This window comes from Antedon mediterranea, chromosome 9, assembly GCF_964355755.1.
Source record: "Antedon mediterranea chromosome 9, ecAntMedi1.1, whole genome shotgun sequence".
Lineage (NCBI taxonomy): Eukaryota > Metazoa > Echinodermata > Crinoidea > Comatulida > Antedonidae > Antedon > Antedon mediterranea.
The window spans coordinates 13,526,056-13,670,234 of NC_092678.1; the positions used below are offsets into that span (position 1 = coordinate 13,526,056).

The 144,179-nt window shown below is 32.7% G+C and overlaps 6 protein-coding genes and 3 long non-coding RNA genes across 18 annotated transcripts; 4 read left to right on the forward strand and 5 right to left on the reverse strand.

Annotated features, from left to right (window-relative positions):
- Window positions 1-28,177: 28,177 nt before the first annotated feature.
- LOC140058098 (uncharacterized) lies at window positions 28,178-39,715 on the reverse strand. 2 transcript variants are annotated; one of them, XR_011846991.1, is made up of 3 exons: window positions 39,236-39,715; window positions 37,970-38,154; window positions 28,178-29,487 (listed from the first exon to the last, which is right to left on the reverse strand). It is a non-coding gene; the product is annotated as an uncharacterized lncRNA (long non-coding RNA). The 2 variants fall into 2 exon arrangements; XR_011846992.1 differs by lacking the exon at window positions 28,178-29,487 and adding an exon at window positions 36,999-37,189.
- On the forward strand, window positions 33,004-33,477 carry LOC140058911 (uncharacterized). 2 transcript variants are annotated; one of them, XM_072104700.1, is made up of 2 exons: window positions 33,004-33,085; window positions 33,211-33,477. In XM_072104700.1, exons 1-2 carry the CDS (start codon window positions 33,023-33,025, stop codon window positions 33,475-33,477), a joined length of 330 nt encoding a protein of 109 aa, XP_071960801.1. In that variant the 5' UTR covers window positions 33,004-33,022. The 2 variants fall into 2 exon arrangements, 1 of the variants encoding a protein (XP_071960801.1); XR_011847075.1 differs by having other exon boundaries at window positions 33,050-33,085; window positions 33,189-33,303.
- LOC140058910 (uncharacterized) lies at window positions 33,888-34,969 on the reverse strand. The gene is made up of 2 exons (XM_072104699.1): window positions 34,817-34,969; window positions 33,888-34,422 (listed from the first exon to the last, which is right to left on the reverse strand). The coding sequence occupies exons 1-2, from the start codon at window positions 34,924-34,926 to the stop codon at window positions 34,155-34,157; spliced, it is 378 nt and encodes a 125-aa protein (XP_071960800.1). The 5' UTR covers window positions 34,927-34,969; the 3' UTR covers window positions 33,888-34,154.
- Window positions 39,716-42,148: 2,433 nt separating the features above from the next.
- On the forward strand, window positions 42,149-43,234 carry LOC140058100 (uncharacterized). The gene is made up of 4 exons (XR_011846994.1): window positions 42,149-42,300; window positions 42,382-42,510; window positions 42,681-42,777; window positions 43,219-43,234. It is a non-coding gene; the product is annotated as an uncharacterized lncRNA (long non-coding RNA).
- Window positions 43,233-45,634, forward strand: LOC140058095 (uncharacterized). The gene is made up of 6 exons (XM_072103647.1): window positions 43,233-43,492; window positions 43,660-43,825; window positions 44,089-44,373; window positions 44,497-44,640; window positions 45,154-45,349; window positions 45,525-45,634. The coding sequence occupies exons 1-4, from the start codon at window positions 43,323-43,325 to the stop codon at window positions 44,629-44,631; spliced, it is 756 nt and encodes a 251-aa protein (XP_071959748.1). The 5' UTR covers window positions 43,233-43,322; the 3' UTR covers window positions 44,632-44,640; window positions 45,154-45,349; window positions 45,525-45,634.
- Window positions 45,635-51,700: 6,066 nt separating this feature from the next.
- Window positions 51,701-71,088, forward strand: LOC140058097 (condensin-2 complex subunit D3-like). 3 transcript variants are annotated; one of them, XM_072103653.1, is made up of 18 exons: window positions 51,701-51,740; window positions 51,960-52,047; window positions 52,338-52,478; window positions 52,779-53,040; window positions 54,731-54,830; window positions 55,100-55,279; window positions 64,599-64,871; window positions 65,002-65,251; window positions 65,693-65,801; window positions 65,965-66,042; window positions 66,366-66,470; window positions 66,821-66,944; window positions 68,546-68,633; window positions 68,841-69,007; window positions 69,202-69,286; window positions 69,422-69,609; window positions 70,259-70,391; window positions 70,952-71,088. In XM_072103653.1, the coding sequence occupies exons 7-12, from the start codon at window positions 64,778-64,780 to the stop codon at window positions 66,905-66,907; spliced, it is 723 nt and encodes a 240-aa protein (XP_071959754.1). In that variant the 5' UTR covers window positions 51,701-51,740; window positions 51,960-52,047; window positions 52,338-52,478; window positions 52,779-53,040; window positions 54,731-54,830; window positions 55,100-55,279; window positions 64,599-64,777; the 3' UTR covers window positions 66,908-66,944; window positions 68,546-68,633; window positions 68,841-69,007; window positions 69,202-69,286; window positions 69,422-69,609; window positions 70,259-70,391; window positions 70,952-71,088. The 3 variants fall into 3 exon arrangements, with proteins under 3 accessions (XP_071959754.1, XP_071959755.1, XP_071959756.1); XM_072103654.1 differs by lacking the exon at window positions 55,100-55,279; XM_072103655.1 differs by lacking the exons at window positions 51,701-51,740; window positions 51,960-52,047; window positions 52,338-52,478; ... (1 more) ...; window positions 54,731-54,830; window positions 55,100-55,279 and adding an exon at window positions 55,005-55,046.
- On the reverse strand, window positions 55,204-93,363 carry LOC140058096 (condensin-2 complex subunit D3-like). 5 transcript variants are annotated; one of them, XM_072103652.1, is made up of 10 exons: window positions 93,299-93,363; window positions 76,191-76,463; window positions 75,811-76,060; window positions 75,286-75,394; window positions 75,045-75,122; window positions 74,617-74,721; window positions 74,143-74,266; window positions 72,468-72,555; window positions 72,078-72,244; window positions 55,204-55,292 (listed from the first exon to the last, which is right to left on the reverse strand). In XM_072103652.1, the coding sequence occupies exons 2-7, from the start codon at window positions 76,282-76,284 to the stop codon at window positions 74,180-74,182; spliced, it is 723 nt and encodes a 240-aa protein (XP_071959753.1). In that variant the 5' UTR covers window positions 76,285-76,463; window positions 93,299-93,363; the 3' UTR covers window positions 55,204-55,292; window positions 72,078-72,244; window positions 72,468-72,555; window positions 74,143-74,179. The 5 variants fall into 5 exon arrangements, with proteins under 5 accessions (XP_071959753.1, XP_071959752.1, XP_071959751.1 ...); XM_072103651.1 differs by lacking the exon at window positions 55,204-55,292 and adding an exon at window positions 69,630-69,681; XM_072103650.1 differs by lacking the exon at window positions 55,204-55,292 and adding an exon at window positions 69,710-70,341.
- A 9,364-nt stretch (window positions 93,364-102,727) lies between these two features.
- LOC140058094 (uncharacterized) lies at window positions 102,728-113,888 on the reverse strand. 2 transcript variants are annotated; one of them, XM_072103645.1, is made up of 18 exons: window positions 113,449-113,888; window positions 113,128-113,277; window positions 112,757-112,914; window positions 112,543-112,675; window positions 112,271-112,372; window positions 111,885-112,065; window positions 111,405-111,676; window positions 111,070-111,235; window positions 110,521-110,806; window positions 110,122-110,397; window positions 109,552-109,617; window positions 109,121-109,260; window positions 108,586-108,786; window positions 108,259-108,413; window positions 107,802-107,916; window positions 104,925-105,014; window positions 104,727-104,819; window positions 102,728-104,023 (listed from the first exon to the last, which is right to left on the reverse strand). In XM_072103645.1, the coding sequence occupies exons 1-7, from the start codon at window positions 113,629-113,631 to the stop codon at window positions 111,423-111,425; spliced, it is 1,161 nt and encodes a 386-aa protein (XP_071959746.1). In that variant the 5' UTR covers window positions 113,632-113,888; the 3' UTR covers window positions 102,728-104,023; window positions 104,727-104,819; window positions 104,925-105,014; window positions 107,802-107,916; window positions 108,259-108,413; window positions 108,586-108,786; window positions 109,121-109,260; window positions 109,552-109,617; window positions 110,122-110,397; window positions 110,521-110,806; window positions 111,070-111,235; window positions 111,405-111,422. The 2 variants fall into 2 exon arrangements, with proteins under 2 accessions (XP_071959746.1, XP_071959745.1); XM_072103644.1 differs by having other exon boundaries at window positions 109,121-109,617.
- A 761-nt stretch (window positions 113,889-114,649) lies between these two features.
- LOC140058099 (uncharacterized) lies at window positions 114,650-117,440 on the reverse strand. Its single transcript, XR_011846993.1, has 4 exons — window positions 117,409-117,440; window positions 115,911-116,111; window positions 115,586-115,687; window positions 114,650-114,887 (listed from the first exon to the last, which is right to left on the reverse strand). It is a non-coding gene; the product is annotated as an uncharacterized lncRNA (long non-coding RNA).
- Window positions 117,441-144,179: the final 26,739 nt, after the last annotated feature.

The window sequence follows — 144,179 nt, forward strand, 5'->3', positions numbered from 1 at the left end:
AGATCTAGTTTTTATTATTCTTCCATATTTCCGCCACTTTTTGTGTTCAACTTTTCTCTGCAACGTGTTAACATAACATGTTGTAACTTTGTAAACATTTCGACATTTAACTGAAGTTGTGCAGCGAAGCTTTTGGACGCTGTCAGATCCGCGTAGCGTAAGTTACGTGCGAATTTCTGAAAATCTTAAGTTGATCATAACTTCGAAACAAATATATATTTTTTAACGTAATTTCCAGCCACGTTTGCTTCACATCAATTGCTAACTTTTTCATCGTTACCGACATTTGTAACATTGGAAAGTGCGCGCGTAAACGGCTTTTGAAATTTTAAAATGCTCCAAATCAATTTCTGATTAAATTAGAGCACGATTCAGGTCATTTTAAGGGTTTGAAAAATTGCCACCAGGTGCGCACATTTTTACGTGCGCACGGCGCAGGGAACACGTATGAGCATTTCTTTTGCACGAGTTGTGTTTTTCAATCTTCGGTTAACAATTTTACGTTATTTTAATCACTATTCAACTTGAAATGACGTTCTACGAGCACGTTAAACATGACTGGTTGCGCACGTAAAATGTTGAAAAAATTTGAAAATGTTGCAAAATATGTATACTTTTAAAAATGATACAGTTCATCAGAATGCAAGGTTACCCCCATTTTTTATTTTATTTTCTTGCAGTGTATGAATCATAGGTCTGATTTATTATAGTGTCGAATGTTAAAAGGTGTTTGGTGGCTACATTATTTGCATAATAAATATAATTTTTGAAATTTTTATCATCAAACAAACATAAACATTTTCAAAGAGCAAAATAATAAACATAACGTTTATCTTTTTCTTCACATGTTAATATATAAAACTTAAAAGTATGCACTTTCATAATATGTCACTGTTTAAAATTTGTGAAGATTTCTTCATAGTAAAAATTATGATTTAGTTTGATAAGTAATAATCTATTTGCATCGAGTGGTTCACGACATACCGAATGAACGAGTAAACTTTCGTCGGATTTTCTTCAGCAGGTGCTCATATGGCTCGATGTGTAGTGCCACCGACTTTGGTATCAGAGGTACCGGGATCGAGTCCCGTCACGGGAAAACAATTTAATAAAAAGATTTATTTGGTTGTTACACTGAAAAGGCAGTTTTAATTTCGAATTGGCTACTTTTTGGAAAAGCCATAACTGAAAAGTACTTGAATGCGCAAGATACGTTTTGTGGCGGGCGGATAACCAAACTCGTCCTCAAGTGACGAGTTCAGATCTAGTTTATTTATTTATTCTTTCCTTAGCACTATTTGTCCGTCAATTATCTTGGCATCGGTTTTATCTATCTAAGTCAATTTTTCAGAGTATATTCCTTATGGCCAGGAATCGATGTGGTTATGTTTTCACGGTGCGCAATCAAAAATTACGCGGTCTACGCGCGATTTAACGAAATCACGTTTGTAATCATATCTTCACAAACATGAATCACTTTTAAACAAAATTTGGTACTCATAAATTTCAGGTCATATTTCATCATATGGCAATACAATTACGTGCGTAGCGCATATAACGCATGCGTACGCGCGCTTAAAATGTTGAAAATTGTCAGAATTTATTTTCGATGAAATTAGAGTACGTTTCAGGCAATTTTAAGCGTTTAAAAAATTGCCATGAGTGCGCAGATTTTTGCACGCGCACTGCGCGTCAAACGTTAATGCGCACTGTTTGTGTCCGATTACTGTTGTATAACCTTTCTTTAATAATATCATCATATTTTATTCACTTTTCAACGCGAAACAGCGTTATACGAGCACGTCAAAAGTGACGGGCTACGCACGTGTAAGTTAACAAAATGGTGAAAATATGCTAAATTTTAAAATTAATATATATCGTTAGAATGCTCGGGAACACCTATTTTTTATTTAATTTTCTTGAAGTGTATGTATCATATGTATGATTTATTATGAAATTAGAAGAACAAAAGTTGATTAAGTCATCATTAATGGCATATTAAATTTAACAAAATTAATTTCGACAATCAAACAAATTATAACATTTTCTTAGGCCAAAATAACAAACTTAACGTTAACTTTCTTCCTTAAGAAGTTCATATATTAAAGTTAAAAGTATATAGTTTGACAGTGCATCATTTTTTTAAATTTTTAAAGATGTCATCATAGTAAAACATTATAATTCATTGCGGTATGTAATAATCTATCTGCACCAAAGTGGTTACTGCATAGTAAATACACGGAGGAATTTTTCTCCAAGTTTTGGTCAGTTGTGTATGGCTCGATGGTCTGTGCTCGTGTCAATGGTCTTCAAGGTACCGAGTTCGAGTCTCACCTTGGGAAACGAAATAAGATTTTTTATTTTATTATCCGTATTGTTCAAATTTATTTCTTAGTGTATAGATTATACACATGATTTATAATGAAATCTAGATAAAAAGTTACTTTATGTCTTTTTTATTATGTAACAACAAATGCGGTTTATGACATTATACGCAGAGGGATCTTTGATCGGATTGTGATACCGGCTATGGTGTTCGCGTTAGCAAGGTCCTATCATATATTATAAATAATTAAAGATTCTGAGAAAATCAATCAATCAATATATCTTTTAAAAATCAATTATCTTTATTTAAATCAATGCATATAACCTATAATTCGTCATAGTGACGAATTAAATCTAGTTTATTTATTCTTTCCTTAGCACTATTTTGTCCGTGCATTATCTTGGCATCAGTTTAATCTAGCTAAGTCAAGTTTTCAGAGTATATTCCTCATGGCCAGGAATCGATGTGGTTATATTTTCATGATGCGTAATCAAAAATTACGCGGTCTACGCGCGATTTTACGAAATCACGTTTGTAATCATATCTTCACAAGCATGAATCACAATTAAACAAAATTTGGTACTCATAAATTTCAGGTCATATTCCATCATATGGAAATAAAATTACGTGCGTAGCGCATGTAACGCTTGCGTACGCGCGCTTAAAATGTTCAAAATTGTCAAAATTTATTTTCGATGAAATTAGAGTACGTTTCAGGCAATTTTAAGCGTTTAAAAAAATGCCATGAGTGCGCAGATTTTTGCACGCGCACTGCGCGTTAAACGTTAATGCGCACTCTTTTTGCCCGATTTCTGTTTTACAATCTTTCTTTAATAATATCATCATTTTTGATTCAGGTTTCAACTCGAAATTGCGTTATACGAGCACATCAAAAGTGACTGGCTACGCACGTATAAGTTAACAAAATGGTGAAAATATGCTAAATTTTAAAATTAATATATATCGTCAGAATGCAGGGGAACACCTATTTTTTATTTCATTTTCTTGAAGTGTATGTATCATATGTATGATTTATTATCAAATAAAGAGAACAAAAGTTGATTAAGTCATCATTAATTGCATATTAAATAAAAAAAAAATAATTTCGACAATCAAACAAATTATGACATTTTCTTAGGCCAAAATAACAAACTTAACATTAACTTTCTTCCTTCAAAAATTCATATATTAAAGTTAAAAGTATGTAGTTTGACAGTGCATCATTTGTATACATTTTAAAAATGTCATCATAGTAAAAAATTATAATTCATTTCGGTATGTAATAATCTATTTGCATCAAAGTGGTTACTGCATAGTAAATACACGGAGGAATTTTTCTACAACTTTTAGTCAGTTGTGTACGGCTCGGTGGTCTGTGCTCGTGTCTATGGCATTCAAGGTACCGAGATCGAGTCTCACCTTGGGAAACGAAATAAGATTTTTTTTTTATTATCCGTATTGTTTGTTCAAATTTATTTCTTAGTGTATAGATTATACACATGATTTATAATGAAATCTAGATACAAATTAACTTATGTCTTTATTATTATGTAACAACAAATGTGGTTTATGACATTATACGCATATGGATCTTTGATCGGATTGTGATACCGGCTATGGTGTTCGCGTTAGCAAGGTCCTACCATATATTATAAATAATTAAAGATTCTGAGAAAATCAATCAATCAATATATCTTTTAAAAATCAATTATCTTTATTTAAATCAATGCATATAACCTATAATTCGTCATAGTGACGAATTAAATCTAGTTTGCCTTTGGATTTATATATATATATATATATATATAAACAAATCAGGCAAAGAACATTAATTCTAAACCGCCCGGTGATATACTGACATTTAATTAATTAATTTGAAACGATAAAGATGAGGAAATTTGTGAGAATGAGAAAAAGTCGCCCCAACCGAGACTCGAACTCGGACCGCCTGCTTGATATGCAGATGTCCTAACCATTAGACCACTGGGGGCTTTCATGGTATTGTTCGAACTCGATTGGATAGCGACTCTTTAACATTCTCGGCGTATTATATATACATTACTTTTGCCAGAGACATTCACATATTAACAATTATTTACACTTGAAGCTTTTGTCTTTGTTTTAAATTTCCTGCTTTATAAGCAACCATTCCTGCTTTGTACCCCATAGCTTTTGGAGGCGTGCCTTTATAACTATGCCTTTTGTTTGTTAACATCTTTGATTGGCTGATTTGTTTTATTATGTAATGTTGTGACTTATATATGTTATCCTTTGTTACAATTCTTTTCACCTGATGATGGGCTATTCCCGAAACATGTCGTTAAAATAAATCTATACTGAGGCAGTTTTAACTTATTTGATCTTGATTTATATATATATATATATATATATATATAAACAAATCAGGCAAAGAACATTAATTCTAAACCGCCTGGTGATATACTGAAATTTAATTAATTAATTTGAAACGATAAAGATGAGGAAATCTGTGAGAATGAGAAAAAGTCGCTCCAACCGAGACTCGAACTCGGACCGCCTGCTTGATATGCATATGTCCTAACCATTAGACCACTGGGACTTTCATGGTATTGTTCGAACTCGATTGGATAACGACTCTTTAACATTCTCGGCGTGGTACGGCGGAACAGCACTAGTCCTCAGTTGTACGCACGCGCAACAGAGATCAAATTGATACGCCCTCATCTTTCAGTATTTTTATTCACGAGGCGGGATCTCCGAAGAGATACTTTTATATATATAAACACAAGAGGCAAAAAACATTAATTCTAAACCGCCCGGTGATATACTGAAATTTAATTAATTAATTTGAAACGATAAAGATGAGGAAATCTGTGAGAATGAGAAAAAGTAAATACGACTAGTTATTATTATTAAAAGTAGACACGATCGTCTCTATGATGGGCCCGATCTTCCAGGGGCCCGATCGTCTGTTTACCGTTATTGTTAATAACTAACATCTATCCTAGCATCCCCCTGAACTAGAAGCCTAGCTAGTAGTAGCGCCCAAAATTAATATGATTATAATAAATTAATTTTTTATTATTGATAGGTGACAGGTCTAGAAAGACGATAGGCTAGGCCTACAGTCTACTAGTACTAGCCTAATTATAGTTATACTATTCATCTACATCATCAGAGAATAGCAATTGCCAATTTGGATCTCATTGAGTTGACAAGCATTTTTGTAAAAATTAAGATTATACTAATTTTGTTCAAGTACCTTTTTAAATAGATACAGTACTACATATCTACATAAATAAACTACATAAAAAAATATATATATATATATATATATATATAATATATATAATTATAATAATAACAATAATAATAATAATAATAATAATAAGATTATACAGCGCAAATATGTAAAAGTTATCAGCAGATATGTTATATGAACAGCACAATGGAAATGCCATGTTGTTAGTTGAAATAAAAGTGGAACAACCACACGAAAGAGAGAAAGAAAAAATAATGATATTTAAATAGTTAGTTAAAATGTTAATATTGAAACTGTTAACACAGAGAAAGTTGTAATTAATATGTGATAATACTGTAGTGTATAAAAACTTATTGGGACCGTTTCCGTACGGTAAACCATTGTATCCCCGACTGTAGAGGGCAGTGTTCAAAAGCATTACAAAAACCGATTATGTAAAATAATAATAGACACGTGTTTCGCCCTCGCGAGGTCACCGTCAGTTTGACCTTTTAGTGTGTATACAATTGGTAAAATGGTAAACAAACACATAACAGTGAGAGGTATGTTAAAGCAATGGGAGAACTGAGAGATGATCATCTTAAAAAGCAATCGTCAAAACTAGCCTTTTGATGGAATGGCATGGTAATGTTATTTATTTTCTAAACTTATGTTTTATATTCACTGTAGAATTATTTGGGCATTTGGTTCGGAATCATCGACTTTATTTATGTATTGTCATTTGGTTTGTGGCCTAGGCTACTGTACTAGGCTAGCCTAGCTAGGCCTAGCCTAGACTAGGCCCTAGTACTAGTAGAGGCTATATATTTTACGGTGCATTTACTACATGTTAACTGTTGATTTTATTTACAAATGTTGCGTAAATATATTAATTATTATCTTTCATTCTTCTTCATGCTCCTGTTGCATCTTCCATAATATTATGTGATGTTCTTCGGCGCAATAAACAGACACCCAAGCCTCCTTAGGCCTAGTAGACCAAGTACGGGTGTGTCGAAAGCGAAGACCTCGAAAGCGAAGATCGAAGACCGAAGACCTCGAAAGCGAAGACCCGGCCTACACGGTAGTGTACACAAAATCGGACCAAAATCACACACAACTGATGATAACACCTTGAATTTACAGATTCTAAAAAAATATTTCGATTTTAATCGTTATGTTATCAAAAAACATGACTTTATCTATGAACAAGCTCACGTGTATTCTCCAATGGAGTTAATATGTGATATGGTTTTACGAACAAACACATCGCGCTATTTGCAAGGCGACGGACGCACAAGAAGGACATCGCACAGAGCATTGAATTGAATGCAATGCCTACAATTTAAAACCATAGCCAAATTGTATAGAAAAAGTATAGAAATAAACTACAATATGTAAATTATAAGAAGTAAAGGATTGCGATAGCCCTATTTAGGCTAATTTTAGAGCCTATATAAAAAGTGTCCGTATCATAGATTTTACACTTGTTTTAAAAAATGTTATACGCGTGAATACAACTTAGAGATCCTTTTTTTTTTGCATTTAAATATGTTGATATTATGTTTATTATCTATAATATTTGCATATTATCTAAAATGTATGAATAAATACAATAAGATATTTATTTTCCTTTAATTATTCTGTATAGTATTTTAAACGTTTACATTTTCCCCATTTTAGCCTATACTGCAGTATTGCTGATTTAATTATTCGCCAGTTTAAAAATGTTTTTCTAATAATAATGGACAAATAATATTATCAGTATCGGTTAGTGTGATTGGTGAAGCGACAGTAATATGTAAAGAAGAAAAATGTAAAAAGTAAAATAAATATTTCATTAACCAACGTATGAACAGCTTGGTTCCCACTAGAACGTAACGCAAGGACGTAAACGCAAGCGTTTTAACCAATGACAAGCGAAGTTATAGACAGTTAGCAATCAACAAAAACATCCTGCCGCAACGTATCGTATTGACGCGCAACATAAGAAAATACTCTATTTTGCATCCCCTCACGAGAGAATCATTACGATGAACGTAACTGAGGCATAAACGGTGTTGAACACGTCGGCTCCCACTTGTGAAGACACGCAAGTTTGTTCTTAATGCGCACTTTGCGTGGATCTGGAAACTAATTCCAGCTCTTAAAATATTTCCAGGCCAAATTTGACAGAACATATTCAAATTATGATTTGACAAAAAGCTAAAAAGAACGAACGATAGGAATCAGCGTTCTGCAAATTTTGGTTATAATCGATCGTTTCCTGCGACATATAATCTGTTTCACGGCTTCCATAATTCAGAATAACATTTAATTATGCCATTATGTCAACGTTAACAAAGACAAAAGCCATTCAAAACAAAGATTGAAATAAAAAATATTCGCTCCAAAATTGTCGATTTTGTTACGGTTGCAATGTGATTAGTGACGATATTAAAACGGGTGTTTATTTATATCGGTATTACGTTTACCGACACTGTCAAAAGACATTTCCAGTTCCAGACAGTTTAATGAAGTTCCAGTTCCGCCAACCACAATTGTCCTTATCATCAAAGTAAAAAAACTGACTTCTGAAGCATTGCCCGTGGTGAATACAAAAAAAAGAGTTACTCTCTATACATGTCTTTGTTAAGGATGGTGAATTTTTATCGGGCTTAACCACTCTAACCCCCAACCTTCTATCTCACAGGCTTGTGGGATGAGACGACTATTCAACAGTCTCCCGATTTTCAACAGATTGTCGACGTCCCGCTTCTAAATGTTTGCATATCCCTGCCATGAGTCTCCATTAACAAAAGAAAATATAAATTTAAAAAAAATGAAGAAACAGGTTACCGGTTGTATACTGACCATTTAAATATAGAATTGACACTACACAAACAAATCTAAGAGAATTATATACTATTATAACGGGTTAACGATCGAGCAAAATCTTCAGAATGTGATGCCTATCGTTCGTTCTACAGTAGGCCTATTAATTTGAATACAGTATAATTTTTGATTTTGACAATAAAAAGATATAAAATAAAGTTCCGTTAGTTCACGGTAAGCTATTGGGACGAACTGTCATCGGCCCGGGAAATATTTTAAGAGCTGAAATTTGTTTTCAGATCGACGCAACGTATCCACGCAAAGTGCAACACAAGGACGTAACGCAACGCAAGTGAATTGACCAATCACAAGCGATGGCTTATTCGCTTCTGATTACTAACTGTCTATAACTTCGCTTGTCATTGGTTAAAACGCTTGCGTTGCGTGTACGTTCTTGCGTTACGTTCTAGTGGGAACCAAGCTTAAGGAAATAACCTTGCGTGTCATCACAAGTGGGAATCGACGTGTTCAACACACCGTTTCTGCTTTACGTTCATCATAATGATCTTTTCGATCGTGAGGGGATGCAAAATAGATAGATGACTATTTTTCTTTACGTTGCGCATCAATACGATACGTTGTGGCAGGATTTTTTTGTTAGTGGTTTATACGTTGGTTAATGAAATATCTATTTTCCTTTTTAAATTTTTCTTTACATAGTAGGCCTACTGTCGTTTCACCAACCACACTAAATATTCTGATACTGATATATTATTTGTCTATTATGAATACATTAGAAAACATTTTGAAACTGGCGATTAAGTAAAACAGCAATAGTATACAATGGGAAAATGTAAAAGTTTAAATACAATACAGGAAAATGAATATCTTATTGTATTTATTTATACATTTAGATAATAAACAATAGGCAAATATTATAGATAAAAAACACATAGCAACATATAAAATCAAAATACGGACACTTTTTATTATAGGCTCTAAAATAAGCCTAAAAAAAGCCTACCGCCATCCTTTACTTCTTACAATTTACTTTATGTAGTTTATTTCTATACTTATAAACAATTGGCTATGGGTTTAAATTGTAGGCGACGTGTGCTACAAAGTTATCGGAACAAAAGTGACATTTAATTTTGCATTCAATTCAATGCTCTGTGCGAGGGCCTTCTTGTGCGTCCGTCGCCTTGCAAATAGCGCGATGTGTTTGTTCGTAAAACCATATCACATATTAACTCCATTGGTGAAAACGCGTGAGCCTGTTCATAGATAAAGTCATGTTTTTTGATAACGTAACAATTAAAATCGAAATATTTTTTTAGAATCTGTAAATTCAAGGTGTTATCACGATTTTGTATGATTTTGGTCGGATTTTGTAAACACTACCATTTCGTAGGGTCTTCGCTTTCGAGGTCTTCGGTCTTCGATCTTCGCTTTCGAGGTCTTCGCTTTCGACACACCCGACCAAGTACCGCATCAGGCAACGCCACCGGGCGGGCGGAGAGACACGAGCACATCGTGGAAGTACCTTTCCTTGAAAAATTTCCAAGATTTTTATTATTATTATTTTATTTTTATTATTATTTTATTGTTTATGTTATATTATATATAAATTATAATTATTGTTAAAGCTTAATTACAGTTAATGTAATTGACATAATAATATGCCCAGCCAGATGTAGGAGTGGCTGGCAGGTAAAAGCTTAAAGACCCCTTCCCTGCAATTTTGGACGTTTTTTGGAAAATAATACATATATATCACTTTAAAAACATTAAACCATGTCATTCCTTGTCTTAAATGTACGTTTTATGGTAAATTATGATAAAAAGTGAGAAACAATGCACTACCTAAGTAGCTCGCGGCGATCGACCTCTCGTGGACGGTCTCAGGCCTAGCCTAGCTAGGCTTAGTTTTGTAGGCCTAGCTGGTAAACATCGGTAACGTACGAACATCGTACGCTAGCTATATACCTAGCCTGACGTTGTATAGTTGCTGCATTAATTGTCTTTCTATTTTTGCCAGACTCCGTTGATACAAATTGGGGAAAACCCGGTATTTTCGCTGAAAAGTTAGGAGTCTTCCATTTGTTTTGGCTTCACGATCGATCGAAAAGTGGGCGAATTACAGGTGAAAAACAACAATATCAATCCGCGCGCAATGCATTTTGGGATTTATAGCGGGCCGCTATAATTATTAAAATCGATTTATTTTTCACATTTTTAACCGTTTAAAGACGAAAAAAGTTATCGCAATAGGACCATATAGTATTATTTTTACATTAAATATAGTTTGTGATCTTAAATTAGATCTAAAAAACGTAGGGAATGGGGCTTTAAGCTTTCTGTTTTGAATATTTGGTAGTCTAGATGATAAATATGATAGTACGTGGAGCATGACGAAAATATAGTAGGGACTACTTTTATACTTCCATACTGTACAATCATGTGTATAATATATTCCAAGCAGCAGACTTACTACAAAATTACTATGACAGTTGTTAGCCTATGATTATGATATAATTTTCTTTTAAAGGAATCAAGATGTACTTCTAGTTACTGTATCAGGTTCAAAGATTGTAAGTCATGTGCAAAGGTTGAAGGATGTGGTTGGTTTGATTCAACTCGTACCTGTCTGCCGGGTACAAGCACAGGGCCCGATGACGCAGTTACCTGTCATGCATGGTTTCACAACTATTGTTTTAGCACCGGGACATGCTCCAGCAATATCGAGGTAGATTTTTTTATTTTTTGTTTAAAACGTTTACTTCACATTCAGATTGTTATAAAACTATACACATTCTATACAATTCAATTCGTCGAGTTTCAAAAATTACTTTACGATGTTGAAAGCCTTATGGAAACTACACAATAAATAAATAGGCCTATTTATAACCGAAGCATATAATTTATTGTTTAACATCATCATCTATTCATAATCTCAAAAATCAACTTAGACATTAGATTGTGAACGAACACACTGCAACTTTACAAGATTAAGTGCTAAAACAGGATCATGCCAGAGTTGTCTGGATTTGAAGCAATGTTTTACTAATACAGTGAGTATAATTTACATTAGGTTTATGCAATTATTTAGGACGCTTTTTGGCTCGGTGGTGTGTGCTCGTGTCTATGGCACTCAAGGTACCGAGATCGAGTCTCACCTTGGGAAACGAAATAAGATTTTTTTTTTATTATCCGTATTGTTTGTTCAAATTTATTTCTTAGTGTATATATTATACACATGATTTATAATGAAATCTAGATAAAAAATAACTTATGTCTTTATTATTATGTAACAGCAAATGTGGTTTATGACATTATACGCAGAGGGATCTTTGATCGGATTGTGATACCGGCTATTGTATTCGCGTTAGCAAGGTCCTATCATATATTATAAATAATTAAAGAATCTGAGAAAATCAATGAATCAAAATATCTTTTAAAAATCAATTATCTTTATTAAAATCAATGCATATAACCTATAATTCGTCATAGTGACGAATTAAATCTAGTTTTTATCTAGATTTCATTATAAATCATGTGTATAATCTATACACTAAGAAATAAATTTGAACAAACAATACGGATAATAAAAAAAAACTTATTTTGTTTCGTTTCCCAAGGTGAGACTCGATCTCGGTACTTGAATGCTATAGACACGAGCAAAGACCACCGAGCCATACACAACTGACTAAAAGTTATGGAAAGATTCCTCCGTGTATTTACTATGCAGTAACCACTTTGGTGCAGATAGATTATTACATACCGCAATGAATTATAATGTTTTACTATGATGACATCTTTAAAAATTAAAAAAAATGATGCACTGTCAAACTATATACTTTTAACTTTAATATATGAACTTCTTAAGGAAGAAAGTTAACATTAAGTTTGTTATTTTGGCCTAAGAAAATGTTATAATTTGTTTGATTGTCGAAATTAATTTTGTTAAATTTAATATGCCATTAATGATGACTTAATCAACTTTTGTTCTTCTAATTTCATAATAAATCATACATATGATACATACACTTCAAGAAAATTAAATAAAAAATAGGTGTTCCCGAGCATTCTAACGATATATATTAATTTCAAAATTTAGCATATTTTCACCATTTTGTTAACTTACACGTGCGTAGCCCGTCACTTTTGACGTGCTCGTATAACGCTGTTTCGCGTTGAAAAGTGAATAAAATATGATGATATTATTAAAGAAAGGTTATACAACAGTAATCGGACACAAACAGTGCGCATTAACGTTTGACGCGCAGTGCGCGTGCAAAAATATGCGCACTCATGGCAATTTTTTAAACGCTTAAAATTGCCTGAAACGTACTCTAATTTCATCGAAAATAAATTCTGACAATTTTCAACATTTTAAGCGCGCGTACGCATGCGTTATATGCGCTACGCACGGAATTGTATTGCCATATGATGAAATATGACCTGAAATTTATGAGTACCAAATTTTGTTTAAAAGTGATTCATGTTTGTGAAGATATGATTACAAACGTGATTTCGTTAAATCGCGCGTAGACCGCGTAATTTTTGATTGCGCATCGTGAAAACATAACCACATCGATTCCTGGCCATATGGAATATACTCTGAAAAATTGACTTAGATAGATGAAACTGATGCCAAGATAATTCACGGACAAATAGTGCTAAGGAAAGAATAAATAAATAAATAAATAAATAAATAAATAAATAAATAAATAAATAAATAAATAAATAAATAAATAAATAAACTAGATTTAATTCGTCACTATGACGAATTATAGGTTATATGCATTGATTTAAATAAAGATAATTGATTTTTAAAAGATATATTGATTGATTGATTTTCTTAGAATCTTTAATTATTTATAATATATGATAGGGCGTGACCTGGCCTTGCTAACGCGACCACCATAGCCGGTATCACAATTCGATCAAAGATCCATATGCGTATAATGTCATAAACCACATTTGTTGTTACATAATAATAAAGACACAAGTTAATTGATTTCATTATAAATCATGTGTATAATCTATACACTAAGAAATAAATTTGAACAAACAATAAGGATATTAAAAAAACAAAATCTTATTTCGTTTCCCAAGGTGAGACTCGATCTCGGTACCTTGAATGCCATAGACACGAGCACAGACCATCGAGCCATACACCACTGACTAAAAGTTGTAGAAAAATTCCTCCGTGTATTTACTATGCAGTAACCACTTTGATGCAAATAGATTATTACATACCGAAATGAATTATAATTTTTTACTATGATGACATCTTTAAAATGTAAACAAATGATGCACTGTCAAACTACATACTTTTAACTTTAATATATGAACTTTTGAAGGAAGAAAGTTAATGTTAAGTTTGTTATTTTGGCCTAAGAAAATGTCATAATTTGTTTGATTGTCGAAATTATTTTTTTTAAATTTAATATGCAATTAATGATGACTTAATCAACTTTGGTTCTCTTAATTTGATAATAAATCATACATATGATACATACACTTCAAGAAAATGAAATAAAAAATAGGTGTTCCCCTGCATTCTGACGATATATATTAATTTTAAAATTTAGCATATCTTCACCATTTTGTTAACTTATACGTGCGTAGCCAGTCATTTTTGACGTGCTCGTATAACGCAATTCCGAGTTGAAACCTGAATCAAATATGATGATATTATTAAAGAAAGATTGTAAAACAGAAATCGGGCAAAAAGAATGCGCATTAACGTATAACGCGCAGTGCGCGTGCAAAAATTTGCGCACTCATGGCAATTTTTTAAACGCTTAAAATTGCCTGAAACGTACTCTAATTTCATCGAAAATAAATTTTAACAATTTTGAACATTTTAAGCGCGCGTACGCAAGCGTTATATGCGCTACGCACGTAATTGTATTGCCATATGATGAAATATGACCTGAAATTTATGAGTACCAAATTTTGTTTAATTGTGATTCATGCTTGTGAAGATATGATTACAAACGTGATTTCGTAAAATCGCGCGTAGACCGCGTAATTTTTGATTACGCATCGTGAAAATATAACCACATCGATTCCTGGCCATAAGGAATATACTCTGAAAACTTGACTTAGCTAGATGAAACTGATGCCAAGATAATGCACGGACAAAATAGTGCTAAGGAAAGAATAAATAAATAAATAAATAAATAAATAAAGATTTTGACAGAATCAAGAGGTTATATGCATATCATGCATATAACCTAATAAATAAAGATTCTGACAGAATCAAGAGGTTATATGCATGCTAGTTAGGTTATATGCATGATATGCATATAACCTCTTGATTCTGTCAAAATCTTTATTTATTTATTTATTTATTTATTTATTTATTAGGTTATATGCATGATATGCATATAACCTCTTGATTCTGTCAAAATCTTTATTTATTTATTTATTTATTTATTTATTTATTAGGTTATATGCATTATCATGCATATAACCTCTTGATTCTGTCAAAATCTTTATTTATTTATTGGTTATCCGCCTCAAGCGGATAACCTTTGTTATTGTAGTGTTACTTTTTTTTTTTATTATTCTTCTTTCTTTCTCCGATTTTGTGTACGCGTTTTCTCTTGAACGTGTTAACATAACATTTTGTAACTTGGTCAACATATAGACAATTAACTGAAGATGTACTGCGAAGCTTTTTGACAATGTCAGATCCGCGTAGCGTAAGTTACGCGCGATTTTCTGAAAATCTTAAATCGGTCATAACTTCGAAACCGATAAATATTTTTTAACGAAATTTTCAGCCACGTTTTCTTCACATCAATGGCTAACTTTTTCGCTCTTCAGCAAATTTTTGAACACTAGAAAGTCTGCGCGTAAACTGCGTTTGAAATTTTAAAATGCTCCTAATTTGTGCACGCTGTTTCTCTGTAACGCGTTAACATAACATTTTGTAACTTGTTCAACATATAGACATTTTACTGAAGTTGTCCAGCCAAGCTTTTTGACGATGTCAGAGCCGCGTAGCGTAAGTTACGCGTGATTTTCTGAAAATCTTAAATCGGTTATAACTTCGAAACAAATGAATATTTTTTAACGTCATTTTCAGCCACGTTTGCTTCACATCAATAGTTAACTTTTTTAACGCTATCGCAATTTGTAACATTAGAAAGTGCGCGCGTAAATGGCGTTTGAAATTTTAAAATGCTTCAAATCAATTTCTGATTAAATTAGAGCACGATTCAGGTCATTTTAAGCGTTTAAAAAATTGCCACTGGTGCGCACATTTTTACGCGCGCACGGCGCAGGGAACAGGTATGAGCATTTCTTTTACACGATTTGTGTTTTTAAATCTTCTGTTAACAATTTTACGTTATTTTATTCACTTTTCAACTTGAAATGGCGTTCTACGAGCACGTTAAACATGACAGGTTGCGCACGAAAACGTCAACAAATTGTGAAAATGTTCCAAAATATGTCTACTTTTAAAAATGACACAGTTCATCAGAATGCAAGGTTACCCCCATTTTTTATTTTAATTTCTTGCAGTGTATGAATCATAGGTCTGATTTATGATAGTGTTGAATGCTAAAACGTGTTTGATGGCTACATTATTTGCATATTAAATATAATTTTTGAAATATTTATCATCAAACAAACATGAACTTATTCAAAGAGCAAAACAATAAACATAACATTTATCTTTTTTCTTTACATGTTAATATATAAAACTTGAAAGTATGTACTTTCATAAAATATCAGCGTTTAAAATTTTTGAAGATTTCATCATAGTAAAATTTATGATTTAAGTTTGATATGTAATAATCAACTTGCATCGAGGGGGTTCACGACATACCGAATGAACGAGGACTCTTTCTTCGGATTTTCGTCAGCAGGTGGTCATATGGCTCGATGTGTAATGCAACCGACTTTGGTATCAGAGGTACCGGGTTCGAGTCCCGTCACGGGAAAACAATTAATTAAAAGGGTTTAGTTGGTTATTACACTGAGAGGGCAGTTTTAATTTTGAATAGCCTACTTTTTTTGGAAAAGTCATAACTTGGAAGTACTTGAATACGCAAGATACGCTTTGTTGCTGGCGGATAACCAAACTCGTCCTCAAGTGACGAGTTTAAGTTCTAGTTTATTTATTCTTTCCTTAGCACTATTTTGTCCGTGAATTATCTTGATATCAGTTTCATCTATCTAAGTCAATTTTTCAGAGTATATTCCTTATGGCCAGGAATCGATGTGGTTATATTTTCACGATGCGTATTCAAAAATTACGCGGTCTACGCGCGATTTTACGAAATCACGTTTGTAATCATATCTTCACAAGCATGAATCACAATTAAACAAAATTTGGTACTCATAAATTTCAGGTCATATTTCATCATATGGCAATACAGTTACGTGCGTAGCGCATATAACGCTTGCGTACGCGCGCTTAAAATGTTCAAAATTGTCAAAATTTATTTTCGATGAAATTAGAGTACGTTTCAGGCAATTTTAAGCGTTTAAAAAATTGCCATGAGTGCGCAGATTTTTGCACGCGCACTGCGCGTTATACGTTAATGCGCACTCTTTTTGTCCGATTTCGGTTGTACAACCTTTCTTTAATAATATCATCATATTTTATTCACTTTTCAACGCGTAATTGCCTTATACGAGCACGTCAAAAGTGACAGGCTACGCACGTGTAAGTTAACAAAATGGTGAAAATATGCTAAATTTTAAAATTAATATAGATCGTCAGAATGCTCGGGAACACATATTTTTTATTTCATTTTCTTGAAGTGTATGTATCTTATGTATGATATATTATTAAACTAAGGGAACAAAAGTTGATTAAGCCATGATTAATTGCATATTAAATTTAAAAAAATAATTTCGACAATCAAACAAATTATGACATTTTCTTAGGCCAAAATAACAAACTTAACATTAACTTTCATCCTTCAAAAGTTCATATATTAAAGTTAAAAGTATATAGTTTGACCGTGCATCATTTTTGTACATTTTTAGAGATGTCATCATAGTAAAAAATTATAATTCATTGCGGTATGTAATAATCTATCTGCACCAAAGTGGTTACTGCATAGTAAATACACGGAGGAAGTTTTTCTACAATTTTTAGTCAGTTGTGTATGGCTCGGTGGTGTGTGGTCGTGTCTATGGCACTCCAGGTACCGAGATCGAGTCTCACCTTGGGAAACGAAATAAGATTTTTTTTTTATTAACCGTATTGTTTGTTCAAATTTATTTCTTAGTGTATATATTATACACATGATTTATAATGAAATCTAGATAAAAAATAACTTATGTCTTTATTATTATGTAACAGCAAATGTGGTTTATGACATTATACGCAGAGGGATCTTTGATCGGATTGTAATACCGGCTATTGTATTCGCGTTAGCAAGGTCCTATCATATATTATAAATAATTAAAGAATCTGAGAAAATCAATGAATCAAAATATCTTTTAAAAATCAATTATCTTTATTTTAATTATCAATGCATATAACCTATAATTCGTCATAGTGACGAATTAAATCTAGTTTATTTATTTATTTATTAGGTTATATGCATGATATGCATATAACCTCTTGATTCTGTCAGAATCTTTATTTATTTATTTATTTATTTATTTATTTATTTATTTATTTATTTATTTATTTATTCTTTCCTTAGCACTATTTGTCCGTCAATTATCTTGGCATCGGTTTTATCTATCTAAGTCAATTTTTCAGAGTATATTCCTTATGGCCAGGAATCGATGTGGTTATGTTTTCACGGTGCGCAATCAAAAATTACGCGGTCTACGCGCGATTTAACGAAATCACGTTTGTAATCATATCTTCACAAACATGAATCACTTTTAAACAAAATTTGGTACTCATAAATTTCAGGTCATATTTCATCATATGGCAATACAATTACGTGCGTAGCGCATATAACGCATGCGTACGCGCGCTTAAAATGTTGAAAATTGTCAGAATTTATTTTCGATGAAATTAGAGTACGTTTCAGGCAATTTTAAGCGTTTAAAAAATTGCCATGAGTGCGCAGATTTTTGCACGCGCACTGCGCGTCAAACGTTAATGCGCACTGTTTGTGTCCGATTACTGTTGTATAACCTTTCTTTAATAATATCATCATATTTTATTCACTTTTCAACGCGAAACAGCGTTATACGAGCACGTCAAAAGTGACGGGCTACGCACGTGTAAGTTAACAAAATGGTGAAAATATGCTAAATTTTAAAATTAATATATATCGTTAGAATGCTCGGGAACACCTATTTTTTATTTAATTTTCTTGAAGTGTATGTATCATATGTATGATTTATTATGAAATTAGAAGAACAAAAGTTGATTAAGTCATCATTAATGGCATATTAAATTTAACAAAATTAATTTCGACAATCAAACAAATTATAACATTTTCTTAGGCCAAAATAACAAACTTAACGTTAACTTTCTTCCTTAAGAAGTTCATATATTAAAGTTAAAAGTATATAGTTTGACAGTGCATCATTTTTTTAAATTTTTAAAGATGTCATCATAGTAAAACATTATAATTCATTGCGGTATGTAATAATCTATCTGCACCAAAGTGGTTACTGCATAGTAAATACACGGAGGAATTTTTCTCCAAGTTTTGGTCAGTTGTGTATGGCTCGATGGTCTGTGCTCGTGTCAATGGTCTTCAAGGTACCGAGTTCGAGTCTCACCTTGGGAAACGAAATAAGATTTTTTATTTTATTATCCGTATTGTTCAAATTTATTTCTTAGTGTATAGATTATACACATGATTTATAATGAAATCTAGATAAAAAGTTACTTTATGTCTTTTTTATTATGTAACAACAAATGCGGTTTATGACATTATACGCAGAGGGATCTTTGATCGGATTGTGATACCGGCTATGGTGTTCGCGTTAGCAAGGTCCTATCATATATTATAAATAATTAAAGATTCTGAGAAAATCAATCAATCAATATATCTTTTAAAAATCAATTATCTTTATTTAAATCAATGCATATAACCTATAATTCGTCATAGTGACGAATTAAATCTAGTTTATTTATTCTTTCCTTAGCACTATTTTGTCCGTGCATTATCTTGGCATCAGTTTAATCTAGCTAAGTCAAGTTTTCAGAGTATATTCCTCATGGCCAGGAATCGATGTGGTTATATTTTCATGATGCGTAATCAAAAATTACGCGGTCTACGCGCGATTTTACGAAATCACGTTTGTAATCATATCTTCACAAGCATGAATCACAATTAAACAAAATTTGGTACTCATAAATTTCAGGTCATATTCCATCATATGGAAATAAAATTACGTGCGTAGCGCATGTAACGCTTGCGTACGCGCGCTTAAAATGTTCAAAATTGTCAAAATTTATTTTCGATGAAATTAGAGTACGTTTCAGGCAATTTTAAGCGTTTAAAAAAATGCCATGAGTGCGCAGATTTTTGCACGCGCACTGCGCGTTAAACGTTAATGCGCACTCTTTTTGCCCGATTTCTGTTTTACAATCTTTCTTTAATAATATCATCATTTTTGATTCAGGTTTCAACTCGAAATTGCGTTATACGAGCACATCAAAAGTGACTGGCTACGCACGTATAAGTTAACAAAATGGTGAAAATATGCTAAATTTTAAAATTAATATATATCGTCAGAATGCAGGGGAACACCTATTTTTTATTTCATTTTCTTGAAGTGTATGTATCATATGTATGATTTATTATCAAATAAAGAGAACAAAAGTTGATTAAGTCATCATTAATTGCATATTAAATAAAAAAAAAATAATTTCGACAATCAAACAAATTATGACATTTTCTTAGGCCAAAATAACAAACTTAACATTAACTTTCTTCCTTCAAAAATTCATATATTAAAGTTAAAAGTATGTAGTTTGACAGTGCATCATTTGTATACATTTTAAAAATGTCATCATAGTAAAAAATTATAATTCATTTCGGTATGTAATAATCTATTTGCATCAAAGTGGTTACTGCATAGTAAATACACGGAGGAATTTTTCTACAACTTTTAGTCAGTTGTGTACGGCTCGGTGGTCTGTGCTCGTGTCTATGGCATTCAAGGTACCGAGATCGAGTCTCACCTTGGGAAACGAAATAAGATTTTTTTTTTATTATCCGTATTGTTTGTTCAAATTTATTTCTTAGTGTATAGATTATACACATGATTTATAATGAAATCTAGATACAAATTAACTTATGTCTTTATTATTATGTAACAACAAATGTGGTTTATGACATTATACGCATATGGATCTTTGATCGGATTGTGATACCGGCTATGGTGTTCGCGTTAGCAAGGTCCTACCATATATTATAAATAATTAAAGATTCTGAGAAAATCAATCAATCAATATATCTTTTAAAAATCAATTATCTTTATTTAAATCAATGCATATAACCTATAATTCGTCATAGTGACGAATTAAATCTAGTTTGCCTTTGGATTTATATATATATATATATATATATAAACAAATCAGGCAAAGAACATTAATTCTAAACCGCCCGGTGATATACTGACATTTAATTAATTAATTTGAAACGATAAAGATGAGGAAATTTGTGAGAATGAGAAAAAGTCGCCCCAACCGAGACTCGAACTCGGACCGCCTGCTTGATATGCAGATGTCCTAACCATTAGACCACTGGGGGCTTTCATGGTATTGTTCGAACTCGATTGGATAGCGACTCTTTAACATTCTCGGCGTATTATATATACATTACTTTTGCCAGAGACATTCACATATTAACAATTATTTACACTTGAAGCTTTTGTCTTTGTTTTAAATTTCCTGCTTTATAAGCAACCATTCCTGCTTTGTACCCCATAGCTTTTGGAGGCGTGCCTTTATAACTATGCCTTTTGTTTGTTAACATCTTTGATTGGCTGATTTGTTTTATTATGTAATGTTGTGACTTATATATGTTATCCTTTGTTACAATTCTTTTCACCTGATGATGGGCTATTCCCGAAACATGTCGTTAAAATAAATCTATACTGAGGCAGTTTTAACTTATTTGATCTTGATTTATATATATATATATATATATATATATAAACAAATCAGGCAAAGAACATTAATTCTAAACCGCCTGGTGATATACTGAAATTTAATTAATTAATTTGAAACGATAAAGATGAGGAAATCTGTGAGAATGAGAAAAAGTCGCTCCAACCGAGACTCGAACTCGGACCGCCTGCTTGATATGCATATGTCCTAACCATTAGACCACTGGGACTTTCATGGTATTGTTCGAACTCGATTGGATAACGACTCTTTAACATTCTCGGCGTGGTACGGCGGAACAGCACTAGTCCTCAGTTGTACGCACGCGCAACAGAGATCAAATTGATACGCCCTCATCTTTCAGTATTTTTATTCACGAGGCGGGATCTCCGAAGAGATACTTTTATATATATAAACACAAGAGGCAAAAAACATTAATTCTAAACCGCCCGGTGATATACTGAAATTTAATTAATTAATTTGAAACGATAAAGATGAGGAAATCTGTGAGAATGAGAAAAAGTAAATACGACTAGTTATTATTATTAAAAGTAGACACGATCGTCTCTATGATGGGCCCGATCTTCCAGGGGCCCGATCGTCTGTTTACCGTTATTGTTAATAACTAACATCTATCCTAGCATCCCCCTGAACTAGAAGCCTAGCTAGTAGTAGCGCCCAAAATTAATATGATTATAATAAATTAATTTTTTATTATTGATAGGTGACAGGTCTAGAAAGACGATAGGCTAGGCCTACAGTCTACTAGTACTAGCCTAATTATAGTTATACTATTCATCTACATCATCAGAGAATAGCAATTGCCAATTTGGATCTCATTGAGTTGACAAGCATTTTTGTAAAAATTAAGATTATACTAATTTTGTTCAAGTACCTTTTTAAATAGATACAGTACTACATATCTACATAAATAAACTACATAAAAAAATATATATATATATATATATATATATAATATATATAATTATAATAATAACAATAATAATAATAATAATAATAATAAGATTATACAGCGCAAATATGTAAAAGTTATCAGCAGATATGTTATATGAACAGCACAATGGAAATGCCATGTTGTTAGTTGAAATAAAAGTGGAACAACCACACGAAAGAGAGAAAGAAAAAATAATGATATTTAAATAGTTAGTTAAAATGTTAATATTGAAACTGTTAACACAGAGAAAGTTGTAATTAATATGTGATAATACTGTAGTGTATAAAAACTTATTGGGACCGTTTCCGTACGGTAAACCATTGTATCCCCGACTGTAGAGGGCAGTGTTCAAAAGCATTACAAAAACCGATTATGTAAAATAATAATAGACACGTGTTTCGCCCTCGCGAGGTCACCGTCAGTTTGACCTTTTAGTGTGTATACAATTGGTAAAATGGTAAACAAACACATAACAGTGAGAGGTATGTTAAAGCAATGGGAGAACTGAGAGATGATCATCTTAAAAAGCAATCGTCAAAACTAGCCTTTTGATGGAATGGCATGGTAATGTTATTTATTTTCTAAACTTATGTTTTATATTCACTGTAGAATTATTTGGGCATTTGGTTCGGAATCATCGACTTTATTTATGTATTGTCATTTGGTTTGTGGCCTAGGCTACTGTACTAGGCTAGCCTAGCTAGGCCTAGCCTAGACTAGGCCCTAGTACTAGTAGAGGCTATATATTTTACGGTGCATTTACTACATGTTAACTGTTGATTTTATTTACAAATGTTGCGTAAATATATTAATTATTATCTTTCATTCTTCTTCATGCTCCTGTTGCATCTTCCATAATATTATGTGATGTTCTTCGGCGCAATAAACAGACACCCAAGCCTCCTTAGGCCTAGTAGACCAAGTACGGGTGTGTCGAAAGCGAAGACCTCGAAAGCGAAGATCGAAGACCGAAGACCTCGAAAGCGAAGACCCGGCCTACACGGTAGTGTACACAAAATCGGACCAAAATCACACACAACTGATGATAACACCTTGAATTTACAGATTCTAAAAAAATATTTCGATTTTAATCGTTATGTTATCAAAAAACATGACTTTATCTATGAACAAGCTCACGTGTATTCTCCAATGGAGTTAATATGTGATATGGTTTTACGAACAAACACATCGCGCTATTTGCAAGGCGACGGACGCACAAGAAGGACATCGCACAGAGCATTGAATTGAATGCAATGCCTACAATTTAAAACCATAGCCAAATTGTATAGAAAAAGTATAGAAATAAACTACAATATGTAAATTATAAGAAGTAAAGGATTGCGATAGCCCTATTTAGGCTAATTTTAGAGCCTATATAAAAAGTGTCCGTATCATAGATTTTACACTTGTTTTAAAAAATGTTATACGCGTGAATACAACTTAGAGATCCTTTTTTTTTTGCATTTAAATATGTTGATATTATGTTTATTATCTATAATATTTGCATATTATCTAAAATGTATGAATAAATACAATAAGATATTTATTTTCCTTTAATTATTCTGTATAGTATTTTAAACGTTTACATTTTCCCCATTTTAGCCTATACTGCAGTATTGCTGATTTAATTATTCGCCAGTTTAAAAATGTTTTTCTAATAATAATGGACAAATAATATTATCAGTATCGGTTAGTGTGATTGGTGAAGCGACAGTAATATGTAAAGAAGAAAAATGTAAAAAGTAAAATAAATATTTCATTAACCAACGTATGAACAGCTTGGTTCCCACTAGAACGTAACGCAAGGACGTAAACGCAAGCGTTTTAACCAATGACAAGCGAAGTTATAGACAGTTAGCAATCAACAAAAACATCCTGCCGCAACGTATCGTATTGACGCGCAACATAAGAAAATACTCTATTTTGCATCCCCTCACGAGAGAATCATTACGATGAACGTAACTGAGGCATAAACGGTGTTGAACACGTCGGCTCCCACTTGTGAAGACACGCAAGTTTGTTCTTAATGCGCACTTTGCGTGGATCTGGAAACTAATTCCAGCTCTTAAAATATTTCCAGGCCAAATTTGACAGAACATATTCAAATTATGATTTGACAAAAAGCTAAAAAGAACGAACGATAGGAATCAGCGTTCTGCAAATTTTGGTTATAATCGATCGTTTCCTGCGACATATAATCTGTTTCACGGCTTCCATAATTCAGAATAACATTTAATTATGCCATTATGTCAACGTTAACAAAGACAAAAGCCATTCAAAACAAAGATTGAAATAAAAAATATTCGCTCCAAAATTGTCGATTTTGTTACGGTTGCAATGTGATTAGTGACGATATTAAAACGGGTGTTTATTTATATCGGTATTACGTTTACCGACACTGTCAAAAGACATTTCCAGTTCCAGACAGTTTAATGAAGTTCCAGTTCCGCCAACCACAATTGTCCTTATCATCAAAGTAAAAAAACTGACTTCTGAAGCATTGCCCGTGGTGAATACAAAAAAAAGAGTTACTCTCTATACATGTCTTTGTTAAGGATGGTGAATTTTTATCGGGCTTAACCACTCTAACCCCCAACCTTCTATCTCACAGGCTTGTGGGATGAGACGACTATTCAACAGTCTCCCGATTTTCAACAGATTGTCGACGTCCCGCTTCTAAATGTTTGCATATCCCTGCCATGAGTCTCCATTAACAAAAGAAAATATAAATTTAAAAAAAATGAAGAAACAGGTTACCGGTTGTATACTGACCATTTAAATATAGAATTGACACTACACAAACAAATCTAAGAGAATTATATACTATTATAACGGGTTAACGATCGAGCAAAATCTTCAGAATGTGATGCCTATCGTTCGTTCTACAGTAGGCCTATTAATTTGAATACAGTATAATTTTTGATTTTGACAATAAAAAGATATAAAATAAAGTTCCGTTAGTTCACGGTAAGCTATTGGGACGAACTGTCATCGGCCCGGGAAATATTTTAAGAGCTGAAATTTGTTTTCAGATCGACGCAACGTATCCACGCAAAGTGCAACACAAGGACGTAACGCAACGCAAGTGAATTGACCAATCACAAGCGATGGCTTATTCGCTTCTGATTACTAACTGTCTATAACTTCGCTTGTCATTGGTTAAAACGCTTGCGTTGCGTGTACGTTCTTGCGTTACGTTCTAGTGGGAACCAAGCTTAAGGAAATAACCTTGCGTGTCATCACAAGTGGGAATCGACGTGTTCAACACACCGTTTCTGCTTTACGTTCATCATAATGATCTTTTCGATCGTGAGGGGATGCAAAATAGATAGATGACTATTTTTCTTTACGTTGCGCATCAATACGATACGTTGTGGCAGGATTTTTTTGTTAGTGGTTTATACGTTGGTTAATGAAATATCTATTTTCCTTTTTAAATTTTTCTTTACATAGTAGGCCTACTGTCGTTTCACCAACCACACTAAATATTCTGATACTGATATATTATTTGTCTATTATGAATACATTAGAAAACATTTTGAAACTGGCGATTAAGTAAAACAGCAATAGTATACAATGGGAAAATGTAAAAGTTTAAATACAATACAGGAAAATGAATATCTTATTGTATTTATTTATACATTTAGATAATAAACAATAGGCAAATATTATAGATAAAAAACACATAGCAACATATAAAATCAAAATACGGACACTTTTTATTATAGGCTCTAAAATAAGCCTAAAAAAAGCCTACCGCCATCCTTTACTTCTTACAATTTACTTTATGTAGTTTATTTCTATACTTATAAACAATTGGCTATGGGTTTAAATTGTAGGCGACGTGTGCTACAAAGTTATCGGAACAAAAGTGACATTTAATTTTGCATTCAATTCAATGCTCTGTGCGAGGGCCTTCTTGTGCGTCCGTCGCCTTGCAAATAGCGCGATGTGTTTGTTCGTAAAACCATATCACATATTAACTCCATTGGTGAAAACGCGTGAGCCTGTTCATAGATAAAGTCATGTTTTTTGATAACGTAACAATTAAAATCGAAATATTTTTTTAGAATCTGTAAATTCAAGGTGTTATCACGATTTTGTATGATTTTGGTCGGATTTTGTAAACACTACCATTTCGTAGGGTCTTCGCTTTCGAGGTCTTCGGTCTTCGATCTTCGCTTTCGAGGTCTTCGCTTTCGACACACCCGACCAAGTACCGCATCAGGCAACGCCACCGGGCGGGCGGAGAGACACGAGCACATCGTGGAAGTACCTTTCCTTGAAAAATTTCCAAGATTTTTATTATTATTATTTTATTTTTATTATTATTTTATTGTTTATGTTATATTATATATAAATTATAATTATTGTTAAAGCTTAATTACAGTTAATGTAATTGACATAATAATATGCCCAGCCAGATGTAGGAGTGGCTGGCAGGTAAAAGCTTAAAGACCCCTTCCCTGCAATTTTGGACGTTTTTTGGAAAATAATACATATATATCACTTTAAAAACATTAAACCATGTCATTCCTTGTCTTAAATGTACGTTTTATGGTAAATTATGATAAAAAGTGAGAAACAATGCACTACCTAAGTAGCTCGCGGCGATCGACCTCTCGTGGACGGTCTCAGGCCTAGCCTAGCTAGGCTTAGTTTTGTAGGCCTAGCTGGTAAACATCGGTAACGTACGAACATCGTACGCTAGCTATATACCTAGCCTGACGTTGTATAGTTGCTGCATTAATTGTCTTTCTATTTTTGCCAGACTCCGTTGATACAAATTGGGGAAAACCCGGTATTTTCGCTGAAAAGTTAGGAGTCTTCCATTTGTTTTGGCTTCACGATCGATCGAAAAGTGGGCGAATTACAGGTGAAAAACAACAATATCAATCCGCGCGCAATGCATTTTGGGATTTATAGCGGGCCGCTATAATTATTAAAATCGATTTATTTTTCACATTTTTAACCGTTTAAAGACGAAAAAAGTTATCGCAATAGGACCATATAGTATTATTTTTACATTAAATATAGTTTGTGATCTTAAATTAGATCTAAAAAACGTAGGGAATGGGGCTTTAAGCTTTCTGTTTTGAATATTTGGTAGTCTAGATGATAAATATGATAGTACGTGGAGCATGACGAAAATATAGTAGGGACTACTTTTATACTTCCATACTGTACAATCATGTGTATAATATATTCCAAGCAGCAGACTTACTACAAAATTACTATGACAGTTGTTAGCCTATGATTATGATATAATTTTCTTTTAAAGGAATCAAGATGTACTTCTAGTTACTGTATCAGGTTCAAAGATTGTAAGTCATGTGCAAAGGTTGAAGGATGTGGTTGGTTTGATTCAACTCGTACCTGTCTGCCGGGTACAAGCACAGGGCCCGATGACGCAGTTACCTGTCATGCATGGTTTCACAACTATTGTTTTAGCACCGGGACATGCTCCAGCAATATCGAGGTAGATTTTTTTATTTTTTGTTTAAAACGTTTACTTCACATTCAGATTGTTTTAAAACTATACACATTCTATACAATTCAATTCGTCGAGTTTCAAAAATTACTTTACGATGTTGAAAGCCTTATGGAAACTACACAATAAATAAATAGGCCTATTTATAACCGAAGCATATAATTTATTGTTTAACATCATCATCTATTCATAATCTCAAAAATCAACTTAGACATTAGATTGTGAACGAACACACTGCAACTTTACAAGATTAAGTGCTAAAACAGGATCATGCCAGAGTTGTCTGGATTTGAAGCAATGTTTTACTAATACAGTGAGTATAATTTACATTAGGTTTATGCAATTATTTAGGACGCTTTTTGGGGATTACGTTTATTCTAGTTAATGCCTCTCATAAACTTACTGCAGTAACAGCAGCAGTCTAATTTTGACATTATCCCTTATAAGAACCAGAAAGCGTTCTTTTCAATGTTTTGTTACTTGTCTAATTAACAAATTCAATGCACTATTACTTTTTTGCATACATTTAGAATAAATAATGTGTCCTAGTTATGTCTAATTCATCACAGCACATTTCACCCTTTATAATCTACCGATTTCATCCATCATCATCAGTCGGCTGCGGAGCAGGCGACTACAAGCTTTCTCCAGCTACAACAGTCCTTGGCTAAATCTGATAGCTTATCAGAGGTAATCATTCCTTCTTCATCCCCTAAAAGCTGTTGGATGTATCTCAGAAAGTTGGTTCTCTGCCTTCCTCGTTTCTTTTTCCATGTTGAGGAACATACAGAGCGTACCCTTTGCATGGTTCGTCATCAGGCATTCGAAGCGCGGAACTTCAATTGGCGGGATCTAATATTTTCAACGAGTGGTCTGGTCTTAGTTAGGTCATAGATAGATAGAAGCATTTGGCATTCTATCTGTTCTCGTGATATTTAGCATCATTCTATAGCATGATTTAAACTTATAATTTTTTTGTTCTAAACCTGAATATTTTATATTCGATTTAGCCGGACGGATGTAATGTTTGGATTCCAGATAAATGCCCATCTAATATTGTGAACCCCAACTATGCTGACCCAGAAAGGAAGAATAAAATAGACATTGACGAAAGAGTTAAATTAATAAACGTTGGTGCGAATTCTACAATTATTTATAATTGTCCCGTAAGAATAGATGAAAATGTTCTGATGATAACTAACAAGAGGCTAGATCACATAGATGCGTTTGATGTTCTGGTGTCTAACCAAGGACACGGCATATTTCACACTGTAACATCGGTACAACACTTGTGTAAGTGGTTCTTTTAATTTACAATATTATATAACATAATAATTGATTATGTTCCTTATTTTTCATTTTCGATAACTTCATTCTGTGTATGGTAAACGAGTTTTGATAATCACTTCAACTTTTGAACATTCCTTCTTGATCACTCATTCATTCAGTTCCTTTTTGACAATCATACTCTTTATGTCTCTATTTGGCAGTCTGTCGCTCCAGGACAATAAACTAGTCTTTGATTTTTCTTCTTCTTCTTCTCTTTCTCTACACATTTTCTATTTCTTTCTTTCACAATTAATGATTTTCCTTCCTTTTTAATTCATGTAATGATCTGTTGAAGAAAATGTTAAAATTATCTTTATGACATTACATTATAGGGACACACAATATGATTAAAGCAAGATTAGGGAGATTAGATGAAGTATTTGCATATGCAAATTTCCAAGATCTGTTAGATATCACTCCAATGGTTGATTCAAGTGATACCCCAGATGCTTCGTTTTTGGCAGACGTCATCAATAATCGAGTGTCATATCCAAATGAAGACATTGTCATACTCAAAGGTTTTTTGTGTCATTTCATTTTAAAAAGTATTATCATGAATCGTATTTTATGGAAACTGTAAACATAAAAAAGACACATTGTGCCATCGTTGATTGATTTGTCGTCGCGTAATGTTATTTATTTCTTTTTCTAATTACAGACGTTCCTTTTCATAAATGTCTTGGGAGTAGAAATGTACCTAGAATAAGTAGCCTTCATTCAACAGTTGTCGTTTTGACTTTTGAAGTAGCAAGTTCCTACGATATATCTGTTGGGACGATAATCGCTCTAGATTCTATTGGAAACTTCATCGAATCTGTTGTTGATATTGTTGAAGAGCAAAACGCTACTTTTATTGAAACCATGATTGTCGACTGCAGTAACAAATCCACATGGACAGACACGTTAGTTACTTTATGTTTATAATAACATTGGTATGTGGTAGTGTAATAATAAAAATGATCTGAAAGGGTACATTAATGCTTTCTTGCAGCTTGGCAACAAATCCTTCTGCCGTTATTTCTGAAAAAGCTACACTTGGATGCAGTGGAGGTGAATATGACACAGAAAGACTTTTTATAATCGATGGAAAAATAACAAAAGAACAGATAGCCAATGACAGCACAGTTACTGGGCGTGAAACAAGTGGTTTAATCGGAAAGGTACAGTTTTTAACAGTCAAGATACCCAATATTAATCTTTAAAATATCTTAATCATATATACTGTCATTATTGAAATTAATGAATGTTAAAAAACAGATTATGAAATTCTAATTTGTTTCTTCCCAGTTTATCTCATTTTTATAATATGTATGTATCATTTACCTTAATAGGTTACAGAATATAAAGTTCAAGATAATTTAGTATTTATAGAACTTCTTGTCATACGAGATCATCAGGAGTTTGGTGACGTCATAAACAATGTTACTGCAAATCGTAAATTGCCAATAGACATACCCTATAGAAAAAACATCCGGGATCCCGCCGATATCACGGTCGGGATCCCGCCGGGATCTCGCCGTGATCCCGATATTTTCGACCGAAATTTTTGGTCGGGAATTTCGGTCGAAAATATCGGGATCCCGATTGACGTCCCGATATTTTGGGAATCCCGATTACCCATCCATATCGGGATTTTTATCGGGATTCACGAAAAATCGGGATTTTTGGTCGGGAATTTCGGTCGAAAATATCGGGATCTCGAACGACGTCCCGATTTTTGGGATTTCCCGATTACCCATCCCGTATCGGGATTTTCATCGGGATTCACGAAAAATCGGGATTTTTGGTCGGGAATTTCGGTCGAAAATATCGGGATCCCGGACGACGTCCCGATCTTTTGGGAATCCCGATTACCCATCCCGTATCGGGATTTTTCATCGGGATTCACGAAAAATCGGGATTTTTGGTCGGGAATTTCGGTCGAAAATATCGGGGTCCCGGACGACGTCCCGATCTTTTGGGAATCCCGATTACTCATTCCTTAAGGCCTGTTTATACTACGACGATAACTATAACTATATATTGTACACGATAATAGTTTTAACGCCGTGTCGCGTTTACACTACAACGATTTTATCGTTCTATGACTCGCGACGTACGCGCGTGACGTTTGCCTTTTGTTTCACAATCATGACGGACTCAGAAGACGACGATTATTTGTTATGCCTTCTGCTATATAAAAAAAGGTGTCAACTGAAAAAAAGAGATCGAAATTTATGGGTTCACCCCATAAATCAATCAAGAGAGACTTATGGTGAATTCCATACGCTTTTTCCCGAACTTATTTGTTATGAAGACAAATTTCATAGTTATTTCCGAGTATCCCCACAAGGCTTTTATGAAATCCTAGAACTAATCAAAGACGATATCGCAAAAGAAACTACCCAATTTAGACCAAGTATTTCTATCGAACAAAGGCTGGCAGTATGCTTGAGGTAAGTATATTTCAATTCATAAAAAAAAAAAAAAACTTTATAGGCCTAGCCTAGGTAGTATACACTAGGAAAACTCACATGGTGTACGGTAGCTGGCCTAGGCCTAGTTTAGTTTAGACATGCAACACAGTCACAGTGTCATTACCGTAGTTGAGCATTATACCCGAGTCAATTAAGTTTCGACTTGTCTTGTGTCGCTAATATTATAAAGCAATGAAAATGAAATATTGAATTGACATTATTTACAACTGTTTAATAAAATTAAAAAGCATAACATATAGGCCTAATTCAAAAAGAATGTAAGAAATGCAATATGGAAGAAAAATTTAGTGTACGAAAAATGTCTTGTTGTTGTTGACACAGAGGTCTGGATCTGGATCCTTATACTCAAATAAAGCAGGAAAACTGCATCACACTAGAGTTAAGTTATGATCCGACCTTTTTTCTTTTTTTGGTAAAGCTTCACATTGACAAAAGTTTCTGTTATGAGATTAATCTATAGCATTATTGTTATGTTTAATTTTCAGGTTCTTGGCCACCGGAGATTCCTATAAAACTATAGGTTTCAGTTTCCGTATGGGAAAGGCTACCGTGTCAACCATTGTAAACGAAGTTTGCTTAAGTCTGTGGAGGCGTCTCCAACCTATATATATGTCATCGCCGAGTGAACAACAATGGAGGCAGATTGCCGACAGTTTTAATAGGCGATGGCAATACCCAAACTGCATAGGGGCAATTGACGGAAAGCATATATACATCAAAGCCCCTAACAAGTCAGGCAGTTTGTTTTTCAATTACAAGGGGTCGTTTTCTATCGTTTTGTTGGCCCTTGTAGATGCAGACTACTGTTTTACCGCAGTCGATATAGGAGCATACGGATCAAATAGGTAATGTTTAATTATGTTCTTTAAACCATCGAATATTTTTATATTAGTTCCTACTTAGTACCGTTACTAAATCCGTACTCATGTATTTAATAGGTCATTGACAGGCTATTGGTGAACCAACATATAAATGATATAAATGCAATTGACAATCCCAAATAGCAATAAAACATTTATTTTTTTCTAATGCATCATAGGTCTATCTTGTGTCCTATTAAAATTATATACAACAATGTTATTGTTACTTATCAGTGATGGAGGAATATTTGCTCACAGTCAGCTTGGACAAGCTATGGACAGTGGAACATTAAATATTCCAGCCGACAATGAAATACCAGGCATCAACCAAGCATTACCCCATGTTATTGTTGGTGATGAAGCCTTTCCATTAAGGAGAAATATAATGCGGCCATTCCCAGGCAAAAACCTTGATGAATCCAAAAGGATTTACAACTACCGCCACTCAAGAGCACGCAGAATTTCAGAAAATACATTTGGTATTATGGCGACAATATTTCAAATATATCAACGCAAAATTCAACTGCAACCTGACAATGTAGACAAGGTAATTAATGAGACTAACTAGAATATTGGTATGGGCCTATAATAACAATAATCAAAATTATGGAACAAACTCTAAAAATAGCATTTATTGTCCTTTTACTAAGGTCTTGATTATCTGGATTACAGGTTGTAAAAGCTACATGTGTGCTTCACAACTACATGCGCAAGACACAAACAGGAAGTGCTGCATTTCAAATTCATAGTGAAGAATTTCCAACACTGCCAGAAGCAGGAGCATTGCAAAATCTACAGGCAACTGGAAACAGGGCATCTATTGATGCATTGGTAGTTAGAGACAAGTTTAAAGAATACTTTAATTCAGAGCAAGGTCAAGTACCATGGCAGAGATCAAGCTGTTTTGGAACTGCACAGATACAGACTAGCATGCCGTAAAATATCAAACTGCAATTTTCTTATATAAATGTGCATTATAAAAATTAAGTTTTAATTTTACTTCAATTTGATTTCGCCTGGAATCGGTCAACAACCTCACATGAAAAACTTTTTACAAAAAACTGAACTAACGTTATTTAAAAGTAAAGTGAAATTAAAATATCAAATGGCGCTTAGGTGTGTTATAGTTAAAGACACCTTCCCTACAATTTGTGACGTTTTGTAAAAATAATACATATATATTACTTTAAAAACATTAAACCAGGTCATTCCTTGTCTTAAATGTACGTTTTATGGTAAATTATGACAAAAAGTGAGAAACAATGCACTACCTAATTAGCTCGCGTCGAAGGGACGGAATAGTTGCTGCATTAATTGTCTTTCAATTTTTGCCAGACTCCGTTGTTACAAATTGGGAAACACAAAAAAATATCAATCCGCGCGCAATGCATTTTGGGATTTATAGCGAGCCGCTATAATTATTAGAATCAACTTATTTTTCACACTCATTTAAAGATGAAAAAAGTTATCGCAATAGAACCATATAGTATTATTTTTACATTAAATATAGTTTGTGATCTCAAATTAGACCTAAAAAACGTAGGAAATGGGTCTTTAAAATATTAAAATAGCTGACAGATTTCAATCATTTCAAAATGTGATAATTATTAAAGTGTTCATTCTTCATCCGCAAGTAACTCAATTTCTATTTCTGATACAAGTTGCTGAATTTTACGTTTAACTTCGATTTGCTGCCTCTTGGGGAATGATTTTGTTGTCTCTGCCATAGCACAAAAAAATAAATCTACATCGTTCTTTTCGGTTTTTTTCTTTTTAGCAATTAACTCTATTATTGCTTCATCAACAGCATCTGTTTTCATTGGTCTTTTTGTGCTGCTGCTGGATTGTTTACTTTCTACGTCTTCATTAAGATTAGTGGATGTTCTATATAAATTGATAATGAAAGTATACATTAGTAAAGTATGTAAATCCAGAGTAGACTGATGATAGTTTGCATTTATGTACAGAATTGTCTTTCAGTATGTACAGTGGGCTACAGTATAGTAATATAAACAATTAAATCAGTCAATGTACATAGAAAATCAACTTTGTTTTCTGTCCATGTGGTGTACAACTTATTGTTTCTAAAATAAATTTCCTGTACATGAATTAAATACCTTGAATACAGTAAAATGTGATAACAAAAAACAGTGAATTAACAAATATCTATTTCATGATATACTTCAGCATGTGAATATTTTGTTATTACGATAAATGAATAAAAAAAAAAAAAAACAATTAACTTAAAGTTACAGAAAGAAAACAAATTTCAACTTACTCCCTAGATTTTAAGAAAGGGTCCAAAAACCCAAGGATGTTTGCATACTTATATGCTTTTGATTGTTTGGCCTCATCACCACTTTTTTGTTTTTTCCGCTTGCTATTCATGAAAGCATCCCTGATATTACCCCATTTTTTTTGGGCTTCATCACCTGCGAAGGAAACAAAATCCTAGTAGTAGTAGTAGTAGTAGTAGTAGAAGTAGTAGTAGTTAGTTATTACTTTATAAATGGTTATGTTTCGCCATTGTCAGGTAGCGTACTGTAGCCGGGCCTTATAGGATACACATTCAGTAATACTAATATAATATATTATTATTAACCTAGGCATATAGGTGGTAAATATAAACCCCACTGAATGTGTATCCTGCTACAGTACGCTACCTGACAATGGCAAAACATTTATAAAGGAATAACTTTTACATAAAACAAAAGAAATTTGAAAAGTTTTCATTCTAGCATTATAGGATAATCATCTATGCTGTCTTTGATAAAAAAATTAATTTTAAAAATACACTAAAATATTAACGTCATGATCAATAAACACAATAAAATCGTTATTATATTATTGCTCTTACTAATCATGACGTCATTTGATTGGACGTGTGAAAGTAAGGCAGCATAGATGGTTATACTAGGCTATATAGTTATAGGATAAAAACTTTTTTGATTTATTTTACTTTAGTATTCACTCTAGTAACTAGTAGTAACAGGGCCCTTAGGCTATTATTAGGGTTTTAGCTACTAGTTAGGTACTTAGGAATAGCTAGGCTAGCTTGCCTCTAGGATAGGTAGCTAGGCCCACACAGTGACTAGCCTATTAATAATTATTAGGCATAGTAGTAGGCCTACTAGTCTTATTAATTAGCCTAGCTAGTAGCTAGGCCTAGCTAGCCTTACCTAGAGGGCATCTAGGGTAGGCGGCCTCCTCTAGCCTAGCCTAGTACTAAGTAGTACTAGGCATAGGAGGCCTACCTAGCAGCTAGGAATATGCTAAGGTATGCCTATGCTAGCTACTAGTACTAGGTACTATCTAGCCTAGGCTAGTAGGCCTAGGATCAAGGCCTCTATCTAGTAGTAGGATAGGCTCCTAGCTAGCCTAGGCCTAGCTAGTACAGTAAGCTTCAGCTAGCCTAGAGGCCTAGCTAGTAGGTAGGCTAGGCCTAGCCTACCTGGTAGTAGTAGTAATATCCTAAATAATTAAATTATTAGGATGAGGTTTAGTTTAGGCCTAGTAGGCCTAGATAATCTACCTAGGGCCAGGCCTAGGCCCTATTACTCTAGGCCTAGCTAGGCTAGGTCCTCATAGCCAGTATAGCTAGCTACTAGCCTAGCTAGCTAGGCTAGGCCCTATGCTATATGCTTTAATACTAGGCTAGGCCTATATGAGACTAGCCTAGGCCTATGTAGCACAGGCGGTCTAGTCTAGCATAGGGGGCCAGGCTATGTATCTCCTCGGGCCTACCTACCTAGCCTAGTAGCCTAGGCCTACCTAGCCTAGCCTAGTTAGGCCTAACTAGGCTAGGCCTAGCCTAGTAGGCCCTAGACTAGGGTTAGGCCTAGTAGTAGGTGACCAATCCAAATGGGAACAAATTATGTTATGCCTACCTGTCAAACCAATCTCTACGCCAATTGCATTCCATATATCTTTTTTTTTAATTACATTTTTATAATTCGCGTCAGATTTGTTGAACAGCACCTCATTTTCTTGTACAAGGAGGATTAATGTTTCGTCTAGGCCCATAGACGACTCCATCGCGATTGACTCTCGATGATATCTGTCTGATTTTTTTTTGGCGCTTGCCATAAATAAAGCTCTCTGATTGGTTGAAATATTTTTATCGTTCGCGTCCAATAAAAATATCGCTCATGCAAGCGGTATGTAAAACTATCTTTTTATCGTAAACGATAGAATCGTATAGTTATCGTCCTAGTGTGAACGGTTCTATTGATTTTAACTTAAGCGATTTTTTTCTATCGTGTATAGTTATAGTTATCGTCGTAGTATAAACAGGCCTTTATCGGGATTTTTATCGGGATTCACGAAAAATCGGGATTTTTGGTCGGGAATTTTGGTCGATCATCGGTGAAATTGTAATCGGGATAATGCGCAAAAACGAACGGGATTTTTAACCGGGATATCGATCGGGATCCCGCCAAGAACCCCGATCTATACCCCGGTTAAAATTCGTTTTTGCGCATTATCCCGATTAAAATTTCGCCAAAAAATCGAGATGTAAATTTAAGACGACTATGCCGAATACATTTAATCCCGCCAAAATTTAGACTTATAAATAGAAAATCCTGGTCGGTACTCCCGTTCTGAAATACTGTGATTCTACCGAACTCTTTACGCCATGAAGGAAAGACATCTAGAAATTAAAAGAAATCTGTTATAAAAGTAAATATACAAATTTCATTACGGTAATATTGTGCTTAAATCTTACACTAAAATGATGATTAAACTGATTCATTGTTATCGGTAGTAATTGGCAACATTTTGGTTGTCTGATATTTTTTTCTTTTATTTCAGAATAAAATATGTGATAAGTTTTTTGTTTTACTAACAATGTCCATTATTTATTCTAAATAATTATTTGTATTAATATCGTAAATGATTGAACACCGATCTGCCGATGTAAGATAATATGTCATAGTAATACAATATAGCCAAAAAATATGAGATTTTCAAAACCCTCTGCAATACTCATCCGGCATTATTATCAGTGTTCCATCTTTTACGATTTGTTGTTTATGATTTAATAACGAGTTAAAACAACACTTTGGAGTTTTTTATATTATTGAATAGGTTTTCATTGTTTTTACGATATTGGATGACCAAGTTGAGTTTTGTTAACTTGTTGAGGGTATTAAGCTATTGGAAAGACAGTAATTTGTAACAGACGGTAAGTTATTATTTGATTAGGGTTAATGTTGTTTTTGCTTTGAATTGAGTTATTTTTGTTTTAAATACATGTACCAGCAGTATTAATTCTAAAGACAGTTTACTTTATGTACCACACCTTTTGCTGCGCCGCCACGGCTACTTTGATCGTTATATAGTTACATTATTATATCATTATTTAACACCTCATCTTTAGTAATACTAACAACGAGTTGATTTCTTATCGTATTATTATCATCACACTTACCTTACTATGTTTACGTTTTACACCATACCTTTCGATTAACATGTTTATGACCAAGTTGAGTTGCTTTAATATGTTGAGGGTATTACGCTATTGGTTTACCAGCTGATGAGTGCAATATGCACTCCTGCATAGACAATGCATGTTTCGTTTTATGCAGGAGATCCAATCAATAGCCACCTCCCTAACTGTAAGGATCGAAACAGCCATAACATCATCGATAATATTTCCAATTAATAAATTCTCAGTAATTAATGTAAAACAACACTTTTTAAAAAGTAATTTTCGAACATTTTCTAAACAAATTAAATGAAGGTGATGATATGGTTGTCCTGGGATAAACCCATTTCAATTTCAAAAAGTGTTTTTCATCTAATGTTGTTTTTGCAATGACTCCTACAAATATAACGAAAAGCGCAATATATTATATATAGGCCTAATCAGATACGTATGTGTTTTTTTGTTTACCGTTTATACGTTTACAATTAGTAATTACATTTCTTTTAAAAACAATAATCCTTCAAATTCTAAATAGATAGCCTATAGGCCTAAGTATAACTTACCTTAGAAAATATTTTGCCCCTTTACAATCATAAATATTCTGATCGTGTTATTTATAGGCCTAGTTTACCCATTCATTTATAGGCCTAGGTCTAGTAGTAGGCTAACCTAGCTTGCCTGTTCCTTCTTCATCATCATTCATCGGATCCTCAATTTTTCCGAATTAGGCCTAGCCTAGGCTATAGATATTGATAGGAATAGGCCTACTACTACTAGGCCTATTAGTACTTCTCATCTGCCTGTTTACTCCGAGTTCAAGTCCTTTTTAATTTTACACAAAGCAATATTCATAATATTATTAAGTATGGTGGTGTACGATAAACATTTATTAATTAATATGCACAAAATAGTTTTCCCATTGTGTCTGGAGAGACCAAAATAACAATACTGTAATATATAGGCCTATTAAAGCTTAGTATCAAAGGCCTAGTATCAAATAGGCGACGCACGGGAGCGGGCCTACGACGCACGGGAGCGGGCCTACGACGCACGGGAGCGGGGTCGGTTGTAGACTAGACTGATGATGAGGAAGGAGAGGAGGCAGGCTAAAATACTGTACTTTTTTGACTTGTAATATATGCTCCACAAATATGAGCTTCTAGGCCCTATATTTCAACTAAAGGAGCCACTATGATAGGGTATAACAATAAGGTGTAATTAATAAATAATCACAACGAATAAATCTATGAATTTATCAAAAACACCTACGGTTTGAATGCGTTGTACGTCATCGCTAGCCGGCCAGAATTGCTGTGGTCTGGTTACAAATTTAAATCAAGGCGGGAAAGAGATGCGCGCGTGCGTACGCAAGTTCCCATCGCGCGCTGCGTGCTATTTTCACAAGCACGTTCTTAAAATTATTATTTTGTTATGATAATTAATTACAGGCCATACTAACGTGTCTAATTACAACTCCTGGTGTGATGCTGTTACTCTGGAGTACTAATCTTAGGCCTATGTCAAAATAATACAAACAAAATTGTAAATTTAAGGGTTTTTACTTAGGAAATCCCATTCCATAAAACAATGAATGCTTAAAGCTGTCGTCAAGACACCCACTTTCCGCTAGAACTTCCTACGCCTAAAGAGTCGAGTCAGTTTCTAAATATAGATCTTGGTACCTGCTTTACAGTCTACACAAAGAGATGCCGACAATTAAAGCCGTCCAACAAGCCAGACCACGTGACTTTTTCAATGAACTAAACGAGGAGACTGCAGCATTCCTTTCTATGTCGTCAAGACAACCACTTTCCGCTAGAACTTTCCACGCCTAAAGAGTCGAGTCAGTTTCTAAATATAGATCTTGGTACCTGCTCTACACAAAGAGATGCCGACAAAAAGCCGTCCAACAAGCCAGACCACGTGACTTTGTGAATGAACTGAACGAGGAGACTGCAGCATTCCTTTCTATGTTGACACTTTCAGGCGTATGGTGTAATAACATGGTACATGTATAATCAACCCCTAGATATGCTTGGTAAATTGTAGATAAATGAATTCTACTACAAATAAAATATTGTGTATTTATTATTAAATAAATAAACGTCCGTGTACGTTTATTCCAAGATGTTCTATTGAGGAGTGGAGTGGTTCCCTATTCAAAGCGGGGCGTTTATTCGAATAATTCTTTTTCCACTAGAAAATACACATTTAATACACATTCATATATATATATATATATTAAAATGGAAAATAAAAAACAATGTACAAAAATACAAAAAAAAAAATTCCTTTTGCCATTTTGACAAATTAATACGCCCTGTTGCATTTATTATGACGGATACAAGACGATTAGGCCTACTCTTAATTTTCTCCTTTTAGTGATTGGATCAATCTCATATTAGGTACGAAAGTCAAAAATCATTTCATTTGTCTTTTTATTATAATATCGAGATAATTGTTTTGCACCAGTTAGCAAATTCATTTCTATATACCCGTGTAATCTGCATATTTCACTATAATAATTACCATTCTAGAATAAAGCTATAACAGTCAATGACAACATCAACATTTTATTCATTTAATAACGTATTCAATATTAAACGTTCAAAGCACTTCAAGACGTAGGCCTACGTCCGGGCCATTGGACGGTATATTCATTGCAGCAAGACACTTGGGTTGCTGTGAACGTACAGCAACCTCTTAGAAATTGCAGGATTTGTTTAAACATTATTTTTAACAAATTAGTATTAAAAAAAACTGGGTTTATTCCCAGGACAGCCATCATCATCATCATCATGTGTTTTATAAATAATTAATCTTTGCTGGAAACAATTCAGAAAATACCTCATAAATGTTTTTAAAATAAAAGCTTACTATTGATGATGCATGGCTGTTTCGATCCTTAATGTTATTGGAGGTAACTATTGATCGGATCTCCTGCATAAAACGAAACATGCATTGTCTATGCAGGAGTGCATATTGCACTCATCAGCTGGTAAACCAATAGCGTAATACCCTCAACATATTAAAACAACTCAACTTGGTCATAAACATGTTAATCGAAAGGTATGGTGTAAAACGTAAACATAGTAAGGTAAGTGTGATGATAATCGATAAGAAATCAACTCGTTGTTAGTATACTGAAGATGAGGTGTTAATAATGATATAATAATGTGATTAACTATATAACGATCAAAGTAGCCGTGGCGGCGCAGCAAAAGGTGCGGTACATAAAGTAAATTGTCTTTAGAATTAATACTATTGTACAAAGGAATGCACGGCTGGTTTGATCATTAGTACATGTATTTAAAACAAAAATAACTCAATTCAAAGCAAAAACAACATTAACTGTAATAAAATAATAACTTACCGTCTGTTACAAATTACTGTATTACCCAATGAAATTAAAATACTGCGTACAAAATCCCGATGTTGCGTACAAAATCCCGCCAATCCTGATGTTGCGTACAAAATCCCGTGTCTACAAACACAATCCTGTCGATCCCGATCTTGCGTACAAAATCCCGTAATTTTATAAACAAAATCCCACCAATCCCGATGTTGCGTATAAAATCCCGATCTTGCGTACAAAATCCCGTAATTTTATAAACAAAATCCCGCCAATTTCGATGTTGCGTACACAATCCCGATGTTGCGTAAAAAATCCCGATGTTGCGTACAAAATCCCGTAATTTTATAAACAAAATCCCGCCAATCCCGTTGTTGCGTACAAAATCCCGCAGTCTAAAAACACGATCCCGATATTGCGTACAAAATCCCGCAATTCTTAAAAAAATCCCGTCTATCCCGATATTGCGAAAAAAAAATCCCGAGTTCGTCCCGGTGGGATCGTCTAATCCCACCGGGATCGGCCGATCCCGGTGGGATTCCACCGCATCCCGATCGGGATCCCGATCTCATTTTTTATGGGGTACGTCTAACTGAACCACAGACATACAAAGTAAGCGCTTTTTTAATGTTTTTATATTAATAATGTAGCCTACATATTATGTGATCGTGGAATACAAAACGGCTGATCTCGGAGCGTTATCGATTGCCATCAACAAATTGATATAAGTGAATCAATGTTTTTTTATTAAAGGTTATAGAATACATATACATCGGTATGTAAATAATATCAATACTTAACTATGTTGCTATTTTTAAAATCAGAATGGAAATATTTCATATGAAATCAAGCCAGACTTTAAATTCAATCCATCTCTGCGGCTAACTTTTCAAAATGATGTAGTCAAATTCAGTCAACTTGATGTAGTATATGAGGGTACTGTAGAGGCGGGTATTCATATGAAAATCAAGGCGGGAGATAGGTAAGTGTAATTTTACCTTATATAACAAAATAATCACGATACAATTCTAGTAGTATTAGTTTAATTAATTTTTATTTATAGATTTGATTACGTTACTGAAAACCAATTTGTTGAAGAAGAATTGGTTCTTATTACGTTACGTTGGGAAATGTACCTATTCCTCTATCTGTTGATATCCAGGTCAAGTATTCCGTATCTGTTGACCTGCCTGTAAGTATATTGATTATAACATGAATCAATCAATCTATTTCAGAAAAAGGCATCACTATATTGGATTGTCATAGTTTACACTTAAAAATAATTCGTATTTAAGATTTTAGTTAAAATTGTTGATAAAGAAATACACAAATAATTACCGTATTTTACTATTTGTCTTTAAGGCTTCGTTGGAAACCACTTTTGGTGTTACCTCTAGTGGATATATAAGCTTTGGTTCAGGTCTCACTGGAGGATAGATTGGTTATACTACCTCCAACGGTTTGTATCATTATTTAATCACTTAGATAATCAAGTTAAATTAAATGATAGTTCTATATGTTACATTTCTTTTTCGTGATATTGAAGGTGTATGAAGTTTAAGTTGTCATGAGTTGGCAAATATTGTTCCTTCCGGGTTCTGTAGAGACCCTATTATTTGCTTTATAATGTAAATAAAACGCACCATTCTGCACTACTAAATCTACCCTGCCTGATTGGCTGGCAAATTTTGGTAGGAAAATTGAAATACCTGTATTGAATAAAGTTTATTAAATAATTTTTTTTATACGGAAATGTGTATTTGTAATTTTACTTGTTAAGTATTTTAGTATATCATTCTTTTTTTAATGTAGTACCATAGTGTAGTAATCAGTTTGTACATTTCATTACTGTAATGTAGTGTACTAAACTTTGATCTTACATTATTAATCCTTGAATTAGTTGGAATAAATGAAACGAGATGTGCTTGGAATTCAGAAGAGGAAACATCGTCAGCTTTTCAATTTTCTACTACATTCGATATTCAGACAAACTACACAATTTTGATGTGTGATGATGTTTGTAATCAAGATAATAGTCTACCTTGTGATATAACAAACGCTGACATATTATATGGTGGTCTTACAAACATGAATATGCTCACAACATATAACCAAGTCAACCTAACACAAATCGCATACAGATCAAAAACGAATGAGTTAACGGTTCACACAAGGTTAATATTTTCATACGTTACGGTGCGATTCTTTACCATCCTGTATATTTATTATGATTTGTTGCTAGCTGACCAACTGATATCAATTTTCAACTAATATCACTTCCTAACTGATATCACTTAACAACTATGGACTCGGTTTAAAATGTATTTATTTTCTTTAACAGAGAGTGCCGAGCCCAACCAATGCCTAGTGTTACCACAGAGACTACTGAAATGCCTCATTATTGTCCTGACGGCTACACAGTCTCTCAAACCAATGCTGTAATGGAGTGCCCATGTACATGTCTTGATGCTACTCTGAGGAATATGTCTCCAGATGGATCATGCCAGGTTTGTTCATTTTACATCTTCTTCGCCGAACTAAACACTCACTTCACACTATATACACGCTTATCAATGATATACTGAACAATATCTTCTAAAATGACGTGTAGTGGTCAATTTCAAGCAACCACTAGTAAAAAAAGAATGTGAACATTTGAGTTAAAAATAAAGCTACAGTACCATATCATTTCACCAGAGTATATCTTCTAGAATACAAAAATAATGCTTTTGAATATAATATATTCAACGTTATTGCAATTTTTCCTTAGTGTTCATGTCAATGTGCTGATGCGTCATATGATATCATAGCACCAGATGGAAGCTGCCCGTGTGAATGTACCTCTTCTGACTGTCAAACTTACACCATCGGTTCAAACGGTTGTCCGTGTCCCCTGATGAATGACATATGTCCGCCATGTTTGGTTGGTGAAGTTCAAGTTATCAACAATTGTCTTTGTGAATGTGTCCCAGATGACCAATGGGGAATTCCACCAATATGTGTGAATGGACGCCAAGTGAACACTGTGATAGACCCGACTGTCGGCCATGTCAAGGTAACAATATCTAACCAAGGCGATAATCAATTCAATCTAATCAAAACTCTAATTAATCAGTATTGACTAAAATACTATTTCATGATAAGTATTGATACAATGCACATTATTTACTTTGTTCAGGTTGCTCTGGGAACGGTGTCTGTACTTCGGTGCCAAACAGCTGTCAATCGCAATGTCAGTGTAATCGAGCTTGGATCGGAGAATGTTGTGACATTAGAAGACCAGCTAGAACTGGAGGAGATCCTCATCTTGTGACATTAGACGGTAATAACTGTATTCAACTATTTTTTTCCTTTTCCTTTTTATCTTGTTATTTTATCTTTATTTTTTTATTTAAATTTTTTTGTTCCTTTTCATTTCTTTTGTCTTTTTTTCCCTTTTTTCTATTTTTCCCCCAATTTTATATATAAATATTTTAATGAAGAATTGAAAATAACGGAACTGAGTTAATGATTTGATGAGTGATAAAATAAATAAATTAAGGTTGATTCTGTTTTTCTGTCATTTTTGTTTGGCAAATTACGCCTTATCAGCATTCTCTAACGAGAACGATTAACAAAAAAGCACCCTATGAATGGAATTGTCATTAAATTATGATTTACGAGATTAAATTTTGTTTTATTAAGTAATTACAAGGACCATGTACAATTTGAGTCCATATTCTGTTCTCCAAGAATATAATAAATAAGTTATTAAAATAGATTTTTTTTAATTAAACCAAAATTCAAGATATTAAGTCTTTCTTACCACAGTACACTCCAAATAAATATCTTGTAGGTGTGGAGTACGATTACTATGGAAATGGCGAGTTCTGGTTATGCAGAAGCATTGAAAATGATTTTGGTATACAAGCAAGATTTTATGAAAGCCACAGATCTTCATTAACTGGAGGAATTTCCATGAAATTGAGAGAAGATGTTTTGACAATTACCACTCCAATGATAGCGGATTCTGAAACATTGCCAATTCTGAGGTAGGTACACATAATATTATAATATTATACAAACCTAAAGAATATGAGAAAACAATTATAGTATAAAGTGATAATATTAACTTATGGCCCATGTTGTTGATTTTAAAACAAAAAAACACCATATTTGCTTACCATTTTCCAATTTAAAGCCTTTAAACAAACTTTTCATTTCTAGACTAAATGGTGAATTACTGGATATAAACACAGCAGAAAATCCAACTGGCAAATTCAATAGTACTATTAGATGCTCAGCTGAGAAACAGCAGTAACTCGTCAAGTCCCATAATGATTTTGGCATTCGAATACCAATCATGTGATTTGTTTGTTTGTTTAAATTATTAATTAATATACTATTTGATGGCAAAAACATTTTCACCCCTATTTCTAAAGTGGAATGTTGCATTGTTTATTGGACAGAAAACATATCCAGGAACTACTTTCATACTTTTAAAACGAATAAATTGTTTATATTAACAAAAAACAATCACATTTTCACTGATTTAAAAATAATCTTATTTCTATTTATCAATAATGATAATACGGCTTTAAAGTTTTAACATTATCAATCTTTAATGACATTGTCTCAATAGAGTTGTATTAATAATTATCTAGTGTTTGTTGTCAAACTATTAATTATTTATTTTAAGGTGCGTCAGTAGGCATCGAAGTACAGTTTAGTGAGTCGATCGAGAGACTATACTTCAACTTATTACTAACACCTACACTCAGCTTTATTGGAAACACAGAAAGCCTCTGTGGTCTTATGGATGATGACACGGACAACGATTTTATTGGTTCGGATGGTACCCTCTACCATCTCAATAATGTCACTGAATTTGTTGAAACATGTAAGACAGGAATAGTCTTAATATAATATAATAATAGACTTACTGTAGTAGAAATTATTATCTCTAATTATCATTTATTTAGTTTAAAGGACATCAACATTTTGATAAGAATTTTCAGTTTTATACACATATCTTTTTTTGACAAGTATCACAAACTTTTTCCGAAAACTAGGGAAAATTTCAAGCTCTAATCCTAATGGTGGACTATATGGTTCCTGGTCGTGGAATTCGTCCAATTTTCATTCATTGGATGAGTTGGATAGTTCTTACACGAGGATATATGAACCGATCTACAGTTCAGATGACTTAGATCAAGATATCGTAGAGGTAAGTACAGATTATTACTAAAACATTTTATTGATTATATTATTTAGTAACAGTTGTATGTATATCATTTTCTTATTATTTTCTTATAAACCTTTAGATATGAGAGCAATGCTAAATGTCTTTATGTGGAGTTTCTATAATTTGACAGGGATAATACAGTAGGTTATTAGTTTGTTAACTTTCAATCCAGTTTGAAATGTTCAACTAAAGTAATTCGTCGTTTATGTACTGCAGTTGTCTGACAAAAATGTCGTGGAATTGAATTTTTTTCAGTATTTTTGTGTCTTTTCATTGTTTCGTCACGGATACATTCAAAATTTTACTTTTTTAATTAATAAACAGATGGCAACGACTGCATGCCTTCAAACTCTACAAAATACAATAGAAAATGCTGTTCTTTTTCAATCTTGTGTCTACGACGTCGCTGTAACAAATGATATGTCATTCTCAAATCAACAGTCACTGCAAATAGGTAAGTGCTAGCATCATTTTCTCACGAAATTCATGAAACGCCAAACGGAACTAGATTTGAACTCGTCACTACGGACGAGTTAGGTTATCCGCAGCGCAAAAGCCACGTGCACGTCATACGTTAGAATAATGCGCGCAAAAAAAACGATTATGCCATTGAAAAAATGTTAGTGCTCTCTCTATTTTGCGTCACGTCAAAGTATATACGGTACACTATATTCTGTATACGTACTACATACAGTGCAGAATAGGTGAAAATAAGTGACCAAAGTTATTGACGCTTTTGGACATGATGACGTCATCACAATTTTAGAAATGGTAGATTATGCGAAAGATAATTGATTGGCCTAGACAATATAACAAAATGGGGGGAAATGGAATACGGATAAGTGGAGATGCGCTCTTTTAAATGTGATGAGCTATGCGAAAGTGACAAAAATCCTATATTTTATATTCGAGTGGCCATACGATGACGTCACAATGTCCGGTTAGCCATATGGATGCATGATTTGATATCTACAACTCATTTACTTCCAGAATCTGAAATTTTAAAAATGTTCAGAATTTATGACTGTTTAAAAAAAAGCATAATTTTGACAAATTTTTGAACTTTTTCATCAAAAACGCGCGCAAATTGTTCAATTCTACGTGCTCGTATGACGTGATTTTAAGTCAAAATTGATTGAAAATTGGTAAATTTAATAGAAAAAGGCTATAAAAACAAAAATCAAGCAAAAAAAAGATGTTTTTGCGCTAAGTGCGCACGCGCGCGTAAAAAATTGCGCACGCGTTGGAATTTTTGAAATGCTCAAAATGATCTGAAACGCGTAGAAAGTTGATTAGAAATTGATTTTATGCATTTTAAAATTTTAAACGCGCGTGCGCGCGTAACTTTTTGTGAAACATGCCATTTTTAATCCATAGAAAGTTTTTGCATGATATGACTTAAATTTTCACCAAGTTTCAATACAAAATGACTTTTAGTTTTTAATCTATGATCAATCATTGAAATTCATAAAATCGCGCGTAACTTACGCTGCGCAACTCCGATATCGTCGAAAAGCTTGGCTGCAAATCTACAGCTATAGGTAAATCTTATGACAAAGTTATACAATCTTATGTTGGCCAGAAGATAGAGATACACTGCGGACAAAATTCGTGGAAAGAAAGAAGAACTAGACATGAAACTCGTCACTTTGACGAGTTAGTTATCCGCACGACAAACGCCACGTGCACGTCATACGTTGGAATATTGCACACGGAAAAAGATTATGGCATTGTGACCTGAACTGAAGAATATGATATGTTTTTATTGCTGAATTCTGTTATTTTGTGTCATATAGTATACACAGTATAATCTTTATACATATCACATACAGTGTAGAATAGGTGAAATTACGGGACCCGCTATTTATTCAAATTTTTAACATATTGACGGTTTCAAAATGAAACGCGAATGTAGCAATTTCGGAAGGAAATTATCTCAGCAACAACATATTAACGTGTAGAAGAAATTTAAATACGTGAAATATTAATGCGCGCTCTTTTAAATGTAATGAACTATGACGCAAAAGATGAAAATACGACTTTTTTTATTTAACTGGCCATATGATGACGTCACAACATCCGATTGGCAAAATGTTTACATGATTTCGTATCTACAATCAATAGCTTCCAGAAAACATTTTAATCGTGATTATCCCATTTTGTTCTTACGAGCGATAACAGATTAAAATTTACTGTAAAGATGAAATTAATGACCCAAGTAATTAAAATTTTTAGGCATGATGACGTTACAAATATTAAAATATTTTTAACTCATGCGAAAGGTAGTTGATTGACCTAGACAATATTAAAATCTCGGAGAAAATGGAATACGGATAAGCGTGATGCGCTCCATTGAATGTGATGAGCAATAACGAAAGAGACAAAAATCCTATATTTTATATTCGTGTGGCCATACGATGACGTCAAAATGTCCTGTTTGCCATATTAATGTATGATTTGATATCTACAACTCATCAACTTCCAGAATATGTAATAAAAATAACTTTCACCGTTTAGTTTAGAAACTACGACTGTTTTAAAAAAGGCATAATTTTGACGATTTTTTTAGCTTTTTGATCAAAAACGCGCGTAAATTTTCCAATTCGACGTGCTCGTATGACATAATTTAAAGTCACAAATGGTTTTAAAATGGTAAAATTACTCTAGAAGGCTGAAAAAACATAATTCATGAGAAAAAAAGATTTTTTTCACGGTACGTGGCCACCGCGCACGTAAAAAAATGCGTGCACGTGGGAATTTTTGACATGCGCGAAATGTCAAGAGTCGTGTAAAAAGTTGATTAAAAATTAATTTTACGCATTTTGAAACTTTAAATGCGCGTGCGCGCGTAACTTCTTGTAAAACATGCCATTTTTAATCAATAAAAAGTTTGCACTTGATATGACTTAAATTTTCACAAAGTGTCAAAACTAAATTATGCTTGGTTTTTAGTCTATGAGCAATCATAAAAAATCATAAAATCGCGCGTAAGTCACGTTGCGCAACTCTGACGTCATTCAAAAATAGGAGGTGCACAACTTCACGTAAATGCCCATATGTTGACAAAGTTATGAAATGTTATGTTTACCCATTTTAGAGATACGCTCTGCACAAAAAGTGAGGGAGAAAGACAGAAGAATAATATAAAATTGAAACAGGACGATTACAAGGAGTTATCCGCTACTAAGCGGATAACTAACTAGACATGAAACTTGTCAAAGTGACGAGTTAGTTATCCGCTCGACAAACGCCACGTGCACGTCATACGTTAGAATATTGCACACAGAAAAATATTAAGGCATTATGACCTGAACTGAAGAATATGATATGTTGTTATTTCTGAATTCTGTTATTTTGTGTCATATAGTATACACAGTACAATCTGTATACATATCACAAACAGTGTAAAATAGGTGAAATTACGGGACCCGTATTTTATTGTAATTTTTAACATCTTGACGGTTTCAAAATGAAATGCAAAAGTAGAAATTTCAGAATGAAATTATCTCAGCAACAACATATTAACGTGTAGAAGAAATTTGAATACGTAAAATATTGATTCGCGCTCTTTTAAATGTAATGAAATATAACGCAAAAGATGAAAATACGACTTTTTTTATTTAACAGGCCATATGATGACGTCACAACATTCGTTTGGCACAATTTACACATGATTTTGTATCTACAATACAATAGCTTCCTGAAAACGTTTTAATCGTGATTATCACATTTTATTCTTACGAGCTATAACAGATTAAAATTTACTGTAAAGATGAAATTAATGACCAACGTAATTTAAATTTTTAGGCATGATGACGTTAAAAAAATTAAAAATTTTTTAATTCATGCAAAAGATAGTTGATTGACCTAGAATATATTAAAATCGGGGTGAAAATGGACAACGAATAAGTGGAGATGCGCTCTATTAAATGTGATGAGCTATGACGAAAGAGACAAAAATCTGGTTATCCATATTAATGCATGATCCGATATCTACATCTCATCAACTTCCAGAATATGTAATTAAAAAAAAGTTCTCCATGTAGTTTAGAATCTATGACTGTTTAAAAATAGGCATAATTTTGACGAATTTTTGAACTTTTTCACCAAAAACGCGTGCAAATTATCTAATTCGACGTGCTCGTATGACGTAATTTTAAGTCGAAATTGTTTAAAAGCTGGTAACATTACTAGAAAAGGCTGAAAAAACATAAATCACGCGGAAAAAATATGTTTTTAACGCTACGTGTTCACCGCGTGCGTCAAAATTTTCGCGCGCGTGGGAATTTTTGACATGCTCAAAATGACATGAAACGCATAGAAAGTTAATTAGAAGTTGATTTTTCGCATAGTAAAATTTTAAACGCGCGTGCGCGCGTAACTTTTCGAGTAACATGCTATTTTTAATCCATAGAAAGTTTGCGCTTGATATGACTTAAATTTTCACAAAGCGTCAAAACAAAATTATGTTTGGTTTTTAGTCTATGATCAATCATTGAAATTCATAAAATCGCGCGTAAGTCACGTTGCGCAACTCTGACGTCATTCAAAAATAGGAGGTGCACAAGTTCACGTAAATGTCGATATGTTGACAAAGTTACGATATGTTCTGTTTACACGTTTTAGAGAAACGCGACGCACAAAAATGACAGAAAGAAAGAAGTATAATACAGAAAAAAAAAAATTTGATGAAACAGGACGATTACAAGGAGTTATCCGCTACTAAGCGGATAACTAACAAGCGGATAACTAATAAAGAAAAAAAAAAAAAAAAAAAAGATCCTGACAATAACAAGGGGTTATCCGCCAAATGCGGATAACCAATTATTTCATTTTTATCGAATTTGATTTTTACAAAGTAAAATTTACACGACTATTAAAGTATATTGTGCAATATTTGTTCATTTCAGGATGTCCACAGCAGTGTTCAGGTCGTGGAGTATGCATCGATAGTGTATGTCAATGTCTACCAGGATGGTCTGGAAATAGTTGTAACAATGGTAAACCTCTCTGCACTTGGATTTTATCAATTTAATTATTTTTAAAACCGAATTCATTAATCCATGTTAACATTTATACAATAATATTGAATTTAATTTATTTAGGAACCTGCACCTCGAATTGTGTGAATGGTGATTGTATATCTGGGTTTTGTTGATGTAACGTTGGCTGGGAAGGCGATACATGTGAAGACAAAGGTACATATTATTATATATTATTTTAGGGACACAATATTAACTTATTTTATTTTAAAGGTATTGCATTTGTTGTTTACATTATAACCAAATATAACAGATTTTAAATTGTATATTAATGTACTAATTGAAGGATAAAAAGTGAGTAATATTTTATTTAGTTCAATGAACTTTATGTTAGGCTCATGTTTTAAGTAGTAATTAGTAAACGTATCTTTTTAGCCACCTGCTATGGTGTTAATAACTACAGACGAGCAACATGGTGAATGCCTTGCAACGGATGTATGTTTATGTAAGAAAGGGTTTACAGGTAAAGATGGTATTCTGTAATTTCTAGTTTATTATGTTACATAGATTCCTATTAGTTAGTATTGAACTCTGTTTACGCTAGTAACAACCGCTTCTACTTCTGCGCATGTGCAATTGAATTCCCGATATGACTTAGTCACCAATTCTGACTGAAATGTTCAGGACCCTTCAATCCTAGACAACCTTTTTTACACTTAATAGAAATAATCTAAGATAATGGATGTATGGCTATAACTATCACTTAACTTGAATATATAAATAATTTAAATAATACTAATAACTGTATATCAGGTGATGATTGTAGTATCGTTCCAACGTGTCGTGAAGTTTCCGATTGCATCTGTGTAAACTTTGATGTATGTGAATGTCAGGAACAATGGAAATCTTCAGCTTGTGACGTGTTATCTTGTCACAACCTTGACGGATGCTCAGGTAAAATCTGAAGTGAATATTTGAATTAACAATTTTGTCTAGAACAGTTGATGTGAAAGAATATTTGTTGTGGACTTCATTATTTTGGATATCTTTATTTTATGAATCAAAAGCATATAATATCAGTCATAATAAATAACGTGAACATTTCAGATAGACAGATGATTTTCATGCTTTATACGAAATTAACAACATTTTAAAAGTAAACAACAAAAAAATCATAGAACATAAAAAGTAGAAAAGAATATAACCAATATTTGTCCATGTAATTATTGTTCTAATTTCCTTTATTTTTTACAGGTAATGGCATATGCGTCAGTATCGACGTTTGTATGTGTAATAGTGGATGGACTGGCGATTCTTGTGCTTTGCCCGATCGTTCTGAAATGAACTACTGTAGTGATCAGGGAGAATGTACAGGACCGAACCAATGTAGTTGTTATGTGGGGTACCAAGGAGATAACTGCACTGAATCAATTGACTGCATTGAATTGAATAATTGCAATTGGAATGGAGTTTGTATTGAAGACGCCTATTTGGATAATGGAACATTTTCTTGCGAGTAAGTTCAGCAACGGTAGTTTGTAGAAACTAAGGGTGCATGATGGGTGGTGGAAGTGGTTGGGTTTCTCAATGCTGTTATAATTTATAATTTAAAAATCAATTATCTTTATTTAAATCAATGCATATAACCTATAATTCGTCATAGTGACGAATTAAATCTAGTTATTTATCATATTATCTATTATTATTATTATTATTATTATTATTATATTGCAATACCTACCTGTACAATAGGCCATTTTAGTCCCTGGAGATCCATACAGAAAATGTACATAATACAAGCCATCAGGTGAATCGCAAGCTTTGATACAATGTGATTGTGTATATTTACAAGGTTCATCTCCCATATCAGCACAGACAGTAACTACTTTAATGCCATCAGCAATATCTGGATAAACACCTTTTTAAATGATAATAAAACATAATTAATTAACTAATTTGGATAAAGATGAGTCATATCTATCATATATAGAACAAAGTTGGCACTATGTGAGTCGCATCTAGAAACAAACATTCAAATTCATTTTCATATTAAAGATGTATTGTCCCTTTGACTAATTCCAAAAAAATAAAAAATAACAGATTTCGAAAAAAGGTGGGTCATTTTGAAGTATCATATAGTTATTAACTATCACCAAAAATTTGTCAAAAAAAAAATCATTTAACTGAAATACAGACGTTTTTTTAAAAAAAAAATAACTCTTGACTTCCAGTCAAAGTTTTCGATCAAAACATACCCCATAATGGAACGCGCTTGTTTGGCTACTCTGTATGCATAATCATAAAACTTCCTCACGATCTGTGTGAAAACACCTTCTCAACCATGACGAGTTGTAAACAATCCTAATTAGCATATGCATTATGCGTACTCGTGGTTTGAAATCTTTGTTTACTTTCGCTCGCGACGATTTTCCAGACGAAATGTAATCAAACTAATTTACCTGTTAATTACGTAAATTTGTTGCTTGCACTTATAAATATTTGTAAAAAATATATATAGCGGGTCAAGAAAATAATAAGTAGTATCAATAAAACATTATATTACTTCTGAGACTTTTGAAAGTAATTATTGAATTTAAAATATTATTAATTAAAATGATTCTAATGATTGTCGCTATGTAAACAAACAAAATAGAGGGCGACATTTACAATTTTATTTTATAAACCCCGGTGTTGCTGGTTGGTGTGAAAGGGGTATCTCCGGATTTCTCGACGTTTTGAATGGTCATAAACTCCGGAGTGTCTCCGGAGACACTCCGGAGTTTTGGTGTGAAAGGGGTATTAGTAGGTCACTATTAATGTAAATCAATCTATATGTGACATAATTTCCTGACAGAAACTTCTTAAAAACACACTAATGCTATGTTACACAAACAAATACAAATTTGTTCTCTATGTTCTCGCATATACAGTAGTTACTTTTTTTGGGTCTATTTTAACAGTATTATTATTAATACTATTTATTGGTATTTATTCATAAAACAAAAAGATTGAAACATGGCAGCAAAAATGCTGAATTGCGTTTCAATGTACAACATATGTATAAAATTGGTTAAAATTACTGTAAAAAAATGTAAACAATTACTTTAAAAGGTCATAAAAAACAATTTGAACATCAAAAAACATATATGAAGAAACAGCAAAATTACCAATTATTAATTTATTTTTTAATATTATGTGATTTTAAGGTGTTGAGTCTACCTGGATACCAACCCAGATGATTGGAAGACTAGCAAATGGAATGAATTTGTTACAAAAGGAAACAGGTTACACTCTGATGAAATACTGGTATGCATTCAGATAGAAATTAATGGACCTGTCTATTCATTCATTTCCTTAAATTCGGATAGTACATGATGTACAAAACATACAAAACAAAAAAGAGAAAAAAAACTTCGATAAAACAACCTAAAATATCAATTTGCACCAACGCTGATGCAGGTTGGATTGTCTATCATTAGAGTCCACCTGAAGATGCTGCGGAAGTGAGTGAGTAAATGAGTGGTATGTATTAATTTGATTTACCATCAATCCATAATGGGTATTTGGTTCCACAGTGGTACTTTCCTGGCCTGGAGGTTGGCATTGTGACATTGATCCTGTCGCCTTCTGTCATTAGTCGATACCATCCAACTGCAAGGCTGACATCATCGATGTAGTTACCTCCAGATACTACATTATGGACACTCCTCTCCCAGTTGGTCAACTGGAGATTCGTATTACATGGATCGTTAATGGTAAGCTTGCATGCTATAAACCAAATAAGATTTAAATAGATAGTTTTCTTTTAATTAAAACATAAATGCTTTTAGTTGAGGACTCAATTTACTTTAGATTTAAGATTGAGAAAAATATTTTAAAACAATAATTATATATATAGATGAAAAAAGTGTTTAAAAAGAATGAATGCATCTGGATAAACCCCAGCCTACCTCAGTCTATGTGGCACTGAACAATAGGATATTATATGTACAGTTTCAATTCAATTAAAGAAACATTTATTTACGTCCAAAAGAAAAAAAGTAACAAAAAACAATAGTGACAAGAGATAATTTATAGAATGAATGAAGGCAGGATCCCGAAAAGATGAGAATCTTGTGGCGGGATTGCCTCTTTACAAATTAATTAATTAAAAATAGATATTATGAAAAAAATAAACAATAAATAAATTAATAAATTAATTAAAAATAATGAATTAAAAATAAATAAAATACCAGTAGATAAAAGTTGAAAAAATAAAGTAAAAATTATGAGCAGAAAAAAATTACAGCTGCAGGGCATATGTACAATGCCAAAAGCACAGCGCCAGAGTAATGGGAAGGGTTTAGAATGCCTGCTGACTGAATATGACATGGATTTGTAGTTATTAAACTATACAAATGTCAGTAACACAAGAATTCTGACAATAAAGTTTATAATTTTGTTGGTTTTCTTAGTTTAAATAGATGATATATCAAAGAAAATAAATACTTTTTATTCTTTAAAACTTGACAATGTTAAAAAATGAAATGAAGGAGTATACACCAGTTACTGAATGTACTCATTAAATTCAATGTGTACAGTATACTGTACAAGGTCCAGTCAAATTATGTAAAAACTTGTTGAAAAAATATTGTAAATTAAATTGTGGTTCTTTTATCTGACTGTTATTACAATGTTTATAATTTCTATTGTTAACAACACTACCACGAATTCTCTACTAAAATACAGGATAAACAAAGTTTGACATGGTCAACAACAACCATAAAAATTAAATTTCCCTGATAGACAGTTTAAAAATTAATAATTGGTTTGGATGAATGAGTGATTCTGTTATTTTTATAAGGTTTACCAATAGATTGACATATATGATAGAAATAATCTAGGTCAGGCCTTGAAAGTACTGAATAAACAGAACTACACAGGGAAAAATTTCATTTGGTAATTTTGTTTAGCAAAATTGCTAATCAAACTGATTTTTGAGTCAAGAAACATAGTTTTGTATTGTATTTTTTGCTACAAAATTTTAGAAATGTGTTGCAATATTGTTGTTTTGTATAGCTTTTTGCTATGCTACACTGGCGAAATTATTCCCTGCTACAATACTGTATACTGTAGAAGATGCGCAAGTTATGGTTACACTCTTTTTCTATCCTACTGTAGTTAAATTTTGGTTTTATCAGTTTTACATTGCGGTTTACTGTCTCTATGATTTGTTGCATTTAAAATGCCAAAAAACGTATTCTGGTTGAAACAATGATAAAGTCTGATACTCTTTAAAGGAAAATGCCTGTTGAATGTTATATTCTGAAATAAATTATTCTATTCTATCTAAGTTACAGAATATTACAAACAGTAACTCTACTATGACAGAGGTACTATATCAGAGTCGGTCAGAGAATCAGCGTACAGTACAATGATTTTAACTCTAGTGTATGCAAACACACTGTACCATTTCAATACCTCAAGACCTACACTCACAAACAGAGATCCATGTACATAGCTAGGCTGGAATGCTTTGCAAATATTGCCAGGTCAGATGGGCTTTAAATGTCCATGAACCTTCCTTTAACCTATTACTTAAAGCAAACATTCTAGGCCTACAAGCTAGTGATTCGGGCCAAGGTTTTCTTTGTTTTACTGTGTGTACCCTTCTCCCCATAGCTTTTTGTGTTCGTAAATTTGTTCCATTATGGGATTTGTCAGCGTGAAATGTTTACGAGGCAAAATGCGTATAAAATGATCATCCATCACAAAGAAAAGTTTTTTAGTTAAAAAAAATGTAAAACAACCAGCAAAAAATGAGGTACTATAACTAATGATGTACTGTGTATCTTGAAATTAAGTATATCTGTAAAATTAAATTAGACTACAGTACAGGTTTTTGTGTACAGTATGGGGTGATAATTTCTTAGAAAAACACATCATTATTAGAATCTACAGTAGGTAGGTTCTGTGTCTTGAAAGACCATGTGATACTGTACCTTCAATCATTACAAAATGTATTATGTAAGACAAAAATATTTTGATTGTTGATAATTGTTCTCTTAATAAAAATAGTAATGAATTGAAGAATTAAATAACTTTATGCTTGCATTTAACTGTAAGTACAGAGCCTTAATCAGACGTCAACCTGCGTTAACTGAGATAAATCTCAGTTTAAAATACAACTACATAAAGTCTTGTATCATTTAGCTTTTATTGCTGGCTGTGGGTTGGTAATACGAAGCCAGAGTTAATGAAGATATTGTTTTTATTAGACATTAACCCAGTTCAAAAAGCAATCAAACAAATTTGTGTTAGGAAAATGATATTTAGCCGATTAAGAGGTAAGTCAAAGAGAAACCTGTACAGTTAAAACAACTGTATTTTAGATATTCCATATTTTCCAATTAGAATGTGGGGTTTTCATTAAATAAAGTATATCAGTAGCATTCCACCAACAGTTTTCAGAAGTTTGAATTAATAATTACTTTAATAAAATACATTATCAACATTGATTGTGAAATTCAGATACAGTACTGTACATTGGTAACATTAATGTTACTATTTTGTTCAAATTGTTTTCGTCTTTCATTAAAAATTAAATTTATAAACAGAATATAAAATACCTTAAAATTAAAGGATGAAAAGGACCATCAACAAAAAGCTACGGCTTTTTTGTGGTTGATGACCTAATAAAACTTAAAAAAGGTGTATTTCTCAGTGGATTGAGGAATTCTGGAATCTTTTTCATGATACATCAATGTTAATAAAGGCTTAAGGAATGTAAGGTCGTCATAAAAAATGTGTAGTCATGGCGATAAAATAATGCGCTAAAATTATTTAAGATACCATAATGTAATTTTTTCTAAAGTGTGTATGATTTATTTTTCCAGTAAATTTTTTTACAAATTCTATGTTTTTTGGGAATTTAAGAGTCATACAGTACAAAAAAAGTTTCACCAAGTTTTAAATTCTTTCACCAAATCTGAAAATTCTTTCACCAAATCTGAAAATTCTTTTACCCAGTGTAAATTAAAGATTATAAGACCAATCTACATGAATTTAAAAGGAAAATTTAAAATTATTCAGAAAAAACACAATAACCATTCTGCTCTGGACAAATGGAAATGGCATTGTATGTTGCAAGACAAGGTACTGTATAACAGATGATGAAGATAGAAAATGGAGAAATAAAATAATGGTTTTACTGTACAGTACTGTACCAATTGGTTTTTTCTATAAAACTATGAATTTTAACTTTTACTTCTTATGACATCTTCTAATTGATCAATGGCTGTTGGATGTAATCGAAATAAATTAAATAAAAATTTGTAATTTTACTAAATAATACACTGTAATTATCAAACAAATATTAATTGATGTATTAGTATTACTAGTAAATTAACGTACTGTATTATACCTGAAAGCAGTTTGGGACAGTATCACCCCAGCGAACTAATTACACAGTATTAAATCTGCAGAATGATACCTTGCAATCATGTACACCACCTACAGTATCCCACTTTCTGTCATGTCGATATAATGTGATTAGTACAGTACAGTACTCAAAGCCAGAGATCTTTACCTTCAAGCATTTAGCTGACAACCATCAAAATATCAAGTTTATATCAACCATTGAAGGAAATTTAATCATAATAGTATTTCTACGCGTTTATGTTGGATAAAACTGACATGCTTTTCATGGTTCTGTTTGGTAATACTTAGAGCAAAAAAAATCACTCTGGGCTAGTAAAAAAAAAATGAGGGCGTGTTTGGTACAGTCGTCCATTATTATAGAGGGATGTTAAGGGACTTTTATCTTTCCATTTCAATATCATGCTCCGTTGGCACCCAGTGGACTACAAACACTGCATTGATTTGTATAATTTAAGCATATACAGTAGATTTTTGTTACAGATTTACAGTTTCAAAACTGAAACTTCATAAAACTTTGTCCTTTTGATTGATTGAAATTGTTATACAGTAATTCATATCAAACAATACAGTAGTTTTAGTTTAGTAATAAAGATAAAGATTCATATTTTTTATTTTACTTTAAATAACTATCATTTCTGATTTCAAATGAAAGATGCGCAATACTTTTTTCCTCACTCCAAAGTAAGATTGTGCACTAGCTACACCTGTAGACTGGAGTTCAGTAGTTGGTACAATTACACATTGTAAATACTGTATTACTATAGTATAAAGCTCTTACTACACTATCAAACTAGTTTGAAAAAAAAAGTTTGATGTGCCCATATATGGTAGTGATATGATATCATCATGTCCATATACAGTATGTCACATAAAGTTTGATAGTGTAGACAAAGCTTACGATAACAATTTTCAATGATTTTTATTTTTATAATATTAATATAGAATAAATATGCTGTAAATTTGCAAGTTAAGTGCTCTTCAAAACAACAGAGTTTACTCTATTACAGTTCCTAAATACAGTTAACTTTATCTCTTAAATATTTTGTTAAATAATTAAAACTCAAGTTTAAAATCTGAAAGTTATTGTGTGGTTAAAGTCGGTAATAATGATGTTTATGAAATTTGTCTTTTGAAGCCCACAACTTGACTCTGTAAGACTATCGAAATATTTTTATTAATTCCCTTAAAAGCTTTAAATACCATATCTGCTTACTTAAGCAGTAATCGCTGGAAAATATTATTTTAAAGACACTAGTATAAACAATTTAATTATTGCATTCCAGATCAGAATTACATTTTTAAGATGCTATTTTTCACGGCGCATTATGCAGGTTCTACTTTTGTAATTGATTTTGTTTATAAAAACTGGGAAACTCCTGTTTTTATTTGTAGAATCCCAGTGGAGAAGACTATGTTTAAATAATTAAGAATAATTAAGAAAACTTTTGAATCGGATAAAATAATGTTTTATCACATGCAACATTGGGGTGAACTATTGCCGTGGTGACTATTGCCCATAGAGACTATTGCCCATGTGATTCCTTTCTTATCCATTTTAAAAGCTTGAGCATGTAATTGTTATATAATTGTTAGGGAATAAACCATAGTTTACAGGATTAGGAGCGGATTATCTTTAGATTAGGAAAAGAAAGGAAATCCGTAGATTTAAAGTATTATTTGGTATGATTACTTTCTTTCCGTTGATGATGATAATACAGTACATCCAAAAGGATTACTATGTGTTGGTTAAATGTTTATATTTCTGTACGATATGAGTTACAGGTATTTCTCTATTGGTTTGAATTTTTCAACAAATTTTGTTTTAAACTTTATCAATATTTAATACACATTAGTACATTTTAACAATTAAATTAAGCATAAACAGCGTTTTTGTTTTGAGACTTTAAAAATAAAAGAGTCCAGTTTGTTTCTGTACTACAGTAGACTTAACAAATAGCAGGCGATATCAAGACCATTGGCCATTTAGAAGTCTGCTTAACAAAAACTCTGACAACAATTTACATAACACTTTTACTATTTTAGTATTATCTTAAAATTATTTAAATTTAATGAAAAACCTAAAATATCAATATCAATAATTCAAGTGTGTATCAACTCAGATTAACTGTTGGATAAATTAGGATTAATGTTAAACATTTTGTATTAAAGAGGATGAAAAGGACCTAATTTATTATTTATAGGATTAGCTGTATTAGTAAGATTTTTAATGGCAATTTCAAGAAAAACTGCAATAATTTGATTTAAATTTAAAATATATCTTTTTAATTTTATTTTGCCAAGAAAAACATGACACTTCAAAAATGTTTATTTTAACATAATTTTGATTAATTTTCAAATTTAGAATTGTTGTTTTTATAATTTGAAAATAGTTTGTTCTCGAAATAGAAAAATTGTAATCCCCAGAGGGGTTTTAAAATTGAGAGTCTGATTAGAGAATGATTATACAGTAATGCAATAGTGTTACTCACAATATATTAATATAAATATACCTCAGTAAGAAGTAGCCAACAATATAGTAAAGTATGTGCAGACTGTAGCATTACAAGTGTGGGTGTAAAATGAGATAGGTGGATGTAACGACCAAAAAATAGAACCCCTCCCCTGTTAAAAATCCTGGCTACAGTTATTAAAAAGATTAAATTGTGAACTTGGTTACAGTCTTTTTGACTGATTGGGCCACCCTGGTTAAATACTGTTAATAAATAAATAAATATATTACTTTATAGTAGAATAGCCTAGCCAGTATTACCATGGAGGTATAAAATAATATATTTTATACCTCCATGGTATTACTTACCATGGAGGTGGGCATGTCAGTCTAAATCGCATCTATAGCGTCCAAAAGTAATGAAATCTCACTAATATCTCACCGCCACCAACAAACAATTTTTCCTCATTAGAATCCTCAAAACTCACTCAAGACATAATCTTTCTGTGATAAATTCTTCTACTTTAACTATGTACATTTCAACTTGGATTAAAGCCAGCCTAGCTTTTCCATACATTTTGTATGACAAACATCTTGGATGATAGCCTATAGGTTAATAACCCCAATGGATGTGATTCTACAGATATGTAATCTACCCAGCCTAACATACTTCATTCAGTTGTACTGTATATGTCCTATCCGCCTGAATTACTAAATTGAAGTTTTGAATTGTTAATTATCTAAAAAAAAGAAAGAAAATACTTCTGTGTCTATCTGTAATATTTAATCTTGAAAATGTTTAAATTACCGCAGGCCTACATAAACAAGAAACATCATCTGTTTCAATATGTATATTAGAAAGTGTATGCTACTGTATTTGTTAAAAGTACAGTGGCTGTATTCACCAATCACATTTAAGTGAGATATTTCCCTTAATAAATATTAGTATTTCACTCAACTCAATAAATATTTAAGTATTTCCCTTAAGTTGTATTCACTTAGATAGGAGATTTTTTTTAATTTTAAGGGTGAATATGGCCACTGTAACTTGCATTAGAAGAAGATATACTATAACGCAACAGTATTTGTCATGAAAAGTTCTGTAAGAAAAATAAGAAAAACTGAATTAAGTTCTACATGGTTTCCTACAAAGTTTACTATTAAGTACCTATATGTAGTCAATTGCGAAATCATAGCCAAAAAGTAAAGAAAGTGTGTAATTTCAAGTATATATTTTCTTATTTTAATGGCAGTGATAATTTGACCTTTGCCTCTAATATTGAACAAGACCTGTCATGGACAGGTCATTCTGATATTTGCAATAAAGTAATTCCCCTGCCAGTAGTATTCAGCATACCCTGTTCTTTGTTATACAGGAACCGCTAGTTGAAGAATAGGCAAGTCGGGTTTTCCTCACCGGAGTTTCTCGTTTCCGAAATGTACTTATCTTGTGCCGTGCAATTTTGGCTGTGGTGGGCTTATTGTTTCATTACCAAAAATATTTTTAAGATCATTCATCGACGTATAGTAGTTTTTTTCTACAGTACCTTCTGAAACATTGGATTTGAAATGATTGAATTCTTTATAAAGAATAATAAAAAATCTATAACATAACAATCACTTAGTTACATAAAATTGTCCAACTATCTCAAAAGAAAAGCTTTGAGTGCAGTGTACTTGTTTGTAACTCACTTGTTTTTGTTTTATTAAACACATTTTTAACAATTTTTATTTCTGTACATTCGGATTTTACATTTGATAGACGTTTTAGAATTCATCAATGGAAAATTTTTGTAATGTATTCGTTGTTTTGAGAGCCATTACAGAGTAAGATCTTTTGTTTAATCAATGTATTCAATTTGAGTTGAACGTCTTCATGTACTATATAATGGAATCCATATAAAATGTAAGTGGATGAGTGGGTATTGCGAATACTCCGTGATTGACAATAAATGAATGTGCCTAGTCACATTGGCGTCTTCTCCCGCACAAAAAGGAATGATTATAATAATTGATCTAAATTTTTACCTAGTAAAACTCAAGGACAATGAACACTATGTCGAGGATGATTAGTACATTGTTCCCTTTGCAGGGCCGATTTAATTTTTTTTACCCTCTACATGTGCACTGTAGATATTATATATTCGAGAGAAAGTAAAAAAAAAATGTTTTATGTATTAGAAAGGTTGCTTTTATTTTGTAACAATTTATTCTTTAATGTTTAGAGGCTGAACTTGAATTTTTCTGACTATAATTGTTAGCCCTTCCCCTGATATCTTATCTTTACAATGTTTATAACTTAATTTTGAGTATTAATAAAAGGAAGAAAGATATAAGTGACAACAATTTGTCATTTTTCTTCCTTTTTTCAAAATCAATATTAAAACCGTATAGTATGATCAAGTCTAGTCCAATATATGACATTTTGAAAATTTTAGGATGAGGGATTATAATCGGATTTGCATTAATCAAAGTTTTATCAAACACTTTAGACTAACCAAATTTTGAATAAATTAAGGGGTGGGATATACATTAAATTAATACCATAATATGTACATTATTATAATACAATGAATAAGATAATACATGAATTCTAGAAAACATTAACTTAATCTAGTTGTAAAATATATTGATTAGTGTAACGGGGTCAATAAACGATTATGCGTACGTAGATCTGAAGTGCAAAATGAGGTGGCTTGTCTCGTCGTCATATGTATTAAAGGCGCATCTAAATGCATCAACACTATGGCAATGTAATATGATATTGCCAAGATTTATTTTTTATTTGTTTTCTACTAATGAGTGTCTCTTCTTATATAGCATTTTCTTCTAAAGCGCTGTCTACACTATCAAACATGTGACAAACAAACATGTGATGTGCCCATATATAGACATGATGATGTCATATCATTATACATTTTCATACCTGAAAAAACTGTAATTAAAAGCAAAAAATAGACATTGTGTTTTTCATTTAACTGTTTATTTTGTCTTTACAAGTGAAATTATTATTTTTTGATTTTTTTTTTCTACGAAAGTGATTATCTTTAAAGCATATTTGATCTCTATTATATTCTACTACATTAGAACCCTTCTTTTAGGACATTATATGCTTTAACACTACAGCCTATTCAAGGGACACCCCTATTAAGGGGACACCCCTATTAAGGGGACATTTTGTTTACATGCTTACTTTATATTCTCAGTTGTGCTCAGCTCAAAATCCAGCTGTAGAAGATTTTCAGAAATCCATTGCTATTATCAGTGTAGATATTCTAAAGTCATGTGACCGTTACTTATCAACAGTCGTCCTGACAGAGGACCAATCACAGACTAGCTGGGATGAGGAAAGCCTAGTGAAGCATTTGTTTACGTTATAGGCGAGATGGCTCAACTCTGCCCTAAAAACGTCTCATCTAGGATATTCATGCTTGTTCAGTCAATACTCGCAGGGCCTGGCGATCTTGGCATACCTGGAGGTAACAAATTCCCGTACTAATACTAACTTCTTCATAATCTTCCAAGATATAAATTCAGTAATACCTACTCACTCCTGTACTTGTGATAAATTCAGTAATACCTACCCAACCTACTTTCTTCATAATCTAGAAAACTGCTTACCATCATCACAAGCATCATCCCAGCCATCATATTCACAGGTGCCTATCTCGCAGTTTTGTGGCTCAAAGATGTCCAACAGGGTGCGTGCGTTTGCGTTTATTACCATTGGAAAGCTGTGTCTACAACACGAGTCTTTAGCGAAGCAAACCATCGCTGCCATCGCACGAGAGTTGGAGACATCAACAGACACGGCAATTAGGAACAATGTTGTTATTGTATTGTGTGACCTTTGCAAAAGGTAGGTAGACTTTTCAGTCATATTTCACTTATCATTTTACATAAACATTTTTAATTATTTTAATTATTCAACTTCTCACTAAGATGTATGTACATTAGTAAAGGATGGTAAACACCTCTAAAACAGTCCAGTCCCGCTTGCACAGTGGCTGTGTGTGACAGTGGCTGTGTTTGACAGTGGCTGTGTTTGTGTGGACTAGTACACCGGCGTAACCCCCTACTCATCTAGAAAGATGAACTAGGTTCTTTAAATTGCACATGAGCTAGATGTGTACACTGAACCTACAGTTTATAGTCATTATCCGAGAAGACTCGGAACCATGGAGTGAGTGAGCCTTGAATGCTTGCCGATGTTATGGCTGCGTAATTCCGGTTCCACTATTTTAACCGCTCACTTAAATTTATATCTATATATAATTCATATAATTCTACTCTTTTTAAGGTATCCCAATCTCGTGAATCATTACATACCAAACATAGCTTCCTGTTTGAAGGATAAGTGTCCATTAATTCGTAGACAGACCCTGACGCTTCTCACCCATTTATTACTGGTAAGCCAAAAATATTTAAGTAAACACACAAACATAATATTTGATTTATATTAGCTCAGTCAAAATATTAACATTAAACACCCTTTATCATCATCAGTATTAACTGGTCACCAATCAAATCATCATTAATATTACTATTGATTATTGTATTTTCGCTTAACAGGAAGATTTTATCAAATGGCGTGGATGCTTATTTTTCCATTTTATCGTAACAATGGTGGACGAAGTACAGGAAATTCTGGTAAATAAAATGAAAGCATATGTGGTTTCTCAAGTAACTCTGATAGTATGTCTGATGCTCTGTGCCCATGAAGTGTGCGATACTTAAAATACTTTTTTCTAGATTGTGCAGTACTTCAGAACCTACTACACAATGTTAGTTGTCTACACTATCAAACTTTATGTGACAAAAAAAATGTGATGTGCCCATATATGAATATGATGATGTCATATCACTACTATATTTGGACATATCACTACCATATTTGGGTACATCACACTTTTTTGTCAAATTAGTTTGATAGTGTAGGCAGAGCTTAATACTTATTCTGTGTTTCTCAACAGCTCAACTGTGTTTTAAACAGCTTCTGTTGCCACGACATCCTAACCTTCTGTTTCAACATTTCGTGCAGTGTGTTTACCACTTTAATTCATATGAGAAACACAATGGTAAGGTTAACAAAATGTTACTGAATATTTTATTTCTTTTTTTGTATATATTATGTTTATCATTATAAAAACCCTATAACATATCTTTGTATTTCACCTAGTTCTCTTCCTATGTTCTTACTGAATACAATAATTAAGCTCTGTCTACACTATCAAACTAGTTTGACAAAAAAGTGTGATGTGCCCAAATATAGTAGTGATATGACATCACCATGTTCATATATGGGCACATCACATTTTTTTGTTACAGCTTTACACACCAAAGTCTTTAAAATAGAATGATATTACCCAAACCAACCCAAACTTCAAGAAAAGCTTTAATGATAATTAATTTCGTCGGTGTCTTGTAGTTTATAACCGTTTTCACTGAAAGGGCAAGAAAACCAAGAGAAACTGCTCAAACTGTATGCCTTCATGCTGGAAAATATGAAAGATGAACATGGGTTTCAGATCGTGGCTAAACTCACTCAAGAGGTATGAGAGTAGAGGTGTCAGAGTAAAAAGGCGTGGTTGGAACCATAAAAGGCGTGGTTAGAACCATATACGTATCAAACACCTAGATGGTCTTATTAACATGTACACATTTTAGTATCTTTTGCTTGATGTGATAGATATTCTAGTATTAGACCACTGGACATTTATTGTATGATCAATTTAGACCACTGGACATTCATTCTATGACCAATTTAGACCACTGGAATATTCATTCTATGACTAATTTAGACCACTGGACATTTATTGTATGATCAATTTAGACCACTGGAAACATTTAATTTTGATTGATAGTGACTCTCTAACCCCTATATGTACATACCCCACATTGTCCTTTACAAACCCCTGTTTCGGAAAATATGTGACTTAGATTTTCACAGTTATTGGTTATCAGCACTTGGCGGATAACCCCTTGTTATTGTCAGGATCTTTTTTTTCTCTTTTTTCTTCTATTTTCTTCTTTCTTTCCACAATTTTTATTCGCAGCGTATCTCTAATTCTGGCCAACATATGATTGTATAACTTTGTCAAAAGATTGCCCTGTAGCTGTAGATGTGCAAGAAACTTTTTTTTTCGAATTTCGAATCGCGCAGCGTGAGTTACGTGCGATTTTATGAATTTCATTGATTGATCATATATTGAAAACCAAAAGTCATTTTTTATTGAAACTTGGTGAAAATTTAAGTCATATTATGCGCAAACTTTTTAAGGATTAAAAATGGCATGTTTCAAAGAAAGTTACGCGCGTGCGAAAATTTAGTTTCTAATCAACTTTCTACGCGTTTCAGGTCATTTTGAGCATTTCAAAAATTCCAACGCGTGCGCAATTTTTTTACGCGCGCGCGCACGTAGCGCAAACACATCTTTGTTTTGCTTGATTTTTGTTTTTTCAGCCTTTTCTAGTAACTTTACCAATTTTCTATCAATTTCGACTTAAAATCACGTCATACGAGCACGTAGAATTGAACAATTAGCGCGCGTTTTTGATGAAAAAGTTAAAAAATTCTTCAAAATTATGCCTTTTTTAAAACAGTCATAGATTGTAAACTACGTGGTGAACTTTTTTAAAATTACATATTCTGGAAGTTGATGAGTTGTAGATATCGAATCATGCATCGATATGGCTAACCGGACATGATGACGTCATCGTATGGCCACTCGAATATGAAATATAAGATTTTTTACTCTTTCGTCAAAGCTCGTCACATTCAATAGAGCGCATCTCCTTTCTCCGTGTTCCAATTCCCTCAATTTTTTTATTATTGTCTAGGTCAATCAATTATCTTTCGCATGATTCACCATTTTTAAAATTGTGTTCAAAAGTGTTAATAACTTTGGTAACTTATTTTCACCTATTCTGCACTGTATGTAGTACGTATACAATATATAGTGTTATACCGTATATTCTCAGACGTGACGCAAACTAGAGAGCGCACTAACATTTTTTCAATGGCATAATCGTTTTTCTGCGCGCAATATTCTAACGTATGACGTGCACGTGGCTTTTGCGCTGCAGATAACCTAACTCGTCCGTAGTGACGAGTTCAAATCTAGTTTTATTTGGACTTTCTTGTATTTTTCAGACTATCGCTGCTGTTGTTGTTGATGACATACTACCATTGGATAAGCACACATCCATTCTTCTACAGGACACACTCACAATCATGAGCAGTAAGTATTATAGTTCAAACTAAATGCAAAGAAGTGGTACATTCTAAAAACTGCTGTTAGATATAGACATCGACATTGACGATTGAAGTAATGCTATTTTACAATTTGTTTACAATCATTTAAAGAAATCCTTTTTTTTGACATCCACAAGTTGTAATCTGACATATAAGATATTTCTGTCAATTGAAATTTTTATTTTTAACCCAGGAAATAAAGCTGTCATCATTACGCAGTAAATCCATCGACGAACCAGCTGATGAGATGGAGATGGCGGGGGCAGTATGCAACAAGCAAAAACGAAGCTCATTACGCAAGTTGTCAAAAAGAACGTTATTGAGAATATAGTTCCTATCATTGTCTCACTAAAACATTTAGTAAGTTGAAAATGATTTTTGTAAATTTATATTATATATATATCTATCTATTATTATTTCCAAGGTTTATATCCAATTCTGTTTTCTTTTCATTACATATTTGTATAGTACCTGTTTTCTAATGTATTTTCATTATATATTTGTCTTCACTGCCATTTGATTTGATATTAACTATTTTTTATTGTTTATTACAGCTGGAAAAACATCGTTCACCTGTGGTGAAAAATCTTATGATGTACTTAAAAGAATTGATGAAAGATTATAGAAATGAGGTCAAAGGTGAGTTATCAATATTACTAAACAAAAGAAGCGTTTTTTATTTAAATATTATATTGTGTTATTTTTTTGTTATATTTTTTAATTCTTTAACATGACTTTTTAGTAATTTATTTTTTTAACTCTTTTTTTGTTAAGACATAATGTCTGCTGATCACCAATTGGCCAGCGAGATTGAGTATGACCTCCGCAAGTTCGACGACCAACAAGAAGAGATAAGACTCGAAGCCCTCCATCGGCAGACCATAGCAGCAGCGTCTATCAATACGCCGCAGTCAAGTAGCAATGCTTCTCCTCATTCAGTACATGGGAAGTCTCCAGCACAGGTGAACTCTAGACCTGATACACCTCAGTAGCCATAAAACCTTATTAATTAAGCTCTGTCTACACTAACAAACCTAGTTTGACAAAACAAATGTGCCCTAATATGATAATAATATGCCCAAATATGGTAGTGATATAACATCATCATATTGATGGGCACATCACTTTTTTTGTCACTAAGTTTGATAGTGCAGACAGCTTTAGAAATAAAGCAATTCATGTTAGATTTATATTTGTTTGACCTTTGACTTTCTGTAGTATACAATATAATAATAAATAATACATCTGAAACCTTCTCAGAACTTTATATGAAAATTATATTTTATTATGAGCTGTATTTACTACAGTAGAACCTTTACTATGGTACACCTTTTATTGTGTCCCCTGAATACGGACGGATGGCCGTAGTGTTAAAACATATATTTCCCCTCACAGCAAGTTTTCCCTTTGATAAAACAAAAATATTGAGAACCATGTGTAAAGCGACGTTCATACTTGCTGCGGCAAATTTCCAGTCCAGCTCCGGCAAATCAAATCGAACAATGTTTCATTTTCACACGGCTATGCGCATATCGATTGGTGCATTGCTGCATGGAGAGTCGTGAAACATCGACTTGATCTTGCGCTTTATTCTGTTGATTTCTTTTTCAGAGTTACACCCTCTACAGCAGCCTGAAGCCCCACTTACTCCTAACATGGTAGCAAACCTATCACCACGAGTTGTGCTACAACCACTAAAGAACATACAACATGTGACTCTACCAGTACCACCAAAAACACCAATGTAAGACTTATTCTTGTTTATTGACTTGAGGAATTTTTGTGATGATTTTCTGTAATATGTAACTTATTTGTGACTAAAGCTCTGTCTATCAAACTTTATGTGACAAAAAAATGTGATGTGCCCATATATGGACATGATGATGTCATATTACCATATTTGGGCACATCACATCTTTTTTGTCAAACAAGTTTAATAGTGTAGACAGAGCTTTAGATTTGACTTCAATAATGATCATATGTTTTTTTTCTATTAGCTTTTATACCTGACAGATTTATGGCAACCATTGCTGATTGTGTTTGTGGAATAAATCTTTAATTTGTACACTAGCAAAGATGCCTATGGTCACGAGTACTCAGATATGAGTAGAACGACGAGAAGAGAGAGAAAAAGATGCCTACTTGAGAATGGATTTCAAATGTAGTTAAAACCTTCCCAGTACAACTGCAGTCCAGTTTGATGTCAAGTTAAATTTGTATAACCAAACGTACAAATAGCCAAAGTGGGAGAAGTGCGGATTTCATACATCATACTAACATAGACATTTTTTTTTTCCATTGCAGTCCAAATTCACTGGCTGTTATGGCAATAGTCAACTCGGCCAGGAAAATGTTAGCTTCTGTAGGAAGAACAAAACAAAAAGAACAATCAAAGAAAGATGATGGCACTGATGTGTTTGAATTTCCAACTAGTCCAAGCATACAGCGATTACCAGATGAAGGTTCCAACCCAGCTGTTGCTGCTAGTTCAAATGGTCAAGTGGTTGCCAGTGATAAAAATGGGGCTACTAAAAACAGTGAAAATGGGGCTACTAGAAACAGTGAGAATGGGGCTACTAAAAACAGTGAGAATGGGGCTACTAAAAACAGTGAGAATGGGGCTAGTAAAAACAAAGAAAATGGGGCTAGTAAAAACAATGAGAATGGGGCTACTAAAAACAGTGAGAAAATGGGGCTACTGAAAATAGGAGAACCAGAAACAATAGTGCGTCGGTAACAGAAGAGAACGGACGAACAAGATCTAATAAAAACCAAAATATTAGCAGAGAGAATATGAGATGTGAAGTACAAGTGAGAAGGATGACGTTTAAAGTAAGTAGTAAAGTAAAGTGGGGCTGTTTCTTACCCTTAAGCATGATACTGTGACCTTTACCATAATATTGTTAATCATATAAACAACAAGCTACAGTATTATTTCCAATGTAAACACTAGTTATAATATTGAAAAACACTTTTAGTTATTTTTAGTTGTTGTTATTATTATGATGCCATTTTAAATCAAATTATTATTATCAAATAATTATTATTATTATTATAATTAAATCTTGAAAACCGTTTTCAAATAAGGACCACCTCTTCTTATTTGGGACCTAAGAAAGTTGGTTTTATTTAATATATTTAAACAAATTGCCAAGGGAAGTAGGATGTTTAGAACACAAGTGGTTTGGTGGTTATGATGCTTGACTACCAATCCAAAAGTCCTGTGTTCAAATCCTGTCGATTTTTTCTGACAATTTACAACTCCACTCCCAAAGACTAGTAATAAGACTTTGTTTATGTAGAGCATCTTGTATATGTTTGTCTTGTGTACAGGATTGCCACCTTTAAGAAGGATAGTGAATGCTATGATAGCTTATAGATAGATATATATATATATAATATAAATTTACAAAAATCATTTTCAACTTACTAAATGTTTTAGTGAGACAATGATAGGAACTATATTCTCAATAACGTTCTTTTTGACAACTTGCGTAATGAGGTTCGTTTTTGCTTGTTGCATACTGCCCCCGCCATCTCCATCTCATCAGCTGGTTCGTCGATGGATTTACTGCGTAATGATGACAGCTTTATTTCCTGGGTTAAAAATAAAAATTTCAATTGACAGAAATATCTTATATGTCAGATTACAACTTGTGGATGTCAAAAAAAAGGATTTCTTTAAATGATTGTAAACAAATTGTAAAATAGCATTACTTCAATCGTCAACCTATCTAGGTAATAATGTCGATGTCTATATCTAACAGCAGTTTTTAGAATGTACCACTTCTTTGCATTTAGTTTGAACTATAATACTTACTGCTCATGATTGTGAGTGTGTCCTGTAGAAGAATGGATGTGTGCTTATCCAATGGTAGTATGTCATCAACAACAACAGCAGCGATAGTCTGAAAAATACAAGAAAGTCCAAATAAAACTAGATTTGAACTCGTCACTACGGACGAGTTAGGTTATCTGCAGCGCAAAAGCCACGTGCACGTCATACGTTAGAATATTGCGCGCAGAAAAACGATTATGCCATTGAAAAAATGTTAGTGCGCTCTCTAGTTTGCGTCACGTCTGAGAATATACGGTATAACACTATATATTGTATACGTACTACATACAGTGCAGAATAGGTGAAAATAAGTTACCAAAGTTATTAACACTTTTGAACACAATTTTAAAAATGGTGAATCATGCGAAAGATAATTGATTGACCTAGACAATAATAAAAAAATTGAGGGAATTGGAACACGGAGAAAGGAGATGCGCTCTATTGAATGTGACGAGCTATGACGAAAGAGTAAAAAATCTTATATTTCATATTCGAGTGGCCATACGATGACGTCATCATGTCCGGTTAGCCATATCGATGCATGATTCGATATCTACAACTCATCAACTTCCAGAATATGTAATTTTAAAAAAGTTCACCACGTAGTTTACAATCTATGACTGTTTTAAAAAAGGCATAATTTTGAAGAATTTTTTAACTTTTTCATCAAAAACGCGCGCTAATTGTTCAATTCTACGTGCTCGTATGACGTGATTTTAAGTCGAAATTGATAGAAAATTGGTAAAGTTACTAGAAAAGGCTGAAAAAAAAACAAAAATCAAGCAAAACAAAGATGTGTTTGCGCTACGTGCGCGCGCGCGTAAAAAAATTGCGCACGCGTTGGAATTTTTGAAATGCTCAAAATGACCTGAAACGCGTAGAAAGTTGATTAGAAACTAAATTTTCTTTGAAACATGCCATTTTTAATCCTTAAAAAGTTTGCGCATAATATGACTTAAATTTTCACCAAGTTTCAATAAAAAATGACTTTTGGTTTTCAATATATGATCAATCAATGAAATTCATAAAATCGCACGTAACTCACGCTGCGCGATTCGAAATTCGAAAAAAAAAGTTTCTTGCACATCTACAGCTACAGGGCAATCTTTTGACAAAGTTATACAATCATATGTTGGCCAGAATTAGAGATACGCTGCGAACAAAAATTGTGGAAAGAAAGAAGAAAATAGAAGAAAAAAGAGAAAAAAAAGATCCTGACAATAACAAGGGGTTATCCGCCAAGTGCTGATAACCAATAACTGTGAAAATCTAAGTCACATATTTTCCGAAACAGGGGTTTGTAAAGGACAATGTGGGGTATGTACATATAGGGGTTAGAGAGTCACTATCAATCAAAATTAAATGTTTCCAGTGGTCTAAATTGATCATACAATAAATGTCCAGTGGTCTAAATTAGTCATAGAATGAATATTCCAGTGGTCTAAATTGGTCATAGAATGAATGTCCAGTGGTCTAAATTGATCATACAATAAATGTCCAGTGGTCTAATACTAGAATATCTATCACATCAAGCAAAAGATACTAAAATGTGTACATGTTAATAAGACCATCTAGGTGTTTGATACGTATATGGTTCTAACCACGCCTTTTATGGTTCCAACCACGCCTTTTTACTCTGACACCTCTACTCTCATACCTCTTGAGTGAGTTTAGCCACGATCTGAAACCCATGTTCATCTTTCATATTTTCCAGCATGAAGGCATACAGTTTGAGCCGTTTCTCTTGGTTTTCTTGCCCTTTCAGTGAAAACGGTTATAAACTACAAGACACAGACGAAATTAATTATCATTAAAGCTTTTCTTGAAGTTTGGGTTGGTTTGGGTAATATCATTCTATTTTAAAGACTTTGGTGTGTAAAGCTGTAACAAAAAAATGTGATGTGCCCATATATGAACATGGTGATGTCATATCACTACTATATTTGGGCACATCACACTTTTTAGTCAAACTAGTTTGATAGTGTAGACAGAGCTTAATTATTGTATTCAGTAAGAACATAGGAAGAGAACTAGGTGAAATACAAAGATATGTTATAGGGTTTTTATAATGATAAACATAATATATGCAAAAAAAGAAATAAAATATTCAGTAACATTTTGTTAACCTTACCATTGTGTTTCTCATATGAATTAAAGTGGTAAACACACTGCACGAAATGTTGAAACAGAAGGTTAGGATGTCGTGGCAACAGAAGCTGTTTAAAACACAGTTGAGCTGTTGAGAAACACAGAATAAGTATTAAGCTCTGCCTACACTATCAAACTAATTTGACAAAAAAGTGTGATGTACCCAAATATGGTAGTGATATGTCCAAATATAGTAGTGATATGACATCATCATATTCATATATGGGCACATCACATTTTTTTTGTCACATAAAGTTTGATAGTGTAGACAACTAACATTGTGTAGTAGGTTCTGAAGTACTGCACAATCTAGAAAAAAGTATTTTAAGTATTGCACACTTCATGGGCACAGAGCATCAGACATACTATCAGAGTTACTTGAGAAACCACATATGCTTTCATTTTATTTACCAGAATTTCCTGTACTTCGTCCACCATTGTTACGATAAAACGGAAAAATAAGCATCCACGCCATTTGATGAAATCTTCCTGTTAAGCGAAAATACAATAATCAATAGTAATATTAATGATGATTTGATTGGTGACCAGTTAATACTGATGATGATAAAGGGTGTTTAATGTTAATATTTTGACTGAGCTAATATAAATCAAATATTATGTTTGTGTGTTTACTTAAATATTTTTGGCTTACCAGTAATAAATGGGTGAGAAGCGTCAGGATCTGTCTACGAATTAATGGACACTTATCCTTCAAACAGGAAGCTATGTTTGGTATGTAATGATTCACGAGATTGGGATACCTTAAAAAGAGTAGAATTATATGAATTATATATAGATATAAATTTAAGTGAGCGGTTAAAATAGTGGAACCGGAATTACGCAGCCATAACATCGGCAAGCATTCAAGGCTCACTCACTCCATGGTTCCGAGTCTTCTCGGATAATGACTATAAACTGTAGGTTCAGTGTACACATCTAGCTCATGTGCAATTTAAAGAACCTAGTTCATCTTTCTAGATGAGTAGGGGGTTACGCCGGTGTACTAGTCCACACAAACACAGCCACTGTCACACACAGCCACTGTGCAAGCGGGACTGGACTGTTTTAGAGGTGTTTACCATCCTTTACTAATGTACATACATCTTAGTGAGAAGTTGAATAATTAAAAATGTTTATGTAAAATGATAAGTGAAATATGACTGAAAAGTCTACCTACCTTTTGCAAAGGTCACACAATACAATAACAACATTGTTCCTAATTGCCATGTCTGTTGATGTCTCCAACTCTCGTGCGATGGCAGCGATGGTTTGCTTGGCTAAAGACTCGTGTTGTAGACACAGCTTTCCAATGGTAATAAACGCAAACGCACGCACCCTGTTGGACATCTTTGAGCCACAAAACTGCGAGATAGGCACCTGTGAATGTGATGGCTGGGATGATGCTTGTGATGATGGTAAGCAGTTTTCTAGATTATGAAGAAAGTAGGTTGGGTAGGTATTACTGAATTTATCACAAGTACAGGAGTGAGTAGGTATTACTGAATTTATATCTTGGAAGATTATGAAGAAGTTAGTATTAGTACGGGAATTTGTTACCTCCAGGTATGCCAAGATCGCCAGGCCCTGCGAGTATTGACTGAACAAGCATGAATATCCTAGATGAGACGTTTTTAGGGCAGAGTTGAGCCATCTCGCCTATAACGTAAACAAATGCTTCACTAGGCTTTCCTCATCCCAGCTAGTCTGTGATTGGTCCTCTGTCAGGACGACTGTTGATAAGTAACGGTCACATGACTTTAGAATATCTACACTGATAATAGCAATGGATTTCTGAAAATCTTCTACAGCTGGATTTTGAGCTGAGCACAACTGAGAATATAAAGTAAGCATGTAAACAAAATGTCCCCTTAATAGGGGTGTCCCCTTAATAGGGGTGTCCCTTGAATAGGCTGTAGTGTTAAAGCATATAATGTCCTAAAAGAAGGGTTCTAATGTAGTAGAATATAATAGAGATCAAATATGCTTTAAAGATAATCACTTTCGTAGAAAAAAAAAATCAAAAAATAATAATTTCACTTGTAAAGACAAAATAAACAGTTAAATGAAAAACACAATGTCTATTTTTTGCTTTTAATTACAGTTTTTTCAGGTATGAAAATGTATAATGATATGACATCATCATGTCTATATATGGGCACATCACATGTTTGTTTGTCACATGTTTGATAGTGTAGACAGCGCTTTAGAAGAAAATGCTATATAAGAAGAGACACTCATTAGTAGAAAACAAATAAAAAATAAATCTTGGCAATATCATATTACATTGCCATAGTGTTGATGCATTTAGATGCGCCTTTAATACATATGACGACGAGACAAGCCACCTCATTTTGCACTTCAGATCTACGTACGCATAATCGTTTATTGACCCCGTTACACTAATCAATATATTTTACAACTAGATTAAGTTAATGTTTTCTAGAATTCATGTATTATCTTATTCATTGTATTATAATAATGTACATATTATGGTATTAATTTAATGTATATCCCACCCCTTAATTTATTCAAAATTTGGTTAGTCTAAAGTGTTTGATAAAACTTTGATTAATGCAAATCCGATTATAATCCCTCATCCTAAAATTTTCAAAATGTCATATATTGGACTAGACTTGATCATACTATACGGTTTTAATATTGATTTTGAAAAAAGGAAGAAAAATGACAAATTGTTGTCACTTATATCTTTCTTCCTTTTATTAATACTCAAAATTAAGTTATAAACATTGTAAAGATAAGATATCAAGGGAAGGGCTAACAATTATAGTCAGAAAAATTCGAGTTCAGCCTCTAAACATTAAAGAATAAATTGTTAAAAAATAAAAGCAACCTTTCTAATACATAAAACATTTTTTTTTTACTTTCTCTCGAATATATAATATCTACAGTGCACATGTAGAGGGTAAAAAAAATTAAATCGGCCCTGCAAAGGGAACAATGTACTAATCATCCTCGACATAGTGTTCATTGTCCTTGAGTTTTACTAGGTAAAAATTTAGATCAATTATTATAATCATTCCTTTTTGTGCGGGAGAAGACGCCAATGTGACTAGGCACATTCATTTATTGTCAATCACGGAGTATTCGCAATACCCACTCATCCACTTACATTTTATATGGATTCCATTATATAGTACATGAAGACGTTCAACTCAAATTGAATACATTGATTAAACAAAAGATCTTACTCTGTAATGGCTCTCAAAACAACGAATACATTACAAACATTTTCCATTGATGAATTCTAAAACGTCTATCAAATGTAAAATCCGAATGTACAGAAATAAAAATTGTTAAAAAATGTGTTTAATAAAACAAAAACAAGTGAGTTACAAACAAGTACACTGCACTCAAAGCTTTTCTTTTGAGATAGTTGGACAATTTTATGTAACTAAGTGATTGTTATGTTATAGATTTTTTATTATTCTTTATAAAGAATTCAATCATTTCAAATCCAATGTTTCAGAAGGTACTGTAGAAAAAAACTACTATACGTCGATGAATGATCTTAAAAATATTTTTGGTAATGAAACAATAAGCCCACCACAGCCAAAATTGCACGGCACAAGATAAGTACATTTCGGAAACGAGAAACTCCGGTGAGGAAAACCCGACTTGCCTATTCTTCAACTAGCGGTTCCTGTATAACAAAGAACAGGGTATGCTGAATACTACTGGCAGGGGAATTACTTTATTGCAAATATCAGAATGACCTGTCCATGACAGGTCTTGTTCAATATTAGAGGCAAAGGTCAAATTATCACTGCCATTAAAATAAGAAAATATATACTTGAAATTACACACTTTCTTTACTTTTTGGCTATGATTTCGCAATTGACTACATATAGGTACTTAATAGTAAACTTTGTAGGAAACCATGTAGAACTTAATTCAGTTTTTCTTATTTTTCTTACAGAACTTTTCATGACAAATACTGTTGCGTTATAGTATATCCCCATAACGAAATAACTAAGTAGATTTAGATAGTCTTTAATAGAAATAGCTCTATCCTTAGTAGGCTTAATAGGCCGTTAGTAGTTTTTTTCTCTTGGCTACTAAGGATTTTATCATGATTTCTTTCTGACTACACATAAAATAGATAGGTGACATAATAGGTACTACCTATTAAAAGTACACAGTAAGTAGTTGTATCATAGTTGATAGTAGGCCTTTAAGCTACACCATTGTTAGTAGTTTTTAATAGATATTTTTCACCTTAAGAGTTTTTATGTAGACAGGGAGTAGTCTCCATCTATCTATATATAATAGATATTTAGTAGGTATGAAAAAAAAGTTAAATGTAGTTTGTTAATAGGTTATAGATAGCTGTTGTCTATCTATTATAAGTAGACAGTTGATAGATAATACAAAACTGTGTTACTCATAGATTTCTAATAGACTTGTAGTAGTCTCCATCTATCTATATATAATAGATATTTAGTAGGTATGGAATATAAGTTAAATGTAGTTTGTTAATAGGTTATAGATATCTGTTGTCTATCTATTATAAATAGACAGTTGATAGATAATACAAAACTGTATTACTCATAGATTTCTAATAGACTTGTAGTAGTCTACATCTATCTATATATATAATAGATATTTAGTAGGTATGGAATATAAGTTAAATGTAGTTTGTTAATAGGTTATAGATATCTGTTGTCTATCTATTATAAATAAACAGTTGATAGATAATACAAAACTGTGTTACTCATAGATTTCTATAATAGACTTGTAGTAGTCTCCATCTATCTATATATAATAGATATTTAGTAGGTATGGAATACAAGTTAAATGTAGTTTGTTAATAGGTTATAGATAGCTGTTGTCTATCTATTATAAGTAGACAGTTGATAGATAATACAAAACTGTGTTACTCATAGATTTCTAATAGACTGACAGTAGCCTCCATCTATCTATATATAATAGATATTTAGTAGGTATGGAATACAAGTTAAACGTAGTTTGTTAATAGATTATAGATATCTGTTGTCTATCTATTATAAGTAGACAGTTGATAGATAATACAAAACTGTGTTACTCATAGATTTCTAATAGACTTGTAGTAGTCTCCATCTATCTATATATAATAGATATTTAGTAGGTATGGAATACAAGTTAAATGTAGTTTGTTAATAGGTTATAGATAGCTGTTGTCTATCTATTATAAATAGACAGTTGATAGATAATACAAAACTGTGTTACTCATAGATTTCTAATAGACTTGTAGTAGTCTCCATCTATATATATATAATAGATATTTAGTAGGTATGGAATATATGTTAAATGTAGTTTGTTAATAGGTTATAGATAGCTGTTGTCTATCTATTATAAGTAGACAGTTGATAGATAATACAAAACTGTGTTACTCATAGATTTCTAATAGACTTGTAGTAGTCTCCATCTATCTATATATAATAGATATTTAGTAGGTATGGAATATAAGTTAAATGTAGTTTGTTAATAGGTTATAGATATCTGTTGTCTATCTATTATAAATAGACAGTTGATAGATAATACAAAACTGTATTACTCATAGATTTCTAATAGACTTGTAGTAGTCTACATCTATCTATATATATAATAGATATTTAGTAGGTATGGAATATAAGTTAAATGTAGTTTGTTAATAGGTTATAGATATCTGTTGTCTATCTATTATAAATAAACAGTTGATAGATAATACAAAACTGTGTTACTCATAGATTTCTATAATAGACTTGTAGTAGTCTCCATCTATCTATATATAATAGATATTTAGTAGGTATGGAATACAAGTTAAATGTAGTTTGTTAATAGGTTATAGATAGCTGTTGTCTATCTATTATAAGTAGACAGTTGATAGATAATACAAAACTGTGTTACTCATAGATTTCTAATAGACTGACAGTAGCCTCCATCTATCTATATATAATAGATATTTAGTAGGTATGGAATACAAGTTAAACGTAGTTTGTTAATAGATTATAGATATCTGTTGTCTATCTATTATAAGTAGACAGTTGATAGATAATACAAAACTGTGTTACTCATAGATTTCTAATAGACTTGTAGTAGTCTCCATCTATCTATATATAATAGATATTTAGTAGGTATGGAATACAAGTTAAATGTAGTTTGTTAATAGGTTATAGATAGCTGTTGTCTATCTATTATAAATAGACAGTTGATAGATAATACAAAACTGTGTTACTCATAGATTTCTAATAGACTTGTAGTAGTCTCCATCTATCTATATATAATAGATATTTAGTAGGTATGGAATATAAGTTAAATGTAAAATGTAAAATGTAGTTTGTTAATAGATTATAGATAGCAGTTGTCTATATATTAGTGCGTGTGTATAACAATTGTTACACCCAAATTCCCGCTTCTTTTTTGCAGCAGCAGCAGGCACGATGCAGATGATCAGAGAAAAAAGGAGCATTCGCTTGTTTTAGGCCTTTTCAATCAGACCATGAATGTTTATTTATACACAATGTCAGTTTAGTGGTAAGTGAATCAATCCATATCTTTACATTTTATTTGTTAAAGTTAAAGTGTTCCTTTTTGATAGGCTAGAAGCTAGGCTAGTAGGCCTCTAGTAGGCTCTATAACCTAGCCAGGCCTGTATTAGTTAGTAGGCCTAGGCTAGGCTAAGCTACTAAGCTAGGTAGGCCCTAGCCTAGGCCTAGTCTTTTTTAAATTGCACTAGGCATTTTTCATTCAAGTTATAATTATAATAACCTAGGCCTAGGCCTAATATACTTTATAGCCTAGGCTTATAGGCCTACTACTAGTTAGCCTAGGCCCTACATTGCCTGTTTGTTGTTCAAAAAACATTTATTTATTCAACAATGGCATTATACAGTATAATATAATTATATAGGTGTGTACATAAATGAAAACATAGTAATAAGCCACAAGTTGTAGGCCTACTTCCCAGGGTTCAATTATAAAATAGTTTGTTAATAGGCCTAAGCCTAGTCTATTAATAGGTTATTATTATACATAATTTTAAACACAGTAGGTTTCATTTATTACCATAAATATAATTTAATACTACCGCAAAACATAGATAAACTCACATTATTTTCGCCCGTTGAATAAATGTATATTTTTACTTTACAACAAACAAACTTGACGGGTTGTTTGTTGGTATATATTTACTCCATTGTGTTGGTTCAGAGGATGTTTTTCTTACGCACCTGCCTTTCTTGTATTTTGACTCCAAATTTGTTGACTAACTTTATCCTGAACACCACACTTTAAAATTAGGACTTATAAGTACTTTCAGAAGGAGAAACACATAACAACAAATAAATAAATCCTTTAAATTGATGATTTTACAGATGTGTTTCTTTGTATACTGTAATGTAACTCCTCGAGCTCCCCGTGCTCAATGTTTTTGTTTCTATGGAGCGCCAAAAGACCAACAATAATAGTACAAGTATAAAAACAGAAAGAAAACGAAACAAAAAAACTTATCATGATTTTTAAATTAAAATTTATTTGCCAGTATTTATTTCTTCGTACTTGCATGAGTATACTATTATCATTACAATTTTAATTTTACATTGTTCCATCCACACTGCAGATGGACTCCACAGAGTTTTCAGCCCTCTATACAATTTTTGCTCTTTTGACGTTCCATAGAAACAAAAACATTGAACATGGCCCATGGGGTAGGCCTACTGTACTGTAGGCTAGTCATTTTGTGTGCGAGAAAAACGTCTGTAAAATCATCAATTTAAAAATGTATTTGTTACTTTTTATGTGATTCTTTTTCATGAAAGTGCCAATTCTAAGGTGTGGTATTCAGAATAAATGTTGGGAGTTAAAATACAAGGCAGGTGCGAAAGATAAATATTTGTAATCTAGGTGTTGGGTCTTACTTAGCTTTCGTGATCTTAGGTCTTAGGGGGTCTTAGCTTTCGTGGTCTTAGGTTTCGTGACACCCATTGTAAGTATGCAGTTGATAGATATTACAACTGTGATATTAATAATAGATTTCTAATGCAGTATCTAGGCCTAGAGGCCTAGGTCATCTAGCTATATCTACTGTATCTATTTGTAATAATTCTTAGTAGGCCTAAGTATATAAAATAAATAGTTTATTAATAGTTACTGGCTATTATCAGTTTGTTTATAGTCTGTTAATAGGTTTCTGGTAGGTAGCCCTTGTATAGCAAAATTCAAATGGCATATCAACAAAAAAATGTTTAAACAATTATTTTTTCAGAGAGACGATCTTTAACCTATACTAGTACAAATTTGATGGTCAAGTGCAAAGATGATTAATTTATGGTGAAGTGTGCTTTTGCGTAATTAATTTTTCATGTCAATAGTGACAATATTTGGTGCATTTATTATTGTCTGGTCTAATTCCATTCAGGAATTGTTTTGAATTTTGAAGTTTAAATAAAATGTATACTGTATATTTGGATACTGTGTCTTGTTTCATTTGATAAGTCTAGATTGTTACAAAAGTGATGAGTGTTGCTCTGTTGCTCGGTATTCTTCCTGTCACATGTCCAACTGAGTTCAAACATGTGCAATGTTATGGTTAAGATATTAAGGTTTACAAATACTGTACTATCTTAATTTTTTGTTAAATAAATTTATAAAATGTATACTGTATATTTGGTTACTAATGTCTTGTTTCACTTAATAAGTCTAAATTGTTACAAAAGTAACTGTTGTTGTTGTTTGGTATTCTTTCTTTTACATGTCCAGCTGAGTTAAAACATGTGCAATGTTATGGTTAAGATATTAAGGTTTACAAATAATGTACTATCTTAATTTTTTGTTAAATAAATTTATAAAATGTATACTGTATATTTGGTTACTAATGTCTTGTTTCACTTAATAAGTCTAAATTGTTACAAAAGTAACTGTTGTTGTTTGGTATTCTTCCTTTTACATGTCCAACTGAGTTAAAATATGTGCTTAAAGTTTTCGGACTCGCATATGTATGGACAAGATTAAGGTTTACAAATATGGGAAAAAAATTAATTTGTTATTTTTTTAATCATTATACATTTGTTATTTGCCAATAAGATGAATTATTGTTCTGTATCTGTATTTTAGCCAGAAAAGATTAGATTTTTAATTTCTGTAGATTTTAAGTATCTAAATTAACAGTAGTTAATTTATGTAGATTTTTAATAGCCAATTTATATGTAGATTTTTAATAGCCAATTTATATGTAGATTTTTAATAGCCCAATAATATCTATATGTAGATTGTTAATAGTCCAATAATAGTTATATGTAGATTTTTAATAGTCCAATAATATCTATATGTAGATTGTTAATAGCCCAATAATAGTTATATGTAGATTTTTAATAGCCAATTATTTAGTAGATTTTTAATAGCCAAATAATGTAGATATTTAATAGCCCAATAATAGCCAATTTATGTAGATTTTGAATAGCCAAATAATGTAGATTTTTAATATCCCAATAGTTGCCAATTTATGTAGATTTTTAATAGTCCAATAATAGCCAAATAATGTAGATTTTTAATAGCCCAATAATAGCCAAATAATGTAGATTTTTAATAGCCCAATAATAGCCAAATAATGTAGATTTTTAATAGACAAATAATAGCCATTTTTAAGTAGATTTTTAACAGCCCAATAATAGCCAAATAGTGTAGATTTTTAATAGCCCAATAATAGCCAAATAATGTAGATTTTTAGTAGACAAATAATAGCCATTTTTAAGTATATTTTTAATAGACCAATAATAGCCAAATAATGTAGATTTTTAGTAGACAAATAATAGCCATTTTTAAGTAGATTTTTAATAGACCAATAATATCCAAATAATGTAGATTTTTAGTAGACAAATAATAGCCATTTTTATGTAGATTTTTAATAGCCCAATAATAGCCAAATAATGTAGATTTTTAGTAGACAAATAATAGCCATTTTTATGTAGATTTTTAATAGCCCAATAATAGTCAAATAATGTAGATTTTTAGTAGACAAATAATAGCCATTTTTATGTAGATTTTTAATAGCCCAATAATAGCCAAATAATGTAGATTTTTAGTAGCTGAATAATAGCCAATTATTTAGTAGATTTTTAATAGTATATTAATAGCCAAATAATGTAGATTTTAAGTAGACAAATTATAGCCATTTTATGTAGATTTTTAATTGCCAAATAATAGCCAATTTATACAGATTTTTAATAGCCCAATAATAGTCATTTAATTAGTAGATTTTTAATAGCTCATAAATAGCAAATTAATGTAGATTTTTAAAAGCCAAATAATAGCCAATTAAGAATCCATTCTAGATAGATTATTGGTAGTCTAATAATAGTTGTATTTAGTAGGTGTCGCCTACTAATATCATCACGAAATATGCTAATGAGGCAAAAATCTACTAACGACTATAAAAAATCTATCAAATATCTATCTACTAGTAGGTGATAAATAGGCGACAGCTCTATATCTACTAAGCCGGATAGACTATAAGGCTAACCGCTATAGAGCTATAACTACTAAGACTTTTTGTTATGGGTCTTCTTCTAATGCAAGTTACAGTGGCCATATTCACCCTTAAAATTAAAAAAAAATCTCCTATCTAAGTAAATACAACTTAAGGGAAATACTTAAATATTTATTGAGTTGAGTGAAATACTAATATTTATTAAGGGAAATATCTCACTTAAATGTGATTGGTGAATACAGCCACTGTACTTTTAACAAATACAGTAGCATACACTTTCTAATATACATATTGAAACAGATGATGTTTCTTGTTTATGTAGGCCTGCGGTAATTTAAACATTTTCAAGATTAAATATTACAGATAGACACAGAAGTATTTTCTTTCTTTTTTTTAGATAATTAACAATTCAAAACTTCAATTTAGTAATTCAGGCGGATAGGACATATACAGTACAACTGAATGAAGTATGTTAGGCTGGGTAGATTACATATCTGTAGAATCACATCCATTGGGGTTATTAACCTATAGGCTATCATCCAAGATGTTTGTCATACAAAATGTATGGAAAAGCTAGGCTAGCTTTAATCCAAGTTGAAATGTACATAGTTAAAGTAGAAGAATTTATCACAGAAAGATTATGTCTTGAGTGAGTTTTGAGGATTCTAATGAGGAAAAATTGTTTGTTGGTGGCGGTGAGATATTAGTGAGATTTCATTACTTTTGGACGCTATAGATGCGATTTAGACTGACATGCCCACCTCCATGGTAAGTAATACCATGGAGGTATAAAATATATTATTTTATACCTCCATGGTAATACTGGCTAGGCTATTCTACTATAAAGTAATATATTTATTTATTTATTAACAGTATTTAACCAGGGTGGCCCAATCAGTCAAAAAGACTGTAACCAAGTTCACAATTTAATCTTTTTAATAACTGTAGCCAGGATTTTTAACTGGGGAGGGGTTCTATTTTTTGGTCGTTACATCCACCTATCTCATTTTACACCCACACTTGTAATGCTACAGTCTGCACATACTTTACTATATTGTTGGCTACTTCTTACTGAGGTATATTTATATTAATATATTGTGAGTAACACTATTGCATTACTGTATAATCATTCTCTAATCAGACTCTCAATTTTAAAACCCCTCTGGGGATTACAATTTTTCTATTTCGAGAACAAACTATTTTCAAATTATAAAAACAACAATTCTAAATTTGAAAATTAATCAAAATTATGTTAAAATAAACATTTTTGAAGTGTCATGTTTTTCTTGGCAAAATAAAATTAAAAAGATATATTTTAAATTTAAATCAAATTATTGCAGTTTTTCTTGAAATTGCCATTAAAAATCTTACTAATACAGCTAATCCTATAAATAATAAATTAGGTCCTTTTCATCCTCTTTAATACAAAATGTTTAACATTAATCCTAATTTATCCAACAGTTAATCTGAGTTGATACACACTTGAATTATTGATATTGATATTTTAGGTTTTTCATTAAATTTAAATAATTTTAAGATAATACTAAAATAGTAAAAGTGTTATGTAAATTGTTGTCAGAGTTTTTGTTAAGCAGACTTCTAAATGGCCAATGGTCTTGATATCGCCTGCTATTTGTTAAGTCTACTGTAGTACAGAAACAAACTGGACTCTTTTATTTTTAAAGTCTCAAAACAAAAACGCTGTTTATGCTTAATTTAATTGTTAAAATGTACTAATGTGTATTAAATATTGATAAAGTTTAAAACAAAATTTGTTGAAAAATTCAAACCAATAGAGAAATACCTGTACCAACTCATATCGTACAGAAATATAAACATTTAACCAACACATAGTAATCCTTTTGGATGTATTATCATCATCAACGGAAAGAAAGTATCATACCAAATAATACTTTAAATCTAAGGATTATCCCTTCCTTTTCTTAATCTAAAGATAATCCGCTCCTAATCCTGTAAACTATGGTTTATTCCCTAACAATTATATATACTCTAGTAGCTAGATCAACTTTCGTATGCACTTTGAGGTCCAGAGAATTTGACTTCAGAAATTGGTTTAGGGTGGTCAAACAATCATTTTTGGCTTGGTTACACATTTTGAAAATGTGGCGAAAGGTCAAAAGGTTAAGGTCAAAGGTTATAAGATCAAACACCATTATTTCCTTAAATCTCAACAACCACTGGTCACAGCGAGGTAATTTTGGTCTCAAATTGATCAGAAGGTATACTTTCATATTCAGTCTAATGGGACATTTTAGTCGAAAATGACCGGAAATGCCATTTATGACCTTTGACCCACAACCCAGGGCATGTATGTATCTCCGTAACTACTGGTCGTAGACACTTGAATTTGGTTTTAAATTGTTCGAAATATATGTTTTGTTATTTTGTTATTTGTCTACATGGGCAATAGTCTCTATGGGCAATAGTCACCACGGCAATAGTTCACCCCAATGTTGCATGTGATAAAACATTATTTTATCCGATTCAAAATTTTCTTAACTATTCTTAATTATTTAAACATAGTCTTCTCCACTGGGATTCTACAAATAAAAAAACGAGTTTCCCAGTTTTTATAAACAAAATCAATTACAAAAGTAGAACCTGCATAATGCGCCGTGAAAAATAGCATCTTAAAAATGTAATTCTGATCTGGAATGCAATAATTAAATTGTTTATACTAGTGTCTTTAAAATAATATTTTCCAGCGATTACTGCTTAAGTAAGCAGATATGGTATTTAAAGCTTTTAAGGGAATTAATAAAAATATTTCGATAGTCTTACAGAGTCAAGTTGTGGGCTTCAAAAGACAAATTTCATAAACATCATTATTACCGACTTTAACCACACAATAACTTTCAGATTTTAAACTTGAGTTTTAATTATTTAACAAAATATTTAAGAGATAAAGTTAACTGTATTTAGGAACTGTAATAGAGTAAACTCTGTTGTTTTGAAGAGCACTTAACTTGCAAATTTACAGCATATTTATTCTATATTAATATTATAAAAATAAAAATCATTGAAAATTGTTTTCGTAAGCTTTGTCTACACTATCAAACTTTATGTGACATACTGTATATGGACAGGATGATATCATATCACTACCATAATATGGGCACATCAAACTTTTTTTGTCAAACTAGTTTGATAGTGTAGTAAGAGCTTTATACTATAGTAATACAGTATTTACAATGTGTAATTGTACCAACTACTGAACTCCAGTCTACAGGTGTAGCTAGTGCACAATCTTACTTTGGAGTGAGGAAAAAAGTATTGCGCATCTTTCATTTGAAATCAGAAATGATAGTTATTTAAAGTAAAATAAAAAATATGAATCTTTATCTTTATTACTAAACTAAAACTACTGTATTGTTTGATATGAATTACTGTATAACAATTTCAATCAATCAAAAGGACAAAGTTTTATGAAGTTTCAGTTTTGAAACTGTAAATCTGTAACAAAAATCTACTGTATATGCTTAAATTATACAAATCAATGCGGTGTTTTTAGTCCACTGGGTGCCAACGGAGCATGATATTGAAATGGAAAGATAAAAGTCCCTTAACATCCCTCTATAATAATGGACGACTGTACCAAACACGCCCTCATTTTTTTTTTACTAGCCCAGAGTGATTTTTTTTTCTCTAAGTATTAGCAAACAGAACCATGGAAAGCATGTCAGTTTTATCCAACATAAACGCGTAGAAATACTATTATGATTAAATTTCCTTCAATGGTTGATATAAACTTGATATTTTGATGGTTGTCAGCTAAATGCTTGAAGGTAAAGATCTCTGGCTTTGAGTACTGTACTGTACTAATCACATTATATCGACATGACAGAAAGTGGGATACTGTAGGTGGTGTACATGATTGCAAGGTATCATTCTGCAGATTTAATACTGTGTAATTAGTTCGCTGGGGTGATACTGTCCCAAACTGCTTTCAGGTATAATACAGTACGTTAATTTACTAGTAATACTAATACATCAATTAATATTTGTTTGATAATTACAGTGTATTATTTAGTAAAATTACAAATTTTTATTTAATTTATTTCGATTACATCCAACAGCCATTGATCAATTACAAGATCAAATTACAAGATTAATTATAAGTATATTAATCTACTTATTGAATTAGAAACCTGATTTTTTAATAACTAATTTGACCCTGGTTTCACCTAGCTATAAATTAAAATATATTGACTAATTTTTTTCAAGCTGAGATTAAACTTCCTCTAATTGTAATAATTAAAAGTAACATTATATTATAGCTTACAGGACAGTACATAAACCAACTATTGGATAGAAATTTGGTAGTTTTAGATGCATTTGAAAAATACAGAATAACTAATAATAAACTACTATTAATATTAATACAGAAATATTATTACAGACAGCATTGAAATTGGTAGAGAATATGTTTTTTGGGAATTTAAGAGTCATACAGTACAAAAAAAGTTTCACCAAGTTTTAAATTCTTTCACCAAATCTGAAAATTCTTTTACCCAGTGTAAATTAAACATAAGACCAATCTACATGAATTTAAAAGGAAAATTGAAAATTATTCAGAAAAAACACAATAACCATTCTGCTCTGGACAAATGGAAATGGCATTGTATGTTGCAAGACAAGGTACTGTATAACAGATGATGAAGATAGAAAATGGAGAAATAAAATAATTGTTTGTAAATACTTTTATCTTCATTATGGTTTTACTGTACAGTACTGTACCAATTGGTTTTTTTCTATAAAACTATGAATTTTAACTTTTACTTCTGATTTACTAAAGCACTGTTCATACTACTCACATCTGCAAACAATAGTTTTAAGTATGCTTATCATTTGCACTGTGTATTGGCAAACATTTAATATCTTAGTTTTGATAAATTATTATTTTTAGATTAAGCATTAACAACAATTGCACACAAGCAGACATACAATAGTGATTTTACTATTCGTTATGAAATTATTTTTGGTTTTTATATACTTTTTAGCAAGGTTAACTTCAATAAATGGACAAGGTAAGGGTCATTCCATCTCAGTTCACCCAAAAAAAATGGAATTTTAAACCCTACCTCTTCCAATTTTGATGAAATTTGGTATATGGGTGATTCATAGCAATTAAAGCCAAAATTTCAAATTTTAACTTTATCGGACCAACGGTTTTCGAGATATCGCAATTTCAATTTTCGGTTTTTACGCAAAAAAGGGCGCGGCCGCCACGTTTCAAAGAGCTGTATCTCGGGAACTATAGGTTCGATTTTAAAAACAAAGGTATTTTTGTAAAGGGGAGACCATAAGGAACCTAAATATACTAATTGTGTGTGTTTTATGTTAATTTTAAGTTGAATAAAACTTTGACATATATTTTGACCTTGAAATTGACCCCGTGGAACACGCCCGATTTGTTGGTGACTATCACGAAAAATGTAGCCCTACGTGTCAACTACAACATATAAAAAAATTGGAGGGGTTTTTTTGTTTGTTTCCATGAAATTACAATTTGAAGTTGACATACCTCTTCCTTTTAGTGTATTTTTGGTGTTGTTATACTTTATACACAGTGTGAACACTAACTGTTAAGGTGTCTTATTGTTACGCTTTCTCATCAGGCCCACTTAAACAGTAGATATATTTTGATATGAGAAATACTGGGTAACTCACATACTTTTCAAATCAATTTTGACACATAGTTTAGTGTCCTTACTATGTTATTATGCACATTAACATATGCATAATAAGTGATTGCAGAGAACATACAACAGTTAACTGTATAGGTCTTTTTAAAGGTTGTCATCCCCTATATAAAAACAAAACTACCAACCATGAAAAAAGTTCATTATTTCACAGATGGATGTGGCGGCCAATACAAAAACAAATATAACTTTATTAACCTTTGCCACCACCAGGAAGATTTTGGTTTAGACGCCGAGTGGAATTTTTTCGCTACATCACATGGCAAGAGTGCGTTTGATGGCATAGGTGGAACAGTTAAGAGGCTCGTCACTAAGAGAAGCTTACAGTGTTTGACTGAATGTCATATTATCACATCTCTCAGTATGTTCGACTACTGTGTAATTTTTTATTTTTATTTTATGTCTTTAGGCAATGTGGCCAAGGATTATCAATGGTGAATTAATCACTGTCCTATCAGATAGGTGGTAATCCCCCTGATACAGGGGCTATTGTGTGAACCAGTTCACCGGGGTAACCCCCTACTCTTTTTCGAATAATGAACTGGGTTCTTTAAAGTACACACATGTTATAACTGTGTACACTGGACCTACGGTTTATAGTCCTTATCCGAGAAGACTTGTTCCACCACCAGAACGGAGCGAGTCGGCCTCGAACCCTTGCCGATGTTGTTGTTGGCTCTTTTAGGTACGGTAAACGGCGCCCCTGCCTTAACCGCTCGGCCATATGACTCGCTCATATGGACATTCCAGGCATCAACTTTTTTCATGTGGGAATAGATGAGGTATCTACTGTAGAAAAAGAAATAAAGCCGAGATTCAACCTCGTCCAGACCATCAAGGGTACATTACAATATCATCGCTTTGTTCCCGTTTCTCTGGCACAGATGCAGGTCTACAAAGTACCCAGATAAACCCTCCGGATGTGGTAGTGATTCAAGAATCTTTCAGTGATGAAAATGAAATTGTTGCTGATACACAACCCACCATTATTAGAATTCAGAATTTTGTGTGCTGTAGTTATGATGGTGTCCCATGGATTGGTTTGGTGGTGGATGTCTCACTCGCAGAAGAGTTTGGGGATTTTCAAATTAAATTTATGCATCCTCATGGGTCAGCGAAAACCTTTTATTGGCCGTCCAAAGAAGACTGTTGTTGGATTCCTGAATCAAATGTACATTGTATTATAGCCTCTCCGTTTATAAAATCCGCTTCGACTAGGAATTACAGTATTTCCCAAAATGATCGCCACAACATTTCTAAATACTGTTTGAATTGTCCAGATGACAAGGAGTAAAGGCCAGACATAGACAATTGTAACATTATAATAATATTTAGTTTGTAAATAAAATTAATTTTGGAATACATCAAATTGACATTGAAGTAATGCATGGACAGACACCAAAAATACACTAAAAGGAAGAGGTATGTAAACTTCAAATTGTAATTTCATGGAAACAAAGAAAAAAACCCCTCCAATTTTTTTATATGTTGTAGTTGACACGTAGGGCTACATTTTTCATGATAGTCACCAACAAAACGGGCGTGTTCCACGGGGGAAATTTCAAGGTCAAAATATATGTCAAAGTTTTATTCAACTTAATATTAACATAAAACACACACAATTAGTATATTTAGATTCCTTATGGTCTCCCCTTTACAAAAATACCTTTGCTTTTAAAATCGAACCTATAGTTCCCGAGATACAGCTCTTTGAAACGTGGCGGACGCGCCCTTTTTTGCGTAAAAACCGAAAATTGAAATTGCGATATCTTGAAAACCGTTGGTCCGATAAAGTTAAAATTTGAAATTTTGGCTTTAATTGCTATGAATTACCCATATACCAAATTTCATCAAAATTGGAAGAGGTAGGGTTTAAGTCATTGGGTGATCTGAGATGGAATGACCCGTAAATGATATTAATATTTTGGAAAAGATATGCATAAATTAGATTATGAGAATCAGATGACTTCATTAGGCTGAGTGTAGCTTGCTAGTTTAGTTGAAACAATTAGTTAATCATTGGAATCGGAGCTCAAACTAGAATGGTTGCAGGCACAGGCAGCTCCAGGATATTGTTAACAGGGGATCAGTACCATATAATAATATGTGTAGTTACAGAAAAAGTAGTTTATCACTTATCAGTCCATTTAAGGGGAGTGCACAAAACCCTAAACTCCACAACCCTTGATCCGCCACTGCAGGGGATATGGGTGAGCTTATACATATACTATATATGCCCTGCAGCTGTAATTTTTTTCTGCTCATCATTTTTACTTTATTTTTTCAACTTTTATCTACTGGTATTTTATTTATTTTTAATTCATTATTTTTAATTAATTTATTAATTTATTTATTGTTTATTTTGTTCATAACCTCTATTTTTAATTAATTAATTTGTAAAGAGGCAATCCCGCCACAAGATTCTCATTTAAGAAAATGAATGAATAGACAGGTCCATTAATTTCTATCTGAATGCATACCAGTATTTCATCAGAGTGTAACCTGTTTCCTTTTGTAACAAATTCATTCCATTTGCTAGTCTTCCAATCATCTGGGTTGGTATCCAGGTAGACTCAACACCTTAAAATCACATAATATTAAAAAATAAATTAATAATTGGTAATTTTGCTGTTTCTTCATATATGTTTTTTGATGTTCAAATTGTTTTTTATGACCTTTTAAAGTAATTGTTTACATTTTTTACAGTAATTTTAACCAATTTTATACATATTTTGTACATTGAAACGCAATTCAGCATTTTTGCTGCCATGTTTCAATCTTTTTGTTTTATGAATAAATACCAATAAATAGTAATAAAAATTAATAATACTGTTAAAATAGACCCAAAAAAAGTAACTACTGTATATGCGAGAACATAGAGAACAAATTTGTATTTGTTTGTGTAACATAGCATTAGTGTGTTTTTAAGAAGGTTCTGTCAGGAAATTATGTCACATATAGATTGATTTACATTAATAGTGACCTACTAATACCCCTTTCACACCAAAACTCCGGAGTGTCTCCGGAGACACTCCGGAGTTTATGAGCATTCAAAACGTCGAGAAACTCCGGAGATACCCCTTTCACACCAACCTAGCAACACCGGGGTTTATAAAATAAAATTGTAAATGTCGCCCTCTATTTTGTTTGTTTACATAGCGACAATCATTAGAATCATTTTAATTAATAATATTTTAAATTCAATAATTACTTTCAAAAGTCTCAGAAAGTAATATAATGTTTTATTGATACTACTTATTATTTTCTTGACCCGCTATATATATTTTTTACAAATATTTATAAGTGTTTTGCAATAAACTAAATAAATAATTGATTGCGAGGATAACCTTTTGACCCGAAACACTCCGGAGTTTGATGTTGGTACCCTTTCACACCAAAACACCGGGGTGTCCCCGCAGTTTGCTCTCCGGAGAATGTTCAGCTGTTTAACCCCGCAGTTTTAAACTTCGGAGTTGCTTGATTTTACCTTTCACACCAAACAGCGGGGCATCAACTCCGGAGTGTCCGGAGTTTTGCTTTTGGTGTGAAAGGGGTATAATAGTGGTCACAAGGTATTATTCCATATACTGTATGTCATTGGGAGATTATGGGTTCGAGTTTTGTGTCCAACATGATGTAAATAAAAGTAATGTTTTTCATTTAATATGAAAATGAATTTGAATGTTTGTTTCTAGATGCGACTCACACTAGTGCCAACTTTGTTCTATATATGATAGATATGACTCATCTTTATCCAAATTAGTTCATTAATTATGTTTTATTATCATTTAAAAAGGTGTTTATCCAGATATTGCTGATGGCATTAAAGTAGTTACTGTCTGTGCTGATATGGGAGATGAACCTTGTAAATATACGCAATCACATTGTATCAAAGCTTGCGATTCACCTGATGGCTTGTATTATGTACATTTTCTGTATGGATCTCCAGGGACTAAAATGGCCTATTGTACAGGTAGGTATTGCAATATAATAATAATAATAATAGATAATATGATAAATAACTAGATTTAATTCGTCACTATGACTATGCATTGATTTAAATAAAGATAATTGATTTTTAAATTATAAATTATAACAGCATTGAGAAACCCAACCACTTCCACCACCCATCATGCACCCTTAGTTTCTACAAACTACCGTTGCTGAACTTACTCGCAAGAAAATTTTCCATTATCCAAATAGGCGTCTTCAATACAAACTCCATTCCCATTGCAATTATTCAATTCAATGCAGTCAATTGATTCAGTGCAGTTATCTCCTTGGTACCCCACATAACAACTACATTGGTTCGGTCCTGTACATTCTCCCTGATCACTACAGTAGTTCATTTCAGAACGATCGGGCAAAGCACAAGAATCGCCAGTCCATCCACTATTACACATACAAACGTCGATACTGACGCATATGCCATTACCTGTAAAAAATAAAGGAAATTAGAACAATAATTACATGGACAAATATTGGTTATATTCTTTTCTAGTTTTTATGTTCTATGATTTTTTTGTTGTTTACTTTTAAAATGTTGTTAATTTCGTATAAAGCATGAAAATCATCTGTCTATCTGAAATGCTCACGTTATTTATTATGACTGATATTATATGCTTTTGATTCATAAAATAAAGATATCCAAAATAATGAAGTCCACAACAAATATTCTTTCACATCAACTGTTCTAGACAAAATTGTTAATTCAAATATTCACTTCAGATTTTACCTGAGCATCCGTCAAGGTTGTGACAAGATAACACGTCACAAGCTGAAGATTTCCATTGTTCCTGACATTCACATACATCAAAGTTTACACAGATGCCGTTACTTGAGCAATCGGAAACTTCACGACACGTTGGAACGATACTACAATCATCACCTGATATACAGTTATTAATATTATTTAAATTATTTATATATTCAAGTTAAGTGATAGTTATAGCCATACATCCATTATCTTAGATTATTTCTATTAAGTGTAAAAAAGGTTGTCTAGGATTGAAGGGTCCTGAACATTTCAGTCAGAATTGGTGACTAAGTCATATCGGGAATTCAATTGCACATGCGCAGAAGTAGAAGCGGTTGTTACTAGCGTAAACAGAGTTCAATACTAACTAATAGGAATCTATGTAACATAATAAACTAGAAATTACAGAATACCATCTTTACCTGTAAACCCTTTCTTACATAAACATACATCCGTTGCAAGGCATTCACCATGTTGCTCGTCTGTAGTTATTAACACCATAGCAGGTGGCTAAAAAGATATGTTTACTAATTACTACTTAAAACGTGAGCCTATAATAACATAAAGTTCATTGAACTAAATAAAATATTACTCACTTTTTATCCTTCAATTAGTACATTAATATACAATTTAAAATCTGTTATATTTGGTTTAGTCTGGGTTCCAGACGAAGTTTTGTCTTAATATTAGTAAAAAGATAAATATTTTGGCACATATGGCGTTTCATACGTATACTACTTGATTTTGGATACTCCGTCTGGGGAAACACGCACAAGTCACGTGGTTTGACACCAAGAATTCTTGGTGCATACGATTATCCGGTTGACTAGTTTCAGCTGCATGCGATTGGCTACTCACTCGTACACCGTTTTAATATTCATATTTCAGAATTTCAAAGACTCAACAACTAAGATGATGCGCATGCGCTATGTGACGTTTAGACAATGTGTACTTGGGTACATTTATGAAAGTTTCTGAATGCCAGAAATTATTTTATATGCCTAGTAGTCTGGTAAACATTTGATGGGATTTTTCCCAAGAACATGAAAACTCGTCTTGATATTTCAGTTTCAGTTTCAGTTTATTTTCCATTTCAATTTATGAACATAAGATAAACAACTTATATGGATGGATAACCGTAAGAGCGAAGCTCGTTAGCCGGTCACCCGTTAGTGCAGTGACATTACAGACAACATAAAGACAAGACAAAGGTGCAATACATAACAAGAAATGTGAACACTTGTGTTTGCAACCCCTTGGATAAAATAATATATTTATATAAAGGAGAAAATTAGATAGTATATTTCTTTTTGATCATAAAATGATAATTTTTAACTTACTTCTGAAGAAGGTTAACATGAAGATTACATATAGTTATTTTTATTTTTACTAGTACATGGTAATAAAATCTGAATATCATCTTTTAGATAAAAAATGTAATAGATTTACATACACACACATATATATGTATGTTGTTTAAGTAAACTTAAATAATGTTACTCTACAAATTAAATAATATAACATAATATTACTGATACGTTGATAATAAACTGTGAATAAATTTCTTCTTAAATAAACTTAAGGTACATTGGTTCTTAATAAAATTGCTTATATCATTCCACAATATAGGTCCTTGCCGTTTAATGGTATTCATTCCCAGGTCTGTTCTGAAATTATGCGGACGCAAATCATTTAATGTTCTTGTATTATGAAAATGTGTTTCTTTTACCCTAGCCCAAAAAGTATTGAAATTACTTGGTAGATTATTATTAACAAAATTAAACATAAAATTTGCTTTTTGTAATTTATGAATATCATAGGCCCCGTTTCTGCTGCCAAAAATATACCGTATATATACGGTATATTTTATATACGGTATATTTTTTGGCAGCAGAAATGGGTCTCATAAAAAATATACCGTATATATTTGCGGTATATATACTGCATAAATATCCCCATCGTTTGTGGATATTATACGGTATGTTCCAAAATATACCGTATATTTCGTTCCCCGTTTCTGTTGCACTCAAAATATACCGTAAATGTGACCCGACTCATGACACGAGGTCAAAAACTAACAGAGCGCGACGCGTTTGTTTTGGTTTTTCTGCTGCATTGAAAGTTGAAACACACGTGTAAAAGCAAGCAACAGATCAAAATGTCACTGTGGACCGAACAAATCACTATTTTTGCAATTCAATTGTGGGGGGAAGCGAAGGTTGGGGGAGACTGCATAGCAACAGAAGAGATACCGAGATTTTAATTACAATAAATCGAATGTTCTTACACGACAATAACGTGATGTAAAATCATGGTAAAATACTGTATAATAGAAAATGGAAATTAAAACGGCAATATAGGATAATATAGCATAATATAAACTCAATTTGAATAACAGAGTTTATTTATAGTGACATTTCTAGATTGTGCTTGTATGTGCGGTGTAAATTCGTTGCCACTTCTGCTCATTAGATTTAAAATAGAAAGCAATGCTACGACGTTTTGAGTAGGTAAAAACCTCACTACACGAGGTCAATCCATACTTCCGTCTCACGAAATGAATTTTGGGTAATGAAAGCCAACTTTTTTACAACCCACCCACAAAGTATGTGCAGCGGAAACGGTGCACGAATTTCATATACGGTATATATACGGTATATTTATACGGTATATTTTGGGTTGGCAGCAGAAACGGGCCCATAGATTGTTAAAGTTTTTAATTTTAAAAATAAGGGTGCAGTATGGGCCAGCCAGGATGAGTTTGTACAGAGTCTAATTATTTTCTTTTGTTTTAAATGAATGGTTTTCAAATTGCAGTTGTTTGCATCTGCCCAAATAAGATTACAATAATATAAGTATGGGAGAACTAATGTGCGATATAAAGAAAATAAAATATTCGGTGCGAGAGCATGTTTTAGTCTAAATAAAATGCCAGTATATTTAGAAATAATGTTGGATATATATTCTGTGTGATTAAACCATGTTAGTGCTTCATCTATAATTACGCCTAAAAATTTAGTATTAGAGACCTGTGAAATAGTAGTATTGTCAATCATAATTTGAATATTGTGATATTGTCGTCTACTATGCTTATTTTTAAACATAATGTAATTTGTTTTAAGTATATTAAGTGATAATTTATTAGATTTAAGCCAGGAGGAAACTTTATTTAGTTCTTGATTTACTGTCGTAATGAGTTGTTTAATATTTTTATCAGAAACTACTATGGTGTCATCTGCGTATAAATAAAATGAGAAATTATCGGAAATAGAAACAATATCGTTTAAATAAATTATAAATAATAATGGGCCCAAAATGGACCCTTGTGGAACCCCGCATCGAATTATATTAGTTGTTGATTTATGATTGTTATACACGGTGAATTGGGATCTGTTGGTTAAATAACTCTTGAACCACTCATAGGCGATCCCTCTAACACCGTAATGATAAAGTTTTTTGAGAAGGATTTGATGGTCTATGGTATCAAATGCCTTTGAGAGGTCCAAAAATATACCCATAACATGATGATTGTTATCAAGTCTTGTAACTATATCATTATACGCTTTTAGCACTGCCATGTAAGATGAATATTTACTACGAAACCCGTATTGCTGGTCATAAAGTAAAGTATTATTATTTATAAATTTATATAGGCGATTATGGATAATTCGTTCGAAAATTTTTGAAAACGCTGGCAATACAGATATTGGACGGTAATTTTGAATTTTATTATAAGAACCTGCTTTGTGAATTGGTACTACCTTTGATATTTTAAGTTTAGTTGGAAAAATACCAGAAAGGATAGACATATTGAAGATATGTGTTAGAGGAATCGCCAAGGAGTGGATAACATACTTTATGATACTCATTTTTAAATCGTCATATCCCGGACTTGAATTTGAATTAAGTAAGTTACATGTGCTAATTATTTCATTAACATCGGTTGGTAGAAAACACAAGGAATTAATTGGTGATGATAAGTTCTTCAGATGATTCCTAAATTCATCGTTTTGGGTTGATTGAATTTTTTAGGCAAGTTCAGGACCAACATTACAAAAATAATTATTAAAGCTGTTAGCGATTACGTTAGGGTCATTAACTTCCGTCTCATTTATTTTCATATTATCCTGTAAGTGGTAATTTTGTTTTCGACCTAGAAGTCCATTAAGAATATTCCAAGTTTTCTTTAGGTTATTTTGGGTTTTATTTAGTTCTTCTGTGTAGTATTTTTTCTTTGCGTTTCTGAGTATTGAGGTAAGTATATTACGATAGCGAGTAAATTTATTTTTATTTGTGAAGGTTGGCGATGAAATATACTTTTTATAGAGCTTATTTTTACGATCTATAGATTTTATAATGGTTTTAGTAATCCATGGATTTCGAGGAATGCGATTATATTTAGATTTTTTGTGCTTAGATTGTATAGGAAAACATGTATTGTATGTGTTTGTAATCTTGTCTGAAAATATATTATATGCTATTTCAGGCGATTGTTCTTGAAGTACATTGTTCCATTCAGTTGTTTGTATCGTGTTTATGAAGCGATATATATTTTGTTGTTTAAATGACCGTGATCGTGTGTATCCAATATTACTTTTGTGTTTAACTTTCAGGGAATTTGTGATTTGAAAAACAGGGTAATGGTCTGTAACATCCCATATAAACACACCAGATTGGATAGGATGTGTGATTACATTAGTAAAGATATTGTCAAGAAGAGTGGCTGATCTACGCGTTATTCGTGTTGGTCTATCAATAAGGGGAAACATATTGTTCATGTAGAACATATTTAAAAAGTCATTAATTGTTTTATTCATATTAACACAAAGTAAATCAAAACTAGACATGAAACTCGTCACTTTGACGAGTTAGTTATCCGCACGACAAACGCCACGAGCACGTCATACGTTGGAATATTGCACACAGAAAAAGATTATGGCATTATGACCTGAACTGAAGAATATCATATCTTGTTAGTGCTGAATTCTGTCTATTTTGTGTCATATAGTATATACAGTATAATGTATACATATTACATACAGTGTAGAATAGGTGAAATTACGGGACCCACCGTTTATTCCAATTTTTAACATGGCGACGGTATCAAAATGAAACACTAAGATAGCAATTTCGGAAGGACATTATCTCAGCAACAACATATTAACGTGTAGAAGAAATTTGAATACGTAAAATATAGATGCGCTCTCTTTTAAATGTAATGAACTATTACGCAAAATATGAAAATACGACTTTTTTTATTCAACTGGCCATATGATGACGTCACAACATCCGATTGGCAAAATATTTACATGAATTCGTATCTACAATCCCAAAGCTTCCAGAAAACGTTTTAATCATGATTATCGCTTTTTATTCTGATGAGCTATAACAGATTGAAATTTACTGTAAAGATGAAAATAAGTGACCCACGTTATTTACAATTTTCGACACGATGACGTCATAAAAATTAAAATATTTTTAACTCATGCGAAAGATAGTTCATTCACCTAGACAATATCAAAATCGGGGTGAAAATAAAAAACGGATAAGTGGAGATACGCTCTATTAATTGTGATGCGCTATGACGAAAGATATAAAAATCCTATATTTTATATTCGCGTGGCCATACGATGACGTTATAATGTCCGATTAGCCATATTAATGCATGATTCCATATCTACAACTCATCTACTTCCAGAATATATAATTTAAAAAAAGTTCACCTCGTAGTTTAGAATCTATGAATGTTTAAAAAAAGGCATAATTTTGACGAATTTTGACAAATTTTTGAACTTTTTCATCAAAAACGCACGTAAATTATCCAATTGGATGTGCCCGTATGACGTAATTTTACGTCAAAATTGTTCAAAAGTTGGTAAAATTACTAGAAAAGGCTGGAAAAACATGAATCACGCAAAAATTTTTTATTTTCAACGCTACGTGCGCACCGTGCGAGTAAAAATATACGCGCGCGTGGGAATTTTTGACATGCTCAAAATGACATGAAACGCGTAGAAAGTTGATTAGAAATTGATTTTTCGCATTTTGAAATTTTAAACGCCCGTGCGCGCGTAACTTCGTGTGAAACATGCCATTTTTTTTCCACAGTCAATTAGCGCAAGATATAAATTAAACCTTTGTTAAGTTTCAATTTAAATTGCTATATGGTTTTCGATCTATGTTAAATACGCGAAATTCGTTAAAACGCGCGTAAATCACGTTGCGCAATTCTGACGTCATTCACAATAGGAGGTGCACAATTTCACGTGAATGCCCACATGTTGACAAAGTTATAAAATGTTTTGTTTACAAGTTTTTGAGATACGAGAGACACAAAATTGACAGAAAGAAAGAATAATACAGAAAAAAAAAAAAAAGATGATTTCATACAGTTACAAGGAGTTATCCGCTACTAAGCGGATAACTAATTATCCGCTACTAAGCGGATAACTAATTAAAGTCCCCGGATACATAGCATTTCTTGTTCTCTTCTGTTACTTTTAATAAGGTATCATTAAGATCTGAAATAAATAAGTCTGTGTCTGTCCTGTGTGCGCGGTACACATTTCCAACAATTATATTTTTAGAGTCAGGATTAATGATTTCCACAAATATCGATTCAGAATGATCGTTATTAGTTAGGTTATTTTTAATTAAATTTAGATCTGCTCGGGTTTTAAAAGAAATAGAATTATGAATATATAAAGCCACTCCTCCACTTCTTCTGTCACGACGTGGGGTGTTAACCAGCGTATAATCCTCAATATGTATTAAATTACTTTGTTCAACATTAAACCACGTTTCAGAGCCGGGCAATGATAGTGAAATTATGTTTAAGATTTGAAAGAAAATGCATTATACCTTCCTGATTCTGGTTAAAAGTACGTGTGTTCAAGTGCAAAATAGAAAAATTGTCACTGGGATACTCTAGTTTACAGGTTAAATCACATAGGTATTTACAGCTAGTGTTATAATCGGTATTTGACATATTTAAGTTGTCGTGGTGGATAGCAGAGTGGATAGCGTCTTCATACAAGAACTGGTTAAGTTTCAAGCTTAACATTTTATTGTAGTCAATTGTGTTATCAAAACAATACAAAGCAAATTTAAATTCATTGTCATCTACAAAATGGTTAAAAGTTAATATCTCTCCAGTACAATTAAAGCAAAACCAGTTTTCTTTTATATCAAGGTTCGGATAAATACATCTATTATGATAGTACATTTTACACAGTGAACAGAGAGTTTTGGGCTGCTGGCTATGAATTTGTTTAAAACATGTATTACAATTAATCATAGGCCAATGCAATGTGCAAAAAACACAAACACAAAAACAAATAACACTTATTACAACTTATGTGGATTAAGTAATGAATAGGTAGGTACACAGTGTTCAGAGATAAGCATTTCAAGGATCACCATCAAAAGTATAATTGTAATTCAGTCAATTATAAATATAGGCCTAGTGATAGATTAAACCGTCTTCAATTAAAGTAAAAAGGAAATACAAAGGTGTTCATAACATTGTTACAGCTTGATTGTCTATTTGTTCCATTCAACTCCATCAACCATCAGCTTAATTTTGGTTCCAGTAATTTTAATTTTTGTTTGCCTTCCGTTAGCAGCCAGTTTATTTCGGATTGGTATCAGGCGTTTTCTTTCTTCTTGCATTACGATGGGTAGATGAGGGGCGATTCCAATCTTCTTATTATTAATGGTAATAAGTTTTTCTCTAGGGCATGTCAGTACCAGGTTACGGTCAGCCATTTTGACAAATTTAGCGATGATGGGCTGAGAGTTATTCCCCTTTGTTGGTAGACGATGTACATTCATAAATTGAATGTTAGTGTGTCCGGGAACCTTGATATCGGCTAATATTTTTCTCAGTGTCTGTTCTGTATTCTCGGATGGGATATATGGGATATTGAAGAAAAGGAGGTTCGACTTTTTGCTATATAACTCCATCTCCAATCGTGATTGGTCCAATAAGCTAATCTTGCTTCGCATTTCTTCGGCAAGTTGCGGAATGACGCAATTGTTGACGTCATGAATATCTGATCGAAGGGTTGACTTCACTTTTTATGCTTTTAATTTCTTTTCTTAGATCAGTAAATTGTTGGGATAAGCCTTCAAATTGGTGTCGCATATCAGCTCCCATTTTGCTCACAAGTTGATACAATGAGTTCATATCAATGGTAGGCATACTATCGGTATTTGTTTTATTCACGGCCCGGTTAACGTTTTGCGTACCAGAGCTAGATGCATATTCAGGTGGTGGTATTGTGTCCGTATGCTGTGCTGTACTTGCCATAGTAGCTAGATATGTAGGAGATTTTGGTTCTAAAATATTACCTTTTGTATCATTGGTTGACTTTTTAACTGGCTTCTTAACTGATTGTGATCTTGTTCGCCTCATGAAGAGTAGATTTAGGCTGGTAAATGATTCAGACTAGTTGGTAAAAATAAGTGGTGAAAACTCCGGATTAGCTTACGTACATACCGTGTTACTATTGTACAAAATACTTTGATATGATAGGCTAGCTTCTCCGCAAATCAAACATTGAATGGATCATAATTACGCGGAGATAATTTTGATTTCCAACCCAGACCCTGTCCTGTTCTGTGTGGTGGTGTAGCCCTGTTGTGTGCCGGTGGTATATGTAGGCCTACTTATTTGCGTTTTATTTGGCAGGTCATACGTGCGGGTTGAGTAGGACCTACGAAAGAGGCCTAGGCCAAGGACTAAACAATTAATAAACAAAACAACTTGGCATATACGATTTAGTATATTTCAACAGTCTCGATCAGCACTGTCACGTCCGAACTCGATCTTTTTCATTTTGAAACAAAATGATCATTGGTTGATTCGAAATCCATATTTACATACCGCCCGCCCTATATAGCCAAATACGGTATGATAAACTACGTCATTCTTATCGGATGTTTGCGGTCTGCAAATCGATTTCTATACGTGTTTCACAAGTCTGTATTTTCAGACAAAAATCACGGTCGAAATAAAAAAAATAAATTAAAAAAAAGATAATACAGACTTGGGGCAAGTCTATATTTGGTTATAATGTAAACAACAAATGCAATACCTTTAAAATAAAATAAGTTAATATTGTGTCCCTAAAATAATATATAATATGTACCTTTGTCTTCACATGTATCGCCTTCCCAGCCAACGTTACATCGACAAAACCCAGATATACAATCACCATTCACACAATTCGAGGTGCAGGTTCCTAAATAAATTAAATTCAATATTATTGTATAAATGTTAACATGGATTAATGAATTCGGTTTTAAAAACAATTAAATTGATAAAATCCAAGTGCAGAGAGGTTTACCATTGTTACAACTATTTCCAGACCATCCTGGTAGACATTGACATACACTATCGATGCATACTCCACGACCTGAACACTGCTGTGGACATCCTGAAATGAACAAATATTGCACAATATACTTTAATAGTCGTGTAAATTTTGTAATCCTTGTAATCGTCCTGTTTCAATTTTATATTATTCTTCTGTCTTTCTCCATCACTTTTTGTGCAGAGCGTATCTCTAAAATGGGTAAACATAACATTTCATAACTTTGTCAACATATGGGCATTTACGTGAAGTTGTGCACCTCCTATTTTTGAATGACGTCAGAGTTGCGCAACGTGACTTACGCGCGATTTTATGATTTTTTATGATTGCTCATAGACTAAAAACCAAGCATAATTTAGTTTTGACACTTTGTGAAAATTTAAGTCATATCAAGGGCAAACTTTTTGTGGATTAAAAATGGCATGTTTTACAAGAAGTTACGCGTGCACGCGCATTTAAAGTTTCAAAATGCGTAAAATTAATTTCTAATCAACTTTTTACACGACTCATGACATTTTGCGCCTGTCAAAAATTCCCACGTGCGCACATTTTTTTACGCGCGCGGTGGCCACGTACCGTGAAAAACATCTTTTTTTCTCATGAATTATGTTTTTCCAGCCTTTTAGAGTAATTTTACCATTTTAAAACAATTTTTGACTTAAAATTACGTCATACGAGCACGTCGAATTGGAAAATTTGCGCGCGTTTTGATGAAAAAGTTCAAAAATTCATGAAAATTATGCCTTTTTTTAAATAGTCATAGATTCTAAACTACATGGAGAACTTTTTTTTAATTACATATTCTGGAAGTTGATGAGTTGTAGATATCGGATCATGCATTAATATGGCTAACCGGACATTGTGACGTCATCGTATGGCCACGCGAATATAAAATATAGGATTTTTGTCTCTTTCGTCATAGCTCATCACATTTAATAGAGCGCATCTCCACATATTCGTTGTCCATTTTCACCCCGATTTTAATATATTCTAGGTCAATCAACTATCTTTAGCATGAATTAAAATTTTTTTAATTTTTTTAACGTCATCATGCCTAACAATTTAAATTACGTTGGTCATTAATTTCATCTTTACAATAAATTTTAATCTGTTATACCTCGTAAGAATAAAATGTGATAATCACGATTAAAACGTTTTCAGGAAGCTATTGTATTGTAGATACAAAATCATGTGTAAATTGTGCCAATTGAATGTTGTGACGTCATCATAAGGGCAGTTAAATAAAAAAAGTCGTATTTTCATCTTTTGCATTATATTTCATTAAATTTAAAAGAGCGCGCATCAATATTTCACGTATTCAAATTTCTTCTACACGTTACTATGTTGTTGCTGAGATAATTTCATTCTGAAATTTCTACTTTTGCATTTCATTTTGAAACCGTAAAGATGTTAAAAATTACAATAAAATACGGGTCCCGTAATTTCACCTATTTTACACTGTTTGTGATATGTATACAGATTGTACTGTGCATACTATATGACACAAAATAACATAATTCAGAAATAACAACATATCATATTCTTCAGTTCAGGTCATAATGCCTTAATATTTTTCTGTGTGCAATATTCTAACGTATGACGTGCACGTGGCGTTTGTCGAGCGGATAACTAACCCGTCAAAGTGACGAGTTTCATGTCTAGTTCTTCTTTCTTTCCACGAATTTTGTCCGCAGTGTATCTCTATCTTCTGGCCAACATAAGATTGTATAACTTTGTCATAAGATTTACCTATAGCTGTAGATTTGCAGCCAAGCTTTTCGACGATATCGGAGTTGCGCAGCGTAAGTTACGCGCGATTTTATGAATTTCAATGATTGATCATAGATTAAAAACTAAAAGTCATTTTGTATTGAAACTTGGTGAAAATTTAAGTCATATCATGCAAAAACTTTCTATGGATAAAAAATGGCATGTTTCACAAAAAGTTACGCGCGCACGCGCGTTTAAAATTTTATTATGCGTAAAATCAATTTCTAATCAACTTTCTACGCGTTTCAGATCATTTTGAGCATTTCAAAAATTCCCAAGCGTGCGCAATTTTTTTACGCGCGCGTGCGCACTTAGCGCAAACACATCTTTTTTTTGCTTCATTTTTGTTTTTTCAGCCTTTTTCTATTAAATTTACCAATCTTCAATCAATTTTGACTTAAAATCACGTCATACGAGCACGTAGAATTGAACAATTTGCGCGCGTTTTTGATGAAAAAGTTCAAAAATTTTTCAAAATTATGCTTTTTTTTAAACAGTCATAAATTCTAAACTCTGTGGTGAACATTTTTAAAATTTCAGATTCTGGAAGTAAATGAGTTGTAGATATCAAATCATGCATCCATATGGCTAACCGGACATTGTGACGTCATCGTATGGCCACTCGAATATAAAATATAGGATTTTTGTCACTTTCGCATAGCCTATCACATTTAAAAGAGCGCATCTCCACTTATCCGTATTCCATTTCCCCCCATTTTGTTATATTGTCTAGGCCAATCCATTATCTTTCGCATAATCTACCATTTTTAAAATTGTGATGACGTCATCATGTCTAAAAGCGTCAATAACTTTGGTCACTTATTTTCACCTATTCTGCACTGTATGTAGTACGTATACAGAATATAGTGTACCGTATATACTTTGACGTGACGCAAAATAGAGAGAGCACTAACGTTTTTTCAATGGCATAATCGTTTTTTTTTGCGCGCATTATTCTAACGTATGACGTGCACGTGGCTTTTGCGCTGCGGATAACCTAACTCGTCCGTAGTGACGAGTTCAAATCTAGTTCCGTTTGGCGTTTCATAAATTTCGTGAGAAAATGATGCTAGCACTTACCTATTTGCAGTGACTGTTGATTTGAGAATGACATATCATTTGTTACAGCGACGTCGTAGACACAAGATTGAAAAAGAACAGCATTTTCTATTGTATTTTGTAGAGTCGTTGCCATCTGTTTATTAATTAAAAAAGTAAAATTTTGAATGTATCCGTGACGAAACAATGAAAAGACACAAAAATACTGAAAAAAATTCAATTCCACGACATTTTTGTCAGACAACTGCAGTACATAAACGACGAATTACTTTAGTTGAACATTTCAAACTGGATTGAAAGTTAACAAACTAATAACCTACTGTATTATCCCTGTAAAATTATAGAAACTCCACATAAAGACATTTAGCATTGCTCTCACATCCAAAGGTTTATAAGAAAATAATAAGAAAATGATATACATACAACTGTTACTAAATAATATAATCAATAAAATGTTTTAGTAATAATCTGTACTTACCTCTACGATATCTTGATCTAAGTCATCTGAACTGTAGACCGGTTCATATATCCTCGTGTAAGAACTATCCAACTCATCTAATGAATGAAAATTGGACGAATTTCACGACCAGGAACCATATAGTCCACCATTAGGATTAGAGCTTGAAAATTTCCCTAGTTTTCGGAAAAAGTTTGTGATACTTGTCAAAAAAAGATATGTGTATAAAACTGAAAATTCTCATCAAAATGTTGATGTCCTTTAAACTAAATAAATGATAATTAGAGATAATAATTTCTACTACAGTAAGTCTATTATTATATTATATTAAGACTATTCCTGTCTTACATGTTTCAACAAATTCAGTGACATTATTGAGATGGTAGAGGGCACCATCCGAACCAATAAAATCGTTGTCCGTGTCATCATCCATAAGACCACAGAGGCTTTCTGTGTTTCCAATAAAGCTGAGTGTAGGTGTTAGGAATAAGTTGAAGTATAGTCTCTCGATCGACTCACTAAACTGTACTTCGATGCCTACTGACGCACCTTAAAATAAATAATTAATAGTTTGACAACAAACACTAGATAATTATTAATACAACTCTATTGAGACAATGTCATTAAAGATTGATAATGTTAAAACTTTAAAGCCGTATTATCATTATTGATAAATAGAAATAAGATTATTTTTAAATCAGTGAAAATTTGATTGTTTTTTGTTAATATAAACAATTTATTTGTTTTAAAAGTATGGAAGTAGTTCCTGGATATGTTTTCTGTCCAATAAACAATGCAACATTCCACTTTAGAAATAGGGGTGAAAATGTTTTTGCCATCAAATAGTATATTAATTAATAATTTAAACAAACAAACAAATCACCTGATTGGTATTCGAATGCCAAAATCATTATGGGACTTGACGAGTTACTGCTGTTTCTCAGCTGAGCATCTAATAGTACTGTTGAATTTGCCAGTTGGATTTTCTGCTCAGTGTTTATATCCAGTAATTCACCATTTAGTCTAGAAATGAAAAGTTTGTTTAAAGGCTTTAAATTGGAAAATGGTAAGCAAATATGGTGTTTTTTGGTTTTAAAATCAACAACATGGGCCATAAGTTAATATTATCACTTTATACTATAATTGTTTTCTCATATTCTTTAGGTTTGTATAATATTATAATATTCAGAATTGGCAATGTTTCAGAATCCGCTATCATTGGAGTGGTAATTGTCAAAACATCTTCTCTCAATTTCATGGAAATTCCTCCAGTTAATGAAGATCTGTGGCTTTCATAAAATCTTGCTTGTATACCAAAATCATTTTCAATGCTTCTGCATAACCAGAACTCGCCATTTCCATAGTAATCGTACTCCACACCTACAAGATATTTATTTGGAGTGTACTGTGGTAAGAAAGACTTACTATCTTGATTTTTGGTTTAATTAAAAAAAATCTATTTTAATAACTTATTTATTATATTCTTGGAGAACAGAATATGGACTCAAATTGTACATGGTCCTTGTAATTACTTAATAAAACAAAATTTAATCTCGTAAATCATAATTTAATGACAATTCCATTCATAGGGTGCTTTTTTGTTAATCGTTCTCGTTAGAGAATGCTGATAAAGCGTAATTTGCCAAACCAAAATGACAGAAAAACAGAATCAACCTTAATTTATTTATTTTATCACTCATCAAATCATTAACTCAGTTCCGTTATTTTCAATTCTTCATTAAAATATTTATATATAAAATTGGGGGAAAAATAGAAAAAAAGACAAAAGAAATGAAAAGGAACAAAAAAATGTAAATAAAAAAATAAAGATAAAATAACAAGATAAAAAGGAAAAGGAAAAAAATAGTTGAATACAGTTATTACCGTCTAATGTCACAAGATGAGGATCTCCTCCAGTTCTAGCTGGTCTTCTAATGTCACAAGATGAGGATCTCCTCCAGTTCTAGCTGGTCTTCTAATGTCACAAGATGAGGATCTCCTCCAGTTCTAGCTGGTCTTCTAATGTCACAAGATGAGGATCTCCTCCAGTTCTAGCTGGTCTTCTAATGTCACAACATTCTCCGATCCAAGCTCGATTACACTGACATCGCGATTGACAGCTGTTTGGCACCGAAGTACAGACACCGTTCCCAGAGCAACCTGAACAAAGTAAATAATGTGCATTGTATCAATACTTATCATGAAATAGTATTTTAGTCAATACTGATTAATTAGAGTTTTGATTAGATTGAATTGATTATCGCCTTGGTTAGATATTGTTACCTTGACATGACCGACAGTCGGGTCTATCACAGTGTTCACCTTGACGTCCATTTACACATATTGGTGGAATTCCACATTGGTCATCTGGGACACATTCACAAAGACAATTGTTGATAACTTGAACTTCACCAACCAAACATGGCGGACATATGTCATTCATCAGGGGAAACGGACAACCGTTTGAACCGATGGTGTAAGTTTGACAGTCAGAACAGGTACATTCACACGGGCAGCTTCCATCTGGTGCTATGATATCATATGACGCATCAGCACATTGACATGACCACTAAGGAAAAATTGCAATAATGTTGAATATATTATATTCAAAAGCATTATTTTTGTATTCTAGAAGATATACTCTGGTGAAATGATATGGTACTGTAGTTTTATTTTTAACTCAAATGTTCACATGCTTTTTTTACTAGTGGTTGCTTGAAATTGACCACTACACGTCATTTTAGAAGATATTGTTTAGTATATCATTGATAAGCGTGTATATAGTGTGAAGTGAGTGTTTAGATCGGCGAAGAAGATGTAAAATGAACAAACCGGGCATGATCCATCTGGAGACATATTCCTCAGAGTAGCATCAAGACATGTACATGGGCACTCCATTACAGCATTGGTTTGAGAGACTGTGTAGCCGTCAGGACAATAATTAGGCATTTCAGTAGTCTCTGTGGTAACACTAGGCATTGGTTGGGCTCGGCACTCTCTGTTAAAGAAAATAAGTACATTTTAAACCGAGTCCATAGTTGTTAAGTGATATCAGTTAGGAAGTGATATTAGTTGAAAATTGATATCAATTGGTCAGCAAGCAACAAATCATAATAAATATACAGGAGGATGGTAAAGAATCGCACCGTAACGTATGAAAATATTACCTTGTGTGAACCGTTAACTCATTCGTTTTTGATCTGTGCGATTTGTGTTAGGTCGACTTGGTTATATGTTGTGAGCATATTCATGTTTGTAAGACCACCATATAATATGTCAGCGTTTGGTATATCACAAGGTAGACTATTATTTTGATTACAAACATCATCACACATCAAAATTGTGTAGTTTGTCTGAATATCGAATGTAGTAGAAAATTGAAAAGCTGACGATGTTTCCTCTTCTGAATTCCAAGCACATCTCGTTTCATTTATTCCAACTAATTCAAGGATTAATAATGTAAGATCAAAGTTTAGTACACTACATTACAGTAATGAAATGTACAAACTGATTACTACACTATGGTACTACATTAAAAAAAGAATGATATACTAAAATACTTAACAAGTAAAATTACAAATACACATTTCAGTATAAAAAAATTATTTAATAAACTTTATTCAATACAGGTATTTCAATTTTCCTACCAAAATTTGCCAGCCAATCAGGCAGGGTAGATTTAGTAGTGCAGAATGGTGCTACAGGTTCAGATGGAAATGTAAACACTATTGTTGGTGTCAATGTGGCATTCACGGATATTGTAATGTTCTTTTCTTCAAGTTGTGTTGCATACACCGCTCTTGTTGAACTTGTATTTGCATTAGCTACCTATAAATAGTACAAAGTGAATGGTGCGTTTTATTTACATTATAAAGCAAATAATAGGGTCTCTACAGAACCCGGAAGGAACAATATTTGCCAACTCATGACAACTTAAACTTCATACACCTTCAATATCACGAAAGAAATGTAACATATAGAACTATCATTTAATTTAACTTGATTATCTAAGTGATTAAATAATAATACAAACCGTTGGAGGTAGTATAACCAATCTATCCTCCTGTGGTCTGAGACCTGAACCAAAGCTTATATATCCACTAGAGGTAACACCAAAAGTGGTTTCCAACGAAGCCTTAAAGACAAATAGTAAAATACGGTAATTATTTGTGTATTTCTTTATCAACAATTTTAAATAAAATCTTAAATACGAATTATTTTTAAGTGTAAACTATGACAATCCAATATAGTGATGCCTTTTTCTGAAATAGATTGATTGATTCATGTTATAATCAATATACTTACAGGCAGGTCAACAGATACGGAATACTTGACCTGGATATAACCAGATAGAGGAATAGGTACATTTCCCAACGTAACGTAATAAGAACCAATTCTTCTTTTATCAACAAATTGGTTTTCATTAACGTAATCAAATCTATAAATAAAAATTAATTAAAGTAATACTACTAGAATTGTATCGTGATTATTTTGTTATATAAGGTAAAATTACACTTACCTATCTCCCGCCTTGATTTTCATATGAATACCCGCCTCTACAGTACCCTCATATACTACATCAAGTTGACTGAATTTGACTACATCATTTTGAAAAGTTAGCCGCAGAGATGGATTGAATTTAAAGTCTGGCTTGATTTCATATGAAATATTTCCATTCTGATTTTTAAAATAGCAACATAGTTAAGTATTGATATTATTTACATACCGATGTATATGTATTCTATAACCTTTAATAAAAAAAACATTGATTCACTTATATCAATTTGTTGATGGCAATCGATAACGCTCCGAGATCAGCCGTTTTGTATTCCACGATCACATAATATGTAGGCTACATTATTAATATAAAAACATTAAAAAAGCGCTTACTTTGTATGTCTGTGGTTCAGTAAGACGTATGTCTATTGGCAATTTACGATTTGCAGTAACATTGTTTATGACGTCACCAAACTCCTGATGATCTCGTATGACAAGAAGTTCTATAAATACTAAATTATCTTGAACTTTATATTCTGTAACCTATTAAGGTAAATGATACATACATATTATAAAAATGAGATAAACTGGGAAGAAACAAATTAGAATTTCATAATCTGTTTTTTAACATTCATTAATTCCGATAATGACAGTATATATGATTAAGATATTTTAAAGATTAATATTGGGTATCTTGACTGTTAAAAACTGTACCTTTCCGATTAAACCACTTGTTTCACGCCCAGTAACTGTGCTGTCATTGGCTATCTGTTCTTTTGTTATTTTTCCATCGATTATAAAAAGTCCTTCTGTGTCATATTCACCTCCACTGCATCCAAGTGTAGCTTTTTCAGAAATAACGGCAGAAGGATTTGTTGCCAAGCTGCAAGAAAGCATTAATGTACCCTTTCAGATCATTATTATTATTACACTACCACATACCAATGTTATTATAAACATAAAGTAACTAATGTGTCTGTCCATGTGGATTTGTTACTGCAGTCGACAATCATGGTTTCAATAAAAGTAGCGTTTTGCTCTTCAACAATATTAACAACAGATTCGTCCCAACAGATATATCATATAAACTTGCTACTTCAAGAGTCAAAACGACAACTTTTGAATGAAGGCTACTTATTCCAGGTACATTTCTACTCCCAAGACATTTATGAAAAGGAACGTCTGTAATTAGAAAAAGAAATAAATAACATTACGCGACGACAAATCAATCAACGATGGCACAATGTGTCTTTTTTATGTTTACAGTTTCCATAAAATACGATTCATCATAATACTTTTTAAAATGAAATGACACAAAAAACCTTTGAGTATGACAATGTCTTCATTTGGATATGACACTCGATTATTGATGACGTCTGCCAAAAACGAAGCATCTGGGGTATCACTTGAATCAACCATTGGAGTGATATCTAACAGATCTTGGAAATTTGCATATGCCAATACTTCATCTAATCTCCCTAATCTTGCTTTAATCATACTGTGTCTCCCTATAATGTAATGTCATAAAGATAATTTTAACATTTTCTTCAACAGATCATTACATGAATTAAAAAGGAAGGAAAATCATTAATTGTGAAAGAAAGAAATAGAAAATGTGTAGAGAAAGAGAAGAAGAAGAAGAAAAATCAAAGACTAGTTTATTGTCCTGGAGCGACAGACTGCCAAATAGAGACATAAAGAGTATGATTGTCAAAAAGGAACTGAATGAATGAGTGATCAAGAAGGAATGTTCAAAAGTTGAAGTGATTATCAAAACTCGTTTACCATACACAGAATGAAGGTATCGAAAATGAAAAATAAGGAACATAATCAATTATTATGTTATATAATATTGTAAATTAAAAGAACCACTTACACAAGTGTTGTACCGATGTTACAGTGTGAAATATGCCGTGTCCTTGGTTAGACACCAGAACATCAAACGCATCTATGTGATCTAGCCTCTTGTTAGTAATCATCAGAACATTTTCATCTATTCTTACGGGACAATTATAAATAATTGTAGAATTCGCACCAACGTTTATTAATTTAACTCTTTCGTCAATTTTATTCTTCCTTTCTGGGTCAGCATAGTTGGGGTTCACAATATTAGATGGGCATTTATCTGGAATCCAAACATTACATCCGTCCGGCTAAATCAAATATAAAATATTCAGGTTTAGAACAAAAAATTATAAGTTTAAATCATGCTATAGAATGATGCTAAATATCACGAGAACAGATAGAATGCCAAATGCTTCTATCTATCTATGACCTAACTAAGACAAGACCACTCGTTGAAAATATTAGATCCCGCCAATTGAAGTTCCGCGCTTCGAATGCCTGATGACGAACCATGCAAAGGGTACGCTCTGTATGTTCCTCAACATGGAAAAAGAAACCAGGAAGGCAGAGAACCAACTTTCTGAGATACATCCAACAGCTTTTAGGGGATGAAGAAGGAATGATTACCTCTGATAAGCTATCAGATTAATTTAGCCAAGGACTGTTGTAGCTGGAGAAAGCTTGTAGTCGCCTGCTCCGCAGCCGACTGATGATGATGGATGAAATCGGTAGATTATAAAGGGTGAAATGTGCTGTGATGAATTAGACATAACTAGGACACATTATTTATTCTAAATGTATGCAAAAAAGTAATAGTGCATTGAATTCGTTAATTAGACAAGTAACAAAACATTGAAAAGAACGCTTTCTGGTTCTTATAAGGGATAATGTCAAAATTAGACTGCTGCTGTTACTGCAGTAAGTTTATGAGGCATTAACTAGAATAAACGTGATCCCCAAAAAGCGTCCTAAATAATTGCATAAACCTAATGTAAATTATACTCACTGTATTAGTAAAACATTGCTTCAAATCCAGACAACTCTGGCATGATCCTGTTTTAGCACTTAATCTTGTAAAGTTGCAGTGTGTTCGTTCACAATCTAATGTCTAAGTTGATTTTTGAGATTATGAATAGATGATGATGTTAAACAATAAATTATATGCTTCGGTTATAAATAGGCCTATTTATTTATTGTGTAGTTTCCATAAGGCTTTCAACATCGTAAAGTAATTTTTGAAACTCGACGAATTGAATTGTATAGAATGTGTATAGTTTTATAACAATCTGAATGTGAAGTAAACGTTTTAAACAAAAAATAAAAAAATCTACCTCGATATTGCTGGAGCATGTCCCGGTGCAAAAACAATAGTTGTGAAACCATGCATGACAGGTAACTGCGTCATCGGGCCCTGTGCTTGTACCCGGCAGACAGGTACGAGTTGAATCAAACCAACCACATCCTTCAACCTTTGCACATGACTTACAATCTTTGAACCTGATACAGTAACTAGTTCAAGTACATCTTGATCCCTTTAAAAGAAAATTATATCATAATCATAGGCTAACAACTGTCATAGTAATTTTGTAGTAAGTCTGCTGCTTGGAATATATTATACACATGATTGTACAGTATGGAAGTATAAAAGTAGTCCTCACTATATTTTCGTCATGCTCCACGTACTATCATATTTATCATCTAGACTACCAAATATTCAAAACAGAAAGCTTAAAGCCCCATTCCCTACGTTTTTTAGATCTAATTTAAGATCACAAACTATATTTAATGTAAAAATAATACTATATGGTCCTATTGTGATAACTTTTTTCGTCTTTAAACGGTTAAAAATGTGAAAAATAAGTCGATTCTAATAATTATAGCGGCCCGCTATAAATTAATCCCAAAATGCATTGCGCGCGGATTGATATTTTTGTTTTTCACCTGTAATTCGCCCACTTTTCGATCGATCGTGAGGCCAAAACAAATGGGAGACTCCTAACTTTTCAGTGAAAATACCGGGTTTTCCCGAATTTGTATCAACGGAGTCTGGCAAAAATAGAAAGACAATTAATGCAGCAACTATACAACGTCAGGCTAGGTATATAGCTCGCGTACGATGTTCGTACGTTACCGATGTTTACCAGCTAGGCCTACAAAACTAAGCCTAGCTAGGCTAGGCCTAAGACCGTCCACGAGAGGTCGATCGCCGCGAGCTACTTAGGTAGTGCATTGTTTCTCACTTTTTATCATAATTTACCATAAAACCAGCCACTCCTACATCTGGCTGGGCATATGCTAATTACATTAACTGTAATTAAGCTTTAACAATAATTATAATTTATATACATAAACAATAAAATAATAATAAAAATAAAATAATAATAATAAAAATCTTGAAAGGTACTTCCACGATGTGCTCGTGTCTCTCCGCCCGCCCGGTGGCGTTGCCTGATGCGGTGGTACTTGGTTGGTCTACTAGCTAGGCCTAGTAGGAGGCTTGGGTGTCTGTTTAAGCGCCGAAGAACATCACATAATACATGGAAGATGTAATAGGAGCATGAAGAAGAATGAAAGATAATAATTAATATATTTACGCAACATTTGTAAATAAAATCAACAGTTAACATGTATTAAATGCACCGTAAAATATATAGCCTTTACTAGGCCTAGCTAGGGCCTAGGCCCTAGCTAGGCTAGGCCTAGCTAGCTAGCTAGATGTGTCAAGCCAAATGACAATACATAAATAAAGTCGATGATTCCGAACCAAATGCCCAAATAATTCTACAGTGAATATAAAACATAAGTTTAGAAAATAAATAACATCCTTACCATGCCATTCCATCAAAAGGCTAGTTTTGACGATTGCTTTTTAAGATGATCATCTCTCAGTTCTCCTATATGCTTTAACATACCTCTCGCTGTGTTTGTTTACCAATTGTATACCCACTAAAAGGTCAAACTGACGGTGACCTCGCGAGCACAAAACACGTGTCTGTTATAATCGTTTTTTGTAATGCTTTTGAACACTGCCCTCTACAGTCGGGGATACAAAATATGGTTTACCGTACGGAAACGGATTTAGGTCTCAATAAGTTTTTATACACTACAGTATTATCACATATTAATTACAACTTCCTCTGTGTTAATATATTTACATTTTAACTAATTATTTAATTATCATTATTTTTTCTTCTCTCTTTCGTGTGGTTGTTCCACTTTTATTTCAACTAACAACATGGCATTTCCATTGTGCTGTTCATATAACATATCTGCTGATAACTTTTAACATATTTGCGCTGTATAATCTTATTATTATTATTATTAGTATAGTCCAGTCCCTAAGGGGAAATGATGTTACCATAGGCCCTGTTCAGACCCATGGCGTTAGACCGTTTTAGCGTACAACGTTACTAGCAAGGTCACGTTACAAACCGCAGAGAAAAAAACGAGGTGTTCAGACCCATAGCGTACGATTATCGTTACAACGGAAGTACGTCATTCTGGTTGTTTCTAGTTGAATATTCATGTGCTCTTACCCATGTGTTTTCATCATTATTTCCACTGTATGTAGGCCTAGATCTCAGCCCTACAATTATGACAAAATTTGCCGTAAATAAAACATACCTCAGCATTTATTTAAGAAAAATATAGTAAATCCAAATTTCTGTTTCTATTGTTTTTATTTTGTAGTAAAAAACATTTTCCTCAGGCTCTTGTGTTACGAAAATAAAGCAGGCCTCATAATGAGGAAGAAAAAAATGATTGTGATTAGTCTATCCAGTCCAGTCAAAGATATATATTCTTTGGTCCAGTCGGTTGAAAATAACCCTTAACTTGCTAATAAAAGGGACACAGCTCCCCTTGTTTGTTTACTGAATTTTTTAGGAGTTAGTGGGTTTTCAGCATTAAACTTGTCCAGTCTAGTCTGCCTTGTAGGAATGAGTGACTTGATGTCCCACGCTAGTTTTTAGCTTGAATGAAATGCGTGAATGGCTCTAGGCCTAGCTAGGCCTAAAAGCGGTTGGGATCGTAGTCCCTATGTTTAAATACAAGGTGCATGTATTTATGTCATTTGTTAGAAAACATAATGGTAATCAGTTGATAGTAGTTTGTAGCCTTTGTAACAGTTGTATTTGTAGTGTAGTTAGGCCTTATTTATTCTGGCCTTTTTGTTATTGAAATCCATCTCACACATTGACACAGTAATCAAAAACCAAAATCAGAGACCGACTAGAAGTAAATAAACCAATATATAAGGCTTTATACAGTAGGACCATCTTATACAGTTTGTCAATCAACTAAAATAAAAAGGAAATGAATATCACCAAATCTTTGATTTAGAGATTATCAGAAAGCATTTGACTCAATAAAACAGGCATTACCATATATTAAAGGGAAATATTATACCTCAACAAATATTGATTACGATCGTTCAAAGAGAAGTTAAGAAAGATTAGTAAGACAAGGCAACACTTACGATCTTCACTGCATTGGAAGAGGTGTTTAATCAAAGAGCTAATCTAAAAAATAGAGTAAATATCACTTTAAAGACAAAATAAACAGTTAATTTAACCAAAATCACATTGACTTCCAGCCTATTTTTTGCTTTGAATTACAGTTTTTTTGGGTATGCACTATATCATGTTTTTTTCAATCCAATTTTTGGTGAAACTATTATGTGTGACATTAAAATTGCATATTCAACAAAAATATTTGTCAAAATTACTTTTGTCAGGGGGAAAATAAGTATATCTTTAATAGCATGTGATATTATTAGCAAATATTTCAAATGTAGTTTTAAAACTTTCCCATTACAAACAATTGCCATAATTCTGATAACATTACAATACACCCATCCTCTGGGACTTATTTTCAAATGTAGCTAAAAACTTTCCAGTACAATTCCGGCCATTTTGATGTGTATAGATGCATGCAGTAGCATTGGAAAAGCGAGAGAGGGGGAGGTGGTTGGGGTGATGGAGAGACACATATTTTTTACATGTTTGTCTACACTATAAACTAGTTTAACAAAAAAGGTGTGATGTGCCCAAATATGGTAGTGATATGTCATTCATCGTGTCCATATATGGGCACATCACATTTTTTTGTCGCATAAAAATGTTATAGTGTAGACAGAGTTTAACATTTGTGTAACATTTATCAAAAATATGTGTCTCTCCATCCACCCCAACCCCCTCCCCTCTCTCGATCTCTTTTTATAGATTATTAATTGCTAAATATATGCAAAACGATGGGTCATAGCTCAAAATGACATTTCCAATTGAATTCTGACAAAATATTTTGTTAGAGCAAATATAAATGTGTATATTCTAAACAATTTGACACCAAACTGAACTTTTTAGGACAAATAGTTACCGAGATATTGACATATTCAAACATTAGAGGTCAAGGGTCAAAAAAGCTTAATTTATGGTAATTTTTTGAAAAAAAGTTTCTATTAGACTAAATATTAGATTTATTTTCTTAACATTTTGAGCCCATTCTCAAATCTCTGAGATTGCGTGTTATTGAGATATTAGGCAATCAAGGTCAAAGGTCAAACTGAAAAATAAAGCCTTTGCGGCCATTTTTGTACAATTTTTTTCATTATAGCGAATATAAATATATATCTTCCAAGCATTTTGAAAAAAAATAAAGGTAAAATGTCCATGCGTTGTCAAGATATGGCGATTTTTAGTTATATAATAGAAAAATATAAAAATTGAGGTCATAGGTCAGAGGTCAAATCAGATTTCCAGTAACTTTGTTTTGGCATCTCCACACTATACTCTACCAAACTGCTATACTGAAAAATTTGTATCCAGTCTGGTAACATCCCACCCATTTTTCTCCCCTTATAGTCCATGGGATTTAGCAAAAAAATGACCCTTTTCTCACACAAATTGCAAGAAAAGATTTTTTTGATGAAATTTGTTCTTTAGACCCTACTGAACACATTTATCAACGTTAGGACATTTTTCGACAACGGGAAGTAGCCTAATTTGCATAATGGAAGTGCTATTTCTAACATTATTGACCTTTGACCTTGAATTCTCATATCTCAGCAACCACTAATCGGAGATATACAAATTAGGGCTTAAATTGTTCAGAAACTACACATTTATATTTAGTCTAATGGCATGTTTTGGCAAAAAATTGCGGATTCTAACATTATTGACCTTTGACCTTGATTTATCATATCTTAGCAACCACTAATCTTAGAGACACACAATATGGCTCAAACTGTTCAGAAACTACATATTTATATTAAGTCTAATGGCATGTTTTTGCAAAAAATGGCCGATTCTAACATTATTGACCTTTGAACTTTGCACTACATAAAATCGCATAACTTTGAAAATATTGTACATATGAAATTATTTTTAGTGTCAAATTATTCAAAACATACATGTTTCTATAGAGTCGAATGACACATTATGTCCAATAATGACCTATTGTATGGTTATTAACATTTGAACTATATTTGAAAAGGATTTTTAAACCCGGAATCTTCTTCATGTAGGCATTCATTAGAACATGTGATTTGGCACTACCTGTTTAGAATATGGTGGTAATTTAAAGTGCATAAAACCAGTTGATTTAAATTAAATTTAAAAACTGAAAATATTCACTTAAAAAAAAAATATTAGACTATATATACTAGACTTGCTCCAAGTCTGTATTGTTTTTTTTAATAATTTATTTGTTTTTATTTCGACCGCGATTTTTGTCTGAAAATACAAACTCAAGTAATACACGTATGAAACGCCATATGTGCAAAAATGTTTATATTTTTACTAATATTAAGAAAAAAACTCCGTCTGGAGCCCAGACTATATATATACATACATTATAGGTTTGGATTATTAATACATTTTTAATTAGGTCTTACATCTTACTCAGGAGAAAGTTGGTGTTGACACTATTAACAGAGCCAACAAAAATGTAGTTTTTTTTATGATATATTGTACATACTTTAAATAGGCCATGCCATTTTGCAGGTTTATTAACGTTTTTTTCAAGTTAGTAATTTATTTTTTTATCAAATTAAATTGCCATTAAATGGCATATTCAAAAAATCAAATTTCTAAAGATTATTTAGTTTATATTTTGCTAAGGATAGCATTACTCTTGAGGGCATTCTTTTAGGTTGAAACATAGTCTTATTAAGAAGGCATTTTTTACTAATAGACGCATTGTTGACAACTGGAATTTTAAAAGATCGATATTAATGCAACATATTTAGTTTAGTTTAATTAATTGGCTATCGAGACTCATAATTAGGCTGACCAACACTTGCAATATTTTCACCGTATACAGTAAAAACCTCAGTTTCTTATGGAATTTATTTATTTATTTCAATAACCATATACAGTACGACTACTAGTGGTGTATAGTTTTTAAGCTTTTATAACTTGTTTTTGTACTTTTTTTACGTGAATGTATTGTGTATGTACCATGTTTCTATGTGGTTTAATTTTTACCATTTTTTAACCATCAATTTTAATGCTTTTAATATAAATATCTTGTAATTCAGCTTCAGCTGCGAAAACGATAAGAAATAAAATAAACAAACGTGTAAACTTGTAGGCAGTTTGTGGATGAATGCAATAGTTTATGCTTATAAATTTAATGTACCATGGCCTACTTTAAACTAAACATAATAAGTCAACGTTGCAACTCTTACATTTTAGAGTGCCAAATCACATGTTCTAATGGATGTCCACATGAAGAAGATTCCGGGTTTAAAGACTTTTCAAATATAGTTCAAATGTTAATAACCATACAATAGGCCATTATTGGACATAATGTGTCATTGGACTCTATAGAAACATGTATGTTCTGAACAATTTGACACTAAAAATAATTTCATATGTACAATATTTTCAAAGTTATGCGATTTTATGTAGTGCAAAGTTCAAAGGTCAATAATGTTAGAATCGGCCATTTTTTGCAAAAACGTGCCATTAGACTAAATATAAATATGTAGTTTTTGAACAGTTTGAGCCATATTGTGTGTCTCTCAAATTAGTGGTTGCTAAGATATGATAAATCAAGGTCAAAGGTCAATAATGTTAGAATCCGCCATTTTTTGCAAAAACATGCCATTAGACTGGATATAAATGTGTAGTTTCTGAACAATTTAAGCCCTAATTTGTATATCTCCGATTAAGGGTTGCTGAGATATGATAAATCAAGGTCAAAGGTCAATAATGTTAGAAATAGCACTTCCATTTATTTTTGGAAAAACTTTTTCATTAAAGTGAATATAAAAACATATATTCTAACGATTTTGACACCATAATTAAGTATCTGTGACTAGCGGTTTCCAAGATACAGAGTACGTTATTAAAAATGGCGGCCATTTTTAATTATGCAAATTAGGCTACTTCCTGTTGTCGAAAAATGTCCTAACGTTGATATGTGTTCAGTAGGGTCTAAAGAACACATTTCATCAAAAAAACCTTTTCTTGCAATTTGTGTGAGTTAAAAGTCTAAATCCCATTGACTATTAGGGACTGAACTAGTATTGTTATGTCACTAATAGTAGTCCGGTGGCAGGAGGGGGGAATCACCACCCGAAAGGGGACAAATTGCCATCCAACTTTTCTAGACTAGAATTTTCCGTAGATTACGAATATGGAAGGTAATCGATCAGGATAGGAAGCGTTTTCGAGATACAAGGGGTCAAAATTCAAAATTGACCAATATAAAAACATGCTATATCTCTGGAAATTCTGGACGTAGTGAGATAATTTTGGTGTCAAATTGTTCACAATGTATATGTTTATATTAGCTCTAACAGAACTTTCTTTGAAAAATAGACCGGAAACCCCATTTTTAGAAATGTTGACCTTTGACCTCTTTTTGCTATATCTAGGTAACGGCAGGTCGGAGAGAATTAAAAATAGGAGCAAATTGTTCCCAAGATATACATTTATATTCAGTATAACAGAGGATGTTGCTTGAAAATGACCGGAAGTGTGGTTATTAACCTGACATAATTGAAAAAGGTTAAAAACATAAATTAATAAATATTTGTCGTAAGGAGTCAATTTTGGTGTTAAATTGTTCACAATATATATGTTTATACTTGTCATAATGCAACATTTTTTTCAAAAAGTGACTGAAACACCTATTTTTCTGTAATTTTAACCTTTCACCTGTTTTTCTCATCTAAATAACGACATGGCATAGAGATTTCTAACGGCAAATTGTTTATAATAGATATTTTTATTCAATCTAATAGATTATACTGTTTGAAAAATACAAGTGTGATTATTGCCTTGAAATCCTGTACATAAGAGCCTATCGGGGCGGATTTAATTCAAAGAGGTGTGGAAGGGGAATAATACTATTACTATACAGTACAATGTCTTTCTTTTGAGCAATTTCAATCAGGTATCCATGTATCTCCAATAAACGGAATGTACGGCTCATAGAGAATTAATTCAGAAGTTACCCTTGGTCCATTTTGGCAAATCCATATGGGTTCCTTTTAAAAGGATTGAGGGTGCACAGACAGGCTTTTCCCATGGCTTAATATTGGAACCTACAGTTTTAGTTACCCGATATATTTCTAACACAGTAACTTATGTAGCCAAATGCATTGATCCGATACAGGAGCAAAATGTAGAACTGAACATACAGTCTAGCAGAGAACCACAGAATGGTCTAAATAGATGACCTGCTGTTGTTTCATTTTAGCCAAAATCCAAATCGGTTCCTTAAGGATCGAGAGTTCACAGGCAGCTTTATTCCATGTGCCTGTCTATATAAACCCACATTGTCACCCCTTATATTTCCATTATGAGGCTTAATGTCCATGGATTACCGGCCCTTGGGTTAATTTGGGCAAATCTATAAGTGTTCCTTAAGGATCGAGAGTGCAAGGCAGCTTTATTTCATGGGGCCCCTCCTGTCTATTATGAACCCACAGTGTCACCCCTTATATGTCCATTATGGGGCTTAATGTCCATCCATGGAGGACCGGCCTTTGGGGGTTAATTTGGGTAAATCTATAAGTATTCCTTAAGGATCGAGAGTCCACAGGCAGCTTTATTCCATGTGCCTGTCTATATAAACCCACAGTGTCACCCATTATATTTCCATTATGGGGCTTAATGTCCATCCATGGAGGACCGGCCCTTGGGTTAATTTGGGCAAATCCATAAGTGTTCCTTAAGGATCGAGAGTGCACAGGCAGCTTTATTTCATGGTTCTGCCTGTCTATATAAACCCACAGTGTCACCTATTATATTTCCATTATTGGGGTTAATGTCCATGGAGGACAGGCCCTTGGGTTAATTTGGGCAAATCCATACATTTTTCTTAAGGATCGAGAGTGCACAGGCAGCTTAATTCATGGGCCGCGCCTGTCTATATGAACTCACAGTGTCACCCCTTATATTTCCATTATGGTGCTTAATGTCCATCCATGGAGAACGACCGGCCCTTTGGTTAATTTCGGCAAATCCATAAATGTTATTTAAAGATTGAGGGTGCACATTTAGTTTTATTCCATAGTTCATCTATGAACTATTTACCCCATACTAATTTCTAATACAGGGCCTTATGTAGCACACCACATAGAGATCCCAAAAGGGTCCTTAGGGGGTTCATTCGGGCAAATCCATATGGGTTATCTTAGAATCCTTTGTGTACAGGAAACTCTTTTCTGTATGGGCCAAACTATATAAAAATTGTGGTCTGTCTGTGTAGTGAGTTGTGGATTGAGTTTGGCCACCTGGATCTATGCCTATGCCCTATCCTGTACGAATTGGTATTCTCTGGTTCTGATGAATAGTAGTTTATTTTCCAAAACTTCACTGATCAAATAACGTGATTACATTTATGAACATCGATCTCATAGTTTGAATAACTTTGCATTATTTAGTTTATCATTTATTCAAATTTTGACCTTTGACCCATGTCAACTTGTGTAATGATAAATGTGCTCTTTTGATTGTGTATGATTGATAGATGAACAGAATGATAAAGCATAACATTTTGTCTTACATGTTAGTTTTTATTTGGTTTTAAATGCAAATTGTGTGATTGGTCAATATTGACATTTGACCTTTAATTGCAAAGTATTTGTTTATAAGGCGACTGAATAACACCATACAATACCTATAACCATACAAATGTATTAAAAGACCAAATTGAACTTTAATAAATTGGTTATAATACATATGTATATAATACATTGTTATAATTGGTATATTTTGAACTTTGACCCCTTATCTCTTCCTATTCGCTTCCTATCCTGATCGAAGTCTGATTTGATTAAATACAGTATTATAATGAAATAACATAACTTTACTAATCAAATAATTTGATTACTTGTAAAACCATCAATATCATAGTTTGGACAACTTTGCATTTATTTGTTAACTAATACGCGTATTAAAATGTTGACCTTTGACCTTATGTCAACTGATGAAATTGACCTTATGTCAACTGGTGAAATGATGTATTCGCTCTTTTACATTGCGTATGATTGATTAACAGTATGAGAAAATATCCAATTTTTATTAAATATTAGTTTTTATTTGGTTTTATAGGTACGTTCTATGATTGGTCAATATTGACATTTGACCCTTAATCACAAAGGATTTTTTTTTCATAAGGTGATTGAATAGACACTTATAATCATAAAAATGTGATAAAAGACCAAATTGTGCTTCAATAAATTTCTTATAATACATATACATAATACATTGTTGTAATTGGTAAATTTTGAACTTTGACCCCTTATATCTCGAAAACGCTTCCTATCCTGATCGATTACCTTCCATATTCGTAATCTACGGAAAATTCTGGTCTAGAAAAGTTGGATGGCAATTTGTCCCCTTTCGGGTGGTGATATCCCCCCTCCTGCCACCGGACTACTATATGGAATAAGGGGAAAATGCGTAGTCAAAAACATGGCCTTAAGGGGAAATTGTACTTAAGGGGAAATATAACTTTCCCCTTAACGTTTGCAGTGTCAATATACTGGCCAAATTCGGACAGTTTGGAACTAGAAACTCAGAAATTTGGCAGAATTTATTAAAATCTCCTAAATAAAGGATAATTCAGGTGTTTTTATTTCCTATATGAATTTTTATGTATAAAAGAAAATTGTTTTGTTATTAATTGTCGTTTTCGAAAAAACACGACCTTAAGTAGAATATGTATTTCAGCCAAATTCTAACAAAATTGGGATTATATCTTCATTATCTCCTAGCTAAAACAATTCACATATTATATTCTACCGCTGTTATGAATTTCATATTAATTGGTGCATTTTTCTTGATTTTCCAAAAAAACCGACCGTGATTTTGCCCGTTTAAAATCGAAAATTGCTTTTCGTGATTTTCACAAACATTATTTTTGACGCAAGCGCACTTCTTCTCGAAACAAAGGAACGTCGCCCGCCAGCGATTTTTTTTCCCGTACGAGAGTTCCTCCATCGGTTCGTTTCGGACTCAATCGACTCTTCGGTAAGCCACCGATGCTCACTGATGCGTGACAGCAACCACAAGCATAGTGGCCAAATCTGGAATAATTATGCCGTCTGGAATAATTTTGACCCATATTGCATCTGGCATTTATGCTAGGCATAATTTTAGGAAATCTGGCATAATCTGGCATAATTTGAAAAACGCAAACATACAACATATTCACCATGATTTAGCATATTATCTGGCATAATTGCGAAAAAATCTGGCATAATTTGTACACAATCTAGCATAATTTGGCTGAAAACCCGAAGAGCTTTTTTTTTTTTTTTTTTTTTTTTTTGGCTTCCCACCTTTGTGCATGGTACATAAAACATACACATAAACCGCCCTCTTATTCACTGTTTTGGTGCACTTTTAGCCTTAATTGTGTCTGGCATAATCTGGCATAATTTTGTGCTGCCACCTAGCATAATTTCATTTCGCTCGCTGGCCACACTGACCACTGAGCAGCTTTTTTGCACGAGTGACAGAGGCCTAATACTATACTCACTGTAAATATAATAATAAAAATTAATAGTACTACTGCCTCATTGTAATAATAATAATTATTTTAATGTTATAATACTGTATAGGCAGCCACAAACCAATGTATGTACCATCAGATTCACAAACAGTAACACAAAGCACTCCAGCACTTATTTTGTTTGTCGTCACAAGCAAGGCCTAGCCATGGAGGTTTTATACCTATATAAGTGCATCTCGGAGCTTTTAGCAGGAATCTGGCCATTTGTAGCTGTAATTTTTCTAAATTGTAAATATCGCTTTTTGAATTACAGTGCCATACACCACATGCATAGTTAATCGAGGGAAGTGCAATTGTTTTCCATAGGATATTCCCGAAATAGACCCTATTGAAATTATCAAGATTTCCTATTATACCTTTAATATATGCGATTAAACGATTTCCTTTTTGTATAACATGTTGGTAGTGACCATGCTCTTTTTGATTTGCACAAATTATTACACCTAGATATTTAGAATTGTTTACCTCAGTTATAAATTCATCTCCAATTTTCCATTTTTTATCACGATTGACACGTTTCCCAGTAACCATTACATTAGATTTGTCATAATTGAAGCTTAACTTCCACTCTTTTGCATATTTCCCTGCAATATCCAGCATTTTTAACATTTCAAATTCATTATTAGCTAGCAAAACAACATCATCAGCCCAAAAGAGGCCACCCATCCATGAACCATTCATTCTAACTCCTAAATCATTACTACGGAGCATTTTAACAAATTCATTTAAGATACAAAATAATATTGGGGATAAAACGCATCCCTGTTTTACACCCTTATTTACATTAAATTGATCTGTAAGATCATTCCCCATTCTAACCTTTGCTTTGACATTACTATACAAACACTTAATGATTCGCCAAACTTTTCCTCTTATTCCGACATCCCACGCTGGTTTTAATAGGCCTTCCCGCCACACACTGTCAAAAGCTTTTCGGTAGTCCAGGAAGGCTAGATATGTATTTTTCCCTTCTTTTGTTCGACATGTTAGAATACTTTTAAGGGTAAAAATATGATCTTCACATCTATGTTGTGATCTAAAGCCTTCCTGGACTTCCGAGAGCAGATCTTCTTTTTCAATGAAACTAGAGATATGCATAGAAATAACTCTGTTAAATATTTTTGATATACATGAAGTTAGTGAAATACCTGTATAGTTGTTTAAATCTGCTTTGTCCCCTTTTTTAAAGATTGGAACAATTATACTCAAGTTCCATTCACTTGGGATCTTTTCAATTTGAATTAATTTGTTAAATAACTGCATTAGAGACATTACAATTGCATTACCACCATTTTTAAGAAGTTCGTTCGTAATATTGTCAACTCCTGGTGCTTTATTATTTTTTGCAGCCAACAATGCTTCTCGTATTATCTGTAGATCCATTATTATATCTGTTAACAGGTTTTGATTATCATTGTTATTGTCATGAGTATTGTAAGATCTATTGTACAATTCATTAACTTCTCTGTTTATTAGATAGGAAAAGCAATCTTTATCTGTGTTAGGCTCACCAAGATTTTCCCAGTATTTTTTAGCATTGTCCAAAATTTCTTTTTTGTCTGTAATAATTTCCCCTGAATCTAAAGATTTAATACAAGTGATACCTGATTTGTGTTTTCCATCAGCACTTTTTAAGATATTCCAGAAGTCCCTGCAGGAAGGCCCCCCTTTATTTGCAATTTCAACCGATTTATTAACTCTACTCTCTATAATTTTCCTAGCAATTACATTTTTTACGTAGATTCTTTTTTCCTGGTACGTTTGCCATAATGTTTCATTGTGGTTTTTATTCGAACCAGTTTTAGTACTGTATCTATGTTCTCTTGCAGCTTTTCTTCTCTCCAAAATTGCGGATTTTATTTCATTATCAAACCAATGTTTTTGTTTTTTGTTTATTTGTTTAGTTCCTATGCCTTTCTTTGCTGCGTCTATTACAATTTTCTTCCAAGAATCCCACAGAATATCTACGTCATTAAATTTTTTAATGTCCCAATTTGCAAAAGCTTCTTGGAGATTTTGCTGATAATTTGAGTAGTCCTGTAAGTTTTTTATGTTCCATATATGGTTTTTTGTTTCATTGTTTCTAATTTTAGATTGGCTCATATTGGGTTCTAGTTCTAATAATAATGTATTGTGGTCACTTCCTGTGCCAAGTTTTCTATCTTCATCTATAATAAATTTAGCAACATAACTAATAATATTTCTTGAACACAACATGTAATCGATTGTACTTTTCTGATAACCCCTACACCAAGTTATTGTACCCTCACAAAATATAGTACAATTCAAGATTGTCATATTTGAATCATCTCTGAAATTTAGTAAACCTTTTCCATTGTTATTAACATCAGGGTCACCATTAGGTATATTATGACCAATGTGACCATTGAAATCGCCCATTATTATAATGGATGAGTCACTGTCTTTGTTTTCTAGTTGAATAACTTCTGATAAAAGCTGGTTATATAATTCATTAGACTTATCAGTATCAGCCCCATCTACTGGGAAATAAACAACAGAGATAAATAAAGTACCACAATCATTGAATTTAACTTTAACCCATAGCCTTTCAAAATCGTCATCTTTACACTTAAATACATCATCGTCTAAAATAATAATATTATTTGAAATGAAGGCTCCTATTCCCCCACCTCCCTTATTTTTTCTGTTTTTACCTATCCATTTATAACCACTTATATTCATATAAGAATCATTTTTTAGAAAGGTTTCTGCAATTCCAAAAACTTCTATATTATTTTGTACAATAATATCTGATATTTTCTTAATTTTAGCTTTTGTTAAGTGATTAACATTGTTAAAAGCTAATTTAATGTTATCATTACGTATATTAGTATTACTATTTTGGAATTTTTTCTTACCACCTCGTCTATTTCGTTTTCTCTTAGGTGTGTTTTTTTCTTGTACTCTTAAGCTTTGTGTCTCTAAATAAGTGGTTTCACTCGGTATAAAGTCTCTGCTGTTGCAATTAAATTCGTCGCTAAGAGGGTAGAAATTGTTTGCTGAGAGTAAAGCATTGTTGCTTGCAATGTCCTATTGGTTATGATTATTGAGCTGGTCCTGTCTGAATGAATTTTCTAGGCGTCCTTTTCTGTTGGTATTATTAGCATTTGTGTAGCCAAATTTCTTGGGATGGTTTCCATAATCATGTGATGTGGTGTTTGAATATGATCTGGTTCTCCAACCTCTGTATGGTCCACTTCTCAATTGATCTTGTCTTTGGTAGTTTGTTGCATATTGCCTTGGTTGCTGTCTTCGTACAAATGGTTTTATGATCATATGTCTCTCATTTAAGTTCCTAAGAAGGCATTTTGTACCAGATTTGGAAAGGTGCAAACCACTTCCGTTGAGGTGCGATTGTAAAACTGTACCATTCTTCAGGAAAAATGTTTCATCGTTATCAACTAGACTACAGCAGTTGTTGTTAGCTATCTCTTTAATTTTTGCATTCATCAAAGCAATCCTAGGTAAATGATCATCGCTGTCAGTTCTCGGGCACACTGTAGAAAGCACAATCTTTGTTGTTGGAGCTTTAAGTTTTACCTCTCTTGACATTTCTTCATAGTTGACAAGACCTTCTTCCAAATCATTATCGGATGTACAATTGTTTGTACCAACATGGATGAGGATCGAGCTAAAATCTTCTGGTTTACTGAGTTGTTGTTTTACATCCTTAACTTTCCCTCCACGTATGCAGTTCACTTTTGAGTTACTAAGGCCTCTTTCGCTTATGTCCTTTGTAATAGAGTCACCTATTATACAGCTTGGTTTGTCATCAGTAGTTCTCAGTTCTTGAGAGTTATTGGGCATAGAGCTTGTATTACTTTTATTGAGCTGCATCTCTAAAATCACAGACTTTTGCTCATCTACTAGCTTTGTTAAGGAGGCAACATCATCTACTAGTTTGTTCAGCATATCTAGTTGTAACTTGTTCTGTTTTTCAAGTTCCAAGACATTCCTTGGTAGGTAACAACATGATAAACAGATCCACGACTTGGATGTAGAATTTGGGTTAATGTCTACACACACTCTATGATATGTTTCTTTACACAGTAGGCATTCTGTTGACTTTCCATTACTTTCATCAAAGTTTAACTTGCAGTTATCAATACACTTAATCTTTCTGTTGGTGATTGGTTGCGGTTGTGAACGACTTTTACTACTACTAGGGCTGGAGTCAGATTGCGATTTCCGAGGGCTCACGTTTTTCTTAGCACTACCCATTATTCAAGTTATAAAGAATATTTGTTTGGTGGGCAAATTGAGTTCTTTTGTTTAAGAACAATAGAATAACAGCACAGGAAGTATCAGTGCACTAGTTGTTTATTCAAGTAGCTTGGGCCTAGACAACTTTGGTCAAAGAGCTGGAATGTGCCCCACTTAGTAGCTTGTATGGTATTGTTTGGCCTAGGAAGATCGACAAATTAGATCTTCAAAAAAAGTTATCATAACAAACCTGGTTATCAATGAAATCCTCAAGTAATGTTACCATGTAATTAAAGATGATGCTGGCATGAAAAAATCATCACATAATCTGGTTATGATACAAAAATTGAAAATTTTAGGCAGACGTCTGTTCCCCACATGTTCACTAACCTAGCCAATTCCCGAGGTATGACCTTAAATATCTTTAATATGCTATTGGGTTCTTAATGTAATTACTATGTAGGCCTAGTATTTATTAATTAATGTCAATCAAAACTTGTATTAGTGTAGATTTATTTTACTATTGTGAGAGCCTGTGTGAAAGCATAGTCAATAGAAAGTAAGTACTTTCTATTGACTATGGTGAAAGTAAGCTCGCGGTTTGTAAATGTAAATTGTATTATGTTGTCACGCATCAGTGAGCTGACTTTACCGAATACCGAAGACTAACTTAAATTATCGACACAATAGTAGACAAATACAAACAAACAGAACCGGATGTTACTACTGTGGTGAAAGGAACCATCAGATGAAAGACTGTAAACATGGTAAACCAGTACAATGTCACGGATGCTTCGAATTTGGACATAAGAACTATCAATGTCGAGTTCCATAGGAAACAGGCAATGAAGTAAACGCCGATCCTGAACCAACCAGGAGAAACCTGCGGGGTAATGTAATACGTCTTTTAATCATGACAATATATACGATTTCTTAATTGACGAATGTAATAACAATACCTGTATAAATGAGATAACAATTAACAAAAATAGCAAAGATATCGCTAGTATCAATAGTGTAAATCCTGATCCTATGTTAAACTACGTGCCTCCAAATAAGATTAATCATAAACATGTTAAAGTTAGACGAGGTAAAAAGAAATCTAAATCATATAATACTAATACTAACATTAAAATAGCATACAATAATATCAGAGGCTACAAAAGCAAAAAGTATGATATCCAAAAATTTGTAAACATCAATAAAATTAATGTATTTGGAATAGTCGAATCATTTCTAAAAGATAAGGAAGAAATACAAATCAAAGGTTACAATTGGATTGGGAAAAATAGATCATCATATACTAAAAAAAGTCAAGGCGGGATCGGCTTCCTAATTAGGGACGACATTAAGATCATAGATGACAATGTATTAGATACGAGATGTGATACCCTCGAACGACTATGGGTAAAAGTGCAATTTAATAGTTCTACCAATTCAATATATTACATAGCTTTAGTTTATTTTACATGTGAAGGAACCGATCGCAACTTGACTGATGAGATGTTTGTCTCCTTATTAGCGGAAAATGTAGAGATCTCTCGAAATGACAATGATGCTAAAATAATAATTCTTGGAGATTTCAACGGCAAAATTGGTCACTTGATTAACGATGGAGACGAATCTATAAACTATATTGATCAAGGACTTATATTGATTTTAGTAATGATGGTGATCTGTTTATCCTTAACGGTAGTAAAAAATGTACAGGAGTATTTACGTAAAAGTGTTTTGGATTATGGTCTTGTATCAGCAAATATTCAAAAAGATATAAATGAATTCATGATAGATGACCAATGTAACTTTCACATAGGTAGCGATCATAACATGATTATAATTGACTAGATGGTACGCTCGCTTCGCTCGCGTACCATCTAGGTCGTGCCCACAGATGGTTCTCGAATACATAATAATTTCAGCGTTAAAAAACTGGCGATTTCAAATGTACGTAGGCTACCGCAGGACAATAATACATGTCGTTTACAGGAACGAATAAATAGACACTGTGATTTATGTACTCAACTAAAATTAGCACCCTATTACTTCCGAAAGAGAAACTTGTCACAAAATAAGAGCAATTGTTTAAGTAAACTTTAAACAAACTTAATTTGTGTTTTGTATGTAACATTAGGGTTGAGGGATGGGGAAGAGGATGGGTGCAAAGAGGAACAATGTTAAAATATATTCTTTATCCATTTAGTAACGAAATATTAATTGCTTTCATGTTTTACAAATAATATACCACTAAACACAGTAAAACATTGCGATGTAATACTTTGTTGAAACTATCACCGTCCTAGTCGATTGAAATAGTACAGCACATGTAACGATACATCACTACGACGGGTATATGTTTATAATATAATGTAAAACAATTTGTGAAAACCACCTCTATTCGGGGAAAATCATAAATTCGATTTAATCGTCAATAAATATTAAATTATCAAACTCAACTTAATTAGTAGGCCTAATGGTTTTCAATTGTTTCTTGAGCCAATTCATACTTAAGTTGGTTCCTACCCTACCCACCAAAGTTGTTCTGCGTTTAGGGCATGTGATGTACCGTAGGCCTATTCTTAGTACAGGCTATATGTGACATTTATCCTATGTAACCTTGAAAAAATTCAAATAAAAGGTCTTTTGGTATTTTCTTGTTGCTTTAGGTGTGAATAAATACCAAAACATTTTTGCAGCGTTCTAGTTGCTGCGTTAGTGAGATATTGAGAGTCAAAGGTCAGTGACCTTTTTGTGGCATTTGATGGCTCATAACTCCTCAACTCCTGGGTTTAAAAAGACAAATGTGGTGTCTACATCTATGGTTTAGTGGTCTCTACTGGTTTTACAACGCTACTCATGCCAGTGATGATGTGGGTGGTTTAACTGCAATAATAAAGATTTGTACATAATATACGGCGAGTGAAAACGCTAGCTCATTATCCGTTTAAAAACATCTGCAGCACAGATTGAAAACAAAAATGGATCGAATTTCGAGTATACAGTACTGTACTTGCCTTTACGACGCCTGAGGAAATAGACACTTGTGAAACAGAGATTGGAATGTTCCATTCATCGCAAATCAATACATTTGTATAATCGTATATTAAATCTATCAAAATAGTATTTTTTTAAGAAAATCGGCCTGTCTTCAACATTATGATGCTGTACTCTAGCTGTTCAACCAGTTTTCAGCTATTAAAAACAATTATCGTAGGAGGAGATAGGAAAATGCGAAGCCTCCCCGCATTTTTGTGGCGGGTATTTTTCAAGATGGACATCCATTAGACAGTGTATACCACGGTCGGAAAACACCCCTATTTGGGGCAAATCGTTGAACCTAAATTCGTTTTAATCGTCAATAACTAATTATCTAACTTAATTTAATTAGTAAACAGGGTTACATCAGGTGGTTAAAATCAGTACCGAAAGTACGAACCAACTTTATATACCATCGAGTAAAAATTCTAGAAGTAAGGCGCGAATTACCGAATTTTGCCTTTACGTAAATTTATATATAGATATGAATGTAGAATCATTTAAGAATAATAACACAATCCCTGAAACATTTAAACAACGATGGGATATAAAGTATAACCACGATTGGACAACGTTCCAAGAGGACCTTGAATCTAAATTCACTAACTGGGACCCAGCCCATTTAATTAAATGCTAACGAAGCTTGGAAATCGTGGAAACCCGTTGTAGTGTCTGCTGCCGAAGAGACAATAGGCTATAAAAAACAGTCCAGAAAAGGTAAACAATGGTTTGATTGTGATATTGAGCAGTCAATGGAAAAACAAAAAAAAGCGTGTCGAGCACACCGACTATATGTTAAGAACAAAACTAATTCTGACTTTAATAAAACTATAAGGGATAATCTCTGGAAATATTATCAAACTAAACGAAACGAATGTAAAACATTAATTAGACCAAAAATGATGCAAATCCGGATGAATAGATGTTCAAAAATAATGGAAAAAGGCGGACCTCAGTCTAGAGACTTCTGGTCAGTTTTAAAAGGAAATAAACGAACACACAATGTTACATCTATAATAATTCCGGGAACGGACAATCAGACATCAGACGCACCCATAATTAAGTCCTCGTTAACCAATTACTTTAATACCTTAGGTAAGAAAACTTAGATGTAGAGAATGATCTATTTAATGACAATTTAGCTGACACTTACAACATAAATGTTCAAACCGCTACTCTGGATAAACTCGAATTCTCATGTGAAGATGTAAAATACGCAGTCTCCCTATGTAAAAACAACAAAAGCCCGGGCAATGATAATATTTCTAACGAATTGATAAAAACGGCGGTAACACAATTGTTGCAACACTGTATAAACTGTTTAAAAGGCTCTCCCATCTCGAATGTATACCAGATGAATGGAACAACGGCACAATAGTTCCTATATTTAAAAAAAAGTGACCGGCGAAATTTAGATAACTATAGAGGAATTACCTCAAACTCATGCATTGTTAAGATCTATAGTCGAATAATTTCTCGAAGAATATCAGAATTCCTTGAAGAGTATGATTTATTAACCGAAGCACAAGGGGGTTTCCGTAAAAATAGACGATGTGAAGACCATATCTTCACCCTTAAAAGCTTGATAGCTACTCGACAAGCCGAGGGTAAAAAGACATTTTTGGCTTTTCTCGATTTCCGAAAAGCATTCGATACAGTCTGGAGAGAAGGACTAATAAAAGCATTACGCCGAATCGGTATAAAAGGTAACCTAATTAATATCGTACAAAATTTATATGAGAATGTTAAATGTAAGGTCCAATTTGCTAATTTAGAGACGGAGTTATTTGATATCGATGAAGGTGTTAAGCAGGGATGCTCGTTATCGCCAACACTCTTCTCAATATACATCAATGAATTACGTATAATGCTTAACCACTCAGATCTAGGTGTTAACATCTTTAACACTAAAATTAATTGTTTATTATGGGCCGACGACGTCGTGCTAATAGGAGAAAACGAGAAGGAACTTAAAATGCTCCTACAAACTACTACAGAATTTGCTAAAGAATGGAAAATGTCATTTAATTATGATAAATCAAATGTCCTTATCACAGGATAAAGGACCAACTTATATAGAAAATGGAGGTTAGGAAACAATTCTATAACAGAAACTGATAAATAAATATACTTGGGAGTATATATTTCTCGTACGTTGTCAGACAATCTTCACATAGACGAAGTTATCAAGAAGGGTAATCGCATCATTGCGTATATTAAATCCATTATAAATGAACAAGATGATTTTAACAGAATTTATTACGGGGACCTATTATGGAAATCTATCGGAATCCCTACCATTAATTACGCATGCTCAGTTTGGTACTGTAACGGAAAAACAACAATGGCAAAAGTTGAAAACCTGCAGTTTTTAATGGCGAGAACCATTCTTAAGGCTCCGCGTAACGTTGCAAAAGAGGCTCTATATGGTGACTTGGGCTGGCAATCACTAGAATCGCTTCAAAACTACTCTCGGATTAAATATTTTAACCACCTAAAAAACATGGAGAAGGACAGATTGTCCAATGTGATTTTTAACGCCATAAACATTCTTGAAGATAAATTAAAATGGGGATGGTTAAATCAGGTTAAAGAAGCCTTACATAAATGTAACATGGGTGATATGTTCACCAACGAATCACCTGGTAATTGGTTAACTCAATTTAAATGCAAGAACAAAGATATCGATAATAACGAATGGCAGAAGAGAGCACAATCAAAATCATCTCTGACACAATATATATTGTACAAGAATAAACCGATATTAGAACCATACCTTCTTTACAAAAATGACTTTAAAAGAAGTTGTTTGAAATTTAAGGCGAGATCGAACTCTCTAAACCTTGAAGGTAGGAAACAGTCATGGTCACCCACGAGTACGGGTATGTGTGCACTCTGCAATAATGACACTGAAACTATCGCACACTTTATGTTAGAATGTAATACATTTAGTAAATTAAGAGAAGAAATCTTCTACCCAATGAAATTACAATTAATGAATAACGGGTTTGAACATTATTGGAAATCTTTCTACGAAGGAACCTCTGAAATGAAATTACATTTGTTATTAGACAATTTATATAATGAAAACGTTGTTCTTGGGGAAATTTTTGACTTGGCTTGTAAAAAATACCTACAAAGTGCCTGGGATACCAGGTTAGATATATATAAGAAATTACCAACATTACCCCAATAATTAGCCATTTGGCTTTTACATTGATAAACTAGTTTATTTGCTTATCTAACTTCAAATACATATAAACATATATTTGTGTTTATCTCGATTTTTGTAAAAATAATCATGATTATGTATTATTTATACTTTTGACCTATTGTATCGTTATACTGTTATCCAATTGTTTTTTAGTTTTATTTTCTATGTACGTATAAGTTTGTTTGTTTTTTTTTTTTTCAGTCAGACATTTTAGCTTATTTAGTTTATACATTGATAGACCAGTTAGATATACCAATAACTAATCATTAAACAAATAAAATCTTGTACTTGCTGTTTGCTATATCTATAATTTTAAGTACATAAACATATATTTGTGCTTATTTCGATTTATGTAGTAATTTTATCATGATTATGTATTATTTATACTGTTCACCTCTTGTATCGTTATTCCGAAAGGTGTGTGCCACTGATTCGAAAGTGAGTACCAATAAATACTGAATACTGAGAGTCGATTGAGTCCGAAACGAACCGATGGAGGAACTCTCGTACGGAAAAAAAAATCGCCGCCCGCCATATTGAAATTACGAGCGGTAGAATGTGTGTGTATAAATGGTTATACCTACTCATTGATTGACAAGCGGCGACTCGGCGACTAGAATTAGTATGTTATGCGCGATTTGAACGATTTGCGCAATTTAAAATTGCGCAAAGAATTCCTTGCGCAATTTGAATTGAAACATCTGTTTCAAATTGCGCAAGCAACGTATTAAATTGCGCAAGTAATCTGCAAATTGCGCAAGGTTTTTTTCGACAGATTGTGAAATCATGCACACCCATATTTTTATAGTAATTTCTAAGAATGATTCAAAATTAAAGATAATATCGCATTTCCTTATTTTTTATAGTAGTGAAAATATTGTTATTGTTAGCATACCGTCGAAGACCCGACAAAGGACCACAAAGGTGGAGTTCCCAGCGGGCACGTGCACGGCGGGCGGCTAATACTACTATAGCCTCCTACTACTGTTTATGTTTTGATAGCAAGTCTAACCGTTGGTGGCGGTAGACTATGTTGTGAATTTACTAGACTACATTAATTTTTGTTATTTTTACATTTATTTTGATTTATTTTAAGTTACAATGAGAGTGATAATATTATTTAATTGTGTATGCCATTTATGTTGTGTATTATACACATGTTATCTTCGCATTTATTATGTTTCATTTTGAGTTATTAGTTTCGAATAAATTATTATTGTTAACCGATCGTCGACGTTAGCACGCATTCTGGTAGAATTCTGCTGCGCAATTTGACAATTTTACAAATTGTGCAGCGCAATTTGAAATTGCGCAAGGATTTTCTTGCGCAATTTGATATTGCGCAAGTTGATTGCGCAATTTAATATTGCGCAAGAAAATCCGTGCGCAATTTCAAATTGCGCAAGAATTCTTTGCGCAATTTCAAATTGCGCAAGGAATTCTTTGCGCAATTTTAAATTGCGCAAATCGTTCAAATCGCGCATAACAATTACATAGGGCTACTCCATGATCAAAGTAAGTATGCCTAGCCCATTATGGGTTTTAGAGTTTGTATTGGTAAGTTTTTCGCGCCGCGGCTCTAGCCAGCTATGTCCCAGGAGGACACATTCATTAATAAGCTGTTTCATAGCGGTAGCTTTAGTATCTAAGGCTGACAGTTTTGTGAATTTGGAAACTCGCCTATAACTTATAGGTAGCTGCTGGACCAAAAAAACGTCTGGGAGAAGAGAGTCTATATGAAAGCCTTTGCTGATAACACAGTATTATTGAGATGTAGATGATGTAAAATCTTGTTCAATAAATAATAACTTCGTTTTTTGCTGCCAACCAGGCCGGTATTATAATAAGTCACTGTCAAATAATCATTCGATAATGGTCAAAACTTTATTTTGGCTCTGTCAACATAAAGGGAGGTATTTACAATGACTTTCTTTTGACTGTCAATCTAGGCCAATGTTATAATAATACGCCGTCAGATTTTAAATCATTGAAACAGTCCTGGTAAATTTTTTTTTTGGTTATCAGATGCCGTGGGGGGGGGGGGGGGGTCCAATCAATTATCGTCAGAAGGTGAACAATCAGCAGCAGATTATTAAGAACGCCTGCTCCATTAATTAATCCAGAAAAAGGTTTGTACATTGGGCCCGTTCGGACGGGACTGAAACTACCGTGTACTTCCAACTGTAAGGTCACGTGTGGCAATTAACTTACGCCTCTGGCTATAAAAAATTAGAAAACCATCTGGACGAAAAATCCACCAACTTTACTGGTTATTTCAATCCCATTCCAATTACACGCTGCCTCGGGGTATAATTAATCAAGCGTTAACGGGGTCATGTCAAATCGCGACCTCAAATAAGCTTTCTGATTGTTTAACAATTATTGTTTAAAATGTTCTTTTTCGTTAATGCGAATGTATATATCTATTGTTTTGTAAAATTATATATAAATAATCAACTCGTTGGTTTTTTTCCGGTGACCTGAACTTGCGAATCGGTGGCTTATAATGTACATGTAACGGCAGGGAGTTCTGTATTGTGGTAGCCTGTGGTGTCTGTGAATTACCACATCAACCGTTCGGCTCGCACGATAAGAGGGGTACAGTGCGTGTTAAATGGAATTTTTACAACAATAATTCGGCTCGCACGATGAATGCACGTGGTGATTTTTACAAGAGGGGTACAGTGCGTGTACATTAAATGGAATTTTCACAACAATAGTTCGGCTCGCACGATAAATACACGTGGTGATTTTTACAAGAGGGGTACAGTGCGTGTACATTAAATGGAATTTCCACAACAATAGTTCGGCTCGCACGATAAATACACGTGGTGATTTTTACAAGAGGGGTACAGTGCGTGTACATTAAATGGAATTTCCACAACAATAGTTCGGCTCGCACGATAAATACACGTGGTCAACAAACAACATACGTTAGCAGGATTTTCGATCATTATTTATTTAAAAAGTAAATTGTATTCGATGTATTATAAATATATAGGTCTGGTTGTCGATTGAAAAATAATAATTGAACGACATGCAATATCCAGTTGAATTTGTCAACACGCCATGTCAATTGATATGGGTCGACGCACAGAGGGCGCTTTTTGACCTAAGAATTCCGATCTTAATTGGTTTCGTGTCAGCTTACCTGTACTTTGTTTATTCGTACGAACGTCGTAATTATCTATTTGTTTATTAGCCTTCTCCTAACACAATTATATTTTCTTTAAAAAAAAGTTTTATAAGTGGTTTCAACATTTATGATAGTAATGTCACAGTTCTGTGTCTGGACGCAAGTTCATAGACCTACTAGTTATATTATTCATATTAACTGATACTTACTCTTCATTTACCGTAAAGTTCAGTTTTAATGAAATATATAATATAAATTGGCTTCGTAAACAATTAATTAGTGTTGAAAAGGTTAGTTTTTTGGTGATAGGTGAAAATGACATGTAACTTCGTGATCAATTTATTTTTTTGTATAAAGGCCCAATTACACTATGACGATAACGACGGACGATAAATATATAGCATGCATTTTTTTTTACATAAACCAAAAGAAATTAGAAAGGTTTTCGTTCTAGACCTATAGGATAATCATTTATGCTGTCTTTGATAAAAATAATGTTTTTCAAATTCCAATCAAATGACGTCATGATAAATAAAAACAATAAATCGCTGTATTGTCACGATATTATAGGTCTTACTAATCATGACGTCATTTGATTGGACGTGTGAAAATATAATTTTCATCAAAGGATTTGTTTATATTTCTTTTGGTTTATGTATTAAAAATGCACATTTGTCTATTTATCGTCGATCGTTATCGTCCTAGTGAATGGGCCTTATGCTGTAAATGTTCAATTAATTTTATTAGTTGGACTCTTGCACAGTTGCTGTCTAATCGTTGTTGTGTAATATCATTTCGAACCATATTAAAATCATAAAGAGATTCATATTCCTTAACATGTGGTTGTGCATGGAAGTCCGGTCTACAAAAACTCGGGCCCGGGATCATTGTTATTGGGCCCGAAAGTGTTGGTGAATTCATAATTATACTTAATATTATATTTATATATATATTTATATATATATATATATATATATATATATATATATATATATATATATATATATATATATATATATATATATATATATATATATATATATATATATATATATATATATATATATATATATAATTATATTATTATACAATTGAAAGCAAAACCTGTTGAATCTCAAATCATTAGGACTAGAAATTTGGCTTATCAATCAAATAAATACTTTCGTTCAAAATGAAACTCCAACCTCTCTAAAAGATTGAACTCGAAAACGGACCGTCTTTTTGAATTGGGTATGTTGAAACATTTCAATATTCATTTAAAAAAGTACATTAATTATGGTATTGATCAGTGACTATAGAGGCGTAAAAACCCTCGGTTAATATCATGTAAAATGCACTGTGGAAGGGTCATTATTAAGACTGCAAAATTGGGCTTATCAACAAATAAATACTTTCGTTCAAAATGTAAAATCAAGGCTGAAAAATTGGGCTTATCAACAACAAAATATTTTATTATTAGACGCGATAACATCAAGGATAATCAGTATAATTATTAATATAGCCACTGTTACTAGTTTTATTCTACATGCTAAAGTAAATAAAAATCCACTAGAAAACAAACAAGTCTGAATGTTATGCTTATTAGCCATGTTATGTTTGTTACTGTAGGCCTATTGTTTGCAATGTCCACATATTATTTCCGTGGGCATATCCATAGTGTATCACTCACAAAAAAGACGTGTGAGGTTCTTTCTTTAGATTTTGAAGAATGATTTGTGTTACAGGTTGACACATGAGTCAAATGCTCAAAATATCGGCTAATGCCATGAGACCCTTGGCTTATCAATGAATAATAAATACAGTACTACTTTCGTTCTATTGAAATCGGAATCTGACCGTTTCATTAAATTGGGTGTGATTAGGCCTAAACATATAATAATTTATTAAAAAGGTACAATAAAAACAAATGCATCAGAGGCGTAAGAACCCACGGTCAATATCATGTAAAATGTATATGGTATAAGCACTGTGGAAGGGGTCATTATTATTAAACTGGAAATTCGGCTTATCAACAAATAAATTAAAATGTAAAATAAGACTGTAAAATTGGGCTTATCAACAAATAAATACTTTCGTTCCAAATGTAAAATAAGACTGCACAATTGGGCTTATCAAAAAATAAAATACTTTTTTTTCAAAATGTAAAATTAAGACTGGAAAATTGGGCTTATAAACAAATAAATACTTTTTTTCAAAATGTAAGAAAACATTTTTTAAATATAATCCTTAAGCTCTGTCTATACTATCAAACTAAATATGATGTGCCCATTATTATATAGTCATGACGATGTCCACTACGATATTCGGGCATATCACTACCATATTTGGGCACATCACACTTTTTTTGTTAAACTAGTTGGGACAGTGTAGACACAGAACTATGTGATCGAAACATAAGTTGGAATTGGACTGACGCGATTGATTTAATTGGGTATTTTTTATTAATGTAATGATTCATTAAAAACTAGACTATAATACCGATACGCGTTTGGTATTGATCAATGGTGCAAAAAACCCTGAGAAATAATGGTATAACGCGATTTGGTGATAGCTTAGCAATAATACAACCCATATACTATTATTATAAATACCTATTACAAATCCATTCATATAACTTTTCATCGCAAACCGAAAATAAATGTTATTCTACAGACAGTAATTATATATTCAAAAGCCATATTATTATTATTATCAATACCTATGCGATAGTAATAACCACATAAACATAACAGTGGGAAAGCCACTTCGCGTTTTGACCGTTAAATCGTGTAAAATCGACTTACTTCCGCAAAGACGATGTTGAAGCGTCACCTATCGTTGAAAACAGAAACCACGATTTTTCGTCGCCTAGCAAATAAGTGCTGTTTTATTTTAAGCTCTCATGAATATTTAAGAACCGCCCAACATTACCTATTATGGTAAATGCATTTTCTAATAAGTATTATTGAATAACCAATCGGT

What these genes read in the sequence shown, in the direction of transcription:
- LOC140058911 (XM_072104700.1), top strand. Translation starts at nt 33,023, where the DNA reads ATGGCGACAATATTTCAAATATATCAACGCAAAATTCAACTGCAACCT. An exon ending in AACCTGACAATGTAGACAAG is followed by an intron (nt 33,086 to 33,210) that starts GTAATTAATGAG and finishes TCTGGATTACAG; the next exon opens with GTTGTAAAAGCTACATGTGT.
- LOC140058910 (XM_072104699.1), bottom strand. Translation starts at nt 34,926, where the DNA reads ATGAATAGCAAGCGGAAAAAACAAAAAAGTGGTGATGAGGCCAAACAA. An exon ending in CCTTTCTTAAAATCTAGGGA is followed by an intron (nt 34,423 to 34,816) that starts GTAAGTTGAAAT and finishes CAATTTATATAG; the next exon opens with AACATCCACTAATCTTAATG.
- LOC140058095 (XM_072103647.1), top strand. Translation starts at nt 43,323, where the DNA reads ATGTGTGATGATGTTTGTAATCAAGATAATAGTCTACCTTGTGATATA. An exon ending in GAGTTAACGGTTCACACAAG is followed by an intron (nt 43,493 to 43,659) that starts GTTAATATTTTC and finishes TTTCTTTAACAG; the next exon opens with AGAGTGCCGAGCCCAACCAA. An exon ending in CTCCAGATGGATCATGCCAG is followed by an intron (nt 43,826 to 44,088) that starts GTTTGTTCATTT and finishes ATTTTTCCTTAG; the next exon opens with TGTTCATGTCAATGTGCTGA.
- LOC140058097 (XM_072103653.1), top strand. Translation starts at nt 64,778, where the DNA reads ATGGCTCAACTCTGCCCTAAAAACGTCTCATCTAGGATATTCATGCTT. An exon ending in ACGAAGTACAGGAAATTCTG is followed by an intron (nt 66,043 to 66,365) that starts GTAAATAAAATG and finishes GTTTCTCAACAG; the next exon opens with CTCAACTGTGTTTTAAACAG. An exon ending in TTCATATGAGAAACACAATG is followed by an intron (nt 66,471 to 66,820) that starts GTAAGGTTAACA and finishes GGTGTCTTGTAG; the next exon opens with TTTATAACCGTTTTCACTGA.
- LOC140058096 (XM_072103652.1), bottom strand. Translation starts at nt 76,284, where the DNA reads ATGGCTCAACTCTGCCCTAAAAACGTCTCATCTAGGATATTCATGCTT. An exon ending in CGATCTTGGCATACCTGGAG is followed by an intron (nt 76,061 to 76,190) that starts GTAACAAATTCC and finishes TTCATAATCTAG; the next exon opens with AAAACTGCTTACCATCATCA. An exon ending in ACGAAGTACAGGAAATTCTG is followed by an intron (nt 74,722 to 75,044) that starts GTAAATAAAATG and finishes GTTTCTCAACAG; the next exon opens with CTCAACTGTGTTTTAAACAG.
- LOC140058094 (XM_072103645.1), bottom strand. Translation starts at nt 113,631, where the DNA reads ATGCTTTCTTGCAGCTTGGCAACAAATCCTTCTGCCGTTATTTCTGAA. An exon ending in CAAGTGGTTTAATCGGAAAG is followed by an intron (nt 113,278 to 113,448) that starts GTACAGTTTTTA and finishes TTACCTTAATAG; the next exon opens with GTTACAGAATATAAAGTTCA. An exon ending in AAAATCAAGGCGGGAGATAG is followed by an intron (nt 112,676 to 112,756) that starts GTAAGTGTAATT and finishes TTTTATTTATAG; the next exon opens with ATTTGATTACGTTAATGAAA.